The 141,428-nt window shown below is 36.8% G+C and overlaps 26 protein-coding genes and 2 pseudogenes across 28 annotated transcripts in view; 13 read left to right on the forward strand and 15 right to left on the reverse strand.

Moving 5' to 3' along the window:
* Positions 1 to 4,105: 4,105 nt before the first annotated feature.
* LOC141405735 (trypsin alpha-4-like) lies at positions 4,106 to 4,972 on the forward strand. The gene has a single exon (XM_073990402.1). It carries the CDS (start codon positions 4,145 to 4,147, stop codon positions 4,913 to 4,915), a length of 771 nt encoding a protein of 256 aa, XP_073846503.1. The 5' UTR covers positions 4,106 to 4,144; the 3' UTR covers positions 4,916 to 4,972.
* A 2,294-nt stretch (positions 4,973 to 7,266) lies between these two features.
* On the reverse strand, positions 7,267 to 8,117 carry LOC141405053 (trypsin alpha-4-like). The gene has a single exon (XM_073989032.1). It carries the CDS (start codon positions 8,115 to 8,117, stop codon positions 7,347 to 7,349), a length of 771 nt encoding a protein of 256 aa, XP_073845133.1. The 3' UTR covers positions 7,267 to 7,346.
* Positions 8,118 to 23,585: 15,468 nt separating this feature from the next.
* Positions 23,586 to 24,356, reverse strand: LOC141386913 (trypsin alpha-like). Its single transcript, XM_073955815.1, has one exon. The coding sequence runs from the start codon at positions 24,354 to 24,356 to the stop codon at positions 23,586 to 23,588; it is 771 nt and encodes a 256-aa protein (XP_073811916.1).
* A 7,020-nt stretch (positions 24,357 to 31,376) lies between these two features.
* On the reverse strand, positions 31,377 to 32,188 carry LOC141404754 (trypsin alpha-like). Its single transcript, XM_073988460.1, has one exon. The coding sequence runs from the start codon at positions 32,177 to 32,179 to the stop codon at positions 31,406 to 31,408; it is 774 nt and encodes a 257-aa protein (XP_073844561.1). The 5' UTR covers positions 32,180 to 32,188; the 3' UTR covers positions 31,377 to 31,405.
* A 1,624-nt stretch (positions 32,189 to 33,812) lies between these two features.
* Positions 33,813 to 45,059, forward strand: LOC141386914 (uncharacterized). Its single transcript, XM_073955816.1, has 5 exons — positions 33,813 to 34,580; positions 34,689 to 34,705; positions 37,052 to 37,750; positions 39,968 to 40,666; positions 44,239 to 45,059. Exons 1-5 carry the CDS (start codon positions 33,816 to 33,818, stop codon positions 45,017 to 45,019), a joined length of 2,961 nt encoding a protein of 986 aa, XP_073811917.1. The 5' UTR covers positions 33,813 to 33,815; the 3' UTR covers positions 45,020 to 45,059.
* A 1,534-nt stretch (positions 45,060 to 46,593) lies between these two features.
* Positions 46,594 to 47,364, reverse strand: LOC141404951 (trypsin alpha-4-like). The gene has a single exon (XM_073988807.1). It carries the CDS (start codon positions 47,362 to 47,364, stop codon positions 46,594 to 46,596), a length of 771 nt encoding a protein of 256 aa, XP_073844908.1.
* Positions 47,365 to 49,481: 2,117 nt separating this feature from the next.
* LOC141405230 (trypsin alpha-4-like) lies at positions 49,482 to 50,252 on the reverse strand. The gene has a single exon (XM_073989325.1). The coding sequence runs from the start codon at positions 50,250 to 50,252 to the stop codon at positions 49,482 to 49,484; it is 771 nt and encodes a 256-aa protein (XP_073845426.1).
* A 5,597-nt stretch (positions 50,253 to 55,849) lies between these two features.
* LOC141404862 (trypsin alpha-4-like) lies at positions 55,850 to 56,620 on the reverse strand. Its single transcript, XM_073988646.1, has one exon. The coding sequence runs from the start codon at positions 56,618 to 56,620 to the stop codon at positions 55,850 to 55,852; it is 771 nt and encodes a 256-aa protein (XP_073844747.1).
* Positions 56,621 to 57,120: 500 nt separating this feature from the next.
* LOC141405000 (trypsin alpha-4-like) lies at positions 57,121 to 57,891 on the forward strand. The gene has a single exon (XM_073988908.1). It carries the CDS (start codon positions 57,121 to 57,123, stop codon positions 57,889 to 57,891), a length of 771 nt encoding a protein of 256 aa, XP_073845009.1.
* Positions 57,892 to 59,200: 1,309 nt separating this feature from the next.
* Positions 59,201 to 60,015, reverse strand: LOC141405021 (trypsin alpha-4-like). Its single transcript, XM_073988971.1, has one exon. The coding sequence runs from the start codon at positions 60,013 to 60,015 to the stop codon at positions 59,245 to 59,247; it is 771 nt and encodes a 256-aa protein (XP_073845072.1). The 3' UTR covers positions 59,201 to 59,244.
* A 512-nt stretch (positions 60,016 to 60,527) lies between these two features.
* LOC141405024 (trypsin alpha-4-like) lies at positions 60,528 to 61,298 on the forward strand. The gene has a single exon (XM_073988973.1). It carries the CDS (start codon positions 60,528 to 60,530, stop codon positions 61,296 to 61,298), a length of 771 nt encoding a protein of 256 aa, XP_073845074.1.
* Positions 61,299 to 64,284: 2,986 nt separating this feature from the next.
* On the forward strand, positions 64,285 to 65,106 carry LOC141387720 (trypsin alpha-3-like). Its single transcript, XM_073957814.1, has one exon. The coding sequence runs from the start codon at positions 64,290 to 64,292 to the stop codon at positions 65,058 to 65,060; it is 771 nt and encodes a 256-aa protein (XP_073813915.1). The 5' UTR covers positions 64,285 to 64,289; the 3' UTR covers positions 65,061 to 65,106.
* A 7,482-nt stretch (positions 65,107 to 72,588) lies between these two features.
* Positions 72,589 to 73,359, reverse strand: LOC141404956 (trypsin alpha-4-like). Its single transcript, XM_073988811.1, has one exon. The coding sequence runs from the start codon at positions 73,357 to 73,359 to the stop codon at positions 72,589 to 72,591; it is 771 nt and encodes a 256-aa protein (XP_073844912.1).
* Positions 73,360 to 73,847: 488 nt separating this feature from the next.
* LOC141404976 (trypsin alpha-4-like) lies at positions 73,848 to 74,618 on the forward strand. The gene has a single exon (XM_073988854.1). The coding sequence runs from the start codon at positions 73,848 to 73,850 to the stop codon at positions 74,616 to 74,618; it is 771 nt and encodes a 256-aa protein (XP_073844955.1).
* Positions 74,619 to 78,807: 4,189 nt separating this feature from the next.
* LOC141387135 (trypsin alpha-3-like) lies at positions 78,808 to 79,587 on the forward strand. Its single transcript, XM_073956320.1, has one exon. The coding sequence runs from the start codon at positions 78,808 to 78,810 to the stop codon at positions 79,585 to 79,587; it is 780 nt and encodes a 259-aa protein (XP_073812421.1).
* A 7,113-nt stretch (positions 79,588 to 86,700) lies between these two features.
* On the reverse strand, positions 86,701 to 87,497 carry LOC141387136 (trypsin alpha-3-like). Its single transcript, XM_073956321.1, has one exon. It carries the CDS (start codon positions 87,475 to 87,477, stop codon positions 86,701 to 86,703), a length of 777 nt encoding a protein of 258 aa, XP_073812422.1. The 5' UTR covers positions 87,478 to 87,497.
* Positions 87,498 to 96,742: 9,245 nt separating this feature from the next.
* On the reverse strand, positions 96,743 to 97,935 carry LOC141387139 (trypsin alpha-4). The gene has a single exon (XM_073956324.1). It carries the CDS (start codon positions 97,655 to 97,657, stop codon positions 96,890 to 96,892), a length of 768 nt encoding a protein of 255 aa, XP_073812425.1. The 5' UTR covers positions 97,658 to 97,935; the 3' UTR covers positions 96,743 to 96,889.
* Positions 97,936 to 98,331: 396 nt separating this feature from the next.
* On the forward strand, positions 98,332 to 99,155 carry LOC141386915 (dynein axonemal assembly factor 19-like; annotated as a pseudogene).
* A 3,089-nt stretch (positions 99,156 to 102,244) lies between these two features.
* Positions 102,245 to 103,084, reverse strand: LOC141387137 (trypsin alpha-3-like). Its single transcript, XM_073956322.1, has one exon. It carries the CDS (start codon positions 103,061 to 103,063, stop codon positions 102,287 to 102,289), a length of 777 nt encoding a protein of 258 aa, XP_073812423.1. The 5' UTR covers positions 103,064 to 103,084; the 3' UTR covers positions 102,245 to 102,286.
* A 9,583-nt stretch (positions 103,085 to 112,667) lies between these two features.
* On the forward strand, positions 112,668 to 113,360 carry LOC141386916 (speckle-type POZ protein-like). The gene has a single exon (XM_073955817.1). It carries the CDS (start codon positions 112,668 to 112,670, stop codon positions 113,358 to 113,360), a length of 693 nt encoding a protein of 230 aa, XP_073811918.1.
* Positions 113,361 to 116,295: 2,935 nt separating this feature from the next.
* Positions 116,296 to 120,745, forward strand: LOC141387141 (dynein axonemal assembly factor 19). Of its 2 annotated transcripts, none has more exons than XM_073956326.1 (3): positions 116,296 to 116,444; positions 120,297 to 120,477; positions 120,546 to 120,745. In XM_073956326.1, the coding sequence occupies exons 2-3, from the start codon at positions 120,320 to 120,322 to the stop codon at positions 120,652 to 120,654; spliced, it is 267 nt and encodes an 88-aa protein (XP_073812427.1). In that variant the 5' UTR covers positions 116,296 to 116,444; positions 120,297 to 120,319; the 3' UTR covers positions 120,655 to 120,745. The 2 variants fall into 2 exon arrangements, with proteins under 2 accessions (XP_073812427.1, XP_073812426.1); XM_073956325.1 differs by lacking the exon at positions 116,296 to 116,444 and adding an exon at positions 118,569 to 118,737.
* Positions 116,454 to 118,434, reverse strand: LOC141387140 (trypsin alpha-4-like; annotated as a pseudogene).
* Positions 120,746 to 121,316: 571 nt separating the features above from the next.
* LOC141387138 (trypsin alpha-like) lies at positions 121,317 to 122,398 on the forward strand. The gene has a single exon (XM_073956323.1). It carries the CDS (start codon positions 121,571 to 121,573, stop codon positions 122,342 to 122,344), a length of 774 nt encoding a protein of 257 aa, XP_073812424.1. The 5' UTR covers positions 121,317 to 121,570; the 3' UTR covers positions 122,345 to 122,398.
* Positions 122,399 to 123,651: 1,253 nt separating this feature from the next.
* On the reverse strand, positions 123,652 to 125,133 carry LOC141387144 (death-associated protein 1). Its single transcript, XM_073956328.1, has 4 exons — positions 124,868 to 125,133; positions 124,718 to 124,809; positions 124,113 to 124,201; positions 123,652 to 124,053 (listed from the first exon to the last, which is right to left on the reverse strand). The coding sequence occupies exons 2-4, from the start codon at positions 124,764 to 124,766 to the stop codon at positions 123,898 to 123,900; spliced, it is 294 nt and encodes a 97-aa protein (XP_073812429.1). The 5' UTR covers positions 124,767 to 124,809; positions 124,868 to 125,133; the 3' UTR covers positions 123,652 to 123,897.
* Positions 125,134 to 125,714: 581 nt separating this feature from the next.
* Positions 125,715 to 127,441, forward strand: Urod (uroporphyrinogen decarboxylase). The gene is made up of 5 exons (XM_073956318.1): positions 125,715 to 125,927; positions 126,103 to 126,387; positions 126,452 to 126,610; positions 126,667 to 126,966; positions 127,034 to 127,441. The coding sequence occupies exons 1-5, from the start codon at positions 125,913 to 125,915 to the stop codon at positions 127,343 to 127,345; spliced, it is 1,071 nt and encodes a 356-aa protein (XP_073812419.1). The 5' UTR covers positions 125,715 to 125,912; the 3' UTR covers positions 127,346 to 127,441.
* Positions 127,442 to 127,902: 461 nt separating this feature from the next.
* Positions 127,903 to 129,107, reverse strand: LOC141387143 (transmembrane protein 234 homolog). The gene is made up of 3 exons (XM_073956327.1): positions 128,460 to 129,107; positions 128,101 to 128,403; positions 127,903 to 128,043 (listed from the first exon to the last, which is right to left on the reverse strand). The coding sequence occupies exons 1-3, from the start codon at positions 128,470 to 128,472 to the stop codon at positions 127,946 to 127,948; spliced, it is 414 nt and encodes a 137-aa protein (XP_073812428.1). The 5' UTR covers positions 128,473 to 129,107; the 3' UTR covers positions 127,903 to 127,945.
* Positions 129,108 to 132,723: 3,616 nt separating this feature from the next.
* LOC141387134 (borealin-like) lies at positions 132,724 to 136,396 on the reverse strand. Its single transcript, XM_073956319.1, has 4 exons — positions 135,931 to 136,396; positions 135,748 to 135,865; positions 133,609 to 134,071; positions 132,724 to 133,544 (listed from the first exon to the last, which is right to left on the reverse strand). Exons 1-4 carry the CDS (start codon positions 136,150 to 136,152, stop codon positions 133,352 to 133,354), a joined length of 996 nt encoding a protein of 331 aa, XP_073812420.1. The 5' UTR covers positions 136,153 to 136,396; the 3' UTR covers positions 132,724 to 133,351.
* Positions 136,397 to 139,610: 3,214 nt separating this feature from the next.
* The window catches only part of Sln (monocarboxylic acid transporter silnoon), a 36,429-nt gene continuing 34,611 nt past the window's right edge, over positions 139,611 to 141,428 (forward strand). The window contains exons 1-2 of one of the 2 annotated variants that reach the window (XM_073956330.1): positions 139,611 to 139,776; positions 140,499 to 141,113. In XM_073956330.1, the coding sequence (XP_073812431.1) occupies positions 141,081 to 141,113 (33 nt within the window). In that variant the 5' untranslated portion in view covers positions 139,611 to 139,776; positions 140,499 to 141,080. The remainder of the gene's footprint in view (positions 139,777 to 140,498; positions 141,114 to 141,428) is intronic. The other variant, XM_073956331.1, reaches the window with a different exon arrangement.

Raw genomic sequence — 141,428 nt, forward strand, 5'->3', positions numbered from 1 at the left:
CAAGGTTAGGTTAGGTTATAGGATGCGCAGCTGCTGTAAAAGGCAGCCACTCCACTCGGAGACCTTGTGGTCCATTGTGATCATCCTGTTTTGTTGAGATCGGATATTGTTGATATTGATATTGTTGATATTGTCTGTTGTTTGGTGGTTCTGCATGTGGTTCTGTGTGTGATGATGACCGTTAATGTGTGGTGATATGATGATGTGTGATGATTTTTGCTGGTGTATATGTGATGGTGGTTGTGTAAGTGTGGTGTGATGGTGGATATTGCATCTATGGATTTGATGTGATGGCGTGTGGTTGTCTGCTCGACTGGATACCAGTTTGTTGTTGCTGGATGGGGGAGGAAGAGGTAGGAGAGGAAGAGACGGGTCGGGGGGGTATAGGAGAAGGATGAGGGAAGATAAAAGAAAGAAAAACAAGAGAGGTATATTAGTTATTAAATAGACTAACATGCAGTTAAGTTTGTCTGCCCCATAGCCATTTAAGACCTCTACAGTATGCAAGCAGGACTGATGGGTCGAAAGAAGAGAGGTAGGAGAGCGATTCAATCATGTATGTGCCGAAGAGTCTGTATCTCCTGGCCGTCTGGGGCACTGGCACAGTAAATGATCAATCGTCTCCGTCTCCTCTGCATCTTCACACAGCCTGCAATAATCACTGCTGCTAGCCTCCCATCTGCACGTCATTGATCTGATGTTGCAATGGCCAGTAATGACCCCCACAACAACCCTGATCTCTGACTTACATAGTTAGAGGAGGGAATCAGTTCTACGTGCCGAGATCTCCGGCCAGATTGACTTAGCCACCCGACAACCAGGAGCGTCTAGCCAAGTTCTTTTGGTTTTCTCAACGTGGAACCTTGTGAGTTTGTCAATGAAGTGACAAAGCGGGGGTCGCACTCCAACTTCCAGTTGTATATCGGTTGATTGCGAGCCTCGCCTTGCCAATTCATCCACAATCTCATTTCTCACTACACCGCAGTGACCAGGTACCCAACAAAGTCTTACTGGCAATCTGCAGGCTTTCAGAGCAATTCTGTCAATAGTGGGGACATATTTCGAAGAATTTCAGTCGCCCTTCGTCATGCGTTAACTGTAATAAAAACATGAACACGGTTTATGTGAACTTGGTCCTGATGATAAAGTATTTTGTGTTAATTGCAAAAACTTTGGCAACGCGGCAAATTACAGAGGATGTGGCTCCTATAAGGAGTTTATATCTTATAGAAACAAAATTGCTGAAGAATCCAAAGCACGAAAAATGCCTGCGGCAAGAAATGTTACAGGTTTTTTAAATAGTCAAAACATGGTTAGTGAAAATAGAACATTTGCTAATGTTCTTAGAGTACATGAGAAGCAGGAAAATTCTGCTTGAATCGATGAATTTTTAAAAGTCGCCAAAATTTTATGTGATCCTGAACCTATAACCGTAGAGGATAGGATAAAGGATTTCTTGAGCAAGTACAAACAAATGTCGAAAGATCAAGCAAAGGCTGAATGCTTGAAAATAATGGAAGGTGTCCAAGATGGGTACCACCGGTAACTCTTTGAACATAGTTACTTTTAATGTTGGCTCCCTTGTCAACATCAGTAGAAAGCTTGAACTTAAAGTAATCTTGGATCAAGGTAAGGTTGATATAGCGTTTCTCCAGGAGTTACACTTGCCTGAAGAAAATAATATTTATTTAGACAACTTTATTGTTCTAAGGGACAAGAGATCTGTTGGAGTGGGTATAGTTATTAAGAAGAGCATTTCTTATTCAAAAATAGCAATTCCTAATTTAAAATTTCCAAATTTATTTGTAGAAATCAACGTTCTGATAAACGGAACAGTTCAAAAAATGTTATGTGGGTCTGTTTATTTCCCTAGTAATTATGATCGCAGGTATATATGTAATGGTTTATCAGCAATTCTAAATTTTTCTCAAAATTTTGATGGGCTTATAATGGGAGGAGATCTAAATGCTAAACATGTTACCTGGGGTGACCCAATTAATAATTATAATGGTGAGGTTCTCTCAAATTGGTGTGTTAATGAGAACTTAAATGCAAATAGGATTTGTGATTCCTATCCCACTTATCCAAGCTGTTCATCACATTTAGACCATTTTATTGTTAGTTGTAATTTGTAACCAAATTTCACAACAAGTACATTACCCACATTTTCAGTACGAATTTACAAAACTACACCCATTTCTCATTCTTACACTTTAACAATAATCATAGTTCCAAATTTCTGGTTTCCAGCTCTATCCGTTCACCCAAATCCAAATTGTACTAAATTTAATACCATTTAGAACTTTTCGTGCACATGAGTACGAATTTCCAAAACCATTTCCTTCTATAAACACCACTTCCCTACCTTGATTTCCATACCAAATTCCAGGATTCTAGCTATATCAGTTGAAAAAAATACAACTGGTACTAAATTTAGTAAGTTTTAGTACACTTATAGGCCGAATTTCCAAAAACGCTTTGGTACATCTTTCTAACTCTCCATCAGTGACCCACATTCCAAATTTCAGAATTCCCGCTCAATCCGTTCACCCAAATCCAAATTGTACTAAATTTAGTACCCTTTAGAACTTTTCGTACACATGAGTACTAATTTCCAAAACCATTTCCTTTTATAAACACCACGTCCCAACCTTGATTTCCATACCAAATTCCAAGTTTCTAGCTAAATCCCTACAAAATATACAATTCGTACAAAATTAAGTACTTTTCGTACACTTAGAGGTCGAATTTCCAAAAACCCTTTGGTACATCTTTCTAGCTTTCCATCAGTTACCCTCATTCCAAATTTCAGAATTCTAGCTCTTCCCGTTTGCCTAATACAAAGGGTACCATATTTAGTACCTTTTAGTACTTTTCGTACCCTTCTAGGTCGAATTTCCAAAATCCCAGCCTTATCTCACCCCTACACACCGACGGCAACCCACAGTCAAAATTTCAGCTTTCTAGCATCAGCGATTTCGTCGAGACGATGATATACATGTCACTCACACACTCACTAACTCACTCACTGAGCTCTTTTATATATATAAATAGATATTTTGGATTTTCTGTAAGTTGAATTCAGGGATATTTTACAGAATATTTCAGAGAGAGAGCATCACTAAAGATAATGTCAATGTCGTGAATGACCGCACAGGTTTTTCCATTAGACCCCTTGTTTAAGTGAAATTCGTGAATACCTATCTGTGTATGATTGCCTCCGTTATTAATGCACCTTTAATTATTTATTTTGAAATTAATTAATTGTTGCTAAATTTAAAAAAAATATATATATATGAAAATCATCCACTTTCAATGGGCATTGAACTTGCTTTCACTTTAAATTCAGCTAAAAGTGATATCATTGTTAGGAAGCCTATCATTATTAAGTAAATGTACGTAAAATTATCTACTCAAGATTTTGATTACACTTAGATACTATGTAATTGATTTGGTGTTGTTTCGTTTGAACGTCTAAAATGTTTGAACAGCACTTGGTCAGTCAAGTATTTACACGTGCCGTGCATAAGGTTTATTTTAAAATATTCGATGAACATAGAAGATATGTAGGGCAGATAAGCAATTTTTAGAGTTATCTATAAGTATGTTAATAGAAAAGTAAAAAAAATGTGCATAAAATATAGGCATAACGTCAAAGTATAATCTTCAGAAAGAAGATAAGGTAACTTTAATGATATTTTTATGGAAATCACTTGAAGTCTTCTGTAACAAAAACCTACACCTTCTATAGAAAGCCTACTGGTCTTAACAAGACGACTTTCTTCTCATCATCTCAATGGAAAAGTATATTACTATTGCCGTTCTGTTCTTTTCACTTCCATTGTTTCAAACAAAACATTTCGGAATTAACTAAGCGCCACAAACCCAATAGCTTTCTTCATTGTTATCTAACTGAATGAGAATTTCAGCCAAAATTATTTACAAGCTATTTTTGCCCAGTTTTGTTATCAATCATTTGTAATAGATAGCGTTACAGGTAATACCTGCCAATGGACGATACACTTGAAAATGTAATCCACTGTGTCATGTAAACTGCACTATCGATAGTGTGGTGCATAGCTCTATTTTTTGGTATAAATACGTACCGTTATTGTTCTAAGATTCACACAAGTTTTTTTCGAAAATGTTGAAGACAGTGATTTTATTGGCCTCCCTAGCCTGTGCCTTTGGTGCTGCAGTTCCAGAGGGTATGTTACCCCAATTGGATGGTCGCATTGTTGGCGGTGTTGCTACAACCATCAGTGCTTATCCTTGGCAAGTATCTCTACAACGTAGTGGCTCCCATTCTTGTGGTGGTTCTGTGTACTCACCCAATGTTATTGTTACCGCTGCCCATTGCTTGCAATCTGTCTCCACTACCGTCTTAAAGGTTCGTGCTGGCTCTACCACCTGGAACGCTGGTGGCACTTTGGTCTCGGTGGCTGCTTTTAAAAATCATGAAGGTTATAACTCCTGGACTATGGTCAATGACATTGCTGTTATCCGTTTAAGTTCCTCGCTGACTTATGGTTCAACCATTAAGGCTATTGGTTTGGCCACAAAGGCTCCTGCTAATGGTGCTGCTGCTGTTGTCTCCGGTTGGGGTACTCTACAATCTGGAGCCGCTACATTGCCCACCACTTTGCAATATGTTGATCTTAAGATTGTTAGCCAAGCTGAATGTGCTTCTTCCGCCTATGGTTATGGTTCTGAAGTGAAACCTAGCATGATTTGTGCCTATTCGGCTGGCAAGGATTCCTGCCAAGGTGATTCTGGTGGCCCATTGGTTTCGGGTGGTGTTTTGGTTGGTGTTGTCTCCTGGGGCTATGGTTGTGCTTTTGCCAATTATCCTGGTGTCTATGCTGATGTTGCTACCCTACGCTCTTGGGTTGTGAATGCTGCAGCTTCAGTTTAAGGCAGTAAAACAGATGTTTCACAAGAAATTTAATAAAGCTTTTTGAGAATAACTTAATGGAATTGAATTTTTGCTTTTGGTTGGGAATCTACAAGTGTGATAGCATTTAGGGACACCTGTCCATCACACTTGGAGATATCGATCAGGTCCAGTATTACTAGTTACATGAAGTCGTAAACTTCTTCTGTCCCTTGTTTAAGAGAAGTTAAATTCATACCAGGATGCGTATACATGTTGACAACACTTATACGCAACTTAGAACATAAAACGCTTAATTCATTTCTGAAGAGATATGAGAGAAATAATATCGATTTTTTGAAGAATATTTTCCACGGTGTGTTAGAACCACACACAGGGATACTTTTTGATAGATTTTGCTTTGTATACCTTCCAGTCTCTTGTTTAAGGGAATTGAAATTCATTCCAGATCCAAGGGTGCGTATACATGTTGACAACACCAATACGCTTCTGGGAACATAATTCACTTTAGTCATTTACGAATAGCTATTGGAAGCATTACTTACTTACTTACCTAGCTGGCCTATTACAGACCATTTGTTCCATAGACCGAACTAAGAAAAGATCTCCAATTCTCTCTGTTTAGTGCTTCGCTTTCTGGAATACCGCGCCTTGTCATCTCTTCATCCACTTGTTTGCGCCATCTATTCTTTGGCCAGCCAATTCTGCGTGCACCTCCATGTGGCTCGAATTTATACGCCTTTTTAGCGGGTTCATCATCGCTCAATCTTATTATATGGCCTAGCCAACGCAATCGCTGCATCTCGATACGTTTAACTATATTGATGGCGTTGTATAGCAGATACAGCTCGTGGTTCATACGACTTCGATATTCACCGTCAACGCAGATCGGTCCGTAGATCTATCGAAGAATTTTTCTCTCAAACACGCCAAGCACTGCCTTATCTGCTTGCGCAAGTACCCAGGCTTCGGCACCATACATCAGCACGGGTAGTATCATTGGAAGCATAATGACTGATTTTTTGAGAATATTTTCCAAAGACTACCAGAGCCACAAGCACGGATATTTTTAAATGGACTTTGAAGATCACGATCGAAAGGTTTTGAGAATACTTTTAATTCAATAGCAGAGCTACAATCACAGGTAGTTAAAATATTACTTTTTGAAGGATTACCAGAGCCAAGAAAAGAAGGATTTCTTAAAGAAATTACTGCTTTTGATTATCATAGCTTCATTCGGTGGTATTTATAGATTATCTTTTGATATTCAGCCATAGTTGGTACTTAAAGAATACATCGTATTCTTGCCCAGGCCTTGAAACTCTGAAGAGGATCTTCCGGAAGACATCTAAATGGGTGATCTTACATAGAAGAATTTTTGGTTGCTTGTTTAGATGAATTAAAATTTCTTCCAAATTCAAAGGTGCGTATATATGTTGACAACAAGTATACGCCCCTTAGAACATATATGACTTAATTCACTTTTAAAATGCTATGAGCAGCATAATGACGAATTTGTGCGATATTTTCTCGGGCTATCAGACCAACAATCATGGATACTATTAGATGGACTATATGGACCAATAAGACGGGAGTTTTGAAGATAGTTTTTATCGACCAGCAGAACTGTAATCAAATATGTTTGAAAGCTTACTTTTTGATGGACTATCAGAGTCACGGAAAGAAGATTTCTTAAAGAAAATATTGCCTTTAATAATCAAAGCAGCATTTGGGGATATTAAGAAATTATTTATTGCTGTTCATATAGATCAAACCACCATTGTTATTTAAAGAATATTTTTATAGACTATTAGATTATCAAGCCCTGAAAACCTCTGCAGGAGATTCCAGAAGACCTCTAAATAATCTTCTATACATAGAAAACCTTCTGGTATCCTGTTTAGATGAAGTTATTTTTTTTTCAAATCAAAAGGTGCGTATACATGTTGACACCAAGTATACGCTCCTTAGAACATAAGAAAGAAACGAATCAATAATCACAAATATTTAAGAGATTATTTTTTGATGTATGTATTTTAAGATGAATTTTTGATTTTCCGTTATTTTAAAAATATTTTTGTAGAATATTAGATTATCTATCTAAGAAGACCCTTCGACTCTTCTTTAATGGGAATTGAAGCACACCACCATTGAAACTATTCGATTGTTAGAGAAACTATTCTCTGTAGAAACGATCTTCAAAGACCGTGCAGTCTTACAAGATTTACGTCAAAAAACATGTTTTTACCACAACTCGCAACATGAACTCTGTCGTCCTTCTGTTTCTGCGGAAACAGAAAGAATAAAGTTATTTTTCTGTTTCTTGAACGCCGATTTATTTATTTATTTTTTATAAGATGACAATTGTTTATTTATTGTTTACAAAATGAGCTTCTGACAATATTCTCAATAACTCATACTATGTTTACATAAATTCATCAGTCATTGTACCTTAACACGAAGCAACTGCCTCCACAACCCAAGAGCGTAGCTGAGCAACATCAGCATAGACACCAGGATAATTGGCAAAAGCACAACCATAGCCCCAGGAGACAACACCAACCAAAACACCACCTGAAACCAATGGACCACCAGAATCACCTTGGCAGGAATCTTTGCCAGCCGAATAGGCACAAATCATGCTAGGTTTTACTTGAGAACCATAACCATAGGTAGAAGAAGCACAAGCAGCTTGGCTAACAATGTTAAGATTAACATATTGCAAAGTGGTGGGTAATGTAGCAGCTCCAGATTGTAGAGTACCCCAACCGGAGACAACCGCAGCAGCACCATTAGCCGGAGCCTTTGTGGCCAAACCAATGGACTTCATGGTAGAACCAAAGGTCAAGGAGGATGACAAACGAATGACGGCAATATCATTGACCATAGTCCAAGAGTTGTAACCTTCATGAATTTTATAAGCAGCCAACGAGACCAAAGTTCCACCAGCATTCCAGGTGGTAGAGCCAGCACGAACCTTTAGCACCGAAATTGAGACATATTGCATGCAATGGGCAGCGGTAACAATAATATTGGACGAATACAGAGAGCCACCACAAGAATGGGAGCCACTACGTTGTAAAGAGATTTGCCAGGGAAAATCACTAATGGTTGTAGCAACACCGCCAACAATGCGACCATCCAATTGTGGCAGCATACCCTCTGGAGCTGCAGCACCCAAGGTACAGGCTACACAGGCCAATAAAATGACTGTCTTCAACATTTTCGAAAAATTTTGTGTGACTTCCCAAAAAATGCTCGGGGTATTTATACCAACGAAATTGGGTGCAAGCTGTCCATTATCAATAATGCGTTTTACATGAAACAATGGAATATGCTTTGAAGTGCATCTGGGGGTATTAACTGCAATGCTATCTTTTACAGGTGATTGATAACAAAGCATGGAACAGATAATTTGTAAAACATTTTTGGCTGTAATTCTTAGACATGTAGATAACAATGGATAAAGAAGCTATTGGGTTTGTGGGATTTTATTAATCCAAATTCTTTTGTTTGAAACAATGGAAGTGGAAAGTATGCCAAAAAAAGACAAATAAAGAAAGGCAAAATATTTTTGCTTTACTAAGCGAACCTTTTCTTTGTATTCTTGTGAAGACCAGGAGGTTTTCTGAGGGGGGATCTATGATTTTGTTATAGAAAATTTTTAGTGATACCTATAAAATACCATTAAAGATTTCTTATCCTCTTTCTGAATATCAAACTTGGGCGTTATGCCAACTTTTTTTGTACAACGTTTTACCTTTCTCTTAACATACTTATAGAAATCTATAAATATTGCTTGTCTGCCCAACATATCTTCTATGCTAATCGAAAATTTTAAAATAAACCTCACTAAGGCCGCGTGTAAATACTTGAGTGCCTAAGTGCTCTTCAAACATTTTAGACGTTCAAACTAAACCAAATCAATTACGTTGTATGGATTGTCTGCCGTGATAATATGCCTACATACGTGTTTAGGTGTAATCTAAATCTTGTATAGATAATATAACGTTCAAAGTGTATGCGATGGGCTTCCTCACAATGATATCTCTATTAACTGAATTCAAAGTGAAAGCAAGTTCAAACCCCATTGAAAGTGAATGATTTTTAAATCAATTCTTGTAAAATTTAGCAACAATTACTTGATATCAAAATAAATAATTAATGGCGCATAAGTAGCGGCGACAATCATACACACTTAGGTACCCACAAATTTCACCTATACAAGGGGTCTAATAGGAAACCCTGTGGTCCAGTCATTCACGACGTAGTCAGTATCTTTAATTGTGGTTTCTCTAAAATCCCAGCAGGTATCTTTAAGACGATTCGTATTCAAAATCGTTCGAATTACTACTAAATTGCTGTCATTGTAGGAAATGTTTGTTTGATTAAAAATAAAAACAATTCAAACAATTTTCAAAAAACAGAAGTTTGGTAGTAGTTTGAACGAATTTGAATTCGAATCGTCTAAGAGAAACAGGCCATTAGATGGACAATTTAATAGACTAAGTCCATATTTACATTCGGCAATTTTCCTTGCGGTAATTGTCAGTTTGTCGGTGAGAGAGGTTGTTGAGAGGCAAAGGGTTACCATATACCCCACCTCTCTCTCTCCAACAAATTGACAATTGCCGCAAGTAAAATTGCGAAATGTAAATATGGACTAATACTCACAAAAAACTCCCGACTTTTTGGTAAAAATAATATACACGATTGTTGGTCTGATAGTCCCAGAAAATATTCGCACAAATTCGTCATTATGCCTCTCATAGCACTTCAGAAGAGACTGAAGTGATTTATGTTCGACGTGTTGTCAACATGCACAACTACCTTTGGATTTGGAAGAAATTCAACTCCACCCATGAACAGAGGATTATTTAGAGGTCTTCTGCAATATCTTATACAAGGTTTCAAAGCTTCAAATAACGCTTTCATACTCAAAAGCAATATTTTCTTTAAGAAATCTTCCTTCCTTGGCTCTAATAGTCCACCAAAAATAATCTTTCAATATTATCTGATTATAGTTCTGCTTGTCCATCAAAATATCTTTAAAACACCCGTCTTCTTGGTCTAGATAGTCCGTCTAATAATATCCATGATTGCAGATCTGATAGTCCATGAAAAATATTCTCGAAAATCAGCGATTGTGTGTCCCATAGCTCTTTGGAAGTCTCTAAAATGTTTTATGTTCTAAGTAGCGTATACGTGTTGTCAACATGTATACGTACGGACTTCTAGGTATAGAATATCATTTAGAGTTATTCTAATAGTCTACAAAATATAATTTAAATAGCGGTGATGGTTTCTCTGATTGAACATCAAAAGATAATCTTTAAATATCTTCATCTAAGGCATTGCTAATCAAAATCAATATCTGATAGTCCATCAAAATTTAATCTTAAAAATATATTTTACTAGCGGACCCGCGAACTTCGTCTCGCTATTAAGGAATAAAATTTCATACAAAAACTCAATTTTCGATTTTTCCAATTTTCCGACTTTTCCAGAGAGATTTTCCAAAATTTTCTTCCGTAAAGACGTTCTCCTCGAAAATACGAATAACTGACAAAAAACTTTACAGAAATCGGCCTAGCCGTTCTCATTTTATGAGTTACTATACATTTTTTACACCATTTTTATATATATACTAGCAAAGTGCCCGCTACTTCGTATGCGGAAAGGATATAAAAAACAAATAAACAATATATAATATGGAAATAGCAAACACTCAAAATTAACAGCGAGACCAACATTGCACACCAATACCCACACTATATCCAAAAAATACAGATTCCAGCACTGTCCCTACACCCAATAGTACGATTTTCCAAAACTACCTCAATCCTTCACTTCACCAGTAATCTTAATTCCAAAAACAGGATTCCAGCGCTATCGGTGCACTCAAATTCAAATTGTACCATTTGGTATATTTCGTGCCCATAAGTACGAATTTTCAAAACTACTTCCATTCTACCCTCCAACTGTAGCCTTAATTCAAAATTTCCGGATTCCAGCTCTATCCGTTCAACCTAAATCCAAATTGTACCAAATTTAGTACTTTTCGTACCAATAAGTACGAATTTTTAAAACTACATCCATTTTACTCTCCAACAGTAGCCTTAGTTCACAATTTCAGGATTCCAACTCTATACGTTCGCCCAAAATCCAAATTGTACCAAATTTAGTACCATTTAGTACTTTTCGTACCCATAAGTACGAATTTTCAAAACTACTTCCATTCTACCCTCCAACTGTAGCCTTAATTCAAAATTTCCGGATTCCAGCTCTATCCGTTCAACCTAAATCCAAATTGTACCAAATTTAGTACCATTTAGTACTTTTCGTACCCATAAGTACGAATTTTCAAAACTACTTCCATTCTACCCTCCAACTGTAGCCTTAATTCAAAATTTCCGGATTCCAGCTCTATCCGTTCAACCTAAATTCAAATTGTACCAAATTTAGTACTTTTCGTACCCATAAGTACGAATTTTCAAAACTACTTCTATTCTACCCTCCAACTGTAGCCTTAATTCAAAATTTCCGGATTCCAGCTCTATCCGTTCAACCTAAATCCAAATTGTACCAAATTTAGTACCATTTAGTACTTTTCGTACCCATAAGTACGAATTTTCAAAACTACTTCCATTCTACCCTCCAACTGTAGCCTTAATTCAAAATTTCCGGATTCCAGCTCTATCCGTTCAAGCTAAATCCAAATTGTACCAAATTTAGTACCATTTAGTACTTTTCGTACCCATAAGTACGAATTTTCAAAACTACTTCCATTCTACCCTCCAACTGTAGCCTTAATTCAAAATTTCCGGATTCCAGCTCTATCCGTTCAACCTAAATCCAAATTGTACTAAATTTAGTACTTTTCGTACCCATAAGTACGAATTTTTAAAACTACATCCATTTTAATCTCCAACAGTAGCCTTAGTTCAAAATTTCAGGATTCCAGCTCTATACGTTCGCCCAAAATCCAAATTGTACCAAATTTAGTACCATTTAGTACTTTTCGTACCCATAAGTACGAATTTTCAAAACTACTTCCATTCTACCCTCCAACTGTAGCCTCAATTCAAAATTTCTGGATTCCAGCTCTATCCGTTCAACCAAAATCCAAATTGTACCAAATTTAGTACTTTTCGTACCCATAAGTACGAATTTTTAAAACTACATCCATTTTACTCTCCAACAGTAGCCTTAGTTCAAAATTTCAGGATTCCAGCTCTATACGTTCGCCCAAATCATAATTGTACCAAATTTAGTACAATTTAGTACTTTTCGTACCCATAAGTACGAATTTTCAAAACTACTTCTATTCTACCCTCCAACTGTAGCCTTAATTCAAAATTTCCGGATTCCAGCTCTATCCGTTCAACCTAAATCCAAATTGTACCAAATTTAGTACTTTTCGTACCCATAAATACGAATTTTTAAACCTGCATCCATTTTACTCTCCAACAGTAGCCTTAGTTCAAAATTTCAGGATTCCAGCACTATACGTTCGCCCAAATCATAATTGTACCAAATTTAGTACAATTTAGTACTTTTCGTACCCATAAGTACGAATTTTCAAAACTACTTCTATTCTACCCTCCAACTGTAGCCTTAATTCAAAATTTCCGGATTCCAGCTCTATCCGTTCAACCTAAATCCAAATTGTACCAAATTTAGTACTTTTCGTACCCATAAATACGAATTTTTAAACCTGCATCCATTTTACTCTCCAACAGTAGCCTTAGTTCAAAATTTCAGGATTCCAGCACTATACGTTCGCCCAAAATCGAAATTGTACCAAATTTAGTACCATTTAGTACTTTTCGTACCCATAAGTACGAATTTTCAAAACTACTTCCATTCTACCCTCCAACTGTAGCCTTAATTCAAAATTTCCGGATTCCTGCTCTATCCGTTCAACCTAAATCCAAATTGTACCAAATTTAGTACTTTTCGTACCCATAAGTACGAATTTTTAAAACTACATCCATTTTACTCTCCAACAGTAGCCTTAGTTCAAAATTTCAAGATTCCAACTCTATACGTTCGCCCAAAATCCAAATTGTACCAAATTTAGTACAATTTAGTACTTTTCGTACCCATAAGTACGAATTTTCAAAACTACTTCCATTCTACCCTCCAACTGTAGCCTTAATTGAAAATTTCAGGATTCCAGCTCTATCCGTTGAACCTAAATCTAAATTGTACCAAATTTAGTACCATTTAGTACTTTCCGTACCCATAAGTACGAATTTTTAAAACTACGTTCATTCTACTCTCCAACAGTAGCCTTAATTCAAAATTTCAGGATTCCAGCCCTATCCGTTCGCCCAAATCATAATTGTACCAAATTTAGTACCATTTAGTACTTTTCGTACACATGTGTACACTTTTCCTAAACCACCTCCTTATGTCAACCGTACGTTTTAACATTGATTCTCACACCAAATTTCAATCTTTAATCTTTATCCGTTCACAAAATACGAATTGGTACCAAATTTAGTACACTTTAGTACTTTTCGTACACTTATAGTTCGAATTTCCAAAAACCCTTTAGCACATCTTTCCTACACTCCATCAGTGACCTTCATTCCAAATTTCAAAGTTCTAGCTGTACCGGTTCGCCAAATACAAACGGTACCATATTTAGTACCTTTTAGTACTTTTCGTACCCTTCCAGTTCGAATTTCCAAAAACCAAGCCTTATCTGTCACCTTCGGACCAAGAGTGACCCTCACCCAAAATTTCATGATTCTAGCTTCAGCCGTTTCGTCTGGGCGTTGATGAATCAATCAGTCAATCAGTCAGTCAGTCAGTCAGTGAATCAGTCACTCTACTCTTTTATTAATATAGATACTAGCGGACCCGGCGAACTTCGTCTCGCTATTAAGGAATAAAATTTCATAAAAAAAACTCAATTTCCAATTTTCCGACTTTTCCAGAAAGATTTTCCAAAATTTTCTTCCGTAAAGACCTTCTCCTCGAAAATACGAATAACTGACAAAAATTTTTACAGAAATCGGCCTAGCCGTTCTCATTTTATGAATTACTATACGTTTTTTACACCATTTTTATATATATAGATAGATTACAGTTTTGCTAGTCGATCAGAAAAATATTCAAAACACATGCCTTCCTGATCCATATAGTCCATCTAGATCTGATAGTCGCAAAAGATATAAGCAAAAATTCGTCATTAAGTGGTCTATGCACTAAGGAGCGTATACTTGCTGTCAGCATGTATACGTACCACTGGATTTGGATGAAATTTAAATTCATCTTAATAAGAGACCAAAGGACCTTCAATGTTTAGAAGATTATTTAGAGGTATTCTAGAATACCCAGTACAGGTTCTAAAGGCTTGGGTACATATTAAAATAGTGTACAAAAATATTATTTAAATATCACGGACGTTTCCCTATTAAAACATCAACAAATAATCTTCAAATGAGGCTTGAGTAATTAAAAGCAATATCTTATTTAAGACATCTTGTTTCTTTGGTTCTGATAGCCCATCAAAAATAATCTTTCAATCATATTTGATTATAGTTCAGTTACTTACTTACTTAGCTGGCCCATTACAGAACATTTGTTCCATAGACCGAACTAAGAAAAGATCTCCAATTATCCTGTTTATTGCTTCGCTTTTTGGAATACCGCGCTTTGTCATCTCTTCATCCACTTCTTTGCGTCATCTATTCTTTGGCTTGTCAATTCTGCATGCACCGCCATGTGGCTCGGATTTACACGCCTTTTTAGCGGGTTCATCATCGCTCATTCTTATTATATGGCCTAGCCAACGCAATCGCTGCATCTCGATACCTTTAACTATATTGATGCCGTTGTATAGCAGATACATCTCGTGGTTCATACGACTTCGATATTCACCGTCAACGCAGATCGTTCCGTAGATCTTTAGAAGAATTTTTCTCTCAAACAAGCCAAGCACTGCCGTATCTGCTTGCGCAAGTACCCAGGCTTCGGAACCATACATCAGCACGGGTAGTATCATTGGCAGCATAATGAGTGATTTTTTGAGAATATTTTCCAAATACTATCAGAGCCACAACACGCATAATTTTAAATAGAATTTAAAATACCATGATCGAAAAGTTTTGAGAATATTTTTAATTCAATAGCAGAGCTACAATCACAGATCGCTAGAATATTACTTTTTGATGGATTATTAAAGCCAAAGAAGGAAGATTTCTTAAAGAAATTACTGCTTTTGATTATCATAGCTTCATTCGGTGATATTTATAGATTATCTGTTGATATTCAATCGGATAAGCCATAATTGCTATTTAAACAATATATCGTAGGCTATTAGATTATGTGACCAGGCCTTGAAACTCTGAAGAGGATCTTCCGGAAGACATCTAAATGGATGATCTTCTATACATAGAAGACCTTTTGGTTTCTTGTTAGATGAATTCAAATGTCTTCCAAATTCAAAGGTGCGTATATATATTGACAACAAGTATACGCCCCTTAGAACATATACAGTTGAAATCGCTCATAACGTCGGTCAAGGGACCGACCAAATTCGGACGCTATAAGCGATAGTCGTTATAAACGATATTAATAAAATAGGTCAAATTATACTATGTTTAGTGTCTTTTGGGTATAAATACGTTGTTTTATTAAGTAAATCAATAAATTCAATTCAATGTGTGTACTTTTCCTTTTTATCTATATATATAAAAGAGTAGTGAGGTGAGTGACTGACTGACTGACTGACTGACTGATTCATCAGCGCCCAGACGAAACCGCTGAAGCTAGAAAGTTGAAATTTTGGGTGTAGGTTGTTGTTGGTGTGTAGGGGTGAGATAAGGCTGGGTTTTTGGAAATTCGACCTAGAAGTGTACGAAAAGTACTAAAAGGTACTAAATATGGTACCCTTTGTATTAGGCAAACGATAAGAGCTAGAATTCTGAAATTTGGAGTGAGGGTAACTGATGGAGAGCTAGAAAGATGTACCAAAGGGTTTTTGGAAACTCGAACTACAAGGGTACGAAAAGTACTAAATGGTACTAAATTTAGTACAATTTGGATTTGGGTGAACGGATAGAGCTAGAATCCTGAAATTTTAAATTAGGCTCACTGGAGGAGAGTAACAAAGAAATGTTTTTGGAAATTCGAACTATAAGTGCACGAATAGTACTAAATGGTACTAAATTTAGTACAATTTGGATTTGGGTGAACGGATAGAGCTGGAATACAGGCATTTGGAATGAGGGTCACTGATGAAGAGTAACAATGAACGGTTTTTTGAAATTCGAACTATAAGGGTACGAAAAGTACTAAATGGTACTAAATTTAGTACAATTTGGATTTGGGTGAACGGATAGAGCTGGAATCCTGAAATTTGAAATTAGGGTCACTGGTGGAGAGTAACAAAGAAAGGTTTTTGGAAATTCGAACTATAAGTGCACGAAAAGTTCTAAATGGTACTAAATTTAGTACAATTTGGATTTGGGTGAACGGATTGAGCTGGAATACAGACATTTGGAATGAGGATCACTGATGAAGAGTAACAATGAAAGGTTTTTGTAAATTCGAACTATAAGGGTACGAAAAGTACTAAATGGTACTAAATTTAGTACAATTTGGATTTTGGGTGAACGGATAGAGCTAGAATCCTGAAATTTTAAATTAGGCTCACTGGAGGAGAGTAACAAAGAAAGGTTTTTGGAAATTCGAACTATAAGTGCACGAAAAGTACTAAATGGTACTAAATTTAGTACAATTTGGATTTGGATGAACGGATAGAGCTGGAATCCTGAAATTTGGAATGAGAATCACTGATGAAGAGTAAAAATTAAAGGTTTCTGGAATTCGAACTATAAGAGTAGGAGAAGTAATAAATGGTACCATATTTAGTTCAATTTGGTTTTGGGTGAACGAATAGAGCTGGAATCCTAAAATTTGGAATGAAGTACACTGATGGAGAGTAAAAAAAAGGTTTTTGGAAATTCGAATTAAAAGTATACGAAGAGTACTAATTATAGTACAATATGGATATGGGTTAACGAATAGAGCCGGAATCCTGAAATTTGGATTGGTGGTCACTGATGAAGAGTAAGAAAGATGTACCAAAGGTCCAAAAGTCCTAAATGGTAGTGAATTTAGTATGACTTGGATTTGAAAAGCTGGAATCCTGAAATTTGGAATTAAGATTACTGTTGGAATATAGAATTGCGATATGGAGGTAGCTTTGGAAAATCGTACTAATGTGCACGAAGTAGTACTAAATAGTACGAAGTACGCTATAATTTGTTTTTTTGAGTGAACAGATTATTGTTGGAGTGTAGGATTGAGGTAGTTTTGGAAATTCGTACTTATGGAAGAGTGCTAAATGGAACTACATTGGCTATAATTTGGATATAGATGAACGGATAGAGCTAAGATATGAAAGTACATTTTGGAAAATCGTATACGAAAAGTGCTAAATGGTACAAAATTTGGTACCTTTTGGTATTTGCTATATGGTACAGAATTTTGTACAATTTGTGATTTTGTAAAGGGTAGAACTGGAATTTTGAAATTCGGTATTAGATTAGCAATTGGTGTTTAGAGTGGAGGTAGGGAGGAGGTTTTAAAAATTCGTACTTATTTATACAAAAACTACTAAATAGTCCTCAAATGGGTTTCAGGGGAACTGGTAAAACTTGAAAAGTGAATTGGGGTTAGAATATATGTTGAATATAAGGAAGTATTTTTTGAAAAGTTTACCTATGTGTACGAAAAGTTGGGTTACATGTTGGTACCAAAACCATTTTAAATAGTTAAGGTACTAAATTTGGTGTTGGGTGTAGGAACAAAGCTGGGATTATATAATTTGGAAATACGCTATTTGTACAAAAAATACGAAATGGAAAAATATTTGTTATGAAGATCGCTCTAAAATTTGAGACAAAGTTCTGAGTTTGAAAATTTGTACTGAATATTATTCCACTGAATTAATGTTAACGCCAAGGAGTTTCTAAATAATGTACTGAAATTAAGTAATCAAACGTGAAGTACCTTTTCAAAAAATGGTTTTTGTTCTGACCGCTTTGGTATGTTAATTTGAAAACGTGGTCCAATGCGACAATTTTGTTCACTAGATGTTATTTAAATAAAGCCTATAAAAAAGCCTAAATTGAAATGCCTCCAAACTAATTTTCTGTTATATACGGTTGGCATACCCGTGCACATTAAGTAAAATTTTTTGTAAAAAAAGTTTTTCTAACCTTTCATGCCACAAATTCCGAATTTCGATTGGAAAATGTGCAGAAAATCGTCAAAATACTCTATATCATCAAAATATCTCTTCTAATAAACGTGGATTGAAGTGGACATTTTTTAAATTAAACTTTTATATCCTCTGAGTATTCAAGGTCCAAATTTAAAGAAAATTTGACAATATAGATTTGTTCTTCTTTTAAAATACACTAAGTCGAGAGGTACCGTTATACGGGGATATACGAAAACGTGGATTTTTATGACAATTTTGAATGCCGAAAATTTAACGGACCTATTCGGGTTCTGGGCGAAAGGGTGAGATAAAGTTTAGTGTTTGGAAATTCGTACTGGAAGGGAATGCTGTGTTAGTGAAGGGTTAAAACCAGGAGTCAAATCTGAAATTTGCAATATGATACGTAGTTTTGGAAATTCGAAATAAAAAATATGGTAGTTGTATAGGGATGCGATACGGCAGTTTTTTTTTTGTAAATTCTGACTACAATCGAAAAAAATATTGGTAATAAAAATAGGTCTTATTACAACAGAATCTGCAGTATTCACCATTCCGGTATTAAATATTGTTTATATATATTTCGTTTCCTTTCCGCATACGAAGTAGCGGGCATTTGCTAGTCTATATATATAAAAGAGTAGTGAGGTGAGTGACTGACTGACTGATTGACTGATTCATCAGCGCCCAGACGAAACCGCTGAAGCTAGAAAGTTGAAATTTTGGGTGTAGGTTGCTGTTGGGGTGTAGGGGTGAGATAAGGCTGGGTTTTTGGAAATTCGACCTAGAAGTGTACGAAAAGTACTAAAAGGTACTAAATATGGTACCCTTTGTTTTAGGCAAACGGTAAGAGCTAGAATTCTGAAATTTGGAATGAGGTTAACTGATGGAGAGCTAGAAAGATGTACCAAAGGGTTTTTGGGAATTCGAACTATAAGCGTACGAAAAGTACAAAAGGGTACTAAATTTAGTACAATTGAGATTTGGGTGAACAGATAGAGCAGGAATCCTGAAATTTGGAATGAAGGTCACTGATGAAGAGTAATGATGAAAGGTTTTTGGAAATTCGAACTATAAGGGTACGAAAAGTACTAAATGGTACTAAATTTAGTATAATTTTTGATTTCGGTAAACGGATAGAGATGGAATCCTGAAATTTGATATGAGAGTCGCTGCTGAAGAATAACGATGAAAGGTTTTTGGAAATTCGAACTATAAGGGTACGAAAAGTACTAAATGGTACTAAATTTAGTACAATTTGGACTTGGGTGAACGGATAGAGCTGGAATCCTGAAATTTGAAAAGGAGTTACTAATGGAGAGTAACAAAAAAAGGTTTTTGGAAATTCTACCTATTAGTGTACGAAAAGTACTAAATGGAACTCAATTTAGTACTATTTGGATTTAGGTGAACGGATAGAGCTAGAATCTTGAAATTTGGAATGAGGGTCACTGATGGAGAGAAGCGATGAAAGGTTTTTGGAAATTCGAACTATAAGGGTACGAAAAGTACTAAATGGTACTAAATTTAGTACAATTTGGATTTCGGTGAACGGATTGAGCTGGAATCCTGAAATTTTGAATGAGGGCCACTGATGGAGATTAACAAAAGTACTAAATGGTACTAAATTTAGTACAATTTGGATTTAAGTGAACGGATTGAGCTGGAATCCTGAAATTTGGAAGGAGGGTTCACTGATGGAGATTAACAAAAGTACTAAATGGTACTAAATTTAGAACAATTTGGATTCGGGTGAACGGATAGAGCTGGAATCCTGAACTTTTGAATGAGGGACACTCGTGGAGAGCAACAAAGAAAAGTTTTTGGAAATTCGAACTGTATGTGCACGAAAAGTACTAAATTTAGTACAATTTGGATTTGGGTGAATGGATAGAGGTGGAATCCTGAAATTTGAAATGAGAGTCGCTGATGAAGAATAACGATGAAAGGTTTTTGGAAATTCGAACTATAAGGGTACGAAAAGGATTTCGGTAAACGGATAGAGATGGAATCCTGAAATTTGAAATGAGAGTCAATGATGAAGAATAACGTTGAAAGGTTTTTGGAAATTCGAACTATAAGGGTACGAAAAGTACTAAATGGTACTAAATTTAGTACAATTTGGATTTGGGTGAACGGATAGAGCTGGAATACTGAAATTTGGAATGAAGGTCACTGATGAAAAGTAACAATCAAAGGTTTTTGTAAAGTCTACCTATTAGGGTACGAAAAGTACTAAATGGTACTAAACTTAGTACAATTTGGATTTGGGTGAACGGATAGGACAGGAATCTTGGAATTTTGAATAAGGGTGACTGATGGAGAGTAACAAAGACAGGTTTTTGGAAATTCGAACTAAAAGTGTACGAAAAGTACTAAATATAGTACAATTTGGATTTGAATTAACGAATAGTGCTGAAATTTGGAAAAAGGGTCACTGATAAAGAGTAAGAAAGGTGTACCAAAGGTCGAAAAGTCCTAAATGGTAGTGAGTGAAACTTGGAATTAAGATTACTGTTAGAATTAGAATTGAGATATGGAGGTAACTTTAGAAAATCATACTAATGTGCACGAAGCAGTACTAAATGGTACTAAATTCGATACAATTTGTATTTGCGTGAACAGATTTCTGTTGGAGTGTAGGATTGCGGTTACTTTGGAAATTCGTACTTATGAAAAAGTGCTAAATGAAAGTACATTGGCTATAATTTGGATTTAGGTGAACGAAAGAAGTGAGTTATGCACGTTGTTTTTGGAAAGCCGTGTACGATAAGTGGCAAATGGTACAAAATTTGGTACCTTTTGGTATTTGCTATATGGTACAGAATTTTGTACAATTTGTGATTTTGTAAAGGGGTGGAATTTTTAAATTTGAAATTCGGTATTAGATTAGCAATTGATGTTTAGAGTGGAGGTAGGGATGAAGTTTTGAAAATTAGCACTTATTTATACAAAAAGTACTAAATAGTAATATAATTGCTTTCAGCGGAACATATAAAACTGGAAAAGTGAATTGCGGTCGGGATATATGTTGAGTATAAGGAAGTAAGCTTTGAAACCTTTAATTATGTGTACGAAAAGTTTGGTAACATGTTGGTACCAAAACCATTTTGGTATTGTGTAAACGGTTAAAGTGAGAAATACCTACTATAGGTGAACGAAAAGTACTAAATGGTACTAAATTTGGTGTTGGGTGTAGGAACAAAGCTTGGATTATATAATTTGGACAAAAAATACGAAATGGAAAAATATTTCTTATGAAGATCACTCTGAACTTGGAGATAAAGTTCGGAGTTCGGTTGGAAAATGTGCATAAAATCTTCAAAATGCTCTAAGTCTTCAAAATACGTCTTCTAATAAAAGTGGAATGAAGTAGACATTTTTTAAATAAAGCTTTTATATCCTTTGAGTATTCAAGGTCCAAATGTAAAGAAAATTGGACAGTATAGATTTGTTCTATTTTTAAAAAACACTAAGTCGTGGGGTACCGTTATATGGGGATATATTTCGAAAATTTTACGAACCTATTCGGGTTCTTGGCGAAACCGCTGAAGCTAGAACCTTGAATTGTGAATGTGCGTTATTGTTGTTGTGAAGGGGTGAGAGAAAGTTTAATGTTTGGAAATTCGTATTGGGAGGGAATGCTGTGTAAGTGAAGGAGTGAAACCAGAAGTCAAGTCTGAAATTTGCAATATGAGTCGCGGTTGGTGTATGTCTGTGATATGAGGTCGTAGTTTTGGAAATCCGAAATAAAAAATATGGTAGCTGTGTAGGGGTGCGATACGGCAGATATGTTTTTTTGGAATTAAATCGATTAAATGTTGGTATTTAAAATAGGTTTTAATACCACAGAACAGAGTTCATATATATTTTATGCCCTTTCCGCATACGAAGTAGCGGGTATTTGCTATATACCTATAAAAGACTTAAACACAAAATAGTAAGATATAAGGACATTCAATTCATTCTTCAGCGAATATTACGTTAATTTAGGATGTGGTTTTATTTAAAATAGTCCTTTATTTCAGTCTTGGCCTTCTTGGAATTCATAAGTTTATATTTAACTCCAGTCGAAGTCGTAATTCAGTTGCCTAACCCCATCTTCCAACATGTTGTGCATATGTTTGGTGGTTTGATGTTGTTTGAATTAAAAAAAAAACACAAAAAAATATTGAGAAAAATGTTTCTTCCTCGTATGGTTCGACGTTATAACCAATAGCAAAATTCAAATATTTCACAAAAATCCGACGTTACAACCGATATGACGCTATAAGCGATGACGTTATAAGCGATATTTATTTGTGAGGAATATAAAGGGCAAAAATTCGGGACTTTTGGATTTCGTCGTTATAAGCGATATGACGTTATAAACGACGACGTTATAAGCGATTTCGACTGTATGACTTAATTCACTTTTAAAATGCTATGAGAAACATAATGACGAATTTGTGTGGCATTTTCTCGGGCTATCAGACCAACAATCATGGATACTATTAGATGGACTATCTGGACAAATAAGACGGGAGTTTTGAAGATATTTTTTATCGACCAGCAGAACTGTAATCAAATATATTTGAAAGCTTACTTTTCGATGGACTATCAGAATCAAGGGAAGAAGATTTCTTCAGGAAAATATTGCCTTTAATTTCAAAGCCGCATTTGGGGATATTATATTATTTATTGCTGTTCATATAAAACAAACCACCATTGTTATTTAAAGAATATTTTTGTAGACTATTAGATTATCAAGCCCTGAAAACCTCTGCAGGAGATTCCAGAAGACCTCTAAATAATCTTCTATACATACAAAACCCTGGTTTAGATGAAGTTAAATTTTGTCCAAATCCAAAGGTGCGTATACATGTTGACACCAAGTATACGCTCCTTAGAACATAAGAAAGAAGCAAATCAATAATCACAAATATTTAAGAGATTACTCTTTGATGTATGTATTTTAAGATGAACTTTTGATTTTTCGTTATTTTAAGAATATTTTTGTAGAATAGTAGATAATCTATCTAAGTCTTGAAAACCTGTGCAGGATCTTCCAGAAGACCTCCAAAGCATCTTCTATACATAGAAGACCCTTCGACTCTTCTTTAATGGCAATTGAAGCACACCACCATTGAAACTATTCGATTGTTAGAGAAACTAACTATTAGTGATGACCTGCTAAGGTATCTCTCTGTAGAAACGATCTTCAAAAGACAGTTTAGTCTTACAAGATTTACGTCAAAAACATGTTTTTCACCACAACTCGCAACATGAACTCTGTCGTCCTTCTGTTTCTGCGGAAACAGAAAGAATAAAGTTATTTTTCTGTTTCTTGAATTTTGATTTATTTTTTTATGAAATGACAATTGTTTATTTATTGTTTACAAAATGAGCTTCTTACAATATTCTCAATAATTCATACTATGTTTACATAAATTCATCAGTCATTGTACCTTAACACGAAGCAACAGCCTCCACAACCCAAGGGCGTAGCCGAGCAACATTAGCATAGACACCAGGATAATTGGGAAGAGCACAACCATAGCCCCAGGAGGCAACACCAACCAAAACACCACCTGAAACCAATGGGCCACCAGAATCACCTTGACAGAAATCTTTGCCAGCCGAATAGGCACAAATCATGCTAGGTTTCACTACAGACCCATAACCATAGGTGGAAGAAGCACAAGAAGCTTGGCTAACAATGTTAAGATTAACATATTGCAAAGTGGTGGGTAATGTAGCAACTCCAGATTGTAGAGTACCCCAACCAGAGACAACCGCAGCAGCACCATTAGCCGGAGCCTTTGTGGCCAAACCAATGGACTTCAGGGTGGAACCAAAGGCCAAGGAGGATGACAAACGGATGACAGCAAGATCATTGACCATAGTCCAAGAGTTGTAACCTTCATGTATTTTATAAGCAGCCACCGGGACCAAAGTTCCACCACAATTCCAGGTGGTAGAGCCAGCACGAACCTTTAGCACCGAAATCGAGACACATTGCAAGCAATGGGCAGCGGTAACAATAAAATTGGGCGAATACAGAGAGCCACCACAATAATGGGAGCCACTACGTTGTAAAGAGATTGCCCAGGGAAAATCACTAATGGTTGTAGCAACACCGCCAACAATGCGACCATCCAATTGTGGCAGCATACCCTCTGGAACTACAGCACCCAAGGTACAGGCTACACAGGCCAATAAAATGACTGTCTTCAACATTTTCGAAAAATTGTGTGTGACTTCCCAAAAATGCTCGGGAGTATTTATACCAACGAATTTGGGCAGCTTGCACCACATTATCAATAATGCGTTTTACATGGCACAATGTAATATATTTTGAAGTGCATCTGGGGGTATTAACTGCAATGTTAACTTTTACAGGCGATTGATAACAAAGCATGGAACAGATAATTTGTAAAAGATTTTTGGCTGGAATTCTTGGACATGTAGATAACAATGGATAAAAAAGCTATTGGGTTTGTGGAACTTTATTAATCCAAATTCATTTGTTTGAAACAATGGAAGTGGAAAGTAGGCCAACAAAAAAAGACAAATAAAGAAAGGCAAAATATTTTTGCTTTAACAAGAGAACCTTTCCTTTGTATTCTTGTGAAGACCAGAAGGTTTTCCTGAGGAGGATCTATGATTTTGTTACAGAAGATTTTTAGTGATACCTATAAAAATATCATTAAAGATTTTTTATCCTCTTTCTGAATACCAAACTTGGGCGTTATGCCTATTTTTATGTACAACGTTTTACTTTTCTCTTAACATACTTATAGAAAACTATAAATATTGCTTGTCTGCCCAACATATCTTTTATGCTAATCGAAAATTTTAAAATAAACCTCACTAAGGCCGCGTGTAAATACTTGAGTGCCTAAGTGCTCTTTAAACATTTTAGACGTTTAGTTTGAACCAAATCAATTACGTTGTATGGATTGTCTGCCGTGATAATATGCCTACATACGTGTTTAGGTGTAATCAAAATCTTGTATAGATAATTTAACGTTCAAAGTATAAGCGATGGGCTTCCTCACAATGATATCACTATTAACTGAATTCAAAGTGAAAGCAAATTCAATGTCCATTGAAAGTGCATGATTTTTATATTAATTCTTGTCAAATTTAGCAACAATTAGTTAATATCAAAATAAATAATTAATGGCGCATAAGTAGCGGCGACAACCATACGCACATAGGTACCCACAAATTTCACCTAAACAAGGTGTCTAATAGAAAACCCTGTGGTCTAGTCATTCACGACGTAGTCAGTATCTTTAATTATGGTTTCTGTAAAATTTCAGCAGGTATCTTTACGATTCGAATTCCATTCGAATTCAAAATCGTTCGAATTACTACTAAATTGCTGTCACTGTAGGAAATGTTTGTTTGATTAAAAATAAAAACAATTCAAAAATTTTTCAATAAACAGAAGTTTGGTAGTAGTTCGAACGAATTTGAATTCGAATCGTCTACGAGAAACAGGCCATTAGATGGACAATTTAATAGACTAAGTCCATATTTACATTCGGCAATTTTCCTTGCGATTGTTTGTCTGATAGTCCCAGAAAATATTCTCACAAAATCGTCATTATGTCTCTCATATCACTGCAGAAGAGACTGAAGTGATTTATGTTCTAAGGAGCGAATACGTGTTGTCAACATGCATACGCACCTTTGGATTTGGAAGAAATTCAACTCCACCCATGAACAGAGGATTATTTAGAGGTCTTCTGGAAGATCTTATACAAGGTTTCAAAGCTTCAAATAACGCTTTCATACTCAAAAGCAATATTTTCTTTAAGAAATCTTCCTTCCTTGGCTCTAATAGTCCACAAAAAATAATCTTTCAATATTATCTGATTATAGTTCTGCTAGTCCATTAAAATATCTTTAAAACATCCGCCTTCTTGGTCTAGATAGTCCGTCTAACAATATCCATGATTGCAGATCTGATCCATCAAAAATATTCTTGAAAATCAGCGATTGTGTGTCCCATAGCTTTTCCGAAGTGTCTAAAGAGATTGATGTTCTAAGTAGCGTGTTGTCAATATGTATACGTACCCTTGAGTTTGGATGGAATTTATCATCACCTAAACAAGAAACCAAAGGGTCTTCTTGTATAGAATATCGTTTAGAAAATTTCCAATAGTCTACAAAATACAATTTAAATAGCGTTGATTGTTTCTCAGATTGAACATCAAAAGATAATCTTTAAATATCTGCAAATAAGGCATTGATAATCAAAATCAATATTTTCTTTAATAAATCTTCCTTCTTTGGCTCTGATTATCTTAAAAATATATTTGATTACAGTTTTGCTAGTCGATGAAAAATATCTTCCAAACACATGCCTTCCTGATCTATATAGTCCATCTAATAGTATCTATGATTGTAGATCTGATAGTCGCAGAAAACATAAGCAAAAATTCGTCATTATGCCTCGCATAGCACTTCAGAAGAGTCTCAAATGGTCTATGTACAAAGGAGCGTATATTTATTGTCAACATGTATACGCACCCCTGGATTTGGATGAAATTTAAATTCACCTAACCCCCCGTTTACACATGCAAGTGGCAGTTCGAAAAATACCAATACACTCACACATATTCACTGCCACACCAACTAACAACCTCACTGCCGACAAAATTTACTTGTCAGTAATCAATGTAAGTGCTTTGAAAGTAACTTCAATTTTTTACCGAACGTTTACACATGCAAGTGTCAGTTCGAAAAAATTGAAGTTTCGACTATAATATGTATACACAACTCTCTGCAAGTTACTTGCATGTGTAATCCTTTGGTTAATAAGACACCAAAGGGCCTTCTATGTTTAGAAGATTATTTAGAGGTATTCTAGAATATCCTGTACACTTTCTAAAGGCTTGGGCTGATATTATAATAGTGTACAAACATATTATTTAACAAGTGAGCCAAGGCTATAGTCGTGTCGGGGCCGACTATGTGATACCCTACACCACTACCTCTGTTCATGAGCTTTTGACTAATAAAATTCAAAATATTAAAATTGGGATAGCTTAGCGCCTTTGCTCTGAATGTCTTCATTAACACAGGTCAATTTTTTTGAAACGCATTTAAGTGCATCGACAGTACAAATAAAAAATGGAAAAGTGGGATGTATGCCAACCATCAATAGGCTTCTTTCTCTGTTAGACCCCCATCAACACCCAAAATTTCGTGAGGATCCGATCAAAATTTCGTAGTGTGGTTGCGCAAAAATGGAAAAAGAGATGCATTACCGACTATTGCGATATTTCTGTTGTTTGACCACCTATGACAACCTACTTCACATCGTTGTAAAGGTGATATTTTCTACTTTCCTTGCCAGGTTTTGCTTTCGATATACCTCCTACAGAAGGGAGATATTAACTTTGAAATAAAACGTTGGTCTTTTTTCCAAATATTTTTTTGTCACATTCCGACCCCTGAATAATATCCGACCATTATCAAAAATCAAAAGGTTTTTTCCTCTGTGGGACCCCCAATAACACCCAAAATTTCGTGACGATCCAATTAAAATTGCGACCTGTAGCGTGATTTCCAAAAAAATGGAAAAATGGGATGTATTACCGACTATTGCGATATCTCCGTTATTTGGATAACTACACCAACCTGCTTTACATAATTGTAATGATGGGATTTTTTTACTTTCATTGTCAGACTTTGCTTTTGGAAGGTCCCGAACCAAAACTGTGATATTCGTCATTATTATTAAAATGGCAAAAATTAAAAGTTGTGTTTTATTAGCGGCTTTTGCGATATCTTCGTTGTTTGATCACCCACGACAACCTACGTAACATCGTTGCAAAGGTTATATTTTCTACTTTCATCAGCTTTTGATATACCCCTTTTAGAAGCGGAGATATTCGCTTTGAAATAAAACGTTGACTTTTTCTCCAAATAAGTTTTTTGCCCATTCCGACCCCTGAATATTATTCGACCATCACCAAAATCAATAGGCTTCTTTCTGTGTAGGATCCCCATTAGCCCCCAAAATTTCGTGACGATCCGATCAAAATTGCGACCTGTAGCGTGATTACAAAAAAATGAAAAAATGGGATGTATTGCCGACTATTGTGATATCTCCGTTATGTGGCCACCTACGCCAACCTACTTTACATCATTGTAAAGATGGGATCTTCTACTTTCATAGTCAGACTTTGTTTTTGGAAGATCGCCAACCGATGCTGTGATATTCGTCATTATTATTAAAATCGCAAAAATAAAAAGTTGGGTTCTATTTGCGACTATTGTGATATCTTCGTTGTTTGATCACCTACGAGAACCTACTTTACATCATTAGAAAGGTGATATTTTCTACTTTTATCGTCAGGTTTTGCTTTTGGTATACCCCGTATAGAAGCTGAGATATTCGCTTTGGAAAAAACGTTGTCTTTTTCTCTAAATAGATTTTTTCCCATTACGACCCCTAAATATTATCCGACCATCACCAAAATCAATAGGCTTCTTCCCTTCCGGGACCCCCATCAACAACCCAAATTTCGTGACGATCCGATCAAAATTGCGACCTGTAGCGTGATTACAAGGTTTGGATGGACAGACGGACAGACGGACAGACGGACGGACTGACGGACGGACACACATAGCCAGATCGACTCAGCTCGTCGAGACATTCATTTTGGTATATATAAGTATGGGTCTACGGCCATTATTTCGATGCGTTACAAACTTTTTGACCAAAACCAACTTATAATACCCTCCCCACATAGTGGTGTAGGGTATAAATATCAATGACCGTTTCCCTGCTGAAACATCAACAAATAATCTTCAAATGAGGCTCAAATAATTTAAAGCAATATCTTATTTAAGACATCTTGTTTCTTTGGTTCTGATAGCCCATCAAAAATAATTTTTCAATCATATTTGATTATAGTTCTGTTAGTCGATCAAAAATAACCTCAAAAGACCCGACTTTGTGCTCCAGATAGTCAGTCTAATTGCATCCATGATTGTGGATCTGATAGCCCTTGAACAAAATTTCTCTTACGAATTGTCAACTTGGATTTGGAAGAAACTTAAGTGCACCTAAACATGAAACCAAAGGGTTTTCTATGTATAGAAGTTCATTATTTAGAGGTCTTCTGTAGGACTATTCTGTAACTTTTATCGATTAAAAAGTTTTTAAAATTTCCTTTGTTTTTTTAACAACTACAAAACGAACAAATGAAATTGTTGTAAAATAAACAATGAGTAAAGTTGTTAAAAAGTTACAGAATAGGCGGGCTGGAAGATCTTGTACATGGTTCTAAGGTTTGGACACATAATCTAATAGTCTACAAAATATTCTTTAAATATCAGCTATGGTTTCTCGGACAGAACATAAAAATAATAATTCTTAAATATCAACGGTTGAGGCTTTGACCTAAAGAACCAATCTTCCTTCCTTGGCTCTGAAAGCCTATCAAAAATAACATTTCACACATATGACATTATAGTTCTGCTAGTTTATCAAAGGTATTCTCAAAACCTCCACCTTCTTCGTTCAGATAGTCCATCTAATAATATTCATGATTGTGGATCAGATAGTCCTCGAAAACTATTCTCATATCAGCCATAGCTCTTCAGACTTGACTTAAGTGATTTTTTTGTTCTACGGAGCGTATACATGTCATCAACATGTATACGCACCTTTGGATTTGGAAAAAATTTAACTTCCCCTAAACAAGAGACCAAAGTATCTTCTGTGAATAGAAGATTATTTAGAGATCTTCTCGAATATGCTGCACAGATTTTCAGAGCTAAAGGCCTGGGTACATAAGCTGTCTTGCCTAATTGCCTTGCTTTCCTTCTTCATTTCTGACATAATAAAAATAAAAGAATAAAGGAGGCCAAACAATTTTTTAACTGGGTTGCCCTTTTCTTTTTTATTCTTTTATCAGAAGTAAGTAAGGTAAGTAGGCGAGGCAGCTTATGTACCCAGACCTTTAGGCAGATAATCTAATAGTCTACAAAGATAACGATGGTTTCTCTAGCAGAAAATTAAAATAATATTATAATATTATTATCAATCTGTATACGCTACGAATATACGTAATCTTCTATGTTTAGAAGATCACCGAAGACCTTCTCACTGTCTTCGACACTGTCAATACTACAAGTATACTTATTTTCTATAAAGAACCTTCCTCCGAAGACCTCTATACTGCTTTCAAAATATTGTTCATACAGAAAAACTCCCACAATCGTGGATTCTTAAAAAATTTTCCTTTTATCCTGGAGTAATGTTTAACAGAAGTACCGAGATGCGTATGAAATCTGTCGATACGCATACATACGTTACGAATAACATTAAATAATATTGAAATTATTCATGGAAAAATTTCGCACTTTCTTACCGCAAACAAATTCTAAATTGTTCCCGAAACACTTTTGGTCTTCTGGCACGTACTCCATAAAATAGATGCAGGCTTTATTTCAATGCGGTTATAACAGGTTTGTCTATCTCTAAAATGACACTAGACAAGATTATCTGATTTTTCGAAATGAAAACACTTGAGATGTTGTTTTCAGCTAAGGAGGAAATTCCCACACATATGTGTCGTCATTACAAATTTGCTGATAGCTTCGGATTATAAGTTCTAATATTGTTTTGAAAATATTAAGGGTCTAATAATAGAATCATTAACTCAAAAGTGGGATTTGAAATGGGAATACTGTTATCAGATCTATTAAAGAAAAGCAAAACTTATCTCTGAAAAAGCAAATAAGGTGAATGTCAAATTTCAAAAGAAACTACTGAACAAAGAAAGAAATACACATGTGTGGATAAGTGTTGACATCATGTATACGTCACATGTAACGCACGTTATGAAGAGCACAGATAAAAGATAAACAAAGGCAGATTGGTAGACCGGATACATTGATAAAGTTCATAGTAATTCTGATTTTTGTAAATTGTAATTTATATCTGTTATCTGCACTTTCAAGCCCTTATAAATCAATATTGCCTAATGTAGGACATTTTACTTGCGGCGATTGTCAGCTTGTTGGAGACAGAGGTGAGGCATATGTTAACCCTTTGCCTCTCTACACCCTCTCTCACCCACAAACTGACACTTGCCGCAAGGAAAATTTACTAATGTCGATATGGACTAATTCAGGACCTGATGATAGCAGCGGTTGTCTGCTTGATTTCTTATATTTGTATTTATTTACTTGTCATAGAAAGCCCATTGATAAAGACACTCTTAGTACTTCTCTTATTTAAAAATATTTTATCTTTATTAAAGCCCCGAAGCAGCCCTAATTATCCAGGGCCTGAGGGCAGCAACATCAGCATAAACCCCCGGATAATTAGGAAAAGCACAACCATAGCCCCATGAAACAATACCCACCAACTTATCACCTGATACCAATGGACCACCCGCATCACCTTCACAGGCATCCTTACCCTTGGCGTAGGCACATATCATTGTGGGTTGTATTTGCCAGCCATAACCATAGATAGAAGAAGCACAAGATTGCGTGCTTACAATACTGACATTAACATATTGCAAAGTATCCGGTAGAGAACCCGATTCGAACGCTTGTCTACCCCAACCAGAGACAACAGCTGCTGCACCATGTTCAGGGGCTTTGCTGGCCAAAGCAATTGGCCGTACCGTCGAACCGTAGATTAGCGATGAACTTAAACGTATAACTGCCACGTCGTTAACCATTGTCCAGGAACTGAAACCTTCGTGGGCCTTAAAGGCAGCCACCGATAGCAATGTACCACCTTCATGCCAATTTGAGGAGCCAACACGTACCTTGAGAACTGTCGCTGTGACATCTTGTAAACAATGGGCGGCAGTAACAACAATATTCGCAGCATAAATTGCACCACCACATGAATGAGAGCCACTACGTTGTAGTGAAACTTGCCAAGGATGTGAGCTAATGGTTGTGACAACACCACCAACAATGCGACCATCCAGTTGGGGCAACATGCCCTCGGGTATAACAGAGGCCACACAGACAAAGGATACAGAAACCAATAATGTGAAGATCTTCAACATGGTTGATAATGAAATATAACTGAAAATTATTTTGTAAAAATACACAAGCTGGGGTATTTATACCAGAAATCAACGAAGTCATTCAGAGCTTTACATGTTACAATTAGTTATATTTTATATTGTATTTTCTGGTGTACTTCGAAAATCTGTAATAAATTTTGAGTTATGACAATTTTAAGACCCCACATCAATATTGATAAAAATAAGCATTGGTAGTGCTGCGGAGCATTAGTCAATATATCATTCAATGAATATGCATTCTTTACAAATCATTAGTATCAGTAGTTTTTAGACTTTCCGATGTCTTTGTGGTAAAGTTTTGAGTATTAATATGATTCAAGTTCGGATCTCTTTAACTGACTATACAGGAAAAATTAAAGGTAAACAGATAAACTTAGGGCAGTGCAGAGTACAGGAGTGCGTATATATATTGTCGTCACTCATACGCATTGAGGCGCAAAGTAATTTTAGAAGCTTTTCTTGAAAAAGAAGTCGCAGAGCACCAATTGCCAGCAAGCACCATTTCCTTTAGAAAGGGTCTATAGAATTACCCTTATTTCAAAAAAGAGGTCTATAGAAGCAACCTTTTTCAGAAAAGGCGCCCCTTCTTTTGGAAAAGATCTATAGAGACACTCTTCTTTCGGAAAGGGTCTGTAGGAGCACAATTTCTTTCAGAAAGGTTCTATAGAAGCACCATTTCTTTCAGAAAGGGCCTAAAGAAGCACCATTTCCTACAGAAGGGTCTATAGAAGCATCCTTTCTTTCTGAAAGGGTCTATTGAAGCACCCCTTTTTTAGAAAGGACCTATTGAAGCAACATTTCTTTCAGAAATGGTCAATAAAAGCAGAAAAAGTCTATAGAAGCACAATTTCTTTCAGAAATGGTCGATAAAAGCAGAAAGGGTCTATAGAAGCACCCTTTCTTTCTGAAAGGGTCTATAGAAGCACCCTTTCTTTCTGAAAGGGTCTATAGAAGCACCCTTTCTTTCTGAAAGGGTCTATAGAAGCACCCTTTCTTTCTGAAAGGGTCTATAGAAGCACCCTTTCTTTCTGAAAGGGTCTATAGAAGCACCCTTTCTTTCTGAAAGGGTATATAGAAGCACCCTTTCTTTCTGAAAGGGTCTATAGAAGCACCCTTTCTTTCTGAAAGGGTCTATAGAAGCACCCTTTCTTTCTGAAAGGGTCTATAGAAGCGCCCTTTCTTTCTGAAAGGGTCTATAGAAGCACCCATTCTTTCTGAAAGGGTCTATAGAAGCACCCTTTCTTTCTGAAAGGGTCTATAGAAGCACCCTTTCTTTGATTAAACGTTGTGTCAAAGTTCTTTGCAAAGATAAAGAAATCAATTATCTGTTTATTGTGAAATAATTCTGCTGACACATTCAACTAAATAAAACATTTTCCCTCCCCCTTCCCACCAAGCAAATCAATGTCATATGTCCACTTTAAAACAGGGAAATCCAAAAGAATATTTTTTGGAATAAAAATACCAATATTTTGTTTTCAAAGTAATAATCTTCAAATACATTCCTAAATGGAGGAAGATAATATTTATCTGTAGCACTCATCTCCCAAGTTATTCGCTATAAAATAGAGAAGCAATGGACGAAAATTTCAGTAGTTGATTCTAACCCATCAACATGTTCAAGTTCATAATATTGTTGTCGGCTGTTGGCTGCGCCTTGGGCGCCACCGTACCTGAGGGTATGTTGCCCCAATTGGATGGTCGCATTGTTGGCGGTTCTGCTACCACCATCAACTCCTTCCCCTGGCAAATCTCCCTCCAACGTTCCGGCTCTCACTCCTGCGGTGGTTCCGTCTACTCTGCCAACATCATTGTCACTGCCGCCCATTGCTTGCAATCCGTCTCCGCCTCCGTCTTGAAGGTCCGTGCTGGTTCCACCTACTGGAACTCTGGCGGTACCTTGGTTTCCGTTGCCGCCTTCAAGAACCACGAAGGTTACAACGCCAACACCATGGTCAACGATATTGCTGTCATCCGTTTGTCCTCCTCCTTGACCATGAGCTCCACCATCAAGGCCATCGGCTTGGCTACCTCTGCTCCCGCTAATGGTGCTTCCGCTTCCGTCTCCGGTTGGGGTACCCAATCTTATGGCTCCTCTTCCATCCCCACCCAATTGCGTTATGTCGATGTTAAGATTGTTGGTCGCACCCAATGTGCCTCCTCCACCTATGGTTATGGCTCTGAAATCAAGTCCAGCATGATCTGCGCCTACACCGTCGGTAAAGATGCTTGCCAAGGTGATTCCGGCGGCCCATTGGTCTCCGGTGGTGTTTTGGTTGGTGTTGTCTCTTGGGGCTATGGCTGTGCCTACACCAACTACCCCGGTGTCTATGCTGATGTTGCTGCTCTCCGCTCCTGGGTTGTCAGTGCTGCTGGATCCGTTTAAATTACGAAATTTGAATAAAAAATGAACGAATTTTGATGCAACAAAAGGTGGCATTTGTTATTATTGGGGTTAGGAATAATCTTGGTTACTCATTGCCTATAGACACTTTCTGAAAAAATGTGTGCTTCGTCAGAAGCACAGAAAGAAAGGGTGCTTCTATAGACCCTTTCAGAAAGAAAGGGTGCTTCTATAGACCCTTTCAGAAAGAAAGGGTGCTTCTATAGACCCTTTCAGAAAGAAAGGGTGCTTCTATAGACCCTTTCAGAAAGAAAGGGTGCTTCTATAGACCCTTTCAGAAAGAAAGAGTGTTTCTATAGACCCTTTCAGAAAGAAAGGGTGCTTCTATAGACCCTTTCAGAAAGAAAGGGTGCTTCTATAGACCCTTTCAGAAAGAAAGGGTGCTTCTATAGACCCTTTCAGAAAGAAAGGGTGCTTCTATAGACCCTTTCAGAAAGAAAGGGTGCTTCTATAGACCCTTTCAGAAAGAAAGGGTGCTTCTATAGACCCTTTCAGAAAGAAAGAGTGTTTCTATAGACCCTTTCAGAAAGAAAGGGTGCTTCTATAGACCCTTTCAGAAAGAAAGGGTGCTTCTATAGACCCTTTCAGAAAGAAAGGGTGCTTCTATAGACCCTTTCAGAAAGAAAGGGTGCTTCTATAGACCCTTTCAGAAAGAAAGGGTGCTTCTATAGACCCTTTCAGAAAGAAAGGGTGCTTCTATAGACCCTTTCAGAAAGAAAGGGTGCTTCTATAGACCCTTTCAGAAAGAAAAGGTGCTTCTATAGACCCTTTCAGAAAGAAAGGGTGCTTCTATAGACCCTTTCAGAAAGAAAGGGTGCTTCTATAGACCCTTTCAGAAAGAAAGGGTGCTTCTATAGACCCTTTCAGAAAGAAAGGGTGCTTCTATAGACCCTTTCAGAAAGAAAGAGTGTTTCTATAGACCCTTTCAGAAAGAAAGGGTGGTTCTATAAAACCTTTCAGAAAGAAAGGGTGGTTCTATAAAATCTTTCAGAAAGAAAGAGTGTTTCTATAGACCCTTTCAGAAAGAAAGGGTGCTTCTATAGACCCTTTCAGAAAGAAAGGGTGCTTCTATAGACCCTTTCAGAAAGAAAGGGTGCTTCTATAGACCCTTTCAGAAAGAAAGGGTGCTTCTATAGACCCTTTCAGAAAGAAAGGGTGCTTCTATAGACCCTTTCAGAAAGAAAGGGTGCTTCTATAGACCCTTTCAGAAAGAAAGGGTGCTTCTATAGACCCTTTCAGAAAGAAAGGGTGCTTCTATAGACCCTTTCAGAAAGAAAGGGTGCTTCTATAGACCCTTTCAGAAAGAAAGGGTGCTTCTATAGACCCTTTCAGAAAGAAAGGGTGCTTCTATAGACCCTTTCAGAAAGAAAGGGTGCTTCTATAGACCCTTACAGAAAAAAAGGGTGCTTCTATAGACCCTTTCAGAAAGAAAGGGTGCTTCTATAGACCCTTTCAGAAAGAAAGGGTGCTTCTTTAGACCCTTTCAGAAAGAAAGGGTGCTTCTATAGACCTTTTCAGAAAGAAAGAGATTTTCTATAGACCCTTTCAGAAAGAAAGGGTGCTTCTATAGACCTTTTCAGAAAGAAAGAGATTTTCTATAGACCCTTTCAGAAAGAAAGGGTGCTTCTATAGACCCTTTCAGAAGGAATGGGTGCTTCTATAGACCATTTCAGAAAGAAAGGGTGCTTCTAAATCTCTTTCTTTCTGAAAAGGTCTATAGAAGCACCCTTTCTTTCTGAAAAGGTCTATAGAAGCACCCTTTCTTTCTGAAAAGGTCTATAGAAGCACCCTTTCTTTCTGAAAAGGTCTATAGAAGCACCCTTTCTTTCTGAAAAGGTCTATAGAAGCACCCTTTCTTTCTGAAAAGGTCTATAGAAGCACCCTTTCTTTCTGAAAAGGTCTATAGAAGCACCCTTTCTTTCTGAAAAGGTCTATAGAAGCACCCTTTCTTTCTGAAAAGGTCTATAGAAGCACCCTTTCTTTCTGAAAGGGTCTATAGAAGCACCCTTTCTTTCTGAAAGGGTCTGTAGAAGCACCCTTTCTTTCTGAAAGGGTCTATAGAAGCACCCTTTCTTTCTGAAAGGGTCTATAGAAGCACCCTTTCTTTCTGAAAGGGTCTATAGAAGCACCCTTTCCATCAGAAAGGGTCTATAGAAGCACCCTTTCCATCAGAAAGAGTCTATAGAAGCACCCTTTCCATCAGAAAGGGTCTATAGAAGCACCCTTTCTTTCTGAATGGGTCTACAGGAGCACCCTTTCTTTCTGAAAGGGTCTATAGAAGCACCCTTTCTTTCTGTGCTTCTGAAGAAGCACACATTTTTCAGAAAGTGTCTATAGGCAATGAGTAACCAAGATTATTCCTAACCCCAATAATAACAAATGCCACATTTTGTTGCATCAAAATTCGTTCATTTTTTATTCAAATTTCGTAATTTAAACGGATCCAGCAGCACTGACAACCCAGGAGCGGAGAGCAGCAACATCAGCATAGACACCAGGGTAGTTGGTGTAGGCACAGCCATAGCCCCAAGAGACAACACCAACCAAGACACCACCGGAGACCAATGGGCCGCCGGAATCACCTTGGCAAGCATCTTTACCGACGGTGTAGGCGCAGATCATGCTGGACTTGATTTCAGAGCCATAACCATAGGTGGAGGAGGCACATTGGGTGCGACCAACAATCTTAACATCGACATAACGCAATTGGGTGGGGATGGAAGAGGAGCCATAAGATTGGGTACCCCAACCGGAGACGGAAGCGGAAGCACCATTAGCGGGAGCAGAGGTAGCCAAGCCGATGGCCTTGATGGTGGAGCTCATGGTCAAGGAGGAGGACAAACGGATGACAGCAATATCGTTGACCATGGTGTTGGCGTTGTAACCTTCGTGGTTCTTGAAAGCGGCAACAGAAACCAAGGTACCGCCGGAGTTCCAGTAGGTGGAACCAGCACGGACCTTCAAGACGGAGGCGGAGACGGATTGCAAGCAATGGGCGGCAGTGACAATGATGTTGGCAGAGTAGACGGAACCACCGCAGGAGTGAGAGCCGGAACGTTGGAGGGAGATTTGCCAGGGGAAGGAGTTGATGGTGGTAGCGGAACCGCCAACAATGCGACCATCCAATTGGGGCAACATACCCTCAGGTACAGAGGCGCCCAAGGCGCAAGCAACAGCCGACAACAAAATTACGAACTTGAACATGTTGATGGGTTAGAATCAACTACTGAAATATTCGTCCATAGCTTCTCTATTTTATAGCGAATAACTTCGGAGATGATTGCTGTAGATAAATATTATCTTCCTCCATTTAGGAATGTATTTGAAGATTATTACTTTGAAAACAAAATATTGCTATTTTTATTCCTAAAAATATTCTTTTTGATTTCCCAGTTTTAAAGTGGACATATGACATTGATTTGCTTGGTGGGAAGGGGGAGGGAAAATGTTTTATTTAGTTGAATGTGTCAGCACAATTATTTCACAATAAACGGAATCAATTATTTTTTTCTTTGCGAAGACCTTCGGCACAAGCCATTTGAGTGGCTATAAGGTGCTATTAGGTGGTGGTCTACAACGATTAACCAAAGCATATCACATACATACATATATAATTAAGTATGTACGTATATAAAAAAGTGCTACCCACTAACATCCAAGACGGCCGAAGTTTTGACTTTTCTTTATTTTAAAAGAGTGCAACCAATTTCTATTTGATATGGCACAGCAGTAGCACCAAGGGACAACATCAACTGTGACAACACCCCCGATTAATAGCCCAACAGAATCACCTTTCTGAGTATCCTTACCGACGTTTTAGGCACAGATGGGCGTGGAATTGATTCCTGAGTCTATCCTAAAGTTGTGGCAAACATCCACAACCTTTTTTCAGAATTATTTCTTAATTTAAATGAACGTCTATAGGGGGCATTGTACGTATAACTACCATCAAATATTATATTATGGTTACAATTTTATTGACATCTTTGCTTGAGTAGCACTACAAGTCTAAGTTTATCTAAGTTTTTCCAGGATACAAACTAGGGGACATTGGAACGTATTACTATCGTCATAATGTATACGTCCCCGCTGCAATTTTTTTGTGAAAATTTGTGTTTGATTCAAAACCTTTCTAGTGATGATAGATTCTGAACAGGATATAACTTATAATGGATAACAAATCTATTCAATCTATATTAATTTTATCCCAAGAATCTCAAGAGTTGTTAAACATATGAACAGAGTACTATTATCCTACAAGACTACTCAATTTTTTTCCACGATTCATAATATAAATAATGAATATAATGCTATCGATCACAATCTAAGTTTCAGGTACTAATTTTCCTTAAAATGTCATATTCCATTAAACTTTAGTCTATATATTATTGTTATTGTAAGATAGTCATACTTATGAGAACTAAGAACCGAATTCTCTCATAATAATACGTTTTAGTATAATTTTATGGACTTTCGTGATATTATCCGAACTTAGCATGTAACACTTATTGAGAAGTTAAACATATCAGAAATATTAAAAAAATGTTGCATACATTTCGCATAGTGTTTTAGAAAATAGTAAAAATTAAATTTTATATTGTCCTATATTCGAACCCACGCCTGTTTGTGCAAGGTTGGTATTCTAACTAATGCACCACGGTGCTGCCACTACTTAAACATAGGTATGTTCATAAAACAGTAATTATTTAAGAGAGCATTGCTGCGTATGATATCCTCCGCAACCTAAACGACACCACTTGATTTTCATTTTAAAATACTGAGTTATTTCAGGTATGTGTAACTAATTAATATGACTCAATGAGTGAAATATCGGTAGGTCTATCCATGGTGCAAGAAAGAAGGTGATACAATAATACCAACTGATGTCTTCATTTGCTGTCAAAACATATTTTCAATCAAAAGTAAACAACAAATATTTCGTTTCTATAAAGAATATCTGAGTACAACATCTTCATTTAAGCTTCGTGAAGAGTATTTCACCGTTTTCTTCTAACTTTTGTGAATTATTCGCGCAAAAACTTTTGACAGCAAATGAAGACAACGGTGTGAATTCGCCTTTTGGATCACCTTCTTAAATTCGCCTTGGGTTTATCAATATACATAGGTTCCTTTGTACAGACATTGAGTAATAAACCTAGACTTCTTACGAATCTTCCAGACTTCTTACACAATAAAACTAAAGCAATTGTGTTGTTAGGAAGTGTAGCGTTGCTCAGCAATGTTTGCCTCTTTTTGCACAACTCATCTATCATCCCTCCAAATACCCAAAATTCAAACACATTAAGTATGAAAAATTAAAAATCGTTTATTTTATTCAAATTTGGTAATTTAAACGGAGGAAGCAGCACTGACAACCCAGGAGCCGAGAGCAGCAACATCAGCATAGACACCAGGGTAGTTGGTGTAGGCACAGCCATAGCCCCAAGAGACAACACCAACCAAGACACCACCGGAGACCAATGGGCCGCCAGAATCACCTTGACAAGCATCCTTACCGACGGTGTAGGCACAGATCATGCTGGACTTGATTTCAGAGCCATAACCGTAGGTGGAGGAGGCACATTGGGTGCGACCAACAATCTTAACATCGACATAACGCAATTGGGTGGGGATGGAAGAGGAGCCATAAGATTGGGTACCCCAACCAGAGACGGAAGCGGAAGCACCATTAGCGGGAGCAGAGGTAGCCAAGCCGATGGCCTTGATGGTGGAGCTCATGGTCAAGGAGGAGGACAAACGGATGACAGCAATATCGTTGACCATGGTGTTGGCGTTGTAACCTTCGTGGTTCTTGAAGGCGGCAACGGAGACCAAGGTACCGCCAGAGTTCCAGTAGGTGGAACCAGCACGGACCTTCAAGACGGAGGCGGAGACGGATTGCAAGCAATGGGCGGCAGTGACAATGATGTTGGCAGAGTAGACGGAACCACCGCAGGAGTGAGAGCCGGAACGTTGGAGGGAGATTTGCCAGGGGAAGGAGTTGATGGTGGTAGCGGAACCGCCAACAATGCGACCATCCAATTGGGGCAACATACCCTCAGGTACAGAGGCGCCCAAGGCGCAAGCAACAGCCGACAACAAAATTACGAACTTGAACATGTTGATGGGTTAGAATCAACTACTGAAATTTTCGTCCATAGCTTCTCTATTTTATAGCGAATAACTTGGGAGATGATCGCAGTAGATAAATATTATCTTCCTCAATTCAGGCAGGAATTTGAAGATTATTACTTTGAAAACAAAATATTGGTATTTTTTATTCCTAAAAATATTCTTCTGGATTTCCCAGTTTTAAAGTGGGCATATGACATTGATTGGCTTGGTGGGAAGGGGGAGAGAAAATGTTTTATTTAGTTGAATGTGTCAGCACAATTATTTCACAATAAACAAAATCAATTATTTTTTTTCTTTGCGAAGAACTTTGACACAAGCCATTTGAGTGGCTATTAGCTGTGGTGATGGTCTACATCGTTTAACCAAATCATATCACATAAAACAAACATACATATGAAAGTAAGTATGTACGTATATAAAAAAGTGCTACCCACTAACATCCAAGACGGCCGAAGTGTTGTCTTTTCATTATTTCAAACAAGTGAGCAAAGGCTATAGGGGACGGGGCCGACCATGTGATACCCTACACTAGAGTTGTATAGTTCATGAACGAACTAGTTCAATTGAACGATTCATTGAAAAGCGCGTATGAACTAGATCAGTGGATATAGTTCATTATAGTTCAATAGTTCACTGAACTATAATCAATCGGTGACCGTACGATCAACGAACGATTCACAATCTAGTTCAACATGTCGTTCACAAATACATAAAGTGACGGCGTCGTCTATCTTAAGGGATGCCTTCGTAATGTGATCAGTTTGTTTATGTTTTGAATCAAGGTACATGGAATAGCTGTCCGAAAATGAAGATTTCTACAAAAACAGAGACATAACATATTACAATTTGTCGAATCGATTACCTAATGAATCTGCCTTTTTGGATAGAAAAAATGGAAAACATAAAAACGCACAAAGCTTCTACGCAATGACAATTTCTACACACACACACACACGCACAACATAAGATTTTTTGCCAGCCACTTAAATGAAGGATATTTTTTTACTAAAATTAATTAAACTTTCTTAAAGAATGCAATAAAAATATGAAATGTAATATTTTTGTTATGGAGTAGTTAAATTATATTAGTCTTTTGTTTGTTTGTATTTGGTGTATGTATGCGTTTTCATCAAACGACCGATTAAGAGCCGGTAAACGATTTTTATCCGAATGATTGAACTGGACAGTGAACTATGAACTAGATTACTGACCTAGTTCACTTTAAAGAGCTGAGCTATTGAACTAGATCTTTCAAATGAACTAGATTGTACAACTCTACCCTACACCACTACCCCTGTGCATAAACTTTTCACTGGTAAACATTTCTTTTAGGGAATATAATCCGTCTACCACCAAAAATAATATGCCTCTTTCTCTCTGGGACCCTCATAAGCAACCAAAATTTCGTGACCATCCGATCAAAATTACGACCGACTATTGTGGTATTTCCCTTGTTTGACTACCTTCGCCAACCTGCTTTACACCAATGCAAAGGTAATATTTTCTTCTTTCATTGACAGGCTTTGCCGTTGGAATATATGGGTAGTAAGAACCATTTTCACGAAAATTTGCGAAATGAGAAGGGAAATATATATAACTAGGGGACCCGGCGAACTTCGCCTCGCAGTTTGTTAGGTACAGAACACAACTGTAAATCGGGACTAAGATATATTTTTTAAGCAAATAACATGTTTTGCGATGTAAATAAAAATATTTGGTAGCAGAGTTTGAGCAAATTAATATCATAACGCCCCTATTCGATTCATAATCTTGTTTTCACCACTGAACACGACATTTCACTCAAGCATTTGAATCAATTAACCTATTTTGAGCAGAGGGATAAGATCGTTATCAGGTAACCACCTTCGTCTACTTTTTCTGACTTCTCTATTTAACGTGATCTCCCGAATTCTACTTGCATTGCAAATTCGGAATTAGACGCAATGGCTCTGGTAACACGGACAGTACTTGATACATTGATCCTTGTTAGCAGAGCTATTCTATTAGTTGCCGTTCTTTCGGATGCTTGAAGTCTTGTTGATTACTTGGTCACCCTGTATTTAATCTCGACGTAAATAACATAGTAAAATAATATCACAAACTAATTAACGTTTAATTAGTATTTACCTACTTGTGTCGCCAGATTAAGAATATATATCAGTACCTCCGATTTCTTGTTTTTTTTTCTTCTTTCCAATTTTGAATATCATCCTTTTTCGATGTACATACGTACAGAGTATCAACAGTGCCAGTGTACATATGTATTTGGCCATATGTATTTACCTTCCAGCTCTGCGTGAACTAAACTGATTGAATTCATACTCCTTTTCAGTGGAGACATCATTTTTTAGTATCATGACAGGATCTAAACAGTATCAATATATATCTGGTACAGCTTAAATTTTATACCACATAAATCGGAAGTTGATCTTTCGCAGATGTCTTTACTTACGGTTTCAAAGTATACATATATGTATGCCACAACTTCACTTCCATTGAAATTACCCCCGAGCTCTTGTTTTTTCAAATAACCCACCAATTTTGTGGATTTGTACCTTTTTCCTCAAAATTGTGGAAACCACTTTAGGAGTTATCATCTTCATATTTTCAATCGGAATCTGAAACCACCACTAATCTTTACAAACTCTAAACCAATAGTATGTTTATATATAACCGGATTTAACAAAGCCACTGGGTTTCAAATGTCAATTCCTTTGCGTATACGTCAAATAAATCCCCATTGAGAAGGTTAACCCTGCAAAAGGCTATAATATAAACATGGTCCAAACCCTCTCCTTTTAAAAATTTTTCACTGTTAATTTCCTAAAAAGATGCTTGAAATTAAATGAAAATCGATTTGATTGTGAATAAAAAATTCTATACAACTTTAAAAAATTACAAAACAGATGCATTTTCGCCAAAAACTGTCCAAATAAGTGTCAAGGTATACTCCAAACGCAAATCTCGATAGAAATTTGTGGAAAAATTGACTTTCATGAAAAAATATTTTTGCAAAATTTTCGCAAATTTTCGCGATTTTTTTAGGTTTTATCCTTTTCTGCCATGAGACCATTCCGAATTGGTGTGAATTGTCAAAATCTGTTCAGCCGTTCTTGAGTTATAAGCGTAGTAACATCATCCTTTTTTATATATATAGAAGATATAATAATGGTTCCACAAACATCCCATACGGGACAAAGGAGACTTCTCTCATATCAATGAGTGCATCCCGATTCATATTAGCTCAATGATATGGGACCTACAGTTTATTTTTCGCAACGTCTCTATAGTGCATTTGGAAGCAACAACAACTACTGAATTCTCTAGATGGCACGAGTCATCTTCACTGAAAACAAACAATAATTGATAACAATAGCTCATAATCTATAATTTTCGATACATCATTTTCAAGCATTGTGAAATATCTCTATTTATTATCTTTAGAATGTTTCGTATAAAATAGAGGAATTCCGCGCAAAAATTTCAGTAGTTGATTCTAACCCATCAACATGTTCAAGTTCGTAATTTTGTTGTCGGCTGTTGCCTGCGCCTTGGGCGCCACTGTACCTGAGGGTATGTTGCCCCAATTGGATGGTCGCATTGTTGGCGGTTCTGCTACCACCATCAACTCCTTCCCCTGGCAAATCTCTTTGCAACGTTCGGGCTCCCACTCTTGCGGTGGTTCCGTCTACTCTGCCAACATTATTGTTACTGCTGCCCATTGCTTGCAATCCGTCTCTGCCTCCGTCTTGAAGGTCCGTGCTGGTTCCACCTACTGGAACTCTGGCGGTACTTTGGTTTCGGTTGCCGCCTTCAAGAACCATGAAGGTTACAACTCCAAGACCATGGTTAACGATATTGCTGTCATCCGTTTGTCCTCCTCCTTGACCATGAGCTCCACCATCAAGGCTATTGGTTTGGCTACCTCTGCTCCCGCTAATGGTGCTTCCGCTTCTGTCTCCGGTTGGGGTACCCAATCTTATGGCTCCTCTTCCATCCCAAGCCAATTGCGTTATGTCGATGTCAAGATCGTTGGTACCACCCAATGTGCTTCCTCCACCTATGGTTATGGCTCTGAAATCAAGTCCACTATGATCTGCGCCTACACCGTCGGTAAGGATGCTTGCCAAGGTGATTCTGGTGGCCCATTGGTCTCCGGTGGTGTCTTGGTTGGTGTTGTCTCTTGGGGCTATGGCTGTGCCTACACCAACTACCCTGGTGTCTATGCTGATGTTGCTGTTCTCCGCTCCTGGGTCGTCAGCGCTGCTTCTTCCGTTTAAATTATGAATTTGGGCAAAATAAACGATGTTTAATTTTACATGAGGTGTGTGTTTGATTTTTGGGTATTTCGAAGAATGGAATTTAAAGTCGTCAAAGAGAGACAAATATCGTTGAGCCAAGCTACACTTCTTGGGAACACAATTGCTTTGTTTTTATTGTGTAAGAAGTGTGGAAAAATCCGAAGAAATCTAGGTCTGTTACTCAATATCGATATAATGAAACTGATATAGACCTACCGAGATTTCAAACATTATTTCGTTTTAATTAATTGCCAATAAACGAAATAACTCAGCATTTTAAAATGAAGATAATATGGTGTCGTATAAGTAGCGGCGGTAATCATACGCCACAGTTCTCTCTTAAATAATTACTTAATTTGTGAGCATATGTTTAAATAGTGGCAGCCACCATGGTACATTAGTTAGCATACCAGCTTTGTACAAACAGACGTGGCTTCGAATATCGGACAATACATCATTTAATTTTTAGAATTTTGAAAACAAAACTCTTAGCTTAATGTAAGTAAAATTTTCTGAATATTTTTGTTATGTTTAACTTCTCTAGTAGTGTTGAATTACTATGTTCGGAAAAGCCCATAGAGGTCTATATAATTAAGCGAGCACTCTTTAATACATGAGAATTCATTCCTTTCCACTTCGTAAATATCCCTGAAAATGGTTCGTATTATTCATATGTATGAACATTTTGCAATAACCCAAAGTACTCAACGGCGAATTGTTTAAAAACACATGACATTGCAAGTTATATTAGTAACTGATGCTAAGATTTTTGTCCGAAATAATAACTTTTGTTTTTATTTTTTTAATACACTTTCAATAAATGCAAATACTCCTGAATGATAATTCGAAGTATATTTTTAAAATTTGGGCAATGTTAAATTCAATGTTTTTTTTCTATCGTGGAACAGAGTCATTTCGACACATAAATTCTTTAGAGTCTGTATAAATAGATAAAACCTCTAGTTTATTCTTCGACATAACAGAAAACATTCTTATATTATGTTTCGTATTTTCCGTGTAATTTTTTCTAGCAACCAAGACCTGTAAATTCATCTGTTGTATTTTAGGGGAATCGTCAACCGTACCAAGATAAAGAAACGATGATGAATATGAGTTCTCACACAAAAGAGCCTCTTTGTTACGAATTTTCTCTATAGCGTCGTTATTGTTCTTCCCCACCATCTACGTTAGGGAGAAGTTCGACTGTATATGTATTTTGAAATGCCTATTTGCCTAAGAATTGTAAGGTGAATATAAGAATGGGCCATGTACGAATGACTACTGTCGTCACTTATACGTCACCATAACCAATTTGACTCTCGTGATTTTGAAATGATTTGTGTTCTGCTGTTCAGTCGCATTCATTAAATTGCTAATCGATTTCTCTTCAATACCTTATACTAAATAAAATATGTAAATATAGGATCCCAAGAAGGATAGCACTGATTCGCTATATTGGTCTGTGCCAGTCTGAGTCCATAATTTGGCCCAATATTCAAACACATAAAATTTAAAAATCAAATTTCGTTTATTTGTTGTTCAAATTTCGTAATTTAAACGGAGCCAGCAGCACTGACAACCCAGGAGCGGAGAGCAGCAACATCAGCATAGACACCAGGGTAGTTGGTGTAGGCACAGCCATAGCCCCAAGAGACAACACCAACCAAGACACCACCGGAGACCAATGGGCCGCCGGAATCACCTTGGCAAGCATCCTTACCGACGGTGTAGGCGCAGATCATGCTGGACTTGATTTCAGAGCCATAACCATAGGTGGAGGAGGCACATTGGGTGCGACCAACAATCTTAACATCGACATAACGCAATTGGGTGGGGATGGAAGAGGAGCCATAAGATTGGGTACCCCAACCGGAGACGGAGGCGGAAGCACCATTAGCGGGAGCAGAGGTAGCCAAGCCGATGGCCTTGATGGTGGAGCTCATGGTCAAGGAGGAGGACAAACGGATGACAGCAATATCGTTAACCATGGTGTTGGCGTTGTAACCTTCGTGGTTCTTGAAAGCGGCAACAGCAACCAAGGTACCGCCAGAGTTCCAGTAGGTGGAACCAGCACGGACCTTCAAAACGGAGGCAGAGACGGATTGCAAGCAATGGGCAGCAGTGACAATGATGTTGGCAGAGTAGACGGAACCACCGCAGGAGTGAGAGCCGGAACGTTGGAGGGAGATTTGCCAGGGGAAGGAGTTGATGGTGGTAGCGGAACCGCCAACAATGCGACCATCCAATTGGGGCAACATACCCTCAGGTACAGAGGCGCCCAAGGCGCAAGCAACAGCCGATAGCAAAATTACGAACTTGAACATGTTGATGGGTTAGAATCAACTACTGAAATTTTCGTCCATAGCTTCTCTATTTTATAGCGAATAACTTGGAAGATGAGTGCTACAGATAAATATTATCTTCCTCAATTCAAGCAGGTATTTGAAGATTATTACTTTGAAAACAAAATATTGCTATTTTTATTCCTAAAAATATTCTTTTGGATTTCCCAGTTTTAAAGTGGACATATGACATTGATTTGCTTGGTGGTAAAGGGGAGGGAAAATGTTTTATTTAGTTGAATGTGTCAGCACAATTATTTCACAATAAACGGAATCAATTATTTTTTTCTTTGCGAAGACCTTCGGCACAAGCCATTTGAGTGGCTATAAGGTACTATTAGGTGGTGGTCTACCACTTTTAACCAAAGCATATCACTTAACACATACATACATATATAAGTAAGTATGTACGTATATAAAAAAGTGCTACCCACTAACATCCAAGACGTCCGAAGTGTTGACTTTTCTTTATTTTAAAAGAGTGCAACCAATTTCTATTTGATATGGCACAGCAGTAGCACCAAGGGACAACATCAACTGTGACAACACCCCCGATTAATAGCCCAACAGAATCACCTTTCTGAGTATCCTTACCGACGTTTTAGGCACAGATGGGCGTGGAATTGATTCCTGAGTTTATCCTAAAGTTGTGGCAAACATCCACAACCTTTTTTCAGAATTATTTCTTAATTTAAATGAACGTCTATAGGGGGCATTGTACGTATAACTACCATCAAATATTATATTATGGTTACAATTTTATTGACATCTTTGCTTGAGTAGCACTACAAGTCTAAGTTTATCTAAGTTTTTCCAGGATACAAACTAGGGGACATTGGAACGTATTACTATCGTCATAATGTATACGTCCCCGCTGCAATTTTTTTGTGAAAATTTGTGTTTGATTCAAAACCTTTCTAGTGATGATAGATTCTGAACAGGATATAACTTATAATGGATAACAAATCTATTCAATCTATATTAATTTTATCCCAAGAATCTCAAGAGTTGTTAAACATATGAATAGAGTACATTTATCCTACAAGACTACTAATTTTTTTCCACGATTCGTAATATAAGTAACGAATATAATGCTTTCGATCACAATCTAAGTTTCAGGTACTAATTTACCTTAAAATGTCATATTCCATTAAACTTTAGTCTATCTATTATTGTTATTGTTATATAGTCATACTTATGACAACTAAGAACCATTTTCATGAAAAATTACGAAGTGAGAAGGGACGAATTCTCTCATAATAATACGTTTTAGTATAATTTTATGGACTTTCGTGGTATTATTCGAACTTAGCATGTAACACTTATTGAGAAGTTAAACATATCAGAAATATTCAAAAATGTTGCATACATTTCGCATATTGTCCTATATTCGAACCCACGCCTGTTTGTGCAAGGTTGGTATTCTAACTAATGCACCACGGTGCTGCCACTACTTAAACATAGGTATGTTCATAAAACAGTAATTATTTAAGAGAGCATTGGTGAGTATGATAACCTCCGCTACCTAAACGACACCACTTGATCTTCATTTTAAAATACTGAGTTATTTCAGCTATGTGTAACTAATTAATATGACTCAATGAGTGAAATATCGGTAGGTCTATCCATGGTGCAAGAAAGAAGGTGATACAATAATACCAACTGATGTCTTCATTTGCTGTCAAAACATCTTTTCAATCAAAAGTAAACAACAAATATTTCGTTTCTACAAAGAATATCTGAGTACAACATCTTCATTTAAGCTTCCCGAAGAGTATTTCACAGCGCAAAAACTTTTGACAGCAAATAAAGACTACAGCTTGAATTCGCCTTTTGGATCATCTTCTTAAATTCGCTTCGGGTCTATCTATATAAGTGTCGTTTTACAGACATTGAATAATAAACCTAGACTTCGTACGAATCTTCCAGACTTCTTACCCAATAAAATTAAAGCAATTGTGTTGTTAGGAAGTGTAGCGTTGCTCAGCAATGTTTGCCTCTTTTTGCACAACTCATCTATCATCCCTCCAAATACCCAAAATTCAAACACATTAACTATGAAAAATTAAAAATCGTTTATTTTATTCAAATTTGGTCATTTAAACGGAGGAAGCAGCACTGACAACCCAGGAGCCGAGAGCAGCAACATCAGCATAGACACCAGGGTAGTTGGTGTAGGCACAGCCATAGCCCCAAGAGACAACACCAACCAAGACACCACCGGAGACCAATGGGCCGCCAGAATCACCTTGACAAGCATCCTTACCGACGGTGTAGGCACAGATCATGCTGGACTTGATTTCAGAGCCATAACCGTAGGTGGAGGAGGCACATTGGGTGCGACCAACAATCTTAACATCGACATAACGCAATTGGGTGGGGATGGAAGAGGAGCCATAAGATTGGGTACCCCAACCGGAAACGGAGGCGGAAGCACCATTAGCGGGAGCAGAGGTAGCCAAGCCGATAGCCTTGATGGTGGAGCTCATGGTCAAGGAGGAAGATAGACGGATGACAGCAATATCGTTAACCATGGTGTTTGCGTTGTAACCTTCGTGGTTCTTGAAGGCGGCAACAGAAACCAAGGTACCGCCAGAGTTCCAGTAGGTGGAACCAGCACGGACCTTCAAGACGGAGGCAGAGACGGATTGCAAGCAATGGGCAGCAGTGACAATGATGTTGGCAGAGTAGACGGAACCACCGCAAGAGTGAGAGCCGGAACGTTGCAAAGAGATTTGCCAGGGGAAGGAGTTGATGGTGGTAGCGGAACCGCCAACAATGCGACCATCCAATTGGGGCAACATACCATCAGGTACGGTGGCGCCCAAGGCGCAGGCAACAGCCGACAACAAAATTACGAACTTGAACATGTTGATGGGTTAGAATCAACTACTGAAATTTTCGCCTTAATAAGGCAAAAATAAAAAATAAATAATTAAGTTTTTTGACTTCACAAAATCGATCGGAATCTAAAGAAGCTAAGACAAAAACGATCGAAATGAAATTTCGGAATTGCAACCATTCCGATCGGAATCTGTGACATGCCTGTAAAACACAATTCACAACATATTTTATTACTTTTTATTTTATTTCGTTTTAAAAAGATTGTTTTCAGTCATAAACATAATGAATCTGGTATTGCCGCCTTTTCAATGTTGTATAATCCCAGAGGGGAAATTATTTATCAACCTATATTTGCATGAAAAACATCAAAATTATGTCTTTACTAACCACTAATATATTGCAGCTGCCAAGACGTATTATTTGTGTTTCCTAATCTTTTTGAAAATATGCATTAAATCTTTGCATTCTTAAAAGAAACAAAAATGTACATGGATTAAAAAATAGTCTCGGCAACTCTTTTTTCATTTTCGACATATCATTGGCAGCCAGCTCAAAATTTTGCTGGCATGAAAAATCTACCCAACATACCAAATAAAAATAAAAAGTAATAAGACTTGAGAATAATATTATAAAAATAGAAAATTCACAATCAATTTGTAACAATGCTTGTAAAACTATTACTGGCACAAACTTTTCTAAAGTCTGCCTGACTTTTTTTGAAAAATTAGTTTTCGTAGAATTTTTTTTTTGTATTTTACATCGATTTCTTAATTTTTATGTGATTAAATGTATATCCGCGTTGTGCGAACTAAATAATTATATCCGTGTTGTGCTAAAATATAATTGCCGATGCCTACAAAATATAAAACAGTGTTAAGAGGCAAAAAAGTCATTGAACATTTGAATCATAAAAAAGAAGACGTTTTCAAGATTTGGTGATGTAAATAGCGGTTGTGATGAAACTAGAAGTGAATGCGAACATAGTGAAAGTGACGAAACTATGACATTCATACATATGTTCCCAAACCCATTTTCTAAGGGAAACGGAAGATTTCTTTCATATTAATGAGTGCATACCGCTTCATATTGGCTTAATGACATACTTGTTATCGCCGATTCCAAACGGCGTGTTTCATGGTTGATCCGGAAATGTCTACATTACGCTGAGGGATATTTTGCAACCGTTGGAAAGTATGATGTTTTTGCCCGACCTGAGAATCGATACCATGCATACAGAGTGCAAGGCGCACAACAATTGCACGAGAAACGCTATATAAAGTAAGTTCAATTTACAAAATTAACTGCAAAAATTATCACTAAATTTATACTTTTCATAGATGCCGCAACTCCAACGACACATTCATTCAAGACGGTTCGCGAAAAATCCTATAAAGACGCGAAACAGTTATAAAACCAAAAATCTACACACTACACATTTTGTTAATTTATAAGTAAATCTCAAAATATGAAATGAATTTATAAAATTTTAATAAAAATTTAAAAATATATATGTAAGCTTGTTTTACTATTACAAGGGTAAGCTTAAGATAATATTAATTGCATAAGCTTGTTCTACAATTACAAGCGTAAGCTTATAAACAAGGGTTCCGTTTCGATTTTTCTACAATTATGACATAAGCTTTTAACAACTGATTTCTCAAGTCTTTTATAAGATTAAGGCTTATGTTGGTAAGCTTATTATAATATAATTCTTAAGCTTTTTTGGTATGTTGGGTAGTGCCAGTGGAGTCGACAATTCAAAAAATGTAATTGTTGTAGTAAAATATTGTGTATGTATTGGTTTTTTCGAACTGTCACTGGCATGTGTAAAGGTTGGATAAGAAGTGTGGAAAAATCCGAAGAAATCTAGGTTTGTTACTCAATATCGATATAATGAAACTGATATAGACCTACCGAGATTTCAAACATTATTTCGTTTTAATTAATTGCCAATAAACGAAATAACTCAGCATTTTAAAATGAAGATAATATGGTGTCGTATAAGTAGCGGCGGTAATCATACGCACCAGTTCTCTCTTAAATAATTACTTAATTTGTGAGCATTGTGCAGCCACCATGCTATATTAGTTAGCATACCAGCTTTGTACAAACAGACATGGCTTCGAATATCGGACAATATATCATTTAATTTTTAGAATTTTGAAAAAAAAACTCTTAGCTTAATGTAAGTCACATTTTCTGAATATTTTTGCTATGTTTAACTTCTCTAGTAGTGTTGACATACTATGTTCGGAAAAGCCGGTAGAGGTCTATATAATTAAGCGAGCACTCTTTAACATGAGAATTCATTCCTTCCCACTTCGTAAATATCCCTGAAAATGGTTCGTATTATTTATATGTATGAATATTTTGCAATAACCCAAAGTACTCAACGGCGTATTGTCTAAAAGAATATGACATTTCAGTTTATATTAGTACCTGATGCTAAGATTTTTGTCCGAAAGAATCACGCTTGTCTTTATTTTTTAATACACATTCAATAAATGTAAATCCTCCTGAATGAAAATACGAAGTATATTTTTAAAATTTGGGCAATAGTAAATTCAATTTTTTTTTTCTATCGTGGAAAAGAGTCATTTCAACACATAAATTCTTTATACCCTAGACAGACGGCAGAGTTAATATGCATTAAAAATTCCTTAATTTGAATTAACTTTTTACCCTGACAGACGATTGTTTCTGCATTTATGAAACAGCTGTTTGTGTTGTGTGTTTGTACCCAGCAGACCATTTCATAAAGTTTTACAAAAGTTCGCCAAAATATGCGAAACAAATATGTATACTTTCTACCATTGACACTTTCACCACGATAATGCAAAATAAATTTAATTTACTCGCGGTATTTTTGAGTCCTTTTAATATCTAAAGGAACATTTGAGAAAGATATTATTTTCGATAGAATTGTATGGTGGGTAATGAAATGCTTGTGAAAATAAAAATTTTAAAAATAGATTTGATAGAAGGCGCGAAAAACGATTAGCTGCTATTCTATTCGAGAAAGACCACTACTTATTTGAAAGAAACGCGAAAATTTCGGATTTGTTTTCCTTTTTTATTTTCTTAAACATGATAATTTGACAAAAGACAATTGATTTTCAATGCAAATTGTGTCTCAGAGAATGAATATGCTCTCTCTCCTACATGAATATGGGTTCTCTTTTACAGCATTGCCATATTGAAATACCTAAATTCAGTTTAAATTTCCTTTGATTTTGTGCATTAAGAATGAGGATAATGCACGAATTAATTTGAATTAAGGCAATTAATGCAAATTAACGCTGCCGTCTGTCTAGGATATTAGAGCTTGTATAAATAGTTAAAACCTATAGTTTATTCTTCGACATAACAGAAAACATTTTTATATTATGTTTCGCATTTTCCTTGTAATTCCTTTTAGCAACCAAGACCTTTAAAATCATCTGTTGTATTTTAGGGGAATCGTCAACCGTACCAAGATAGAGAAATGATGACGAATATGAGTTCTCACACAAAAGAGCCTCTTTGTTACGAATTTTCTCTATAGCGTCGTTATTATTCTTCGCCACCAGCTACGTTATGGAGAAGCTCGACTGTATCTGTATTTTAAAGAAGAATTGTAAGGTGAATATAAGAATGGGCCATGTACGAATGACTATTGTCGTCCCTTATACGTCACCATAACCAATTTGACTCTCGTGATTTTGAAATGATTTGTGTTCTGCTGTTCAGTCGCATTCAATAAATTGCTAATCGATTTCTCTTCAATATCTCTATACTAAATAAAATATGTAGGATATAGGATCCCAAGAAGAATAGCACGGATTCGCTATATTGGTCTGTGGCAGTCTGAGTCCATAATTTGTCCCAATATTCAAACACATCAAATTTTAAAATTAAATTTCGTTTATTTGTTATTCAAATTTCGTAATTTAAACTGAGATAGCGGCACTGACAGCCCAGGAGCGGAGAGCAGTAACATCAGCATAGGGTAGTTGGTGTAGGCACAGCCATAGCCCCAGGAGACAACACCAACCAATTTTGCGTTTTAATGTTACCGATTTTTGTCGGCAACTCAAAAAATGTGTTAGAGATCGCACTACTGAGGCCTTGATGTCAAAAGGGATAATTTTGTCAGCCACATATCTTCTAAACCGCTAAGAATTTGGGTTTACTCGTAGAAGAAAAGATGTAGCTCTCATCTTAAAGAATTATAATTGTGAACACATAAAATCCATACAACCTCACCTTTAATGTCAAAATCGTCAAGGTCAAATTTCTCTTGCAATTTTTTCTCGGATTTTAGTCTACAGATATCAAACCGATCAAAGTTGAAGCAAACAACCAACTAGAAAAATGTATCTTAGATGTTAGTAAACAACTTTCTAGAACATACGAACTCTGTAGAAACGGTTCTTAATGGCCAAAATAGCAAATCAAATGCGATTTTTATCCTTTTTTCTCGGTCCCTGCTCCATCGATACTAAACCGTTCAAAATTCAAGAAAACAATGGACCACAATAATTTTGCAAAGATATTTGCAAACAACTTTCCAGAACATACGAAATGTCTATGACTGGTTCTTAAATATGATACCGAACAGATACCGAACCGCCCAAAAATCAAGGATACATTCAACTACAAAAATGTACCCAAGATTTCAATAAACAACTTGCTGGAACATAAAAAGATTCTAAGAACGGTTCTTCAAGCTGAAATTCACAAAAAATTAAATTATTTTTAACGTTTCCCCTAGCTCAGGTCTGGAAATAACATATTGTTCAAAACTCAAGGAAATTTGAAAGGTTTGTTATTTACTGACCTTAACGGGAAAGAATGATCTAAAATAATGGAATTTTGACCTTGAAGAACCGTTCCTTTATGTTCTAGAAAGTTCTATATTGAAATCTTACGTACATTTTGTAGTCGACTGTATCCTTAATTTTTGGGCGGTTCGGTATCTGTGGACCAGAAACAGAGAAAAAAGTATAAAAATCGAATATTTTTAAACGTTTTTGGAAAGTTGTTTGCAAATATCTTTGCAAAATTATTGTGGTCCATTGTTTTCTTGAATTTTTAACGGTTTAGTATGACTCAAAAAATTACACACAGTGTTATTAAAGAGAGTATTGGTGCGTATGATTACCGACGCTACTTATACGTCACCATATGATATTCATTAAAATGCTGGGATATTTTGTTTATCTGCAATTAATTAATATGAAACTAATATGAGCTGAAGGAATCTACTAATTTACTATTTTGCTACTATTTTTTTGATATCATAAAGGAAAAATTTGTATCGTAGTAAAAATTTGTAGATTCTTGCAGGTTGTGGAACAGACCAATTGTTTTATATTAAATAATTGCAGATAAACAAACTAACTCAGTATTTTAATGAATATCATATGTTTGAAATCTCGATATGTCTATACCAGTTTCATTATATAGACATTGAGTAACAAACCTAGAATTCTTATGATTTTTTCCACAGTTCTTACACAATAATAATAATAAAGCAATTGTGTTCCCACGAACCTGCACCTATCACCTCCCATACCACCCAATATTCAAACACACAAATTTTAAAAACTTAAAAATCGTATATTTTCTTCAAGTTCATAATTTAAACGGAGCCAGCAGCACTGACCACCCAGGAGCGGAGAGCAGCAACATCAGCATAGACACCAGGGTAGTTGGTGTAGGCACAGCCATAGCCCCATGAGACAACACCAACCAAGACACCACCGGAGACCAATGGGCCGCCGGAATCACCTTGGCAAGCATCCTTACCGACGGTGTAGGCGCAGATCATGCTGGACTTGATTTCAGAGCCATAACCATAGGTGGAGGAGGCACATTGGGTGCGACCAACAATCTTAACATCGACATAACGCAATTGGGTGGGGATGGTAGAGGAGCCAGATTTTTCAGTACCCCAACCGGAGACGGAGGCAGAAGCACCATTAGCGGGAGCAGAGGTAGCCAAGCCGATGGCCTTGATGGTGGAGCTCATGGTCAAGGAGGAGGACAAACGGATGACAGCAATATCGTTAACCATGGTGTTGGCGTTGTAACCTTCGTGGTTCTTGAAAGCGGCAACAGCAACCAAGGTACCGCCAGAGTTCCAGTAGGTGGAACCAGCACGGACCTTCAAGACGGAGGCAGAGACGGATTGCAAGCAATGGGCAGCAGTGACAATGATCTTGGCAGAGTAGACGGAACCACCGCAAGAGTGAGAGCCGGAACGTTGCAAAGAGATTTGCCAGGGGAAGGAGTTGATGGTGGTAGCAGAACCGCCAACAATGCGACCATCCAACTGGGGCAACATACCCTCAGGTACAGAGGCGCCCAAGGCGCAGGCAAGAGCCGACAACAAAATTACGAACTTGAACATGTTGATGGGTTAGAATCAACTACTGAAATTTTTGCCGAGAACTCCTCCTTTTTATACTGAACTATTTTCAGATAAACCAGAGATAATTATAATCTTCGACTAAATCAATATTTAATTCTAATTCAAAAGGGTTGGTTGTCTTGGTAGAAGTTCAAGTAAATAAGCATATCTGCAATAACCATATTTTTCATATTGCCACTACAAATTCGAAATGTTCCAAAATGTGTCGAGAATAGCGATTTTAAAACACTAACAAATATTGAATACTTCAGCGGGCGTACTCCGTGCCATCAACATAAATTTACTCATAGAAAACAACAATTGACAATTTTTCAGCGATTAATATTTTTGTATATTTTATGTTATTGTTTATTATCTATGTTTTCAAGTACATGTTTGTCAAGCATTCGAATTATCTTGGATTATAATCTCTAAAATATTTAGTATAAAATATATGAGTTCCCGGCAAAAATTTCAGTAGTTGATTCTCACTCATCAACATGTTCAAGTTCGTAATTTTGTTGTCGGCTCTTGCCTGCGCTTTGGGCGCCACCGTACCTGAGGGTATGTTGCCCCAATTGGATGGTCGCATTGTTGGCGGTTCCGCTACCACCATCAACTCATTCCCCTGGCAAATCTCTTTGCAACGTTCCGGCTCTCACTCTTGCGGTGGTTCCGTCTACTCTGCCAAGATCATTGTCACTGCTGCCCATTGCTTGCAATCCGTCTCTGCTTCCGTCTTGAAGGTCCGTGCTGGTTCCACCTACTGGAACTCCGGCGGTACCTTGGTTGCTGTTGCCGCTTTCAAGAACCACGAAGGTTACAACGCCAACACCATGGTTAACGATATTGCTGTCATCCGTTTGTCCTCCTCCTTGACCATGAGCTCCACCATCAAGGCCATCGGCTTGGCTACCTCTGCTCCCGCCAATGGTGCTTCTGCCTCCGTCTCCGGTTGGGGTACTGAAAAATCTGGCTCCTCTACCATCCCCACCCAATTGCGTTATGTCGATGTTAAGATTGTTGGTCGCACCCAATGTGCCTCCTCCACCTATGGTTATGGCTCTGAAATCAAGTCCAGCATGATCTGCGCCTACACCGTCGGTAAGGATGCTTGCCAAGGTGATTCCGGCGGCCCATTGGTCTCCGGTGGTGTCTTGGTTGGTGTTGTCTCTTGGGGCTATGGCTGTGCCTACACCAACTACCCTGGTGTCTATGCTGATGTTGCTGCTCTCCGCTCCTGGGTTGTCAGTGCTGCTGGCTCCGTTTAAATTACGAGATTTGAATAACAAATAAACGAAATTTGATTTTTTTAAATTTGATGTGTTTGAATATTTTGAAGGAGGATAGGCGACTGTTACATTTTGTAAAAATTTAAGAAGTCTTTGTTTGTTGCTCAAAGTCTAAATAATGAAACTAATATAAACAAAGCGAGATTCACATTAATCTGAAATCGTTTTAAAATAAGTAGCATAGGGTGACGTATAAGTAGCGTTGGCAATCATTCGCACCAGTGGTATCTCAAAAATAATTATTTTTTTGATGAGTGTATGTTTGAATGTGGGCAGCAGCAGTAGTGCATTAGTTAGCTTACTAGCCTTGCACAAATAAAATAATGGGTTCGAACCTCCGACATGACAACATCACCGTATTTACTAAAACCTTGAACGAAATGTAAGCCAAATTTTTTCAATATTTTTGCCATTTTTAACTTCTCTATAAATAATGCCGCGCTAAGTTGGGAAAAAGGCTACAATACTGCGTGCATGTTCGTGAAAGTAGTTGTGATTATCCTGTGGTATGAACATTTTGCAATAACCCAAAGTACACCGTAGTCAACAATCTTTAGGAATACGATTTTGCTAGAAAATGAAAACATTCGTCATTATTTATTTAATAATAAGAAATCAGCGGCCGTATTCAACAACTATAAATATCCCAAACATTTTTTTTTTTCTAACCAGGAACATCGTCTATTCCTGCAGACTAAAGCTGCTGATTCAATACATAAATTCCTTAAAAAACAATAGTTTATTCTTCGACATAACAGAAAACTAACTTATAATACACCTTGCATTTTCCTTGTAATACCTTCTATTACATACATACATACATATGTTCCCACAACATCTCCGAAGGGACAAGGAAAACTTCTCTCATATAAATGAGTGCACGCAGATTCATATTGGCTCAATGATATGGGAACTAATTTTTATTGCTAAGTCCGAACGGCGTGTCTTACGACACCACTTATAGAGAAGTTTTTCATGGCTCAAATACTCAGGAAATTTCGCCAATTTTACACTGAGGGGATTTGCCGCAGCAGATGATGTTCTGGTCAGGGATTGAACCGCAGACCTTCGGAGAGCACCACTGCACTACGGTGGCTCCCAATGGCTTTTATTAACTAAGCTTACGTCACCATAACCAACACACACTCATATTTTGGAAATGATCTATGTTCTGCTTTTCATTCGCAATCAATGTTAGTATGACATCCCAAAAAGGCTAACATGGATCCGCTATATTGGTTTGTGCCAGTCTTTGCCCATAATCTTTCGCAATATTCAAACACATACATTTTGAAAAATTAAAAATCGTTTATTTTATTCAAATTTCGTAATTTAAACGGAGCCAGCAGCACTGACAACCCAGGAGCGGAGAGCAGCAACATCAGCATAGACACCAGGGTAGTTGGTGTAGGCACAGCCATAGCCCCAAGAGACAACACCAACCAAGACACCACCGGAGACCAATGGGCCGCCGGAATCACCTTGGCAAGCATCCTTACCGACGGTGTAGGCGCAGATCATGCTGGACTTGATTTCAGAGCCATAACCATAGGTGGAGGAGGCACATTGGGTGCGACCAACAATCTTAACATCGACATAACGCAATTGGGTGGGGATGGTAGAGGAGCCAGATTTTTCAGTACCCCAACCGGAGACGGAGGCAGAAGCACCATTGGCGGGAGCAGAGGTAGCCAAGCCGATGGCCTTGATGGTGGAGCTCATGGTCAAGGAGGAGGACAAACGGATGACAGCAATATCGTTAACCATGGTGTTGGCGTTGTAACCTTCGTGGTTCTTGAAAGCGGCAACAGCAACCAAGGTACCGCCGGAGTTCCAGTAGGTGGAACCAGCACGGACCTTCAAGACGGAGGCAGAGACGGATTGCAAGCAATGGGCAGCAGTGACAATGATCTTGGCAGAGTAGACGGAACCACCGCAAGAGTGAGAGCCGGAACGTTGCAAAGATATTTGCCAGGGGAAGGAGTTGATGGTGGTAGCAGAACCGCCAACAATGCGACCATCCAATTGGGGCAACATACCCTCAGGTACGGTGGCGCCCAAAGCGCAGGCAAGAGCCGACAGCAAAATAACGAACTTGAACATGTTGATGAGTGAGAATCAACTACTGAAATTTTTGCCGAGAACTTCTCCTTTTTATACTGAACAATTTTCAGATAAAAACCATAGATAATTATAATCTTCGACTAAATCAATTTTAATTTCCTATTCTACAGGCTAGGGGTTGGTTGTCTTAGTAGAAGTTCAAGTCAATAAGCATATCTGCAATTACCATATTTTTTATATTGCCACTACAAATTCGAAATGTTCCAAAATGTTTCGAGAATAGCGATTTTAAAACACTAACAAATATTGAATACTTCAGCGGCCGTACTCCGTGCCATCAACATAAATTTACTCATAGAAAACAACAATTGACAATTTTCAGCGATTAATATTTTTGTATATTTTATGTTATTGTTTATTATCTACATATGTTTTCAAGTACATGTTTGCCAAACGTTCATAGTTATCTGTGATTATTATCTCTGGAATATTCAGTATAAAAATAAGGAGTTCTCGGCAAAAATTTCAGTAGTTGATTCTAACCTATCAACATGTTCAAGTTCGTGATTTTGTTGTCGGCTCTTGCCTGCGCCTTGGGCGCCACCGTACCTGAGGGTATGTTGCCACAATTGGATGGTCGCATTGTTGGCGGTTCTGCTACCACCATCAACTCCTTCCCCTGGCAAATCTCTTTGCAACGTTCCGGCTCCCACTCTTGCGGTGGTTCCGTCTACTCTGCCAAGATCATTGTCACTGCTGCCCATTGCTTGCAATCCGTCTCTGCCTCCGTCTTGAAGGTCCGTGCTGGTTCCACCTACTGGAACTCCGGCGGTACCTTGGTTGCTGTTGCCGCTTTCAAGAACCACGAAGGTTACAATGCCAACACCATGGTTAACGATATTGCTGTCATCCGTTTGTCCTCCTCCTTGACCATGAGCTCCACCATCAAGGCCATCGGTTTGGCTACCTCTGCTCCCGCTAATGGTGCTTCTGCCTCCGTCTCCGGTTGGGGTACTGAAAAATCTGGCTCCTCTACCATCCCCACCCAATTGCGTTATGTCGATGTTAAGATTGTTGGTCGCACCCAATGTGCTTCCTCCACCTATGGTTATGGCTCTGAAATCAAGTCCAGCATGATCTGCGCCTACACCGTCGGTAAGGATGCTTGCCAAGGTGATTCCGGCGGCCCATTGGTCTCCGGTGGTGTCTTGGTTGGTGTTGTCTCTTGGGGCTATGGCTGTGCCTACACCAACTACCCTGGTGTCTATGCTGATGTTGCTGCTCTCCGCTCCTGGGTTGTCAGTGCAGCTGGCTCCGTTTAAATTATGAACTTGAAGAAAATATACGATTTTTAAGTTTTTAAAATTTATGCGTTTGAATACAATTGAATTGGGGGGAACACAATTGCTTTATTATTATTGTGTTAGAACTGTGGAAACATCCTAGGAAGTCTGGGTTTGTTACTCAATGTCTATATAATGAAACTGGTATAAACATACCGAGATTTCAAACATATGATATTCATTAAAATATTGAGTTGTTTTGTTTATCTGCAATTAATTAATATGAAACAATTGGTCTATTCCAGAACCTCCAAGAATCTTCAAATTTTTACTACGATAATTTTTTTTCTTTGTAAATTAGTAGATTCTTGCAGTTCTGGGACAGACCAATTGTTTCATATTAATTAATTGCAGATAAACAAAATAACTCAGTATTTTAATGAATATCATATAGTGACGTATAAGTAGCGTCGGTAATCATACGCACTGGAACTCTCTTAAATAATTACTGTTCTTATGAACATACATACCTATGCACTATGGTTTCAATCAGGAATTGTTTGGGCAAAACATTTTTATTTTTGAAGTGTCAAAATTTTATTTTATTAATTGATTTATTAATTAATATTTTATTTATTTTTGGTTTCGGCCAAAAAGTTTGAAACGCATCGAAATAATGGCCGTGGACCCATACTTATATGTATATACCAAAATGAATGTCTCGACGAGCTGAGTCGATCTGGCTATGTGTGTCCGTCCGTCCGTCCGTCTGTCCGGATCGTCACCAAATTTTAGGTGTTGATTAGGGTCCCGGAGGGGAAGAAGCCTATTGATTTTGGTGATGATCGGATAATATTCAGGGGTCGGAATGGGCAAAAAACTTATTTGGAGAAAAAGTCAACGTTTTATTTCAAAGCGCATATCTCCGCATCTATAAGGGGTATATCAAAAGCAAAACCTGCTAATTAAAATAGAAAATGTCAAATTTACAACGATGCAAAGTAGGTTGTCGTAGGTGGCCCAACAACAGAGATATCGCAATAGTCGGTAATGCAACTCATTTTCCGATTTTTTTTTTAATCATGCTACAGGTCGCAATTTTGATCGGATCGTCACGAATTATTTGGGAGTTGATGCGGGTCCCTCAGAGGAAGAAGCCTATTAAGTTTGGTGATAGTCGGATAATATTCAGAAGTCGAAATAAGCAAAACGCTTATGTGGAGAAAAGTCAACGTTTTTTCTCTTATGCGAATATCTTCGCTTCTGGTAGGAGTATTCCAAAAGGAAAGCCCGTCAATGAAAGAAAAAATATCTCCTTTATATTGATGCAAAGTATGTTGGCATAAGTGGGCAAACAACCGAGACATCGCAAAAGTCAGTAATATATAAAATTTTTCCATTTTTTGTTATCACGCTACGGGTTGAAATTTTGATCGGATAGTCACGAAATGTTGGGGGTAGATGGGGCCCCCACAGAGGAAGAAGCCTATTGATTGTGGTGATAGTCGGATAATATTTAGTGGAGACAAATTCAACGTTTTATTCTTTGTGAAGATATCGGCTTCTAGTAGGGGTATTCCAACGGCAAAGTCTGTCAATGGAAGAAGAAAATATTACCTTTTCATTGGTGTAAAGTAGGTTGGCGAAGGTGGTCAAAAAAAGGGAGATACCACAATAGTTGGCAATGCATCCAATTCCATTTCAATTTTCAATTTCAATTTTTCCATTTTTTTGCAATCCCGTTACAGGTCGTAATTTTGATCCGATGGTCAGGAAATTTTGGTTGCTTATGGGGGTCCCAGAGAGAACGAAACAAATTATGTTTGGTGGTAGTCGGATTATATCCTCTTAAAAATGTTTACCAGTGCACAGGGGTAGTGGTGTAGGGTATCACATGGTCGGCTCCGTCCCGACTTTGCTCACTTGTTAAAGATGAGGTTTTTGATTTCCCTTACTTTTTGCTGTGGTGATGCTGCTCATCAGCAAAACATTTTAGTATATTTTCAGAGTTTTTTTAACTAACGGTTCCAGCGATATCGCGGCTTGAAAATGTCAAATTCTGTTAAAACTATGTGCAAAGAAATACTAATAACTTCTTTAATAATGGTCCAAATAGAAAAAATCTTTTTTTTTATATTTTTTGTTGTTTTATCAGCTATCTAATAAAAGATATAAAAAAACTTTGCACAGTGGGTTTGGATGGAATTTTCGCGATTTAAAATTTAATATCAATTTTTATCAATGATTGTACTCTTTGATTTTCTTAAATTTTTTTTTGTATTAACCTACGATCAATTACAAACATTTTAAGACATATTTGGTAGAGGGATTCGAATGATTACTATTTTTTCTTAATTTTTTTAAAATTGGTCAATACAATTTCTCCTTTATACCAGTGTGAAAAAATAAACGAAGAATACTGTTTTTACAAAATCTTTAATAAAGAAAGCTGTATAATGTTTCTTTTTTTTCCTCCTGAAAATTTTCTAAAAATGGACTTACGACATTTTCGTGCGTATTAGACGATATATCTTATGTAATTCATTGTCAGTAGTCATTATTAAAATTCCTTTAGAGAGTTTGAGTTCGGAAGAATGAAATATCCGCTCACTCTCTCTTCTGATCCATCAGTTCAGCTATTCTAAAACCCTATGTGTGTGCGATCTGTTTACAAATATTTTGCTACATGTGTATTTTCAAATCAGAATAGTCTAATTTTTTCGAATTCTTTAACTTTGTATGACACACAGATATTTAGTTATTGTTGAAATGTCTTGCGGTTTTCTATATCTACGACCACCAGCACTTCACACAGTGATAAGAACAAATAAGAATGGCAGTTAGATGACGCTTTTCCCCATATAATTACTTGCAAATCTGAGTTGTCAGATTTTGGCCAAAAAAAAGTATCAGATTATGTTTATCGGGTACTTGAGAAATTGCGTAGTACAATAACGCCCACCATTCATTGGCAGTATAAAAACTATGCAGTTGGCAGTGGAAAGCACAAGTTGATTCTATTCCATCAACATGTTCAAGTTCGTAATTTTGTTGTCGGTTGTTGCTTGCGCTTTGGGCGCCACCATACCCGAGGGTATGTTGCCACAATTGGATGGTCGCATTGTCGGCGGTACTGCTACCACCATCACCAACTTCCCCTGGCAAATCTCCCTCCAACGTTCCGGTTCTCACTCTTGCGGTGGTTCCATCTACTCTACCAAGATCATTGTCACTGCTGCCCATTGCTTGCAATCCGTCTCTGCCTCCGTCTTGAAGGTTCGTGCTGGTTCTTCTTACTGGAGCTCTGGCGGTACTTTGGTTTCTGTTGCCGCCTTCAAGAACCACGAAGGTTACAACTCCAAGACCATGGTTAACGATATTGCTGTCATCCGTCTATCTTCCTCCTTGACCACCAGCTCTTCCATCAAGACCATCGGCTTGGCTACCTCTGCTCCCGCTAATGGTGCTTCTGCCTCCGTCTCCGGTTGGGGTACTGAAAAATCTGGCTCCTCTTCCATCCCCAGCCAATTGCGTTATGTCGATGTTAAGATCGTTGGTACCACCCAATGTGCTTCCTCCACCTATGGTTATGGCTCTGAAATCAAGTCCACCATGATCTGCGCCTACACCGTCGGTAAGGATGCTTGCCAAGGTGATTCTGGTGGCCCATTGGTCTCCGGTGGTGTCTTGGTTGGTGTTGTCTCTTGGGGCTATGGTTGTGCTGCCACCGGCTACCCTGGTGTCTATGCTGATGTTGCTGTTCTCCGCTCCTGGGTTGTCAGCGCTGCTTCCTCCGTTTAAATTACGAACTTTGAATAAAATAAACGATTTTTGATTTCTAATTAAATGTGTTTTGTTATTGGGAAAGATTGTGGACAAAGATGGGTAGAGACAGTTATGGCCGATCCATGATGTTACACTTCTTTGGATCCAATATTTACATATCATGTTTATTAGTGAAGTGTTGTTGACATTTACAGCAACAGAACAGAGACCATTTCAAAATAACGAGCGTCATTTTGACCATGGTGACGTATAAGTAACGACAGTAATCATTCGTACCCGCCCAATTCTAATATTCACGTTTTAATTCTTGGCAAATAGGTGTTGCACAATGCCGATAAATTGTTGTCCATGGTTATTCTTAATTTTCGTTATTGCAAGTAATTATGGAAAACTTCTTCATATAGCTGTCCCTGATGCCGTAGCAATAGCCTGTCTACTTAATTGTTTAACTTCATTCCGATGGTGTGGTAATTTTGCCTCATGTACTTCTTCTCAAAGGCTTCATTTAGAAATGGCAAAGTCAAATGACAAGAGAATTGGTACCGGAAATTTGAATAGAATAATTCTTCCTAGAAAAACCACTGTTTTTTATATCTTGGTAAATTTTACAATATCCCAAAAGGCAATTGGTGGTCTCAAAAAAAGGCCTGGTTCCTAAAGAGCATTACACGCCACATCGAGGCATCCTATAAAATAGTTATCAGTTTTTTTGAAGACTAAACATTGTTTTTATGTACATACATAGTTAGACTATAAGAGTTTTGTTCCTTTTGTGTGCCAGAATCTTCCAGTTTTCACTCGAAGATTTTACCTTACTTTAAAAAGCGTTCAATTTATACGAAACCAGTTCACAACTCTTGTTCTTTTTTGCTCATCTTTATCACTATAAAAAGTAAAGGAACATACGAAAGGTATGTATGTGCTGTATGTTGTTGTTGTAACAGTGTTTATCATTATGTTTGTATGTTCGTTCTGCTGTTCAATCTGCTTCGATGGGATGTAGCCACAGATCCACTGGAGTTAGATGAGTAGGATTGGCTGGGCAGTTGAAAAGGTGTCTTGTGTCGTGCAGGCCCATGTCGCATACTGGGCAGATGTCGTGCACGTCGATTTCCGCCCAATAATAATTTAGACGACTACAATATCCCGAGCGTAGTTGAGCCAAAACTACTCTGACGCTCCTCAGCTGCGATAGATGGGGGATGTTCTCCGAGAACTTTATTCACACTATATTAGCAACGGCAACCGTGTGAATACTATTTAAACCTGCTTGATATGCCTGTTGATCTAGAGGTTCTCTCCTCTACTGTTGGACCTCCGTCTCTAGAGCATAAATATCCTTCCTTATATGCCTGAATGCAGGGATTCAAACTGTTTCGACTCACCATAGGTCTGTAGCGATTTTTACCTTAAAACAGTTGACATTCATGGCTAAACAGTGGTTTTTGTACGTCAAAAATCACCACAAGTAGCGGGAAAAACACCAACTTGGAACTCCTGCCTGAATGTGTCGGGCCTAGCCAGCAGATGGTGATTGGGATGGTTCTCACGGTAACACCCAAGCAAGTACTGCAACGAAAGCATCTCATTGTGATGCTTTACTGGAAGAATCTTTGCCTCCTCATGTAGATGGTCCACTGAAGACTTGAGGAGGCAACCTGTTGCTGTTCTCAGGGCGGCATTCTGGCAGGTTTAAATCTTTTTCCAATTCGTATCACATAATCCCGGGGACCAAACTGGCGCCGCATAGCTTATCACAGGCCGACCTATCGCGTTATATGTGTGTCAACAAGGTTTCAAGGCTAGGGACTTGAGGATCTTGTTCCTACTTTTCAGTCTGTCACAGATTGCTGTGGCGTGCGCGTACGACGTGAAAGTAGTGTCGAATGTGACCCCTAAAATTTTGTGGCAGTTTGTGGTCGACCACGACATTCAATTCTCTTCCAAACTGCGCTGTCCATGTGGTGAACAGAGTAGCTGTAGATTTTGTGGCGGAAATCTGCATATTCCTCGAATGGAAAAAGGTGATAAGATCGGATAAATAGTTGTTCAGTCTCTCACAGATGTCATCAGGATAGGCACCTGACGCCAGGATCGTACAGTCATCCGCATACGTTACGATCTCGATGCCGTCTGGAGGGGGGCGGAATACAGGAGAGGTAGAGGTTAAACAGTTCCGCAGATATCACCCCACCTTGGGGAACTCCCTGTTTCACTCTACGGAGTTTGGACTTCTTGTTCCTGAATTCCACGTACGACTGGCGTCCACACATATAATTGACTATCCAACGTTTCAAGCTTGGCCGGAAGGTTGTCTGCTCAATGTCCTCAAACAGCGTGGAGTGCCTGACTGTATCAAAGGCTTCTGATAAGTCAAGCGCCACCATCACTGTTTTATCGCACGGCCGTCTCTGGTTGAGTCCTTGACAAATATGTGTGGTAATGGCGTGCAGCGCAGTTGTCGTGCTGTGCTGCTTACGGAATCCATGCTGATGATCGGCAACTTGATAGCTATTTCTGATACTGGGAAGGACTAAGGCCTCAAGGGTCTTTGCTACGGGCGACAAATGCGAAATCGGCCTGTACGTCCTTGCCGGGCTTCCGTAGTGACACCATCCCGCCCATTTTCCAGACTTCGGGAACAATGAGGGTGGATAGCGACAAGTTGAGAACTTTAGTGAGATACTCCACTCCCGGCTCATCCAGCTGCTTCAGCATTACCATGGAGATTTCATCAGGGCCCAACGCTTTGGATGATTCAGCGTTCCTGATGGCATTGGCAACATCATCCATTGTAAACTGTGGTAGTTCCTCCTCGGCAGGAAGAGATCTGAGGCGACGTAATACTCTTCTCTTCGCCTTCTCACTCTCGGGGTGCTCGACAAACTGTCGATTGAAATAACTTGCGCACCCCTTGGGGTCAGTCAACGTAACGTCACAAAACGTGACTGAGGCCCTATCTTCCCTTCTTCCAGGGTTCGAGAGTGAATTAACCGTTGCCCACATTTCACCTATACCGGCTCCAATGTTGCAACACTTGAGATGATTTAACCACTTGTTCCGCTTATGCTTCCCGACCAGCCTGTTAACTTCCAGTGTCAGCTCCCTGACTCTTGGGTCATTGGGGTTGGTTCGACGAAGTTCATCACTCTCATTTCCTAATCCCGTCGCCACTGTTGCGAAGTTTGGTTTTACTTCAGGTATTCGAAGAGCAGGGATATGGCGAACGGCTGCAGCAGTGATTATGTCTCGGAACGTCCTTTCCGCTACCCGAACATCAGAAGGATTGGACAGTTCTCTGAAACGGTGATTGGTGAACTATCTGAAACCCGGCCAATCAGCTTTCTTATGATTGAAATTCGTCAGAGGTAATGAAATCGGGTGGTCTGCTAATGGAGACAATTATTATGTATGTGCGGTATGATCAGGTTTAGTTTATTGGAATTGAGGAGGACTACTTACAGTCAAAAGACTTAAAAATATTGTTAGTTTCTTTGAAAAAAAAAAAAATATGAAAAATGAGTTTTTTTTTTGGTCTGCACAACAAGGGATAACCCCTTAAAGAGATCCAACAGCTGCCACTTCATCCAGAAGAAATAACGGCTTGTGGGTCGGTGGAATCGTCGGACCCTATTTCTTCAAAATGATGCAGGTTAGGACTTCATTGTCAATGGCGACGGTTATAGCGCCGTGATAATCGACTATTTGATGTCTGAAATTGAAGCTCGGAATCTCGGCGACATTTGGTTTCAACAAAACAGTGCCACTTCCCACACATCGCATCAATCAATGGATTTATTGAAAGAACACTTCGGTGAGCACGTTTTGGACCAGTCGATTGGTCACCCAAGATCGACTCATATCAGTCCGTTATATTTTTTCCTGTGAGAATATGTTAAGTCAAAATTGTATGCGGATAAAGCCGCTTCAATTCCGGTCTTGGGGAAAAACATCAAACGTACCATTCGCCAGTTACCAGCCGAAAACTTGAACGAGTCATTGAAAATTGGACTCAATGGATGGGCCGTCTGAGACGTAGCCTCGGCCAATATTTGTTTTATTATTATATGTTTTCTTTTACTATCTGATGGATTTGAAAACGCAAAATAAACCAATTTAGAGGCATTAAAAATATAATTTTTATACCCTACACCACTATGTGGTAAGGGGTATTATGTGTTAGTGCATTTGTATGTAACATACAAAAGGAAGCGAGATAGACCCATAGTTCCTTCTAGGGATATACATAGAATCACTTTCTGAGTCGATTTATGCATGTCCGTCCGTCCGTCCGTCCGTTCGCAACGTACAGGTCGCATTTGTTAACCGATTTCGCTGAAAATTGGGGAATACCATTTTTTTAGCCGTCGGAAGATCAAGTTCGAAGATGGGATATATCGGTCCACATTTTGGTATAGCCCCCATATAACGGTACCCCCCGATTTACGGTATTTTGACGTTTTCAGCTACATTTTCAGACCGATTTGGCTATAATTTGACATTTAGAGTTCTTAAGTGTCAATAAACATATATAACAAAACTTGTGGACATAGGTCCACGTTTTGGTATAGCCCCCATATGCAGTTTGCGGTTTTTTGACGTTTTTAGCTACATTTTCGGACCGATTTAGCTATAACTTGACATTTAGGGTTCTTATGTATCAATAAACTTATATAACAAAAGTTGTGGACATAGGTCCACGTTTTGGTATAGCCCTCATATAACGGTACCCCCCAATTTACGGTATTTTGACGTTTTTAGCTACTTTTTCAGACCGATGTAGCTATAATTTTACATTTAGGGTTCTTAAGTGTCAATAAACTTATATAACAAAAGTTGTGGACATAGGTCCACGTTTTGGTATAGCCCCCATATAACGGTACCCTCCGATTTGCGGTATTTTGACGTTTTTAGCTACATTTTCAGACCGATGTAGCTATAACTTAACATTTAGGGTTCTTAAGTGTCAATAAACTTATACAACGAAAGTTTTGGACATAGGTCCCCGTTTTGGTATAGCCCCCATATAACGGTGCCCCCCGATTTACGGTGTTTTGACGTTTTTAGCTACATTTTCAGACCGATATAGCTATAATTTGACATTTAGGGTTCTTAAGTGTCAATAAACTTATATAACAAAAGTTGTGGACATAGGTCCACGTTTTGGTATAGCCCCCATATAACGGTACCCTCCGATTTGCGGTATTTTGACGTTTTTAGCTACATTTTCAGACCGATGTAGCTATAATTTGACATTTAGGGTTCTTAAATGTCAATAAACTTATATAACAAAAGTTGTGGACATAGGTCCACGTTTCGGTATAGCCCCCATATAACGGTACCCCCCGATTTACGGTATTTTGACAGTTTTAGCTACATTTTCAGAGCGATTTAGCTATAATTTGACATTTAAAGTTCTTAAATGTCAATAAACTTATATGACAAAACTTGTGGACATAGGTCCAAGTTTTGGTATAGCCCCCATATAACACGGTGCTCTTGAAACAATTTTAAATGGAATGTGCTTACACCTCGGAAGTTTTTGCGGATTATGAAACTACAATGTTCATAGATGAGAACAATCAAAAAACAAAAAAAATCGCCGGAGCGCTTTTTAAATAAATCGCGATTTAAGTTGACATTTTTAGGAGTTGTTTAGGTTTTCGCGATTTTGCTTAGAAACCGCAATTCCTTTCAAAATGGGACTAAAACAAATATTGTAGCTATGAAAATTCTCTACAAGCTCGACCTTTATGGTATTTTCGTAGTTTTTACCATTTTTGAGATATAGAAGTTCAACTTGGGACAATGCACTGACTGTATCGCCCCCTTATAAAACAATGTCATGTAGGGTGCGCCTTAACTAACTTTTGATGAAAACCGCTTACACAGGGAAAGTTTTTGTGAATTCTGAATCAGCAGTGTTCACAGATGAGAAAAATCCAAAAACAAGAAAAAAGCGCTGTAGGGATTTTTAAATAAATCGCGGTCAAAATTCACATTTTTAGGTGTTTTTTAAGTTTTTACGATTTTGCTTGAAAACCGCAAGTCCAATCGAAATGGAGCTAAAGAAAATGTTGTAGCTGTCAAAATTCTCTAGAGGCTTGACGTTTATCATTTGTTCCCAGCTTGTACCATTTTTGAGATAAGGAAGCTCAGTTTACATTTTTAGTTTTTTTTGTTAGGGTTTCGCGAATTTGCTTGAATACGGTAAGTCGTATCGACATGTGACCTGAGAAAATCTTAATGCTGTGAAAATTGTCTACAAGACTGGCTTAAGTGACTTATCCTTAGTTGTAACATTTTTTTACATATATAAGTTTAAGTTGGGAATTTCCAGTCATGACATTGTTTTATAAGGGGGCGATACAGAATTGAATTGAATTTGAATTGTCCCAATTTGAACTTCTATATCTCAAAAACGGTAAAACCGACGAGAATATCATAAAGGTCAATCTTGTAGAGAATTTTCATATCTACAACATTTGTTTTAGTCCCATTTTAATAGGAAATGTGGTTTCTAAGCAAAATCGCGAAAACCTAAACAACCCCTAAAAATGTCAACTTAAATCGCGATTTATTTAAAAAGCGCTCCGGCGATTTTTTTTGTTTTTTGATTGTTCTCATCTGTAAACATTGTAGTTTCAGAATCCGCAAAAATTTCCGAGGTGTAAGCACCTTCCATTTAAAATTGTTTCAAGAGCACCGTGATAACGGTTCATTTAAGTTCATATTTTCGTATAGCCCAGATACCTCCGAACTAGCTGTTAATGACATTTGAAGTTCCCACGTTATGTACCGATTTTCGATATTTTGAAGATTCTAGCTAAATTTTTTAACCGAATTAGGAGTTATTTGACATTAACGGCTCCCATCAAAAACTGTCAACATAGGCCCATGTTTTATTATAACCCCTATATAACAGTACCTCCCAATTTCTAGCCCACCAAAAATTGTCAACATACATAGTTAGATATAGGCACCATAAAAAGGGCCTCCCGAATGAAGCATAAATGTACATAAACATTATCTGACATTTTAACGTACCCACTTAAAGTTGGGGACAGGAATGAAAAGTAATTATTCCATTTTAGTTCAGAATATTTTATGGTGGAGGGTATGAAAAGTTCGGCCCGGCCGAACTTAATGCTTTTTTACTTGTTATATTGAAAGTTTTTGCCAAGAAGATCCTCCTTGAAATTCAATCATTACTTTTAACTTTATGTTAACCGGAAAGCTATAAATCTGTTCGGTAAATCCAAACTATAACAAAAGAAGACTTATAATAATGGGGGATAATCTGCAAATAATAAATATCATTGAATGTTCTATCAAATGATAATATATGTACATTCCCCAAAGAATGTAGGAACCTGTAAATGGATCACCCGTTATAACATTTGTGTTCCTCGGATGTGTAGCGTGGCTCAGCAATATTTGTCTATGCAATCTACATCTATCATCCATCCTTCGAATTGCCCAAAATACCAAAACATATATTTTTATAAATTAAAAATCGTTTATTTTATTCAAATTTCGTAATTTAAACGGAGCCAGCAGCACTGACAACCCAGGAGCGGAGAGCAGCAACATCAGCATAGACACCAGGGTAGTTGGTGTAGGCACAGCCATAGCCCCAAGAGACAACACCAACCAAGACACCACCGGAGACCAATGGGCCGCCGGAATCACCTTGGCAAGCATCCTTACCGACGGTGTAGGCGCAGATCATGCTGGACTTGATTTCAGAGCCATAACCATAGGTGGAGGAAGCACATTGGGTGCGACCAACAATCTTAACATCGACATAACGCAATTGGCTGGGGATGGAAGAGGAGCCAGATTTTTCAGTACCCCAACCGGAGACGGAGGCAGAAGCACCATTAGCGGGAGCAGAGGTAGCCAAGCCGATGGCCTTGATGGTGGAGCTCATGGTCAAGGAGGAGGACAAACGGATGACAGCAATATCGTTAACCATGGTGTTGGCATTGTAACCTTCGTGGTTCTTGAAAGCGGCAACAGAAACCAAGGTACCGCCGGAGTTCCAGTAGGTGGAACCAGCACGGACCTTCAAGACGGAGGCAGAGACGGATTGCAAGCAATGGGCAGCAGTGACAATGATCTTGGCAGAGTAAACGGAACCACCGCAAGAGTGAGAGCCGGAACGTTGCAAAGAGATTTGCCAGGGGAAGGAGCTGATGGTGGTAGCAGAACCGCCAACAATGCGACCATCCAATTGGGGCAACATACCCTCAGGTACGGTGGCGCCCAAGGCGCAGGCAAGAGCCGACAACAAAATTACGAACTTGAACATGTTGATGAGTGAGAATCAACTACTGAAATTTTTGCGGAAAACGTTCTCCTTTTATACTAAAAAAAAATTCAGATAAAAACCATAGATAATTATTATCTTTGGCTAAATCAATATTAAATTCTAATTCTACAGGCAAAAGGGTTGGTTGTCTTGGTAGAATTTCAAGCAAGTAAGCATATCTGCAATATTGCCATTCGAAATGTTCCAAAATGTTTCGAGAATAGCGATTTTTAAACACCAACAAATACTGAATACTTCAGCGGCCGTACTCCGTGCCATCAACATAAGTTTACTCATAGAAAACAACAATTGACAATATTTCAGCGATTAATATTTTTGTATATTTTATGTTATTGTTTATTATCTATGTTTTCAAGTACATGTTTGTCAAGCATTCGAATTATCTTTGATTATAATCTCTAAAATATTTAGTATAAAATAGATGAGTTCCGGGCAAAAAATTCAGTAGTTGATTCTCACTCATCAACATGTTCAAGTTCGTGATTTTGTTGTCGGCTCTTGCCTGCGCCTTGGGCGCCACCGTACCTGAGGGTATGTTGCCCCAATTGGATGGTCGCATTGTTGGCGGTTCTGCTACCACCATCAGCTCCTTCCCCTGGCAAATCTCTTTGCAACGTTCCGGCTCTCACTCTTGCGGTGGTTCCGTCTACTCTGCCAAGATCATTGTCACTGCTGCCCATTGCTTGCAATCCGTCTCTGCCTCCGTCTTGAAGGTCCGTGCTGGTTCCACCTACTGGAACTCTGGCGGTACCTTGGTTGCTGTTGCCGCTTTCAAGAACCACGAAGGTTACAACGCCAACACCATGGTTAACGATATTGCTGTCATCCGTTTGTCCTCCTCCTTGACCATGAGCTCCACCATCAAGGCCATCGGCTTGGCTACCTCTGTTCCCGCTAATGGTGCTTCTGCCTCCGTCTCCGGTTGGGGTACTGAAAAATCTGGCTCCTCTTCCATCCCCAGCCAATTGCGTTATGTCGATGTTAAGATTGTTGGTCGCACCCAATGTGCCTCCTCCACCTATGGTTATGGCTCTGAAATCAAGTCCAGCATGATCTGCGCCTACACCGTCGGTAAGGATGCTTGCCAAGGTGATTCCGGCGGCCCATTGGTCTCCGGTGGTGTCTTGGTTGGTGTTGTCTCTTGGGGCTATGGCTGTGCCTACACCAACTACCCCGGTGTCTATGCTGATGTTGCTGCTCTCCGCTCCTGGGTTGTCAGTGCTGCTGGCTCCGTTTAAATAAAATTACGAACTTAAATAAATTTCGATAATTTTATTAAAATAAATTGAAGTTTTCTGTTGTGTGGAGAGAAGAGGGGTGGCTATATAGGTAGGAAGATTAAAGGGGCATTTATACATGGGTTTCATAGGGAGAAATGGTAAACAAGAAAAAAATGTCACCCCATTGTCGGTGTCGGAATTATAACCCTAAAATTTTTCTCAGCTGAAAAAGTACCAACAAATTTATTTGGTTGGAATATATTTGCTTTTTTTCACGTCGTATACATACATCCCTCAAACCGTTTACAAACTTAGATTGGTATTTAAGGCAAAAATCACAAATATGAGTGATATGGTGACGTATAAGTAATGTCAGTAGTCATACACATCAATGCCCTCTAAGCAAAATCTTTACCTAATACAAATTAATTTTGAGATCTTTAATCGTCAAGAACCCCAAACATTATCAATGAACAAAAAATCTGCCTAAAAGTGGTGTCACCTGGCTTTTTTATAGAAGTGATAAAGAAGGGACAAGGGAGACTTCTCTCATATCAATGAGTGAACGCCGCTTCACATTTTATCACCGAATCCGAACGGCGTGTCTTACGACACCACTTGTAGATAAGTTTTTCATAACTGAAAAACTCAGTAAATGTAGGCCAACATTACGCTGAGAGAATTTACCACGACCGAAATTGTTGGCTTATAAGTACCGACACGAGTCATACACACTAATATACCCCGTCACGTCCGCCTTGCAATCAGAAGGTCTGCGGTTAAATCCCTGACCAGAACATCAACATTTTCGGCGGTGGCCTTAGGTCTATAGAAGCACCCTTTCCATCAGAAAGGGTCTATAGAAGCACCCTTTCCATCAGAAAGGGTCTATAGAATCACCCTTTCCATCAGAAAGGGTCTATAGAATCACCCTTTCCATCAGAAAGGGTCTATAGAATCACCCTTTCCATCAGAAAGGGTCTATAGAATCACCCTTTCCATCAGAAAGGGTCTATAGAATCACCCTTTCCATCAGAAAGGGTCTATAGAAGCACCCTTTCCATTAGAAAGGGTCTATAGAAACACCCTTTCCATCAGAAAGGGTCTATAGAAGCACCCTTTCCATTAGAAAGGGTCTATAGAAACACCCTTTCCATCAGAAAGGGTCTATAGAATCACCCTTTCCATCAGAAAGGGTCTATAGAATCACCCTTTCCATCAGAAAGGGTCTATAGAAGCACCCTTTCCATTAGAAAGGGTCTATAGAAACACCCTTTCCATCAGAAAGGGTCTATAGAAGCACCCTTTCCATCAGAAAGGATCTATAGAAGCACCCTTTCCATCAGAAAGGGTCTATAGAAGCACCCTTTCCATCAGAAAGGGTCTATAGAAGCACCATTTCCATCAGAAAGGGTCTATAGAAGCACCATTTCCATCATAAAGGGTCTATAGAAGCACCCTTTCCATCAGAAAGGGTCTATAGAAGCACCCTTTCCATCAGAAAGGGTCTATAGAAGCACCATTTCCATCAGAAAGGGTCTATAGAAGCACCCTTTCCATCAGAAAGGGTCTATAGAAGCACCCCTTCCATCAGAAAGGGTCTATAGAAGCACCCTTGCCATCAGAAAGAGTCTATAGAAGCACCCTTTCCATCAGAAAGGGTCTATAGAAGCACCATTTCCATCAGAAAGGGTCTATAGAAGCACCCTTTCCATCAGAAAGGGTCTATAGAAGCACCCTTTCCATCAGAAAGGGTCTATAGAAGCACCCTTTCCATCAGAAAGGGTCTATAGAAGCACCCTTTCCATCAGAAAGGGTCTATAGAAGCACCCTTTCCATCAGAAAGGGTCTATAGAAGCACCCTTTCCATCAGAAAGGGTCTATAGAAGCACCCTTTCCATCAGAAAGGGTCTATAGAAGCACCCTTTCCATCAGAAAGGGTCTATAGAAGCACCCTTTCCATCAGAAAGGGTCTATAGAAGCACCCTTTCCATCAGAAAGGGTCTATAGAAGCAGCCTTTCCATCAGAAAGGATCTATAGAAGAACCCTTTCCATCAGAAAGGGTCTATAGAAGCAGCCTTTCCATCAGAAAGGATCTATAGAAGCAGCCTTTCTATCAGAATGGATCTATAGAAGCAGCCTTTCCATCAAAAAGGATCTATAGAAGCACCCTTTCCATCAGAAAGGGTCTATAGAAGCAGCCTTTCCATCAGAATGGATCTATAGAAGCAGCCTTTCCATCAGAAAGGATCTATAGAAGCAGCCTTTCCATCAGAAAGGATCTATAGAAGCAGCCTTTCCATCAGAAAGGGTCTATAGAAGCACCCTTTCCATCAGAAAGGGTCTATAGAAGCAGCCTTTCCATCAGAAAGGGTCTATAGAAGCAGCCTTTCCATCAGAAAGGGTCTATAGAAGCAGCCTTTCCATCAGAATGGATCTATAGAAGCAGCCTTTCCATCAGAAAGGGTCTATAGAAGCACCCTTTCCATCAGAAAGGGTCTATAGAAGCACCCTTTCCATCAGAAAGGGTCTATAGAAGCAGCCTTTCCATCAGAAAGGGTCTATAGAAGCAGCCTTTCCATCAGAAAGGATCTATAGAAGAACCCTTTCCATCAGAAAGGGTCTATAGAAGCAGCGTTTCCATCAGAAAGGGTCTATAGAAGCAGCGTTTCCATCAGAAAGGGTATATAGAAGCACCCTTTCCATCATAAAGGGTCTATAGAAGCACCCTTTCCATCATAAAGGGTCTATAGAAGCACCCTTTCCATCATAAAGGGTCTATAGAAGCACCCTTTCCATCATAAAGGGTCTATAGAAGCACCCTTTCCATCATAAAGGGTCCATAGAAGCACCCTTTCCATCATAAAGGATCTGTAGAAGCACCCTTTCCATCATAAAGGGTCTATAGAAGCACCCTTTCCATCATAAAGGGTCAATTGAAGCACCCTTTCCATCCTAAAGGGTCTATAGAAGTACCCTTTCCATCATAAAGGGTCTATAGAAGCACCCTTTCAATCATAAGGGTCTATAGAAGCACCCTTTCCATCATAAAGGGTCTATAGAAGCACCCTTTCCATCAGAAAGGGTCTATAGAAGCACCCTTTCCATCAGAAAGGGTCTATAGAAGCACCCTTTCCATCATAAAGGGTCTATAGAAGCACCCTTTCCATCAGAAAGAGTCTATAGAAGCAACCTTTCCATCAAAAAGGGTCTATAGAAGCACCCTTTCCACCAGAAAGGGTCTATAGAAGCACCCTTTCCAACAGAAAGGCACCCTTTCCATCAGAAAGGGTCTATAGAAGCACCCTTTCCATCAGAAAGGCACCCTTTCCATCAGAAAGGGTCTATAGAAACAATCTTTCCATCAGAAAGGGTCTATAGAAACAATCTTTCCATCAGAAAGGGTCTATAGAAACAATCTTTCCATCAGAAAGGGTCTATAGAAGCACCCTTTCCATCAGAAAGGGTCTATAGAAGCACCCTTTCCATCAGAAAGGGTCTATAGAAGCACCCCTTCCATCAGAAAGGGTCTATAGAAGCACCCTTCCATCAGAAAGGGTCTATAGAAGCACCCTTCCATCAGAAAGGGTCTAGAGAAGCACCCCTTCCATCAGAAAGGGTCTATAGAAGCACCCTTCCATCAGAAAGGGTCTATAGAAGCACCCATTCTATCAGAAAGGGTCTAAGAAGCACCCTTCTATCAGAAAGGGATTTCTAAACCGATATTAAATGAGTGACGGAATACTCAAAGGATAGGGCTATATTTTTGCCACCTGTGGATTTACTAAACTTATCACCTGTGGACTTACTAACCATTAAACGATTCCCAAACTGGCTATTATTATTCCCAAATGTTGTCAAAGCAATCTCTTCTAGGATATCATTTAAGAAAGAAATTCAACAACACTTCCAATTTTGCAACAAAGAACTATTATTAGAATGTATAGATAGACACGAAATTAATGGATGAACTTCGTCAATCAATATGTTTAAAAACATAACTGCCAACATAATCTCTATTCCGACGTCATTATGATAAAAATATCAAACATGTCAACGATTACGTTTTTGAACCATATAATCTTCAAGTACTTTCCTCAAGTTGTGGGAGATTGTGATTATCTATGAGTGGCATCTCTATAGTTTTTTAGTATAAAAGAGAAAGTTCTGCCCAAGCCATTCAGTAGTTGATACTCATTAATCAACATGTTCAAGTTCGTAATTTTATTGTCTGCTGTCGCTTGCTGCTTGGGAGCTGTCATCCCTGAGGGTATGGTGGCCCAGTTGCCACAATTGGATGGTCGCATTGTTGGCGGTTCTGCTACCACCATCACCTCCTTCCCCTGGCAAATCTCCCTCCAACGTTCCGGTTCTCACTCTTGCGGTGGTTCCATCTACTCTACCAAGATCATTGTCACTGCTGCCCATTGCTTGCAATCCGTCTCTGCCTCCGTCTTGAAGGTTCGTGCTGGTTCTTCTTACTGGAGCTCTGGCGGTACTTTGGTTTCTGTTGCCGCCTTCAAGAACCACGAAGGATACAACGCCAACACCATGGTTAACGATATTGCTGTCATCCGTCTATCTTCTTCTTTGACCACCAGCTCTTCCATCAAGACCATCGGCTTGGCTACCTCTGCTCCCGCTAATGGTGCTTCCGCCTCCGTCTCTGGTTGGGGTACTGAAAAATCTGGCTCCTCTTCTATCCCCAGCCAATTGCGTTATGTCGACGTTAAGATTGTTGGTCGCACCCAATGTGCTTCCTCCACCTATGGTTATGGCTCTGAAATCAAGTCCAGCATGATCTGCGCCTACACCGTCGGTAAGGATGCTTGCCAAGGTGATTCTGGTGGCCCATTGGTCTCCGGTGGTGTCTTGGTTGGTGTTGTCTCTTGGGGCTATGGTTGTGCTGCCACCGGCTACCCTGGTGTCTATGCTGATGTTGCTGCTCTCCGCTCCTGGGTTGTCAGCGCTGCTTCCTCCGTTTAAATAAAATTACGAACTTTAATAAATTTCGATAATTTTTTTTAAATTAAATTGAAGTTTTATGTTATGTGGGTGGTGAGGGGCAAGGTTTACTTGCAGTTTACTGGAAGAAAGTTGGATACATAATGGAGGAGACCATATAAATTGTATTAGTTCATAGATATTGATTCTTCATATCAGCTATAAATCACACAAATCCTTTTCAAAACTTGTGCTCGAAGTTATTTGTGACGTAATGTCTTTTATTGTGACGTATAAGTAATGACAATAGTGATACGCAACAAAGGTCTCAAAAACTCATTACTCTTTTAATACAATGAACCTACATTCTGTCGGTAGAGTGTCGTTTCACGCGTCAAAAATAACAACCGCATGAAAAATGTGTAAGTGATGCCAAGTTTGTTCTTGAAGTTTTCATGTGGTTGTTGTAAAGCGACGCTTAACGGACTGTATGTGTCGATGCCTTAACCGCCGTTGATGTGATATCGTCTTGGCTGGTACTCGAAATAAGACATTTGTGGCAAGTCAATTGTGCTGACTTTTGCGGTAAGGGAACTCCATCCATTAACTTTCCACAACGAATACTCGTAGAAGCAAAATTATTATATTTCAGAAAATGTTTTTTAATAGTAGATTCATCCCGCACTTCTGGGGGGTTACTCTGTATTGCGATGCGTAAGAAAAATTGTACCGAATCAAGTAATTGGTACTCTCTAATGAGTTTTCGCTACTCTGGTACCACCGCACTCTGTAATACGTAAGCGTATGTCAAACTCGTGCGATAAGCGCAAATATCTTGCGTTAACAAAATATCAAACGCAAAGGAAACGAACCATGTAAGTTAGCACAGTTAAATGCTTGTATTTATATCAGAATTGTTTATTCTTTTAGGGAATTGTTGTTAAAATGTTGACGTATAATCTATTATATATTTGAATTTGGTGATAAGTGACAGACTGACTGACTCATCATCAACGCCCAACTAAAACGGCTAAAGTTAGGAGCTTGAAATTTTACCAGTAGGTCACTGTTGGTGCAAATGTGCGAGATAAGGCCGGGTTTTGCAAAATTCGTCCTGGAACCACAAAAAATAACAATAACAAAAATCCTTATTATTCACTGTTATTACTTACTTATGTACTTAGTTGGCAACACATTTGTCAAATTAAATGCTATAATTTCTTAATATCGTAAAATATCACAAACAATTTCAAATTTTGTAGTTTACTTCTAGGCGCACTTATTTTATCGTAAACCAATATATATTGGAAAGACAATGAAGGTTGTTATTTTCCATTGCAACAGATGTCGCAGTTGGAGATAATGGTATAAACTTCATTCTAATTTACGAATGATTTACGTCTCTTTAATAATTTTGTTTTCACATAACAGGTGTCGCACAAAAAATTTTCTTTCTTTAAAATCCAGTTAGACAAAAAATGATTACAAACGATGAATTTGTAAAAATTTTGATTTTCAATTTCAAATTAAAACAAAAATTCTTTCAATAATGTTTGGTTTGTTGAACATATGAGATGCTGTTGAAGACAAAATTAGGGTATTAAATTCAGAAATCGGTCAGAAATAACAAAAATAATTTCTATTAAAAAATAGTTTTAATGTTGAGATTTTCTTTATAATTGTGTCACTTTAATAAATTATTATTAAAAAATAATAAAAAATGGACTAAAGCTGAAATAAACACAAAGATGTAAAATTCTGCAGTCCAACAATAAAAAACGCCAACAACAATAATAGGCATCAGCACGGCCTTGTTGACCAATGCATAATGCAAAAACAACTTTCTTGTTGTTTTTACCCCCGCTTATTGAAGCAACACTCCTATGTTCGTATTCTTTGCGAAGCAAAGACGACATAAAAACAGTGGTGGATATGAAATTCTTTAGTTCGACTCAAATTGTAGGGTAAACAGCTTTAGGGCCATACAGCAAATTTCTCATTTTATTTAATTTGCTAGATGGCTTTATTGACCTGTTTATCGATACAGAGTCGGCGAAAAAGGGAACTGATGAAGTTGTTTGGTGACAACTGAAACTATAGTATTCCCTACCCTTCGCCCGCAACTAATCAATTTCATATCCACTTTAAAATATTTTGTTGTTATTCAAACAATTGAATTACAACAAAATATGGACTAAAGCTGAAATAAACACAAAGATGTAAAATTCTGCAGTCCAACAATAAGAAACGCCAACAATCAAATTACAATTATTAATAATTTGCGGCATTGGAAAGTACTCTTCGTCGAGTCTCATATTTCGAAGGTTTTAGTCATGGTAGAACAAGAAAAGGTAGCAACAATACCCAGCTGACTGAACTGGGCTGTAATGTTAGTGTCAAATTCCATACGACATTTTTATATTTATTTCTACGTTCGATGTGTATTAGGGATATATGTATATAAAAAATATATTCATCAGAAAAAAACTATTTCCCATAAAGACTTCTTCATATAAATGACATGTAACCTCCTCCAAGTCTGAACTACGTGCCGCACACTAAAACACGCTTATGGAGACGGGAAAACTTTTGTTAATTTTTATAAGTTTGAAAAAATAAAGCCCTAATAAACATGTGTTTTTTGATTTCAAAAACAAGAGATTGAAACCACTTCTCTTTTTTCAATGAATTTCCAGCGACCTCAAACATATTTGAAAGAATTATACCTTCTCCGAGAAACAATGCATTTAGTGGAATGATATGGAAACATTCAAATTGAAAATCTATCGAGTTTTCATTCATGTTTTCCAAAATATTCAATAAAATGTGGAAAAATATTAGTTTTTTAAATTCCAATAATTTATAGACATTTCCTTATTTTGTTTACATTTATCTTTGACACTAACGCTACAAACAAAAACAAATTCCTATGTGGTTGTTGTTGAGTTGTATTTGTTGTAATACTTACCTTACCTGGTTTGTTCTACCATGGGTTTTAGTAATAACCCAGTAAAATCGTCGATGCAAAATCATGAGTTGAATCATGGGTGCAAGTGACCTGGCATGTCATCTTTTTGTCATTTTCACTCATGAATTTTATATGAGCGTGACCCCCAAAAGATGACGTTCTTTTTTGGATCCTAAACATGTCATTTTAACCAATGCATTGACATGTCATTTTCACCAATGCTTTGGCATGTCATTTTAACCAATGCATTGAACGTCATTTTCACCCATTCTTTGACATGTCATTTTAACCAATGCTTTGACATGTCATTTTCACCAATTACAATTAATTGATTACAAAAAGTTTACATCCAAAATTGGAATGTAATCACCACCGCTGCAACGCAAAAGATTACTTCTTCCGTTCTCCACAACTGATATTCTTTCATCTTATGCCATGTTCAGACTAGCGGTAATTCGCTCTCTATTCGTTGTTCGACCCCAAATTACGATACAATTACTTCATTCCCCATACAAAATTTTGAGAACGAACAACGATTTTTGTACATTGTTCAATTTAAATTACTCTCAGAACGACGATAAAATATGTCCCATCTCTAACAAATGAGAGAAATTATCGAAATAAATTAATTATGACAAGAAAAAAATAAAAATAAAAATAAAAATGTATTAAAAATCCAAAACTTTTTAGAAAAACTACAAAATATGAATGAAAAGTAAACAGTTTAACGACTAGTATACATTCAAATCATAGCAAATTTTGTCTGCTCTTCCATTGCAGTTGCATTTCTTGTCCATCGCTTCAAACTCGCGTACAAATTTAGAAACAAAAATCAAATGCCTGCCGGAATGTCTGTATACCAAAAAGATATGTTGGCAGGTCTGTCTCTCGTTAATTATTGAAATAGAAAAATTTGAAAATATACTGAAAACACCAAAATTGTGAGAAAAAATGGAAAACATGAATGAAAATAATAGAATTTAATATTCAATAGATATCTGAAAGAAGGATAAATATTTTTTCTGTTCATATAAAATAATTTTACCCGTATTTTGGTTGAAACTTTCTTTAAAATCAGTAAACAAAAACCATGAAAATATGAATCATGTTGCTATGAATTGTGTACCATGTCGTATGAACGGGTTAATTCGTGTACGTAATTATGAGAACGAACGACGTGATTCAAATGCTGGTATGAACATGACATTACAAAAGGTTATTTCTATTATCTTCCCATCACCAGTTCAAATTTCGACATGGACTCCAAATGTACTCCTTTAAGTATTTTTATTTCGTAAATTACTTTTATTTTATAATTTTATTATTTTATAACAACATTTTGGAAATTTATACTCTTTTGTTTAGTGACGAAAATAAGTAGGGATCTACAAACCGGCTTGCTTTAGGGATCTCTAAGAACAAAATGTAACGAACGGGGAGGAGAGACTTTTTCTGGAAAATACTATTTATGCTTAATTAATTTATTTTTAATTTTCTCTTTCCCAAAGTCGTTTCTTCTTTATTTTCAGATTCTTGTTCCTTTTCGTTTCGGACTTTTTTTCAAATTCCAAGAAGCGAGATTTGATTGATTTCGTTCTATGTATGTCAGATTTAGAACAGACAAGGGAACTTTTAAAATAGCAATGTGTGCAGTCCGATTCTATTTTTAGCTCGATGATTGGGACTTCATTTTTATTGCAGATATTTCGTGCTTCATACAATACCAACTGTTTAGAAGTTTTAGTTGTCTGATATGAAATGTAAGACAACATCACGACGACAGTTCTAATAACTTTGGTCTGTTCCAGAACCTGCAAGAATATACTAATTTTTACTACGATAACCATTTTTTCTTTATGTCATCGGAAAAAAAATAGTAAAAATTAGTAGATTTTTGCAGTACTGGAACATACCAAAATGAAAATAAACAGGCGTGTAAATAAAAACACAAACATCATCTCTATTGGAACGATGGAATGGGTACAAATGCTGATGAAAAGATCGGATCTTTCACGACTTTCTTTGCATTGGTTCAAATCCTAATGAAAAGATCGGATCTTTCACGACTTTCTTTGCATTGGTTCAAATCCTAATGAAAAGATCGGATCTTTCACGACTTCCTTTGAACCAATGCAAAGATGACATGAAATCACGTCATCGCAAAGAACCCCTTCCTTCAAATTTTGCTGGGAATGGTGATACAAGTAAAAAAGTTAAGACCCTCATATCTCGGGAAGTATAGACTTAGCTCTGGAAAATTGAATATCGTTATAATCAGGGTACCAAGGGCCTAACTATGGTAAAAATTTCAGACCCATCCGAGAGGTGTTTCTAAACGACACTTGTTTCAAATTCTTTATTTGTCACCCAAAGTAGTAGGCAATGCTTATTTTTTACTGTATTTTTTATAAATCGTAAAAACACTTTGTATAGTTAAATGGAATATTGTTTTGGGGACCAATAGCAAGAGATTTCCACAAGAAACCGTATAGCATTTACATAATTTGTTGCTATAAACGAGCAATTAAAATTAAAATGTTCAAAATTTTGTTTTTGCAATACATTATGTCCAATTTACATTAGCAACAAAATAAATGGTTACACAACTTGCTAAAATTATGTTTTTTTGTTTTTGGAATTAATTTAAGTTATTTGATACACATTTGTGTTGAAATTCCTATTTTTCTGAATAAATATATTGTGTGCGTGTGTTTGTGTTATTGTATATGTGTGTATGTGCGATTGTGTGCGTAAGCAAATGACGCAAAAAAACAGATGTAAATGCACTTCATTTGATTCTAGGATTTCGTAAAACGAAATCATTTAATGTGCATATGTAAATTTGACTTTAGTTGTCTAAATCTTTAGTGAGACGAGTAAATTCATAATAATAGTAGAGTAAATTCATAAAAATGCTGTTGTGGTGAATTCGAGCTAAGAACGCCTAATTTCATGAATTTTTTAATGAAATTCATACTAGTGTGGACAGGGACTTAACGCATTCAACTTTCGCATCGCATTTGCTTTCGCATTGCAATACAGAGTAACCCCCCTGGTAGCAACATAGTAATGCTCTTCCTATGAATAGAAAGATCACTTCTATTTTACTTATAGCGCATTTACATCAACCGTTACTGCCATTGTATATACCTACAAGTAAAACACATATTTACCAAAAACTGATATTTTCGGTGCCAGGGTAATTGTATTTTATAGAAAATAAAATTTGTGTTCCAGAATCCGCAGGATAGTAGTATATTGGAGTATGAAAATGCTATTCTAGCAAAAAATTTTAAAACAAAGACAAACTTGGTCGAGTAGAATCGTGGCACAATAATACAGATACCACACCAAAACAGCTGATTAATATTCTAGTTGTCAAATTGCATTACTGTGAATAAAATCACATACAAAACGTAAACCAGCAATTCACAGTAATTCGATATTGTAAACACAATTTGACGTTTAGACTGATTTTCAGCAACTGATGTAACACCTTGTTATACCGCCATGAGTAGAATCCATGGCACAATAAGAAGGTACAGCGCCAAAAACAGCTGATTTTCAGACTAGTTGTCAAAATGCATTATTGTGAATAAAATCTCATACAAAATGTAAACAAGCAATTTACAGCACTGCATTATTGTGATCAAATTTGACGTTTGGTATGATTTGATGTAACACCTTCTTATTCCACCATGTAAATGTATTTGATGTATCTAATGTAAATGTATTTGACTTGTAGCGCATTTACATCATGCCCCTGCAGGGGGCATATTTTCATAAATCTCGTGTTTTCGGAGTCTAGAGTAATGCTTGGTTTACATTTACGAAATCCACTCGATTTCAACTGTCAATTCCATTGCTTAAACGTCAAATGAAATCGAATGGATTTCAGATGAGTTTTCATTTGACATATACCAAAGGAATTGACAGTTGAAATCGAGTGGATTTCGTCAATGTAAACAAAGCATAAATTAGAGTCTAAAATATTTTCCAAATTTCTATTAAGGTCCCACTCCAAAACCTGCAATAATCTACAAGTATTGAAAATTCTATTATATTTACCTTTATAAATTTGGACAGCTTTACTAGTTTTTGGAACTGGAACGAACCCACCCTTAATATACCCCATTAAAAATCAAAAATCAAGTTTTAAAAGTCCTTCATTTTATTTCATTCGCAACTTAAACAGAGGAAGCAGCGCTAACAACCCAGGAGCGGAGAGCAGCAACATCAGCATAGACACCAGGGTAGCCGGTGGCAGCACAACCATAGCCCCAAGAGACAACACCAGCCAAGACACCACCAGAGACCAATGGGCCACCAGAATCACCTTGGCAGGAATCCTTACCAACAGTGTAGGCACAGATCATACTAGCCTTGATTTCAGAGCCATAACCATAGGTGGAGGAGGCACATTGGGTACGACCAACAATCTTAAGATTGACATAACGCAATTGAGATGAAATACTACCACCGGAAGAGGTGGTACCCCAGCCAGAGACGGTGGCAGCAGCACCATTAGCGGGAGCACTGGAAGCCAAACTGATAGCCTTGATAGAAGAGCTCATGGTCAAGGAGGATGATAGACGAATTACAGCAATATCGTTAACCATGGTCTTGGAGTTGTAACCTTCGTGGTTCTTGAAGGCGGCAACAGAAACCAAAGTACCGCCAGAGTTCCAGTAGGAAGAGCCAGCACGAACCTTCAACACAGAGGCGGAAACGGATTGCAAGCAATGGGCAGCAGTGACAATAATCTTGGCAGAGTAGATGGAACCACCGCACGAGTGAGAACCCGAACGTTGCAAGGAGATTTGCCAGGGGTAGGAACTGATGGTGGTAGTCGAACCGCCAACAATGCGACCATCCAATTGGGGCAACTCGGCCACCATACCCTCAGGGATGGTAGCGGCCAAGCAGCAGGCGACAGCAGACAATAGAATCACAAACTTCAACATGTTGATGAGTTAGTACTGAAATTTTTGGGAATAACACAACTATTTTATACTGAATAGGAGGAGACTTTGGCCATAGATAATTATCTATTATCAAAAAATATTTGGCGATTTGAAGAAGTACCTACTTGTAGATTGCTAATAATCAATTATTATTTACGTATGGCATTTGAATGTAGATATCGCCGATAATGAAATAATTTTGATTTTTGTGGTGTCGTGCATTCATTGGATTCCTTAATCATATCTAAAGATTTCAAAGATGGCATACTTTGACGCACAGACGGTAATGTTGCATAGAGTTCGTTTCTAATACAAAGTGAATTTATTGTGACAAAGATAAGGCAAGAGGCTTACAGAATTAGTAGAATGGATGCTTTCCACGCAAAAGGTCTATGGCCCAATCCCTTACATATTTTCGAGTATTTCGGTTATACAAATTTTCTCTGTTGGTGGTGTCGTACTATGTTCCAATTAGGACTTGCCAATAGGGGTCCTATCAAATGCCATAGATCGTAAATTGTAATTGTAGATGAAATAAATGATGGGAGAACAGATAAGTGATGAAAGAAGGCACCGTTCTATAGAGTGATGCCATAAATACAACAGTGCTGAGTCCCTTTACTGTACTTGTTATTCAAGTCCATAGTTAATCATAATTCTATCAGCCGTTTCGTTTCACATTTGACTAAATCCTGTGCTAAAAGAATTTCAAAAAGACCCATTCGAGAGTAGAGAGATATTTTGGTTTTAGTTCCATTCCAGAGTAATTTTATGAGAATGCCGTAGTGGGGAACTCGATCTAAGAACTCAAAACTTCATCACATTTCTTTCATGAAACTACGCTAGTGTGGAACGGGACTTAGCAATTGTTAATTGTAAAATAAGAACCTCGAGTTTATACCATATCTTATCCTTTGTAAAGCAACTATATACATGTTTAAACGTATATAAGTTTTACTTAAAGCATGTTTACATTTACGAAATCCGGTGAATTGCAACAGTCATTTCCACTGTGTCATCTGACGTGTACGCAATGGAATTGACAGTTGAAAAGACACTGGATTTCCTAAATGGTAACGTACTCTAATATTAAGTCCACATATAACTGAATTTTGTAAATCCGGTGGATTAAACTAGTCAAATCCATTGCATATACATCAAATAAATCCTCATAAAGTAAGATAACCCTGTAAAAGAGCTAATGTAAACATGGCGTTTGATATTAATGGAACATAATTGGTATGTTCCTTTACATTTTAAAATAGTAGAAATGTTGTCAGTAGTAAAAGTTGTGAACTGCTCTCATATCCAATGTATGCTTTTTGAAATAAAAGAACGCATTTCGAGTAAAATCATGGCACAATTACCCAGGTAGTGGCATCGTAAAATTTTGAATATGTTATGTCAAAACTTTCTTTATGTTGTTGGGGAAATTACAACAAAAATATTTTTTTATAAAGGGATTTGACTTTTCATATTCGATCAGCTGGTGTGATACCACTACCTGGTAGTTCTGCCATGAGTAAAATAGTAGTATTCTTGCATGTAAAGACCAAACATGGCGCAATCAAGGGTGTTACCATTGTAGAATAATTACAGGTAGGCAACAGCTAACAGCTGACAGCTCTTAGTATGGCCTATTCTGTCAAAGCAGGGTTGACATTTGTTATTGTTGTTGACATTATGCAATAAAAAACTTCCTGTGCAACACTATAGCTTTGTTCCTTTACGTTCAAGAATCTTCAAGTTATACCACTTTTTACTCGAAAAGCGTTCCTTTACTTCAGACACAATACAATTCATATGGGAGCAGTTTTCAACTTTTACTACTTTTGCCGGTTTTACCATTTTCAGAAGTAAAGGAACAGACCATTTATCTTAAACTTAAAAAAACCATTTTTATTCGCGTGGCAAAATGAAAATGTTAATTTTTTAATAGTAATACGAAAGCGAATAGTAAAGCGAAAGAACGATTTGTCAAATATTGATATCACTTGAAATTTGTTCCAAAAGTACGGGCATGGAAAAATTACATTTCTTGTAAACATTCTAGCTGAAATGTATCTGCAAGTCGGATGCCAGCAATCAATCAAACATGTCAAGTAGAAAATTACATTTTTTCACTGTCATAAGTTTGGGTACAATGTTTGCTACTTTTGGAACAATTTTCTAGCAACAATATTCTGGAGCTTAGCTAAAGTAATTTTTATATTTTACCCTATTTGTTACTTTTAACATATAAACAGTGAACTTCTAAATTCCATGTTTTTTATAAAACGGGCTAACTATGCAGATACATCTACCATTATTATTGTACCATGCCATTTGACGTTTTAAGCCATGGCTGCAGGGTTGTATTTTTCAGCGATTTTCATACTTGGCTTACCTCTACTTTATTGTACCATGGGTGTTACATCAAAAACAGCTGATTATCATTCTAGTTGTTAAAATGCATTATTGTGAATAAAATCACATACAAAATGTAAACAAGTAATTTACAATAGAACGCGTTTTACACATGCATTTACAACAGGTGTTTTGGGAATTTACGTAATTTATTTGACAGATATTCTATGGAATTGACAACTTACACCCCGGTTTGGGTTTCAAATGTCAATTCCATAGCGTAAACTTCAAATAAATCCTCATAAAGAAATCCTCAGACAGGTAAAAACGCATGAGACCATATTAACAATAAACATGACAAATCGGCCACAAGTATGCAAAGAATGGATATTTGACTCAATATGTATTGTCGGATAATGGACCAATTCAAAACAATCCGATTTTGGCTTTGAAAACATCAAAATATCTCTGGAAACTATAGGGAAAATAGACCCTCAGTGTAGTATTTTGAAACGACCTACAACAGAGCTCTATTTCCTTTCTCAATATTGTTGGAATGACTTCATTTTTACTAAATGGATAGATATTATACTCTGTTGTCATAATTGTTTAGTATTGGCAAATATAATTAGCTTATATTAATAAAATAAAAACATAAAAATAATTGTTATGTCTGACAGACCGTCATTTTAACTTTATTGTATTTGCACTGTATGACAACAATGACGTTGCCATTCGTTTATGTATTGTTTATGGGTGGTTTAGTTAGTCCCAATTTACATTAGGCGAGTTTACTTGCGGCAATTGTCAGTTTGTGGGTGAGAGAGGTTGTTGAGAGGCAAAGGGTTACCATATACCTCACCTCTCTCTCCATCAAACTGACAATTGCCGCAAGTAAACTCGCCTAATGTAAATTGGGACTTAAGGCATCGGCACATACGGCGCGTTGAGCGTTGTGTTACAACAACCACATGAAAACTTCAAGAACAAACTTGGCATCACTTACACATTTTTCATGTGGTTGTTGTTTTCAACGCGCAACGCGTCGCACAACGTACCGTATGTGCCGGGGGCTTTATTATGATGATATTAGCTCTGTTCCTTTACGTGCAAGAATCTTCAAGTTTTACAACTTTTTACTCGAAAAGCGTTCCTTTACTTCAGACACCATACAATTCATATGGAAGCAGATTACAACATTTACTACTTTTGCCGGTTTTACCACTTTCAAAAGTAAAGGAACAGACCAATTGTCATCAATTAATGATATTGGGATCAGCTGCGATCTATGGTCATGTTGAATCAGCTGTCGTTGATTCAACAATAATAAATACCAAAATGAGCGCCAAATCTAATAAAACCCATCAAATATGGAAATTATACACCTTCTAGAAAATCAGGAATGCCGAATTTTTGGGTTGTATATTCTTTAGCAAGCAAAAAAGTGTGCGGAATCGGGTTCACCGACATAATGATTGGGAAGACATTGCCACTGACATCATTAGGAAATATTTAATAGTCATTATTCTGAAAGTCAGTAAAAGGGGAAAATTTGGCACTGTTCGCCATGTTATATATAAATGTCCCAGCCAAAAGTTTGCATCCACGGATGCAGTTAAATCACTAGTACAAGTGCAACAAAGGACATATTCCTCAATGAATTTTACAAGAGAACACGCAGCTTTGAAGCACTCCATTTTGCTTCGCTGCACGCAGCTGGGAAGCATTCGGAATAGGTTTCAATAAATAAAAAAGCAGGCCATTGCGAAGTATCCTTCCTCTTTTGCATTTTATATAACCGCCACTGATTTTGCTTCGTCATATAAAAGGTTTCTATGTTGTGTCACTAGTTCAGCTTTCGACATGGACTCCACACTCCATTAAGAGTGAATTACCACAAACATTTTCGCAACTTTAATTTCTATTTCATTTGGTCTGTTCCCGTACTACACATTTCTACACATTTTTACACCGATAACCGATTTTTCCTTTATGTTATCGAAAAAAATAGTAAAAATGTGTAGAAATGTGCAGTACTGGAACAGACCAATTATTTTATAAAAAAGATCTTAGAAATTTATACACTTTTTTGTCTTTGGATGAATCGATGTTGCTACTGGTACGGATCAACAAACTGGCTTCTTTGTAGGGATCATTTAGCAAGTGCTTATAAAATGTAACGAACGGAGTGCAATTTTCATAACTCCGTGTGAAATCATATCTCCACATTACACAACTCCCATTTTTTTGCTGGGGAACTATATAGGCCACAACAACATAGAAATTTGTTTTTTTTTGTAATGTTAGTGTCATCAGTATATGTAAATTATTAGAATTTAAAAAACTAATACTTTTTGATTGAATATTTTGAAAAACATGAATGAAAATTCGTTTTTAATTAATTAAAAAATGAAAATTCGTTCCGTTTTCTATTTGCATGTTTCTATATCATTCCACTAAATGGATAATTTCTCGCAGAATGTAGAATTCTTGCAAAAATCATTTAAAAAAGAGAAGGTGTTTGAATCTTTTGTTTTTGAAATCAAGAAAGTCCATGTTTATTAGGGCTTTAGTTTTTTTTTTTTTAAATTTAACAGAATACCACACATTAACAAATGTTGTCCTGGCTCCATAAACGTTGTTTTAGTGTGCCGTTCAGACTTGGAGGAGGTTACATGTCATTGATATGAAGAAGTCTTTATGGGAAATGATTCTTTTTCTGAATGATATATTTTTTCCTCAAAAAATATATCCCTAAAATATATCGAAAATAGAAATAAAAATATTAAATATCGTACGGAATTTGACACTAACATTACAGCCCAGTTCAATCAGCTGGGTATTTCTCTTACACTTAATTAATTATCTATTATCAATAAATTTCTGGCGATTTGAAGAAGTACCTACTTGTAGATTGCTAATAATCAATTATTTCTTACGTCTGGCATTATAGATATCGCCGATAATGAAACAATTTTGATTTTTGTGGTGTCGTGCATTCATTGGATTTCTTAATCATATCTAAAGGTTTTAAAGATGGCGCACAGACGGTAATTTTGCATAGAATTCGTTTCTTATACACAGTGAATTTCTTGTGACAAAGAGAAGGGTAGAGGTTTACAGAATATGTAGAATGGATACTTTCTAGGCACAAGATCTATGGTCCAATCGCTTACATATTTTCCGAGTATTTCGGTTATACAACTTTTCTCTGTTGGTGGTGTCGTAGGGGTCCTAATTATGAGCAAAAAAATAGAACCGGGCTGCACACAAATCCCATAGATCGTAAACTGTAATTGTAAATGAAAAAAGGATATGGGAGAACAGATAGATGAAAGAAGGCACCATTCTATAGAGTGATGCCATAAATACAACAGTGCTGAGCCCCTTTACAGGACTTGTGATTGTTATTGCTGCTCCAAGTCAGTTAATCATAATCCTATCAGCCGTTTCTGTGCTAACAGAATTTCAAAAAGACCCATTCGAGAGTAGAGAGATATTTTAGTTTTAGTTCCATTCTAGAGTAATTTTTTGAGAATGCCATAGTGGGGAACTCGATCTAAGAACGCATAATTTCATCACATTTCTTTCATGAAACTACGCTAATGTGGAACGGGACTTAGCAGTTGTTAATTAATTCTTTATTTCATAATTGGAAAATAAGGACCTTGAGTTTATACTATAACATATCATTTGTAAAGCAACTATACATATGTATAAACGTATATAAGTTTAACTTAAAGCATGTTTACATTTACGAAATCCTGTGAATTTCAACTGTAATTTCCATTGTGTCATCTGACGTGTACGTACTGGAATGATTAAAATGGTCAAATCCATTGCGTATACGTCAAATAAGTCTTCATAAAGTAAGCTAAACCTGTAAAAGAGCTAATGTAAACTGGCGTTATACTATGTTTACATTTACGAAATCCACTCGATTTCATCTGTCAAATCCTTTGTGTATACGTCAAATGAAAACTCATCTGAAATCGTTTGGATTTCATTTGACGTTTGAGCAATGGAACTGACATTTGAAATCGAGTGGATTTCGTAAATGTAAACATATACCCTAGACAGACGGCAGAGTTAATTTGCATTAAAAATTTCCTAATTTGAATAAATTTTTCACCCTGACAGACGAAAGTTTATGCATTTATGAAACAGCTGTTTGTGTTGTTTGTTTGTACCCAGCAGACCATTTCATAAAGCTTTACAAAAGTTCGCCAAAATATGCGAAACAAATACACTTTCTTCCACCGAAGTTTTCACCACCATGAATCAAAAATAAATAAAATTTAATCGCGATATTTTTGAGTCTTTTTAATATTATAAAAATAGTGCTAAACTTTAAAAAAACATTTGAAGAAGATATAATTTTCTATAGAATTGGTATGGTGGGTAATGCAATTTTTTGTCAAAATACAAATTTTAAAAAGAGATTTGTTAGAAAGCGTCAAAAACGATTAGCTGCTATTCTACTCGCGAAAGACCACTACTTATTTTGAAGAAACGCGAAAATTACTGATTTGCTTTCCATTTTTATTTTCTTAAACATGGAAATTTGACAAAAGACAATTGATTTTCAACAGCATTGCCATATTGAAATTGCTAAATTCAGTTTAAATTTCCTTTGATTTTGTGCATTATACCCTAGTCAGACGGCAGCGTTAATTTGCATTAGCTGCCTTAATTCAAATTAATTCGTGCATTATCCACATTCTTAATGCACAAAATCGAGCTGCATTTAAAAGGCATTTAGGTATTTCAATATGGCAATGCCGTAGAAGAGAGCCCATATTCATATGGAGGAGAGAGCATATTCATGCTCTGAGACACAAGGAAAACAAAAAATACATTGCAAACAACAACAAAACAGCAATCAGCTGTTTCGTAAATGCAGAAACTGTCGTCTGTCAGGCCAAAATTAAATACAGTTATTAATGCAAATTAACGCTGCCGTCTGTCTAAGGTATTAAGAATGTGGATAATGCACGAATTAATTTGAATTTAGGCAGTTAATGCAAATTAACGCTGCCGTCTGTCTAGGGTAATAGTGTTAGTTTGATATTAATGGTAAATAATTCGTATGTTTCTTTACATTTTAAAATGGTAAAAATGGCTGACTTCCCTATTTTCAGTTGTTTTACTGAAAATCTGCGAAGTATTATGTTTCTTAACGCGGTTGTATTTAACAACTGCGAAGTTTCGTGTTTCAAAACATCAAAAATACGCATTTTTAACGCAGACAAAAATCAAACATGTATCATTTTTATTTCTGATATATTTGCTCGTATTTGCATTTTCAAGGAACAATGTATGAGTGTGCAACTGTAACATTTTGATGAAGTTTAAACAGCACAAAGCAACTGACGATACGAAAGGCAGCCAATGTTGCCAGTAGTAAAAGTTGTAAACTGCTCTCATATCCAATGTATGCTTTTTGGAGTAATGGCCCCGGCACATACGGTCCGTTGTGAGTCGCGTCGCGCGTTAAAAACAACAACCACATGAAAAATGTGTGAGTGATGCCAAGTTTGTTCTCAAATTTGTCATGTGGTTGTTGTAACACTCAACGAACCGTATGTGCCGGGGCCTTAAAAGAACGCATTTCGAGTAAAAAAGTGGTATTCTTGCATGTAAAGACCAAACATCACGCAATAAAAGGTGTTACATCAAAAACAGCTGATTATCATTCTAGTTTTCAAAATGCATTATTGTGAATAAAATCACATACAAAATGTAAACAAGTAATTTACAATAGAGCGTGTTTTACACTTGCATTTAAAACAGGTGTTTTGGAAATTTACGTAAATTATTTGACAGATATTCTATGAAAGTGACAACTTATACCCCGTTTGCACTTAACCGGATTAACCCAGTGGGTTTGGGTTTCAAATGTCAATTCCATAGCGTAAACGTCAAATAAATCCTCATAAAGGAGGTTAACCCGGCAAAAAGGATGCAGTTGAATCACTACAAGTGTACAGTACAAGTACCGTTGGAGAACATCTTTTTCTATGAATTCACCTATGAATTTTACAAGAGAGCGCGCAGCTAGGATGCACTACATTTTGGTTCCACAGCACACGGCTAGGATGCACACCGTTTTCGATCCAAATCAGAGCATTTGATGTAGTGTTTTGGATTGAATTTAAAGGCATTCTTCGGATTGCATTTTAATCAATCTGTTCGCAACTTTAGTTAGTATTTCATTATTTTATAAAAAAAATCATAGAAATTTGTACACTATATTTTGTCTTAGGAAGAATTGATGTTGCTACTGGGACGGATCAACAAACTTGCTTGTTTGTAGGGATCTTTAAGCAAGTGCTTATAAAATGTAAAGGACGGAGTGCAATTTCCATAACTCCATGTGAAATCATATCTCCACATTGCTCCACTTCCATTTTTTTGCTGGGGTACTATAAAGGCCACAACAACATAGAACTTTGTTTTTGTTTGTAATGTTAGTGTCATCGGTATATGTAAACAAAACAAGGAAGTGTCTATAAATTTTTGAAATTTAAAAAACTAATATTTTTGGGATTGCTGTAAAATCATTGAAAAAGGAGAAGGTGTTTGAATCTTTTGTTTTTGAAATCAAGAAAGCCCATGTTTATTAGGGCTTAACAAATGTTGTCCCGCCTCCATAAACGTTTTAGTGTGCGGCACCTCGTTCAGACTTGGAGGAGGTTACATGTCATTGATATGAAGAAGTCTTTATGTGAAACAGTTTTTTTCTGAATGATATGTATATTTTTCCTAAAAAAATATATCCCTAAAATATATTGATAATAAGAATATAAAATATCGCACGGAATTTGACACTAACATTACAGCCCAGTTCAATCAGCTGGGTATTTCACTTACCTTATATTGTTCTACCATGATCTACCCCCATAAAAAATCAAAAATAAAATTTTAAAACCTTTTATTTCGTTTCTGCTGTGTTCCAGAACATGCAAGAAGCTACTATTTTTTACTACGATAACATTTCTTTATGTCATCGTAAAAATTAGTAGATTCTTGTAGTTCTGGAACAGATCATTTATTAGCTAGTTATTTAGACAGAGGAAGCAGCGCTAACAACCCAGGAGCGGAGAGCAGCAACATCAGCATAGACACCAGGATAGCCGGTGGCAGCACAGCCATAGCCCCAAGAGACAACACCAACCAAGACACCACCAGAGACCAATGGGCCACCAGAATCACCTTGGCAGGAATCCTTACCAACAGTGTAGGCACAGATCATGCTAGCCTTGATTTCAGAGCCATAACCATAGGTGGAGGAGGCACATTGGGTACGACCAACAATCTTAAGATTGACATAACGCAATTGAGATGAAATACTACCACCGGAAGAGGTGGTACCCCAGCCAGAGACGGTAGCAGCAGCACCATTAGCGGGAGCACTGGAAGCCAAACTGATAGCCTTGATAGAAGAGCTCATGGTCAAGGAGGATGATAGACGGATAACAGCAATATCGTTAACCATGGTCTTGGAGTTGTAACCTTCGTGGTTCTTGAAGGCGGCAACAGAAACCAAAGTACCGCCAGAGTTCCAGTAGGAAGAGCCAGCACGAACCTTCAATACAGAGGCGGAAACGGATTGCAAGCAATGGGCAGCAGTGACAATGATCTTGGCAGAGTATACGGAACCACCGCAAGAGTGAGAGCCGGAACGTTGCAAGGAGATTTGCCAGGGGTAGGAACTGATGGTGGTAGTCGTACCGCCAACAATGCGACCATCCAATTGGGGCAACATGCCCTCAGGGATGGTGGCTCCCAAGCAGCAGGCGATAGCCGACAACAAAATCACAAACTTCAACATCTCGAATGGAGAATGACTGAAATTCTTCACACAATCACGGTGTTTTATAGCAAATAAGTCGATTGACAGTAATCAGGTTTAAGTGTTGGCTGCATAACCAAAAGTTCGGGGTACTTGTGATTTGATGAGATATGATGTTAAGATTAAATAAATTGTTCCAATTTGCTGAAGCCAACAAAATGGCAAAGTCTATTTTCCTGAGATTGTTAGAGATAAGATATAGTGTTGGCCAATGGTAGCTGCAAGCAATTTTTGTGTGCAACGTTTGATAAGCTATGCTATGACCAGTGGTAAAATTAGAGGTAACAATAAAATTGGTACTCTTATAGAATTAAAATGTATTCTTAGAAAATATTAAGTGGATTCACAGGGAAGACTATGGTATCTATACTTTTGGGGTCACAGCAGGTAAAGAAGATCATTTGGGTACTTCATATTAAGGAAAAAAATTGGTCTTCATATAGAAGACCAAATAGTCTTCTTATAGAAAACCAAATGGACCAACTGGATACTTGTATCATTTCCACCCAATAAAAATCCAGTTGCTATGTCCAAGGCATCGCAGTCAACAAGTTTTTAGTTACCAAGGAAACCATTTAAATATTTTGTTGACTCGCTTTACTGTTTTGAAATTGCCTCTCTTTGGCAGTTTCCATTTTTCGTTGTCAAAAAAAATGTTCCCGACAAATATCAATGAAGAAATAACTGCCGAGGAATTGCAAAAACTTTCTGAGATCTGTTTGGAACGCATTAGAAGGGTGAATTGCATAGCCTAAGAAATGATGCCAAGTTAAGGGCGGTTAATAATACCAAAAGCTATGAGGAGTTCAAGTAAGTTGTGGAATTGTTCAATATATTATCGTTTATGGCTCTTCTTATAATACTGAAACCTTTTGCAGAGACATCGTGGATGCTGCCCATTTGAAACCCATCACAAAACAGGACAAAATGAATGCCAAGACAAAAAATCGCTTGTGGAATAAAACTGCAGCCGAAAATGACGATTAAGAATGGCAACTAATGCTAAGTTTACATTTACGAAATCCACTCGATTTCTACTGTCAATTCTATAGCTCAAACGTCAAATGAAATCTCATCTGGATTTCATTTGACGTTTAACCTATGGATTTGACAGTTGAAATCGAGTGGATTTCGTAAATGTAAACCAAGCAAAACTCAATAAAGCCCTGAAAAAAAAACAAGTAGATCGTATAATTTATACCACTTCAATAAACAAATATTGCTTAGAGTGTGTTTAGACTTCCATTTACTATCGTGGTTCTATCTCCATTTTATATGGCATGTGTTTTCAAACGTGTTACGTCAATTAAATTCTCATAAAGTAAGTTACTCCCGTAAAAGAGCTAATGTAAACATGGCGTTTGATATTAATGGAAAATAATTGGTCTGTTCCCTTACATTTTAAAATGGTAAAAATGTTGCCAGTTGTAAAAGTTCTAAACTGCTCTCATATCTAATGTATGCTTTTTGAAATAAAAGAGCGCATTTCGAGTAAAAAAGTAGTATTCTTGTATGTAAAGGGGTGAGTACATAAGCTGCCTTGTCTGCTTAAGGGCTGTTTACACCATATATCAATGTCATATGAGCTGTCATTTCTTTCATCCATTCGACATTCTCTATGTTTGTCAAAATTGACGTCATCCATACAACTTTCAATTTGTGCGTTCATACCTACAAGTGTTATTTTCGTATGACATAACCTATAAATATAAAAACAGCTGTTTTTGTCATTGTTTACATTTATTGTTGAGTTGCAAATTTGGGCAAATTTTAATTTTGGTTGAAGGAAAATGAATATCTAGCATGTTTGTTGTGGTAGAATAGGTTTTTGGGGTTATAGGGGCATTCATGTTTTTGCCACAAAGCAATCATTTCCAAGACTGCTTCTTTCGACCAATCGATCTGAAAATAACATTATAAACACCCTTTATTTACTTTTCTAAATATTTTAATATGAATAACTTTCCATTTTCTTTTTTAAAGGATTTTGTTTTTCATTTTTTTTTTTTTTGAGAATGCCAGAAAACAGCTGATAAATTTATGTTTACATACGAGAATGCCGTATCAAATAGAGCGCTCCCTAAATGAAAAATGTACATATGAGTTGCCAAATCATTTTGATAGATGAAAATTTTCATAGTGCTCACACTATGTGTACAACATTCGCAGGTAGAAAATTTGACATCTCATACGACATTGATAGATGGTGTAAACAACCCTTTAGACAACAAATGTATTGCAAAGGCCAAAATTAAAAAAAAATCATATTAATTGTTGGTTTATGGCAACGAATTATGTAAAAACTATGCGGTTATTTGTTCAAAACTCTTGCTATTGGTCCTCAAAACAATATTCTGTCGAAATATACAAAGTTTATTTGAAATTTATAACAACTACGGACTAAAATAAGAATTGCCTACTACATTGAGATGACAATAAATAAATAAACCATGTTTCGCATCCATAAAGCAGAACTGGCAGAACATTACTTTTAAATATGCGTATCTTTGTTTTGGTACTTAGTTGATTGGACCTCCATATTTTGTACAAACCCGCAAAAGCGACATTAGCCTTTCGGATTCGGTTTGATATATCATCACGTGTACCTTCATCTTTCGTAATTTGACTGCCTAGGTACGTAAAGTTCGCCACCTGTTCGATGTCTTGTCCATACAGACAGAGCGGTTGTCTTTGAGAGGAGTTTAAGTGAAGTGATTTAGTCTTCTGGGTGGTATATTCTTTACCAAAGAAAAAAGACATAATGATTGGGAAGACATTGCCACTGACATAATTAGGAAATATTTAATAGTCATTATTCTGAAAGTCAGTAAAAGGGATCAAAAAGCTCAAACATGTTCAACTACCACCATTTCAAAGCCCAGATCATGACATATTAATCTTATTCGTGTAAGTTGCTATTGTAATATAACAACACTACACTGATATTTACCTCGGGCTAAAATCTTCATATCAACCTTGCAATACCTTTATTGTCACCCCCAAATAGTGGTTAATTCATATTTTTGATCGTATTTTTTTAAAACGCAAATAAACTTCCCATATTTTATTTAACGGAATATTGTTTTGGGGACCAATAGCAAGAGATTTGCACAAAAAAACGTATAGTCTTTACATAATTTGTTGCCATAAACGAACAATTAATATGAAATTTTTTACAATGTTTGGCTTTGCAATACATTTGTTGTCTAACTGTATGTCAAACAAATCGAGATAATACACTTAATCATAGTAGAAGTGTATAGCCTAAAAGAAGTTTTAGTGGAGAAAATTTGGCACTGTTCGCCATGTTATATGTAAACGTCCCAGCCATAAGTTTGCATCCGCGGATGCAGTTAAATCACTAGTACAAGTGCCCCAAGTCGATGGTCAGACTAGCACGATTTCAACATGGCGACGTCAAGTTTATAGGCGAGGGGTATGAAGTAGTGAAACCCATGTACATGGTTTTCTGTGTTTGTTGTGTTGCCTCTTCTTGTTGTTCGTTGCAAGATTTTTTCTTCCATTTTCTTTCATTTTTATTTTCTCAAGCAAACGTTAAGAACAAAGCAAGCATAAAAAGATTTAATAAAAACATTTAATTAATGAAATAGTGAAAATTTAACTATGTATTAATATTAATTTAATTATAAACGTTAATTATGTTGTGCTGTTTTTAGTTTATTTATGTTTGTTTTGTTTTTATTGGTATGAGAAACACAACAAACGCGAATGGTAAAATAAAGAGGACACGAAAAAATCTGAAATTTCACGTTAACGTGTGTGGACACTAACGAAACTTGAAAAGAAATTGTAACGAAATTGGTTTCAAGAAACCTTGCTAGTCTGACCATCGACCAAAGAACATCTTTTTCTATGAATTCCTCAACGAATTTTACAAGAGAACACGCAGCTTTGAAGCACTCCATTTTGCTTCGCTGCACGCAGCCGGGAAGCATTCGGAATAGGTTTCAATACATAAAAATGCAGGCCATTGCGAAGTATCCTTCCTCTTTTGCATTTTATATAACCGCCACTGATTTTGCTTCGTCATATAAAAGGTTTCTATGTTGCGTTTTTAATTAATTAAAAAAATGACAATTCGTTCCGTTTTCTATTTGCATGTTTCTATATCATTCCACTAAATGGATAATTTCTCGCAGAATGTAGAATTCTTGCAAAAATCATTTAAAAAAGAGAAGGTGTTTGAATCTTTACTTTTTGAAATCAAGAAAGTCCATGTTTATTAGGGCTTTAGTTTTTTTCAAATTTAACAGAATACCACACATTAACAAATGTTGTCCCGGCTCCATAAACATTGTTTTAGTGTGCCGTTTAGACTTGGAGGAGGTTACATGTCAATGATATGAAGAAGTCTTTATGGGAAATGGTTTTTTTATGAATGATATATTTTTTCCTAAAAAAATATATCCCTAAAATATATCGAAAATAAAAATATTAAATATCGTACGGAATTTGACACTAACATTACAGCCCAGTTCAATCAGCTGGGTATTTCTCTTACCCTATATTGTTCTACCATGATCTACTCCCATAAAAAATCAAAAATAAAATTTAAACATCTTTTATTTCGTTTTATTAGTTAGTTATTTAGACAGAGGAAGCAGCGCTAACAACCCAGGAGCGGAGAGCAGCAACATCAGCATAGACACCAGGATAGCCGGTGGCAGCACAGCCATAGCCCCAAGAGACAACACCAACCAAGACACCACCAGAGACCAATGGGCCACCAGAATCGCCTTGGCAGGAATCCTTACCAACAGTGTAGGCACAGATCATGCTAGCCTTGATTTCAGAGCCATAACCATAGGTGGAGGAGGCACATTGGGTACGACCAACAATCTTAAGATTGACATAACGCAATTGAGATGAAATACTACCACCGGAAGAGGTGGTACCCCAGCCAGAGACGGTAGCTGCAGCACCATTAGCGGGAGCACTGGAAGCCAAACTGATAGCCTTGATAGAAGAGCTCATGGTCAAGGAGGATGACAGACGGATAACAGCGATATCGTTAACCATGGTCTTGGAGTTGTAACCTTCGTGGTTCTTGAAGGCGGCAACAGAAACCAAAGTACCGCCAGAGTTCCAGTAGGAAGAGCCAGCACGAACCTTCAACACAGAGGCGGAAACGGATTGCAAGCAATGGGCAGCAGTGACAATAATCTTGGCAGAGTAGATGGAACCACCGCACGAGTGAGAACCTGAACGTTGCAAGGAGATTTGCCAGGGGTAGGAACTGATGGTGGTAGTCGAACCGCCAACAATGCGACCATCCAATTGGGGCAACTCGGCCACCATACCCTCAGGGATGGTAGCGGCCAAGCAGCAGGCGACAGCGGACAATAGAATCACAAACTTCAACATGTTGATGAGTTAGTACTGAAATTTTTGGGAATAACACAACTATTTTATACTGAATAGGAGGCGGCTTTTGTCACAGATAATTATCTATTATCAAAAAATTTCTGGCGATTTGAAGAAGTACCTACTTGTAGATTGCTAATAATCAATTATTTCTTACGTATGGCATTATAGATATCGCCGATAATGAAATAATTTTGATTTTTGTGGTGTCGTGCATTCATTGAATTCCTTAATCATATCTAAAGGTTTCAAAGATGGCATACTTTGACGCACAGACTTTGCATAGAGTTCGTTTCTAATACACAGTGAATTTATTGTGACAAAGAGAAGGGTAGAGGTTTACAGAATTTGTAGAATGGATGCTTTCCAGGCACAAGGTCTATGGTCCAATCCCTTACATATTTTCGGAGTATTTCGGTTATACAAAATTTCTCTGTTGGTGGTGTCATACTATGTTCCAATTAGGACTTGCCAATAGGGGTCCTATTAATGAGCAAAAATAGAATCGGGCTGCTCTCAAAAAAACCCCTAGATCGTAAAATGTAATTGTAGATGAAAAAATTATGGGAGAACAGATAAGAGATGAAAGAAGGCGCCATTCTATAGAGTGATGCCATAAATACAACAGTGCTGATTCCCTTTACCGGACTTGTGATTGTTATTGCTGCTCCAAGTCCATAGTTAATCATAATCCTATCAGCCGTTTCCTTTCACATTTGACAAAAAGACCCATTCGAGAGTAGAAAGATATTTTGGTTTTAGTTCCATTCTAGAGTAATTTTATGAGAATGCAGTAGTGTTGAACTCGATCTAAGAACGCATAATTTCATCACATTTCTTTCATGAAACTACGCTAGTATGGAACGGGACTTAGCAGTTGTTAATTAATTCTTTATTTCATAATTGGAAAATAAGGACCTCGAGTTTATATCAAAACATATCCTTTGTAAGGCAACTATATACATGTATAAACGTATATAATACTATGTTTACATTTACGAAATCCACTCGATTTGAACTGTCAATTCCATTGCTCAAACGTCAAATGAAATCCAATCGATTTTAGAAGAGTTTTCATTTGACCTATACGCAAAGAAATTGACAGTTGAAATCGAGTGGATTTTGTAAATGTAAACCAAGCATTAGAGTACATTTGCATTGTGCTGAATTTAGTAAATCCACTATATTAAAATTGTCAATTTCATTGCAAATATATCCTATTAAATGATATATACACAATATATGCCTAGACAGACGGCAGTCTTAATTTACATTAACAGCCATGTTTATATTGTTACGAATGTAACTGATAGGTTTAAGTTAGTTTAGTTTAATTTCCGTTAATTTAAAAATTTGAATTGTAACGTAAAGTTTTTATTACGCAGTTACTTTATTTAAGCAACAACAACTACCATGTAGAACTCTCTTCATCATTCTAGTCGTTACATTACCTTTTGTTAATGTTCTTTTGTTTGTTTTGTTTTGCAACAATAATGTAATTATCGTTTAGTTCCTACTTCTTGTATTTCGTGTAGTTGTTTGTTGTTGTAGTTACGTCATTACTGTGCTTGTATGTATGTGAGTATGGATGTTCGCTTAGTGCGAATGTGCGTCTGTGTGTTCGCTGCACAGATTCGAGAGGTTGCCATATGTTCTAGATATTTCTAGACCAAGGAGATTTTGGGTATAAATAGAGTTACGAATGGCAACATTGAGGAGTTGTGTTTTAAGCGTTGAACTGAACAGATCGATTAAAGAAGTGCTGCGTGCTAACTAGATACAAGCTGTGTGCTTAGTAATTAAAGTCGGTTCTGAATAAGTGTAATAAAGTAAATAAAGCATTGTAGAAACGTAATCTAAAACGAACCCTGTTTTATTTGGTACAAATCGTACTGGGGAATAAAACAACGTCTACACGGAGATTAGTTAAATCTAATTCCGTAACAATATTATAGCGTTTTGCGGGGTTAACCTTCTTTATGAGGATTTTTTTGAAATATAAGCAATTGAATAGACATTTGAAACCAAGTGGGTTTGCTAAATCCGGTTATATATAAACGTACTATTATACCCCGGTTACACTATTGAAGGTTAACCCACTGGGTTTAATAGATCCAGTGGGTTAATCTTTGCTGGTTACACTTAGCTTTTCGAGGATATAAACTGTCAGCTGATGTTTGTTTACGTATACATACAAAATAACTAATTAAGTCGTGTGTTACACTTTTACAATTTCTCGTATGAGATATCGTCCCCTCTTTGCTCATATTGGTATATTTTACACACAGGGATGCATTTTTGTATCATGGTATCAATTGTACTTTTTGTTAAAAAAGTGTCAAATGAAAAAAAAAAAAATAAATAATTTTATGATTTTCATTTTAAATAAGATTATGGCCCGTTATTACATCCTTTCTGTAGTTAAATATTGGCCGGTATCGGTCAGATAACCCATTTTTTATTCTTACATGTTTGCTTTAAGAATAAGTGTCAGATAAATTAAAAGGAACTTTGTGTTCCTTTTAAAATTTAAACTGCGCCCGAGAGTATGCTGCACCAAGAGCAAGAAAAAATTGTCAGCAAATTCAAATCAACCAATCAGGTTTGAGAAAACTTGAGGTATACAGATTTTTTTGCTTGATATTGCCATATTTTTACAAATTATAATATTTAGTTTAAATGGAAGATGTAATAACAAATCCCTTGTAATGCGAACTTTATTCCTTACTTTTCTTAAAGTAAGGTATAACAAAAATGGACTTTAAAGACAACATGTAAAAACGGGCCTATGATTTCCTATGTTCGTATTCTTTGCAAAGCAAAGACGACATAAAAACAGTGGTGGATATGAAATTCTTTAGTTCGACTCAAATTGTAGGGTAATCAGCTTTAGGGCCATATAGCAAATTTCTCATTTTGTTTAATTTGCTGGATGGGCTTATTGACCTGTTTATCGATACAGAGTCGGCGGAAAAGGGAACTGATGAAGTTGTTTGGTGACAACTGAAACTATAGTATTCCCTACCCTCCGCCCGCAACTAATCAATTTCATATCCACTGTAAAACATTTTGTTGTTATTCAAATACTTGAATACAACAAAATATGGACTAAAGCTGAAATAAACACAAAGATGTAATTTTCAAATAACTTTAGATTTATTAACTCCATAAAATCTCATGCGAGCAATCGTAAACGTGTAAAACACGACAAACTCTGTTGCAAAAACAGTTGCAACTTTTGGTACTTTTTGAGTAGAGTTGGATTTTTTTGCACAAATACCGAATACAACACTGTATTTTTGGTGGATTTGTGCCGGATTTAAAATAAACCCAGCCATGAGAGGATTTAATTTTTGTATGGCAAATCTGGTCAGATTTGAGCAGATTAAGCAAATAAATCCTCATGAAGTGGGTTAACCCGGCAAAAAGCTGTAGTGTAACCGTGCTATTATAGTACGGTTATATCAGTTTTTGCCGGGTTAATCCACTTAATGAGGATTTATTTGATGTTTGCGCTATGGAACTGACATTTGAAACCCAAACCCCCTTGCGTTATATGCTGTTTATATTAGAGCTTTTTGCGGGGTTAACCTTCCTTATATGCTGTTTATATTAGAGCTTTTTGCAGGGTTAACCTTCTTTGAGAGGATTTGTTTGAAATATAAGCAATGGAATTGACATTTAAAACCCAGTCGGTTTGTTAAATCCGGTTATATATAAACGGGGTATTATGAGGATTTGTTTGACGTATATGTAATGGAATTGACATTTAAAACCCAGTAGGTTTGTTAAATCCGGTTATATATAAACGTACTATTAATCCGGTTAAGTGTAACCGGGGTAATAATTCAAATTAATTTGAACCAAGGCATATTTATATAAGGTAAATGCATGAATTACAAATTTACAAAAACAACATTGTTATTACAGAAAATTTAATGTCAAAGAAAATATTGAATAATGGGGTCGTTCTAAAAATTTTCTCAGGAAAAACATAAATACATTTTGAAAATCCTCTAAAATAGAACAAATTGGAATCAAAATGTAAATGTAAAGCATTCAGAACTGTCGTATGTCATTGGTATTATACGTTTACGATGAAAAGAAGTATTTTATGGTAGCAAATTTCGAAGTTTAAAATTTTCAACATTTCATTACCCACCATACCAATTTTATCGGAAATAATATCTTCTTCAAATGTCTCTTTACAGTTTTGTGACAGTTTATTATAAAACTCAAAAATATCGCGAATAAATTAAATTTATTTTTGTTTTATCGTGGTGAGAAGGTCAATGGTAGAAAGTATATTTGTTCCGCATATTTTGGCGAACTTTTGTAAAACTTTATGTAATGGTATGGTGGATACAAACAAACAACACAAACAGCTTTTTCTTAAATGCAGAAACTATAGTCTGTCAGGGTGAAAAATTAATTCAAATTAAGAAATTTGTAATGCAAATTAACTCTGCCGTCTGTCTAGGGTATTAATCATAGTATAATGCTTGGTTTACGTTTACAAAATGCACTCGATTTCAACTGTCAATTCCATTGCTTAAACGTCAGATGAAATTTCATTTGACGTCTACACAAAGGAATTGACATTTGAAATCCACTAAATTTCGTAAATGTAAATGTACCATTAGTGAAAAGTCTAAAAAACGTTTTAGTGGAGAAAATTTGGTATTGTTCGCCATGTTATATGTAAACTTCAAAGAAAAGAGTTTGCATCCACAGATATAGGGATACGTAGTGAAATGCAATAATCGGTTTTTCGATTATTCGGTTTTCGTCTAAAATTTAAAACTACATTTTCTTTCGGTTAATCCTTTTTCTATGGCTGGTCTAATGCCAAGTTTACACTTACGCTCCAAAATCCACTGGATTTCACAAAATCCTGAAATACACCCCGGTATTTAAACTTATTTTTTGTTGATTTCAATCATATCACAATAATAAAGGTAGATGACTATGCGCAGCTGATCGAACAAGAATTTTCAAACAATTTCTTGTAAATTGAATTAGACATCAAAAATATACGACAATATAGAACTTTACTGCTTTATTTCGAAAATTATCGTAAAATTATCTATATATCGTATTAATTGTGTATAATACGAACAAATGACAAAAAAAAAATTATTTAATCGTTGAGATATCATGATAATAAATTTTGTTAAATAAAAGTTGTGTTTATAACCTGCAAAAAATTACTACTTGCAGTTGTTTTCCCGTTTAGTGTTCCGTATTGCTTCCCTTTAAACAAAAATAGCTGTTGTTTTCTGCTAGAGATATTTGGCCTAGAAGAATCTGGCAGCATGTTTATTGGTTTCGAAATACAATGGCTTATACGTTGATTTAGACATTTCTGCTGGAGTTTTTGCAATTACCGTCATTTTTCCGTTCCCGCATTTTTAAGAAATTTGTATGGGAAAGCAATTTTTGACAATTCGCTTTTTTCTAACATTACCATTGAAAAAGTACGTGAACACAATGAAAAAATCATTGTAACAAAATAATTAAATATTTTTTACAAATTGTTTACAAATTTTGATACTAAATATTTTGTTGCTGCAATTGACCATCTACCTTGTTTATTGTGATACGTGAAAAGTGTTGCAACTTTTGGTACTTTCTTAGGCAAAAACAGGGTTGTATATCATGTGTACTGTGATTTTGATGTTGATTTCGGTGAAATCACGAAATGAGATGATTTCATTTTTGTATGCGAAATCATGATAAATTTTGCCTGATTCCGCGCGAAATCACGAAACGCCTTCGAAATCACGAAACGACGCCGAATGTAAACCAAGCATAATAGTCGACTTTCGAGTTTTCGTTAACAACCGAAAACCGGTTATAATCGAATATTATCGACGTTTTTTTTTTGTGCGATCCGTGATGTACGTATGTACATATGTATATGAAAGTACCGACGTCTTTTCTCCAATAGTTAACTACGACTCATGGTACAAATACACATGTAGCCGCATCGGCAATTGTTGGCAACATAAGATGTCAAAATTTGACATAAATTCAATGCAATTGACACATTATGTTACCATCAGCTGGCATGATAATGCTACCTGTATTATTGTACCATGCTACGACTAAAGCTGGGTACACATTGTCAGTTTTGAATGACAGCTTTGTTGTTGCTTGCTAGTGTGGACGTCCATTTTTGTCGTTCATCATGCAACCACAAAATATTTTGTCTTTGCTGGACGGTTGGACAGTTATCGATAACTGCGAAATATTGATATTCAAAACTGACAATGTGTACTGCTTAAGTGGGGTACACACGATCAGTTTTGCTCAAATAATCGGTTGCTTGCCAGTGTGGCCGTTCACTTTTGTCAGTCATCATGCAATCACAAAATATTTTATGGTTGCTGGACGGTTGGATAGTTATCGATAACTGCGAAATATCGACATTCAAAACTGACTATTGGTCTGTTCCAGTACTACACATTTCTACACATTTTTACTCCGATAACCGATTTTTCCTTTATGTTATCGAAAAAAAATAGTAGAAATGTGCAGTACTGGAACAGACCATATGTGTACTGCTCTTTATATATGACTACGATTAATGGTCGTCTACGACTAATAAGTCCCGGTCCACACTAGTGTGATTTCATTGAAAAAAATGCATGAAATTATGCGTCTCTAGATCGACCTCTATAGTAGAGTAAAATCACAAAAGTGCTGTAGTGGTAATTCGATTTAAGAACACCTAATTTCATGAAATTTTTTAATGAAATTCACGCTAGTGTGGACCGGGACTAATAGAGTACGACAAATAATAGCTCTGTTCCAGAACTAAAAAGTTTTTACGATTTTTACCACTTTTACATATTTTGCGTTCCCGTACACAAAATTTATATGAAAATCGTTTACGACTTTTACAACTTTTACGACTTTTACCACTTTATAAAGTACGGGAACAGGGTTTATAAAGTGGTAAAAGTCGTAAAAGTTGTAAAAGTCGTAAACGATTTTCATATAAATTTTGTGTACGGGAACGCAAAATGTGTAAAAGTGGTAAAAATCGTAAAAACTTTTTAGTTCTGGAACAGAGCTATAATTTAACTGTTTTGGGACAAGGCGCAAAGACGTATAGCAATAAAGACCCGAACAAATGCATTTTCCAAAAACATATGCTAATAGTTCCACATTTTGGTTACAGATGGATACACAACACACTGGAATTGATAACAGCAATGCCAATCGTTTTTGATTCCCATTTCTCGCGGCAGAAAATATTAACGTCGTGTTTTGTGGCTGAAATTTATTTCTTCACTATTTCTTATTTTTTATTTAATAAAAAAACAAAAGTCAACGCCGTAAAATTTGAGTTTTAATGTTTTTCTTGTCAATATTCCAATGAATAACAGTTTTCGTTTAACAGAATGTTGCTATGATGTCGTAGCAACAGAGGTTAACTCCCTCTACAGTTAATTTTTCACAATTGACTTTTCCTATCTTATAATATTGACATCTTTGCAAGGCGTGTCCCAACGTGTCACTAAACGGACTGTATGTGCCGAGGGCTTAACAATTGGTACAAATTGTTGCAAACTTTTGAATAACCAGACAGACCTATAGTCGACAACGTCTTTCGAAAGTCGATTAAGAATAATCGATTATCGGATTTTCGCACAGTCAATAGTTGACTGAAAATAACACATGAAAATAATTTATCTTTTAGGAGAGAGCGGTGGTGTAGGAGATCCCTTTCTCCCTTCTTACCCATAAGCTCAGAACATTTGCTCTGTTCCAGAACCTGCAAGAAACCTACTATTTTTATACCCTCAGCCTTTAGGCTATGAAGGGTATATACACTTTCATACGGGCAAAATGTGCCTCATCGAAATAATGGTTTTAGACCCCAAGTATGTTTGGACGAAATGTGTTTCAGACAATTTGGAGTCGATTGAGTAATGTCCGTCCGTCTGTCTGTCTGGCTGGCTGGAGCGCACGATAACTCTCGAAGGGATGAACCGATTCGGTTCAAATTTTGGCTTTCGTAATATTTTGTCCAAACTTAGTTTAAGTTCGAAGATGAGCTATATCGGTCCACTCCTTCCGGTACCTCCCCCACAAAAGTTCGAAAATGTTCGGAAAATTTGTACGCACGATAACTCTTGAAGGGTGTAACCGATTTGGTCCATACTTTGCCCATCGTGGAGCGTGTACCAGACTTAGATCAGGTTTTAATATGGACTCAATCGGTCCACTCCGTCGGGTACCTCCCACACAAAATTTTGGAAAAGTTCAGTTTAGGAACATCTCTCGAATCGCTTTGATTTTTGCTTTAGCAACTTGTATTAATTGCCCTCCATACGACGGTATAAGTTCCATCAGGGGCAAGTCCATACTTCCTGAGAAAATAGCCTGAAAGTTTCAAAAAAACCCCTATGACACCGTGTGAGGAGGTTGGAGGGCAAAATAACTCTCGAACAGGTCTGCCGATTCGGTCCAAAGTTTGGCCTTAGTAATATTTTGTCCAAACATAGTTTAAGTTCGAAGATAAGCCATATCGGTCCACTCCTTCAGGTACCTCCCCCACAAAAGTTCAAAAATGTTCGGAAAAATTGTGCGTACGATAACTCTTGAAGAGAGTGGCCGAATTGGTCCATACTTTACACATCCTAATATATCTACCAGATATAGATCAGGTTCAAATATGGACTATATTTGTCCACTCCATCCGGTACCTCCCACTCAAAATTTCGGATACATGTTCACTTTAAGACCTGCTTTCGAATCACTTTGATTTTTGTTGAAGCAACTTGCATTGCTGCCTCAATTGCGATGGTAAAAGTTATTTCAGGGGCAAGTCCATGCTTCTTGAGCAAACATCCCTGAAGTTCTAAAAAACCCCTATGGTACCATATGTAGTGGCTGGAGATCCATTCTTTTTAGTATCTCCTCCGCAAAACTTTTGATCTTTAATCCTAATCAACATTTTTGGCAGTTCAAACGCCCAAAATTTTTAAAACTCCCTAAATACATGCGTTTTTTGAGAAAAAAATTGTTTCAATATACACAGGCTGAGGGTATATCTCTGTCGGCAAAGCCGACTGATACTTTTTTACTTGTTTACTATGATAACATTTTTTTCTTTATGTTATCGGAAAAAAATATTAAAAATTAGTAGATTCTTGCAGTTCTGCAACAGACCAATTTTCATGAAAATTTTCATAGTCTGGCACAAGACGTACTACGACTTTCAGAAATTTAGCGGCTAATAATCGATTAACCGAAATCGATTTTACGTATCCCTAGTATTATTTCATTCATTGTTCGAAGTTCGAACTGGTAGATTACACAGAAATTGAATTCAGCGGAGGATTATAATTTTTTGAGAACCGAAATGTATCCCACTCGTGGAAGTATAATAGAAAAAAGTGATAATATATTTGTTTGGCATTTTATGCTGTTTGTACACACTCCTGCATTCAATTCTCCAATAATAAAGGGGCACAATGGAGATGTCAAATCTGAATGGAAAATATTAATAAACTGGAGTTCTGCAGATAAGAAATACATCATTCAAGTACAGCTGATTTCGGCGAATACCGCAAATTGCCTTTTCGAAGTTATGATAGATGTAAATGGTTACAATATTACCAAAAATATTCCCGTAGAAGAGAAAAACAGTATTACATTAGTCAAGTCTCCTGAAGAATTTTTAACTGGAAATGACACTATCATATTTTATGTGAAATATGTGAAATTGGAAAAAGTCACATTAAAGCCAAAGCTAATAAATGATTTTGCTAAGATATTGGAGAACAACAAATATGCCGATATCGTAATGGTTGCACGAGATGGCACTGAATTCAAGGCCCATAAACTTTTATTAAGTGCTCGTAGCGAAGTTTTTGAAACTATGCTCAACCGTGATTTCCTGGAGAATAAAACGAATCGAATAACAATTGATGACATGGATGCTGATGTAATGAAAGAAATGTTAAACTTTATATACACCGGCAAGGAAATAGCCAAGGGAATGGCCTTAGACCTATTTCCAGTGGCTAATAAATACGCCCTGATCGATTTGGAAACAATGTGTGCAGGCATTTTAAACGAAACAATCAATACGGCTTCATCTATTGATATTCTCCTACTGGCCGATCGACATTCCAATGAACTCTTAAAGAAGAATGCTATTACATATATAAATACAAACTTAAAAGCAGTCATGGAAACAGAGGGATGGAAAATTCTCAGAGATACCAATTATGATTTATATGTCGACATCGTAGAAAAGACCATACGGGAACATTTGTAGAGTAGTCTCATCTGAGCATATCCATAAAAACTCATTTTCTCAAAAAAAAAGTGAATTTAAGGGGTCGATTTTGCATTGCCACTAAACTTGAGTTGCGTTGTCAATTGTCAGCACAACTGAGATGAAATTTTGTATTATTGTTGAGTTGAGTTTGGTTTTCTGTAATTTCTTTATGTTTGTATTCTTGTCTACAGCCTAAAAACAAGATATCCAATAAGAATCCATGTGTACCAAAATGAATTACATTATAAATAAAAAATTAAATAGATTATAAAAAATCTTTTTAAGTTCCTGTTTTTAGTCTAGGTATAGGTATAGATGGGTAAAAACACGGTAAATTCCTTTTTGGGCTTTTTAGAAATGTATTTTGAAATAAATATTTTGTTTTTGCTGTGTTTTATTTGCCGAACTAAAACATTGCACACTTTTCAGATTTGTATGACAATATATGAAAATGAAACCAAATCCAATATAGGTAAATTTTTTCCTATAGTCCCCATATAGCGGTACTACCCGATTTCCGGTATTTTGAGCATTAGGGATACGTAGTGAAATGCAATAATCGGTTTTTCGATTATTCGGTTTTTGTCTAAAATTTAAAACTTTATTTTCTTTCGGTAAATCCTTTTTCTATGGCTGGTCCATGGAAGAACTACCAGCTGATCGAATATGAAAAGTCAAATCCCTTTATAAAAAAATTATTTTTGTTGTAATTTCCCCAACAACATACAGGGCAATCATGAATATTTCCCTCGGAATTTTCCGCACGGAAAATAATTTTTAAAAGGGAAACAATTTTACACGGAATTTTTATTCATGATTGCCCTGATAAAGAAAGTTTTGACATAACATACTCAAAATTTAACGATGCCACTACCTGGGTAATTGTGCCATGGGCTGGTCTAAGTCCCAATTTACATTAGGCGAGTTTACTTGCGGCAATTGTCAGTTTGTAGGTGAGAGAGGGTGCTGAGAGGCAAAGGGTTACCATATGCCTCACATCTCTCTCCTACAAAATGACAATTGCCGCAAGTAAACTCGCCCAATGTAAATTGGGACTTATAGTCGACTTTCGAGTTTTCGTTAACAACCGAAAACCGGTTATAATCGAATATTATCGACGTTTTCTTTGGTGCGATCCATGGTTTAATAAGAAAGGTTAGCCAAAGCTTTATGTCAATTTAATTTTTTTCATTCGAGTATGCCTAAAACTTCAAAACAATATAAACAAACTGTGTATGTGTGTGTGGTGTTTGAATAATATGCCAAACAATTTTAAAAACAATCGAATTCAATGATTTTTAAAATTGTTTTTAGAACATTTGTATGGAAGAAATTGGTGAGATTTGCATTGAAACAATCAGTTTATCATATTCACAACTCGATTATGTGGAGAAAACTTAACTCTTCATTCATTTTTCGCGTTTTTTATAAAATGCTCAAAAATGCATTGTAAACAAACCCACTTGTTGCTTTTATTTTGAAGTTTTAGGAATTCAAGAAAAACAAGGGTTCTATAAATTGTTTTCATTTAAATCTACCTCTTTACTTATACCATGGTGCGATCCGTGATGTACGTATGTATATGAAAGTACCGACGTCTTTTCTCCTATAGTTAACTACGACTAATGCTGGGTACACATTGTCAGTTTTGAATGACAGCTTTGTTGTTGCTTGCTAGTGTGGCCGTTCATTTTTGTCATTCATCATGCAACCACAAAATATTACGTGTGGTCTGTTCCAGTACTGCAAGTATCTACTAATTTTTACTACTTTTTCGATAACATAAAGGAAAAAATGTTATCGTAGTAAAAAATAGTAGCTTCTTGCAGGTTCCGGAACAGAGCAGTGGTTGCTGGACGGTTGCACAGTTATCGATAACTGCGAAATATCGATATTCAAAACTGACAATGTGTACTGATCTTTATTAGAGTTGTGTAGTTCCGGAACGAACTAGTTCCAAGGAACTATTCCGGACAAGGAACTATTGGAACTATATCCGGCTCTTTTATTTATATAGTTCCTTTAATTCATATAGTTCCAGTTCCAGCCCTGCATATAATTCCTTTCATTTATATAATTCATTTTCTTTTTGATCTTTCACGTTCGGTTCTTTCATTAATCAGATGCGGCCACATTGTTAAACGTAAATCACATCCTCGTTACATTGCTGCAATTTATTTATTTGTATGTCAATTAATCCACCAAAAGATGAAAACAAAAAGAAAGAGATAGATTCGTTAAACTACTTCATTCACGGAACTATTTGGAATGAAGGAAATAAAAAGAACGAGGAACGAGAAAGATGCATTGAACTATATCGATCTCGGAACTATTTGGAACGAAGGAAGTAGAAAGAACGATGAAAAAGAAAGATTCATTGAGCTATATCGCTGTCGGAACTATTTGGAACTATGGAACTATATTAAGGAACTAGTTCCTTTTGGCAAAAGGAACTAGAAAGATCGATCCGCTTCAGGAACTATATTGCCCAACTCTAATCTTTATAGCCCTGTTCCTTTACGTGCAAGAATCTTCAAGTTTTACAACTTTTTACTCGAAAAGCGTTCCTTTACTTCAGACACCATACAATTCATATGGAAGTATATTACAACTTTTGCTACTTTTGCCAGTTTTACCATTTTCAAAAGTAAAGGAACAGACCATATATACATATGACTACGATTAATTAATGGTCGTCTACGACTAATAATGAGTACGACAAATAGTCGACAACGTCTTTCGAAAGTCGACTAAGAATAATCGATTATGCTGTTTTCGCACAGTCAATAGTCGACTACGGTTTTTACACATTTTACGACTAATAACCGAATAATCGATTAACCGAAATCGACTTTACTTATCCCTACACGGATACAGTTAAATCACTAGTACAAGTGCCCCGGAAGTACATCTTTTTCTATGAATTCCTCAACGAATTTCACAAGAGAACGCCCAGCTTTGAAGCACTCAATTTTGCTTCCCTGCAGGCAGCTAGGAAGCATTCGGAATAGGTTTCAATAAATAAAAATGCAAGCCATTGCAAAGTATCCCAGAAGAAAGAAAATTTATTTTTTTATTTGTGTAAAAAAGTCTTAAAATTAATTAATCGCAACTGAATCTACTTCCTCCTCCTCGTCTGCATTTTATACAACCGCCACTGATTTTGTTTCTTTAAATAAAACGTTTTTTTTTTTATGTTACATCACTAGTTTAGCTTTCGACATGGACTCTAACACCACTCCATTAAGAATTTCAAGGTCGTGAATTACCGCAAAAATGTTCGCAACTTTAGTTAGTATTTCATTATTTTATAAACAAAAATCTTAGAAATGTATACACTCTTTTTTGTCTTAGGAAGAATTGATGTTGCTACTGGTACGGATCAACAAACTGGCTTGTTTGTAGGGATCTTTAAGCAAGTGATTATGAAATGTAACGAACGGAGTACATTTTTCATAACTAATGTGAAATCATATCTCCATTTTTTTGCTGGGTTACTATAAAGGCCACAACAACATAGAACTTTGTTTTTGTTTGTAATGTTAGTGTCATCGGTATATGTAAACAAAACAAGGAAATGTCTATAAATTATTGGAATTTAAAAACTAATATTTTTACTTTTGATTGAATATTTTGAAAAACATGAACGAAAATTCGTCCGGTTTTCAATTTGCATGTTTCCATATCATTCCTCTAAATGGACAATTCCTCGCAGCATGTAGAATTCTTGCAAAAATGTTTGGAATTTGCTGGAAAATCATTGAAAAAGGAGAAGGTGTTTGAATCTTTTGTTTTTGAAATCAAGAAAGCCCATATTTATTAGAGCTTTAGTTTTTTTTTCAAATTTAACAGAATACCACACATTAACAAATGTTGTCCCGCCTCCATAAACGGTGTTTTAGTGTGCGGCACGTCGTTCAGACTTGGAGGAGGTTATATGTCATTGATATGAAGAAGTCTTTATGTGAAATAGTTTTTTTTTCTGAATTATATATTTTTTCCTCAAAAAATATATCCCTAAAATATATCGAAAATAAAAATATAAAATATCGTACGGAATTTGACACTAACATTACAGCCCAGTTCAATTAGCTGGGTATTTCTCTTGCCTTATATTGTTCTACCATGATCTACTCCCATAAAAAAATCAAAAATAAAATTTAAAAATCTTTTATTTCGTTTCTGCTGTGTTCCAGAACCTGTAAGAAGCTACTATTTTTTACTGCGATAACATTTCTTTATGTTATCGTAAAAATTAGTAGATTCTTGTAGTTCTAGAACAGATCATTTATTAGCTAATTATTTAGACAGAGGAAGCAGCGCTAACAACCCAGGAGCGGAGAGCAGCAACATCAGCATAAACACCAGGATAGCCGGTGGCAGCACAGCCATAGCCCCAAGAGACAACACCAACCAAGACACCACCAGAGACCAATGGGCCACCAGAATCACCTTGGCAGGAATCCTTACCAACAGTGTAGGCACAGATCATGCTAGCCTTGATTTCAGAGCCATAACCATAGGTGGAGGAGGCACATTGGGTACGACCAACAATCTTAAGATTGACATAACGCAATTGAGATGAAATACTACCACCGGAAGAGGTGGTACCCCAGCCAGAGACGGTAGCAGCAGCACCATTAGCGGGAGCACTGGAAGCCAAACTGATAGCCTTGATAGAAGAGCTCATGGTCAAGGAGGATGATAGACGGATAACAGCAATATCGTTAACCATGGTCTTGGAGTTGTAACCTTCGTGGTTCTTGAAGGCGGCAACAGAAACCAAAGTACCGCCAGAGTTCCAGTAGGAAGAGCCAGCACGAACCTTCAATACAGAGGCGGAAACGGATTGCAAGCAATGGGCAGCAGTGACAATGATCTTGGCAGAGTATACGGAACCACCGCAAGAGTGAGAGCCGGAACGTTGCAAGGAGATTTGCCAGGGGTAGGAACTGATGGTGGTAGTCGTACCGCCAACAATGCGACCATCCAATTGGGGCAACATGCCCTCAGGGATGGTGGCTCCCTAGCAGCAGGCGATAGCCGACAACAAAATCACAAACTTCAACATCTCGAATGGAGAATGACTGAAATTCTTCACACAATCACGGTGTTTTATAGCAAATAATTCGTTTGATTGTAATCAGGTTTAAGTGTTGGCTGCATAACCAAAAGTTCGGGGTACTTGTGATTTGATGAGATACGATGTTAAGATTAAATAAATTGTTCCAATTTGCTGAAGCCAACAAAATGGCAAAGTCTATTTTCCTGAGATTGTTAGAGATAAGATATAGTGTTGGCCAATGGGTAGCTGCAAGAGATTTTTGTGTGCAACGTTTGATGAGCTATGCTGTGACCAGTGGTAAAATTAGAGGTAACAATAAAATTGGTACCCTTATAGAATTAAAATGTATTCTTAGAAAATATTAAGTGGATTCACAGGGAGGACTATGGTATCTATACTTTGGGGGTCACAGCAGGTAAAGAAGAACATTTGGTTACTTCATATTAAGGAAAAACTTGGTCTTCATATAGAAGACCAAATAGTCTTCATATAGAAAACCAAATGGTCTTCATAGAGAAGACCAACTGGTCTTCATAAAAAAGACCAACTGGTATTCATAAAAAATACCAACTGGTCTTCATAAAGAAGACCAACTGGTCTTCATAAAGAAGACCAACTGGTCTTCATAAAGAAGACCAACTGGTCTTCAGAAAGAAGACCAACTGGTCTTCATAGAGAAGACCAAGTGGTCTTCATAGAGAAGACCAACTGGTCTTCATAGAGAAGACCAACTGGTCTTAATAGAGAAGACCAACTGGTCTTAATAGAGAAGACCAACTGGTCTTCATAGAGAAGACCAACTGGTCTTCATAGAGAAGACCAACTGGTCTTCATAAAGAAGACCAACTGCTCTTCATAAGGAAGACCAACTGATCTACATAAAGAAGACCAACTGATCTTCATAAAAAAGACCAACTGGTATTCATAAAAAATACCAACTGCTCTTCACAAGGAAGATCTTCATAAAGAAGACCAACAGGTCTTCATAAACAACAAAAACAACTGGTCTTCATAAAAAAGACCACTGGTCTTCATAAAGAAGAACTAGTAGTCTTCATAGAGAAGACCAACTGGTCTTCATAAAGAAGACCAACTGCTCTTCATAAGGAAGACCAACTGATCTACATAAAAAAGACCAACTGGTCTTCATAGAGAAGACCAACTGGTCTTCATAGAGAAGACCAAATGGTCTTCATGGAGAAGGCCAAATGGTCTTCATAGAGAAGGCCAAATGGTCTTCATAGAGAAGACCAACTGGTCTTCATAGAGAAGACCAAATGGTCTTCATAGAGAAGGCCAAATGGTCTTCATAGAGAAGGCCAACTGATCTACATAAAGAAGACCAACTGGTCTACATAGAGAAGACCAACTGGTCTTCATAGAGAAGACCAACTGGTCTTCATAGAGAAGACCAACTGGTCTTCATAGAGAAGACCAACTGGTCTTCATAGAGAAGACTAACTGGTCTTCATAGAGAAGACCAACTGCTCTTCATAAGGAAGACCAACTGATCTTCATAAAAAATACCAACTGCTCTTCACAAGGAAGATCTTCATAAAGAAGACCAACAGGTCTTCATAAACAACAACAACAACTGGTCTTCATAAAAAAGACCACTGGTCTTCATAAAGAAGAACAAGTAGTCTTCATAGAGAAGACCAACTGGCATTCGTACAAAAGACAATATTATCTCCTAATAAAAGCCTAACTGGTCGTCCCAAAGGATACTTGTATCATTTCCACCCAATAAAAATCCAGTTGCTATGTCCAAGGCATCGCAGTCAACAAGTTTTTAGTTACCAAGGAAACCATTTAAATATTTGATTGACTCGCTTTCCTGTTTTTGAAAGTTCTATTCTCTTTGGCAGTTTCCATTTTTTATTGTCAAAAAATGTTCCCCACAAATATCAATGAAGAAATAACTGCCGAGGAATTGCAAAAACTTTCTGAGATCTGTTTGGAACGCATTAGAATGGGTGAATTGCATAGCCTAAGAAATGATGCCAAGTTAAGGGCGGTTAATAATACCAAAAGCTATGAGGAGTTCAAGTAAGTTGTGGAATTGTACAATATATTCTCGTTGATGGCTCTTCTTATAATACTGAAACCTTTTGCAGAGACATCGTGGATGCTGCCCATTTGAAACCCATCACAAAACAGGACAAAATTAATTCCAAGACAAAAAATCGCTTGTGGAATAAAGCTGCAGCCGAAAATGACGATTAAGAATAGCAACAAACTCAATAAAGCCCTGAAATAAAAAACAAGTAGATCGTATAATTTATACCACTTCAATAAACAAATATTGCTTAGAGTATGTTTAGACTTCCATTTACAATCGTGGTTCTATCTCCATTTATATGGCATGTGTTTTCAAACGTGTTACGTCAAATAAATCCAGGTAATACACTTTAAAGACTAAACGCATCTTTTGAGGTTAAGTAGCACACAAATTTAACATAGTTTTCTTCTCAACCGTTCCCAAAAGAACTATTATGGGGGTTATCATGAATGAAATTTCCTCGTGAGTTTTGTTTTTCCGCCGTTGCAACTTAGGGAGAAAGTGAAAAAATTCACGGTGAATTGCCGTTCATGATAACCCCATATATGTAATGAACGCTTTTAACTAGCTGAAGATCCCGGCCCTCATTCTGGGCTGGCGATGGGCTTATTTTCAAAAAACCCCCGTCTTACTACACTTTCGCACCAATGGTAAACTTCATGCAGAATATTGAGACGCTAAGGATCAGTTAATGACTCAGCCATTGACTTTCTCATCACCCAACTCTCATTTTTTAATATGTATACCTTCATTATAACCTCGTCCAACTGTATAAGGAAATACATTTTGCAATTGATAAAGATTTCGATGTTTAATTTCCAAAAAAAAGCTAAAGAGTTAGCACAAAAAACTCTAATCTAATCTCAGCAATATGATTTTTTTGGTTTCAAGTGGCTGTGGTGAATTGTGATTTTGTTTTCGAAAACTACTCAACAACACAGATTATATGCATGTTGTGGCTAAAACCAATGGTACTAAAAAGTGGTGAAAACATTTCCCATTTCATGGCCTTTGGTATAGAAAAACAAGCGTAAGCATGCCGCCAACTTCAGTTCTTCACTAATCTTCGTTAGCCACAACATGCTGAAACTTGCAATATTCTTGACGTTTGCTTGTACCTGTGTCTGGGGTGCCGCTGTGCCCCAGGGCATGTTACCCCAATTGGATGGACGCATTGTGGGCGGTAGCTTTACCACTATCACCTCCTTCCCCTGGCAAATCTCTCTACAACGTAGTGGCTCTCATTCCTGTGGTGGTTCCATTTATTCTCACAACACCATTGTAACTGCTGCCCATTGTTTGCAGAATGTCTCGCCCTCCATACTTAAGGTACGTGCTGGTTCATCATACTGGAGTTCTGGTGGTGTTTTGCTGTCTGTCGAATCATTTTTGAATCACGAGGGTTATAATCCCGAAACCATGGTCAATGATATTGCCATTATCCGCCTGTCTTCTTCGTTGTCCATGAGTTCTACCATTAAACCCATTGAATTGGCCACAACAGCTCCGGCCAATGGTGCTGATGCCACAGTTTCTGGTTGGGGTACCACCCAATATGGTTCAAACTCTTTGCCTTCACAATTGAAATATATTGATTTGAAAATTGTTGGCCGTACGCAATGTTCATCGGCTTCTTATGGTTATGGAGCTGAAATTCGTGCTACCATGATTTGTGCTGCTGCCACGGGTAAAGATGCTTGTCAAGGTGATTCTGGTGGTCCATTGGTGTCGGGTGGTCTATTGGTTGGTGTTGTCTCTTGGGGCTATGGTTGTGCCTATGCCAATTATCCTGGTGTCTATGCTGATGTTGCTGCTCTCCACTCGTGGGTTGTTGAAGCTGCAGAGAGTTTGTAAATGTTTCTTTTTGTTTCTCTTTGTTTCTTGAATAATAAATGAAATAAATACCAAGTACATTCGGTTGTGTTTTTGTGGTCTTTTGTTAGTCTTCTATTGGAAGTCATTTGGATCTTCTATGGGAAGGCCTATTGATCTTCTATTAGATTGCCAACGGGTCTTCTATTAGATGGCGTTTTGGTCTTAAATTAGAATGTCTTCTGGTTTTCTCTTAGAAGGCATATTAATTAGTCTTTTATTGGAAGGCCTATTTGTCTTCTATTAGAATGCCTATTGATATCCTATTAGAAGGTCTTTTGGTATTCCATAAGAAGTCCTTTGGTCCTTTGGAATGCCGCCTATTGGTCATCTATGAGAAGACTTTTTGGACTCTTATTGGAAGGCCTGTTGGTCTTCTATTAGAAGGTTTATTTGTCCACTATTAGAAGACCTTTTGGTCTTCTATTAAAAGTCCTATTGGTCTTTTATTAGAAGGCCTTCTAGTCTTCTATTAGAAGACCTAGTGGTCTTCTATTATAAGGCCTCTCGTTCGTCTATTTGAAGGTCCATTGGCCTTCTAATAAAAGGCCTATTAGTCTTCTATTAGAAGGGCTTTTTGTCTGCTATTAGAAGACCTATTGGTCTTCTATTAGAAGGCCTATTGGTCTACTATTAGGAGGCCTATTGGTCTTCTATTAGAAGGCCTATTGGTTTTCTATTAGAAGGCCTATTGGTCTTCTATTGGAAGGCCTGTTGGTCTTCTATAAGAAGGTTTATTTGTCCACTATTAGAAGACCTTTTGGTCTTCTATTAAAAGTCCTATTGGTCTTCTGTTAGAAGGCCTATTGGTCATCTATTTGAAGGTCCATTGGCCTTATAATAAAAGGCCTATTGGTCTACTATTAGGAGGCATATTGGTCTTCTATTAGAAGGCCTATTGGTTTTCTATTAGAAGGCCTATTGGTCTTCTATTGGAAGGCCTGTTGGTCTTCTATAAGAAGGTTTATTTGTCCACTATTAGAAGACCTTTTGGTCTTCTATTAAAAGTCCTATTGGTCTTCTATTAGAAGGCCTATTGGACTTCTATTAGAAGGTCCATTGTCTTTCTAATAAAAGGCCTATTTGTCTACTATAAGAAGACCTATTGGTCTTCTATTCGTAAATCTTTTTGGTCTTATTATTACAAGGCCTTTTGGTCATCTATTAGAAGATCGTTTGGTCTTCTATTAGAAGGCCTTTTTGTCCTCTATAAACAACAAACACTTTCCTTAATCTTACATACCAAAAAATTTTGTTTTTTTATTACAAAATATTTAGAAAAACATATCTTTGTGTGAGGATTCTATCCTAGAAAAAAAACTTAACTTTTTTCTTTTTATTTAAAATGCCAAAAAATATTAAAGATACAAAATGGGATGTTTAAACGAACATTTAGGCGATGTACAAGAAAAAACATTAGAAAAGTGATATAAAGGAATGTATTGGAAAAAAGCTTTTGTCTAAAAATTAATGGTCTATCCCCGCCAATCACTGCATATTCCATGGACGCGGGGGGACTAACAAACCGACAATGTTCACTTGCGAGGCTGTTGAATATTTATGGGATGTTTAACAGCAACATGATTTGGTGGTTTGGGTGTATGGGCCACCTGAACCGCCTCAGTTGTATAATCAACATGGCCTTTTACAGGAGCACCACTTACCGACATGGTATTGACACTAACCGGTTGCTAAAAATACAAATAAATTAGTTGATACTTTGAAATGTTTTTTGTCTATTTACACATACCGTCAAACCAGTACAATCTTCTGCATCTTTGGCTGGACGTTCTGAGTTGTGGGTTTTGTGTTGGACAATACGCATGCCACCGGCTTTAACTGTAAAAAGGGGAACAACTCTAGTTTAGAAAAACTCTGATTTTTTTGAAATTTTTCCAGAGGTAGATATTGTTACGCTGATCATGGGGATGTACCGGTTATTTGACATGAAAGTCCGGGTACAAGACTCGGGTTGGACCCGGCTCTACTGAACAAATGGGTAACCGGGTCCCTCCCCCTAGAAAATGATACATTCCCGTGATCAGCGCAACAATATCTACCTCTGGAAAAAAATTTCAAAAAAATCGGAGAAGAAATTAAGGGGATTAGTAAGAAATTAAGGGTATTAGTAAGCTAATATTGACACCTTAATGCTACCTAAGAACACTCCACTTTTTCATCTTCTCCCCCACCAATCAAAGCCGAAATCAAGGTCAACTTTGAAGTCGTTTCAAAATTGTTTTCACAATTGCTTGAAACATTCGAACACACACAAACACCTATGCATATCTACGTTGTAGGCTATTTCTAATGCGCATTAAAAAATCTGAAAATTATCTTAAATCTGAAAATTACCTGCCGGTAAATGCCCAGCCAAAAGTTGTGGTTGTTCTTCGTCAGCCATTACTTTAAATGTGTTTTTATATTCCTTGTTGTTGTATAAATATCTAAATTATAAAAATACGTTATAAGAATTTCATCATTTTTGTTAATAATTCTACTTACACCTTGTTGTGTACTGAAATAGATTTCAGGAGTTTCTGTTTGATAAGCTCGCTCACAGTCTCACCGTCTTTTGATATATTTTTGACACGAATGCAATTCTTTACTGCGCTGGCTAAGAATTTTTTCCTTTTATTCCTCTAATTATTCCGTTCTTTGTTTTGTGTTGTTGCCTTTTTATGTTTATTTTGTTGTTGTTCTTTATCACTTGCAACTGCACCAGGGTTGCCACAACAGGTTACACTTTTAAGGGGTCATTTAGACTATGGGATTACTTTGATAGAGCAATTGAGAAAAAAGGAGACTATAGTCGAACTTTCCTATGACTACGTCTCCATAAATAATATTCACTATTAAAAATAGTTTTATAGAAAAAAAATTTACACAAAATAGTTTATAACAATTTTTTCTATAAAGTAGTAATTGTACGTCCCTTGAAAAGCGCCATTAAAAATCTCAATAAACACAAACCTAGTTCACATCAAACAAGTTGTAGTAAAATTGTCAATTCCAATAAGTAAACACATATTTTACAAAACTTAATAAACATTTAATTACAATTGAAGAAATATGAATTTTTGATCGAAAGGCCAGTGAGGCTAAAGTATGGCGCATTACTGTGAATTGTTTGTTTACCGTTGGTATATGTGATTGGTATCATTTTGAAAGCGACAGTTTTTTCACAATGATTTAACAATTTAATTATTTGCTTTTATTTTCAAAAGTATTCATCACTAGTGATTGCAGTGTAAATCGACCAAACCCACCTGATTAACATCACTTGTATCACAAAGTACAAATAACCCTTGTTTGTGTCTTTAACAGCTGTTTTTATTTCGTTAAAGGCCTATTGTGAATGATTTAAATTATAAACATACGGCACGACACTTCGCCGATTGATAAACACAAATACAACCACAAATACATAATTAATAGAAGAATTACTAGAATTAAGTGAAGAAACTGTTAATTCATGCAAGTACAGCATAAATTACAAACAAAATAACCAATAAAAATCCCAAACATAAGAAAAATCAATAAAAAAGACATGAAGGATGCAAAGGTAAGAAAAAGAGGCATAAAATCAATTGATAGTCGCAAATTACATCACATGTAAGAAATAACGTGAAAGTATTTCCACCGCCAAGAGATAGATAATGAAGTCAAAATTGAAGCAAATTACCTTACTAGTTAACCTAATTAACCTGACCTCAACTTTGTGTATTGCAATTGAACAGAATTTTCCTGCATTGAAAAATGACAATGTCTTGAGGGCAGCACGCGGAGAGCCGGTCGATAGAGTACCAGTTTGGGTAATGAGACAAGCCGGTCGCTATTTACCCGAATTTCAAGAAGTACGCAAACAACATGATTTTTTCACTGTTTGCCGCACCCCAGAATTGGCATGTGAGGTTACTATGCAACCGCTGAGACGTTTCGACTTGGATGCATCCATTATATTTTCTGACATTTTGGTTATACCACAAGCATTTGGTATGACGGTGGAAATGCATCCAGGAAAGGTGAGTAAAAATGGCAAAATTGCATCATTTTATTTTCAAATTTAATCATCATATTTTCCTTTAGGGTCCAGTGTTCCCCGAACCCTTGCAAACACCAGCCGACTTAGCAAAACTAAAGCCGGAAGGAGCTGTGGAACGTTTATCCTATGTTGGTGAAGCAATTACCAAGATGCGCCACATGTTAGATGGTAAAGTGCCTTTGTTGGGCTTCACTGGAGCACCCGTAAGTTATACATTTTTACTTTATTACAAAAATAAAGAGAATAACTTACCTTTTAGTGGACGTTGATGGGTTATATGATTGAGGGTGGCGGCAGCAAAACCATGTCCAAGGCCAAGGCATGGCTTAGTGATTATACTGAGGATTCTAAAAAGTTATTGGATATGCTTGCTTCCTCCATAGTTGATTATTTGGAAATGCAGGCAAAGGCTGGAGCCCAAATGTTGCAGGTATTCGAATCATCAGCAGAACATTTGACCAAGGAGGAGTTTTTGACATGGTGTTTGCCATATTTAAGGGATATTAGTTCCAAATTAAAGCAGCGCTTGACTGAACAAAATATACCACTGGTTCCAATGGTAAGTTATTATATTTTGAAGGTACATATTTCGAGATTCCTTATTCCATTTTTCTTGTGTTTCTTAGACAATTTTCGCCAAAGGTGCTGGTCACTCTCTTGCCGAACAGGCCACATTGGGCTACGATGTCATTAGTTTAGATTGGACTGTTGATCCTGAGGAGGCCCGCAAACAAGTCGGCCCCAATATAACACTGCAAGGCAATTTGGATCCCCAAGATTTGTACAAAACACCAGAAGAGATTCGCGAATTGGCCACAACAATGGTGCGTAAATTTGGCAAGACCCGTTATATTGCAAATTTGGGCCATGGCATAACACCACAAACACCAATTGTAAGCATGGAAGTTTTTGTAGATGCTGTACACAAAGCCTTATAGATTAAGAATGCATTTTTATACTTATTTGTTTAGGACAAGACATCAATAACATCAATAAAAATAAAATCAGTGGGTATTTTGGTTAGCAATGTAAAATTGAGAAGTTCATCAATTCCAAATTTAATGGCAAATTAAATTAACTCCTCAGCAAAATTCTAACCACATTCACATTTGGACAATTGTGTTTCCATTCCCTATTTAAATCCTTTATGTCCAGGATTAATAATTGTATAATTGTGGGCAGTTTCTTGCAATTCATGGTTAAACCGATTGATTTTGCTTAAAATGCACAGATTTCTTGCAGCATGGATTCCTAAATCCTTGTATAGTATGTTTGCCTGCATCTCATTGATCTATACAATTTCCGTTTAGATTCTAATCCGATATTCCCAAGAGTTATGTAGAAATCTTCTTCAGAAGCTTTTCTGTACTCAAAGAACTGTCAGAGATAGTCGTTAGGAATCAAATCGTTCTGTAACATGTAGGCTCGATTCATGTGGGATAATTCAGAAAACAGTCTTCTGTGGTATAATACATTACGAAATTATAAATATATCTTGGTATAATACTTTCCTCACTTTATTCATTCAAACTTATTGATTAGACGCTTTCCGCAAAAAAAGACTTATCTCTTAAAGCTTGATCATACAACATAATTGATGAACCAAGACACACTAAAAATGTACCAATTATGACATCTGAAGGAAATAACAATTTAATTATTCAATTACAATACATTACTCTTAAAAACTTACTTTTCCCAGGAATTTTTTCACCTAAACAATATCCCGTAATGGCCGTAAATGCAAATGTCAAGGAATTGGCCACGGGAACAGCAATTATGATTTCACAAAATTGTAATGTCCAAACATAAACAACACTACCCAATTGATTTAGACAGAATGGTATCCAATATTTCAAACGTGATGCTATTGTTTTCAATTCTAGCCACAGGTTCTTGGAAGATGAGCCGGTATTTATTTTTTCGATGCCTTCACTTCCACGGCGTATAAATGGATTGGTGCATCCCCATAGGATGCCCACACATATTAAACACACTAAACAGGATGAGGATAGTTAGTTAAAGGTTATTTGAAAGGATAAAATGACTTACAAATGTTAAACATTTGAACTGCTCACATATAAATTGTATGCTTTAAAAAGTAAAGTAACACTTTTGGTCTGTTCCTTTACTTTTGAAAATGGTAAAACCGGCAAAAGTAGCAAAAGTTGTGAACTGCTCTAATATGATTTGTATGGTGTCAGAAGTAAAGGAACGCTTTTCGAGTAAAAATTGGTAAAACTTGAGGATACTTGCACGTAAAGGAACATAGCTTTTGCGGGTAAAAAGTGGTAAAAACTGGTAACCTCAGGCACATAAAGGAAAACGACTATTCTCAAAATATTCAATGCCCATCTCTCCCAAACTAATAATCGGTGCTTATTGTGAATGATTTGCAATGGTTTCTTTAAATTTGGCGTAGAAAGAACGTCACATGTCAAAATTACACAGGTGGGCAAGAAATTAATGAAGAGCGGTAGAGAACTTAGCATTTTCTGTTCTTCCTCAAAAACTCAATTCACCTTTATAAAAGGTTTCAGTGTCTTATTTTGGAGTCTACTAGAGAAAGAAATGAAAGAAGTGCAATTATGTAGTATTTACTCTGAATGATTAGAAGTAGTATCTTTAAATTCGACGTAGAATGTGTGGCAACACAGTATAAAAAAGGCGGGAAAATTGTGAGAAAGGAAAAATTGTGACATTTTAATTGATAAGAATTGCATTATTTGAAATATCAACTGTATTGTATTATTTAAAATATCAATTGTGTCTTTTTTGTTCTTGCAAGAAGAAATTTCTCCTGCAAAAACATGCAAGTTCTCAGTGACCATCTGTCAAAAAAATGGTTTCAATCTGTAACAATTTTTGGGTAAACAGACATACCGATAATGTATAATGTCCTTGTGACCAGAATAATGTATTTCCTATGTATTCTGCACATAGCTGAACACATATCAATCTGGTCAATGCCAGAGATCTTCGGGTATGTGATGAAAACCGAATCGACTCGATTTGCAGAATCGAAATGGTATATAATAGGAGTGCCGTTGATGATATATATAGTTTTGCTTCGCAAACGCCCCTTATTTGAGTAATATTTTTAAAATCCATTTTCAATTTCATTAAAATATTCACCAAAATTATAGATATACGATTTCGATTTATGGCAAAACGAGTCGAATCGTTTTCCATCACATACCTGCTTAACTTCGGTTTATGGGTACTTTACACGATATGTTTTTTAGATATGGGTTGTCACTTTTTAAATACAAACATAGCGATTATGAATCTTCACGTAGGGAGCTACTCACAAGTGAGTTGCAGTTCACTTTCACCTGCTCGAGCTATTACGATTGGGCAGGGAGGAGCACAAAAAGTGAACAAGGGTTAACAAGTCGGAAAATGGAAAATAATGGCGCGACTTGTGAACCCTTGAAATAATAATTTGTGTTACCATACCGTCATTTTTTGCACAAATAACTTTGGGATTATTAAATTCTTATTTTTTGCATAAAAAGTAAATAAATTTTCAAATTAATAAACATTTCTAGCAAGAAAAATGTCGGTTATTAAAAATCCACTGTAAAAGAACATGAATATTGGTAAAAGAAAATACAACATTGAAACAACATGGCAACATCTGAACAGCTGTTCTTTTGTTTTGACAGATATGTGAAAATTGTTTATTTACACTGAAGAATTCGTGAAATTTATTGGAAAATCGTAAAAAAGTGAACAAATGTCGTTTAAAAACGTCATTAAATGGCTACAATAAGTAAATGTTTAATGTTGCATTTTGGGTGATAACAGAAATGGCAAGTTCTGAGGAATAGCAAGGAAATGGAGTGGAAGCTGTACCAGCGATGTTAGGACATCACAGGAGATCAATGATTGGTTCAAATGAGGTTCAGCATTTAGCCAATTCCAAGAATTGTAAATACAATTCGTGAAACATCCGATATTTTCTCCAGTATAAGAACCAATTCTATGAATGCTAAGTATAATTCCTAATGCTTTCTTCAACACTTAAACCAATTTAATGAATTTTAAATACAATTTCAATAAATTTCAATTGTAATTCCAATTTTTTTTTTGTTCATGGCACATAACAACCGGTACTTAAAATACTATTCCAGGAAATTGCTTGGTGTAGATACCATTCCACTGGGTTATCGACGATGACGTGATTAAGATCTCAAAATGGTTTGGATCTTTTTGGGGCAACGGTCTGGACTTATATTCCATCAAAATATTTGATTCTATTCAAGCTTGAGGGCAAGTGATTGGACATGTCATCTTTTTAGCACCAGCACCCATTTTTTCCAAGACTGCGACCCCAAAAGTTCCAAATCGTGTACATTACTCTCTCTAGGAACAACAATCGCAGACATGGGTTGCTCCAGATTGGGCCCTTGTATATTTGTGAACCGCTTTATACAGTATGCACCTTTTTGATCTGTCCATACCTGAAAACGGGGAACGCTTTAGTTACAGTACTTGCTTGGGCGTTACCGTGAGAGCCATCCCAATCACCATCTAGTAGGTTGGCCCGACACACTAGGTCCATCAAGAATGATCTTCACTTTCTAGAGAGGAAAGCCCAACGATACAGGAGAGAACCCCTTGCTCAACAAGCATTTCAAGTAGGTTTGTATAGCTTTCACATAGTCGCAGTTTCTAATGTAAACAAATATAGTGTGAATAAAGTCCACCACAAACCAGAGTAGTTTTTGCTCAACTATACTCGGGATATTGCAGTCGTCTAAATTCTTATAGGGCAAATGTTGATAGCACCATGCATAGCACTCTTCGTCTTTTAAAGGTGCGATGCCAAACCTAGTCATTTAACTTCAGTGGATAGTTACATCCCATTCTTGGAACTGAAGTTAGACCCAATTTTGTACCAAATTCTGAAAGAATTCAGAGATTCAGACCGAATTCGTAAAGAACTCTGAAAAAATGTTAGCGGTAAATGTCCTAATATTTGTTTTTGTCGAAAACATATTGCGATTAAAAATATAAAGAAACTCTTACCACAATAAGGTAGAATCTATTCCATTTCCAATATTTCAACCATCTTTGATGGTCATCCTCAGGGATTGGCTTTCAAAAACAAGAACATTTGTTTTATGCAACTATAAACAATATGGTAGAAATTTATAATAACAATATTTCTTTCTTTTTATAAGAATAAAAACAAAAAAAAATTAATTCTTAAGTTGACCTCAAGCCAAAATTAAAACCAAAGAAAAAAGCGTCCAAAGGTCAACAATAACCTCAAAACATAAAAAATTTCTAATTATTTTTTGTTGCTTTCAACCTAAAATACAATTAATTATCATTACAGATACAAAATATTCGTATTTTTTAAAATAAATGACCACACTTAAATTTTTTTGTTCAACTCACTTTGATTTCGGTAGTGAGAAATTTCAGCACAAATTTGCCTCTTTTTCTCACTTTTTTTACATTTGTAATAGCTAATTTTTTTCACGAACGTGAGTTTTGCTTACCCTCTTGTTGTTTATAATAAGGGAAGAGTGAGAACATAACAGCACTCACGGCGATATGATGTTTATAATAGGGGAGGAGGCGAGAAAGAGAAAACTCACGGTGAGATGCCGTTCATAATTGGGCTGAAAATGTATATGCAAAGTGACAGAACATATGAAAAATAACATATCGTGTAAAGTACCTATTAGAGTAGTAATTTACTCTACTTACCTACTGCGATCGTGAACACCATTGACCATTGGTTCATTTTGATTACTTAGTTCGAAGAATTGTTGATTCCATTGGGAGGCAACTAAGTGTGGCTGGCTTCCGTATCGTCAGTTGCTTTACATATGACTGAACATCTGCGAAGTACTGCTTCATAACGCCGTTGTATTTAACAACTGCAAAGCTACGTGTTTCTAAACATCAAAAATACGCATTTTTAACACAGGTAAAAAGCAAACATGTATAATTTTTATTTCTGATACATTTAGTTACTTTTTCAAGAAACAATGTATGAGTGTGTAACTGAAATATTTTGACGAAGTTTAAATAACACAAAGCAAATGACGATACGGAAGCTAGCCTGTATTTGTGTAGGATTTGATGTTCCATACTAGAAATCAAAGAATAACATACAATCAATTTACACGAGAGGGCCGCGAATGCCAAACTCCTACTATCGGCGTCTTACAAGGATATAATTCGACTTAACTCCTCTGGTCGTGTGTTCACTAATATTCCATTTTGAAAAGTTTTTAAACTATTCACCGAAAATCCCTTCCCATAACCATGTTATCGGTATTAAAACAATCCCATATGTATCACTTACATTTTTATAAATTTATTTTATTTGTAATATTATAAAATTTGTTGTAATGAAATCTTAACTTATTAGCATTGTTACATAAAAAATTGATTATAAAACATTTATATTTTTGGTGGGGAGATTGAGGATAGAAACATAAAAGATTAGAAAAAATACTAAAACAAAAAAATGTTTGCAAATGAAAAGAAAAAAAATAAAACGCTGCTAACAACGTTAAAGACAAAAATATGGGAAACAAGAATTTTTGCGTTGCGTGTAATTTAGGCAACAAAAGAAAGAAATGCATAAACAAAACACAGAGACACCAAGGATATTGAGAGAAAATCACAATATTAGATCATCATTGAAAGAAATAATCGTTAAAAGAGTGGTTTCTCAATTTCCAGTTTATAATTATTGGTGTGTATCTGTGTTGCACAGATGTTTGCTTTAAAGGCGGTGTGGTTAAAACATCTATAAAATACAAGTTATAATGTAGTATAATGTGAGGGGTGCGCGAACGGTTTGCTTCGGAAAGGAGGTACCTTGATAATAAATATATTTATTGTTATACTAAATTCCATTATTGAAATGTTTATAAATTCCATTAAGTTGTGGTGTATGCTGCTAGTCATCTCTTCTAGATAAAACCAGCCTTATCTGCCATACTTACAATCTTATCGATATTGGCATGTAGGGTTTTTAATTGTTGTAACGTTTCTGGATCCATGGCCTTAAGGATGTCAGGAGTTAAATCATCAATCTTTTTGGGTCGCATTGATATGACACCATTACGCAATGGTATATTGAGATGTGCAAATTTGTCGGGTAAACTAAAAAGGATGAAGTGAAATTATTTAACATTTTATTTTTGTTAATTAAAAAAAGAACACTTACGTATTAGCCACCAAGGGACTGCCACATTTAGACAACACCAATTCACCAGCCCGGGGAAAACGTAAAAATGTTGGTGGTGATGGCGGTGATTGTGGTTCATTGGCATCTTTTCCTGAACGATCAGCAGATAGGGCCTTGGTTCTAGTTGCCATGGGTGTTCTCATCTTACTACGTGAATGATGATCATTGGTAGTGATGCTGCTACCACCACCACCATTAACGGATAACTGTGAAGATGTTTTTGATTTCATTGCCGATCCTGGTATACCATAATCACCACAGGCTGAACGGCTACGCCTTGGCCGCCTGGCTCTGGCTGAACTCAATGGTCCTGGTGTTCGCAAACGTGCCGATTGATGTGTTGGCAATTGTTGTGTACGCATAGCTGATGAATTGAGATAAGCAGTACTGGCTGTGGATGAGCCTAAACTGGCTGATGTGGAACTATCCTCTGTAAGGTAGCCTTTACCAAATGAGTCACAAAATAGCCACAAAGAGGAATTTATGTAGAAATATATATTGATTAGGAAGAAGAAAAGTAGTTAATGATGAGATGAGGCGTGTGTGCGCAATTTTTTATTTAAAACAAAATATGTATTTATGTGTGCAAAAGATACAAGAAATAAAAAATTAAAAGAGAAAGAACCATTAAATCCCATAAATAGTGTAAAAAAGCAATGTAACAACAAGTGACCAGGAATCCTATCCTGCATTGTGTTTAATAAATGTTGAGCGAATGAGTTGGATTATGAATTGATGTAAAAATTATGAATCTATCAGTAGGTTTTGCCGACGGAAATTTACCTCGGTCATTGGCAAAAGAAGACGACCTCGACATATATTCCACCAAACTCTGCCTACCCGAACAAAATCTTTTTACCCTCAAGAATTCTACAAAAAGGGAATATAAAATGGAATATGAAATATGATTTTGGGGAACAAAGGATCACTTACGGAAAAAATTTAAAGCGATACAAAAGGCCAAACTGCAGAAACGGATCCTAGCACAATATTTTGGGTATGAATCTAGGTGCCAGAAGAATGTATCTTAAACTAGAAGACCCGGGTCCGCGTTGCTGGCCGGTCATATTGATTTTTAATGACAACTTTAAATGGTCGTAATGCTTTACAGTTCTAAATAGGCGTTTTCTACCTTATTTCTTTGGAGGATTTAAAATTTTAAATTTTCAACATATTTTGTCCGTTACCTTGCTTTTCTCAGACTTTGTTGGATTATGCAGTTTAGGATTTATTATAGCCACAATCCACTATCTTTATCCTAAAAATTCAAAAAATGGTAAAGTCGGCGTATATGTTTTTTTAGTTTTTTTAAGGCCGATGTACCTTTGAACCACACTATTTAAGGCAATTTATAAATATATCTTTTTTCTGTCATAATAGTGGAGTACCGTGCCACCTCTGAAATTCATGCCTACGTTTACCACGGCACATTCCACAAAATTTCAAGAAAATAGGTTCGTTAATTTTCGAGATATAACATAGTTAAAAGTGACCGTGGTCGGGACTTCGGGTCCTAAGTAAAGTAGCTGTTGGGGACGAAAAACTTCCTTACAAAGAGACTATTTTGTGTGAAAACAATATTTTTCTATACTATAATCCATTTTAAAGAATTATTAATTATACGGACGTACGTTATGGAAAGGTTCGACTGTTTTTGCAATAATGCGGCTTAAACATTGTACGGTGTGGCATACTACTTTCCTTTTACTATTGTTAAGTTTCATTAGCATCAACTGTTCACTAATTTCCAACGGAATGTCTTCAGTGTTTCATAGATTAAAATAGTATCAACATGTTCGAACAGGCAACAGCAACAATTGCAACGATCACAACAGGACAAGGTCAAAGAAAGGTATTACCCATGAAAAAATAAGGGTTGTTTTTCAGGAAAAATCAAAGAAATTTCACAACACGTAGGTAGGTAGGCGAAGATAAAAATAACATCTGCGACATCTGTTTCTTAATTTCTTGTCTTAATTACTCTGCTTTGTAAATGTACTTTTCTACAATGACAATATACCATGTACTCCATAACACCACCAAAAGCAATCCCAAGCCCCAAGAAAGGAAACAACAAAGAACTACATACAAATCTAAACAATAGCAAGTTAAACTCACCTTCGTCATTTGGATTTGTTGCTTTGGCAGAACGTAATAATGCGGAATTGGTTATGGACATACTTTCATCATTTCGCAACTTTATCTTTTTATCCCAATCGGCAAATTTGTCTAAATCCTACAGCAAACAAAGACATACATTATTTCTCATGGAAGAAATTCCAACAACAATAAAATACTTACCATTTCAAAGACATCACATATTTTCAGCTGTAACAAAGCTGTATTTGTCTTTTGCAACAACATTTTAAAATGCTGCTCGAATGAGGTCAAGTAATCCTGAACTTTTACATCGAACGTGTTTTGAAAGCCTTCCAAGGTATTTTCAAATTCACGGATCTTTTCTTCACGCACCGCTGCCTCACGATTACGTTTGGAACTTTTTGAAACCTTTGTGCGCGGCATTTTTCCCTTGTGTGTGTGTGACTTGGGCTTGATGTTCTTGATATTATTAGTTTGGTTTTAAGCGATTTTAGAGCAATCGCTATAATTTTCTTTAGATGATTTTCACAATTTTCTGTTCTTTTATTAGTTTCTTTTCCACTTATACTGCTTCCTTCAGAAATTATTAATAATATGCCGCCAAACAAAATCAGTTGAATAGGTCACACACAAGCTTGAATTTTAAGATCAGTTCGATTTTGTTTTAATATATTGGCTGCACTGCAATTGTATTGTTTACTCTTGGTGAGTATTGCCAACTATTTGACACAATGACCTATTAAGCAGACGTGACGTATAGCGTAAACGTATAAAATGAAATGGAAATATAAAAACATGAGCTCTGTTCCTTTACGTGCAAGAATATTCAAGTTTTAACACCTTTTACTCGAAAAGTGTTTCTTTACTTGATGTAAGCATACAATTGATATGAGAACAATTCACAACATTTACTACTGTTGCCACTTTTACCATTTTCAGAAGTAAAGTAACAGACCAATAAAATAAAACTACTATGATTTACGTTAAATAACACTGTGCAACACTGGAAATGCAAACAACTTCTAATGGGCATTTTCTGAAAGTACATATTGAGAATACAAAAACCTTAATTGGGTTTTGTGTTCTTAGATCTGGTTTAGATTTTATGGCCTCATCTAAACCGACCTTAAATGAGCCTTTTTTCCAGTGATCGGACCTTTATCTCCGAAACTAATAAGAATTTTGCTTTGCAGTCTTTAGCAATATTGTAGCCCTAAAGTAGTAGAACTTATGTGTCAAACAGACGAACTAGGAAAAGCTGCATCTAGGGCATCAAACTCATTAAAATATAGGAAAGTTTACATAATTTCTGAAAATCTGGTCAGTAACAACTAAACTGTTGGGAGTTGAAACAAGTAACCATTCTAAACATTTTCCAAATAATGTGACCATCAATTCTTCAGAACATTCTGAAACTCTAAAATGGTTATTTCACGTTGTTTAAGGGGTATTTCATAACATACCTTTTTACAAAACTTATTGCCAACAATGTTCACACAGGCTGTTTATTCTCATGTTGGGGATTTTAATGAATTATTGAAATATTTACCAAATTGTTGGTGAAAAATTTGCTATAAACAAGGCGATAGAGGCATTTTACAACAATATAATGTTCTGAAGAGTTGTGTATTACATTCCAGAGAATATTTTCCCAAAGGTAACATTAAGAAGAATTTAATATTTTGGGAGATACGCTGCGAAATATACACAAATTATAGAATTTTTAGATATATTATACAATTTGAGGCAATAAATGCAGTTTTTCGAGTTCACTATTCCTCCAAATATTTTCTTCTTGCTCTTATCTACAAGTTTGCTGCAGATGTCAAAACAAGATTCGTATTGGTTTCAGAGATACAGCCCCGATTTGTTTTAAAAATTCGATTTTTAACCATGTTTAGATGAGGCCATAAAAACCGAACCCGATCTAAGAAAACAAAACCCAAATATGGTTTTTGCCTATTGGTCCTCTACTTTCATAAAATTCTGGACAGAAGTTGTTTGCACGCGATCGGCTCAAAAATGTTGCACAGTGTAATTGACGCTTTGAAAAGTTTTCAACGATATTTGTTAGCAGTCATTGTTTATAATAACTGCTTCAATGAAAAATGGATTAGAGTGAACGAATAATAGCACATTTACATCGATCGCGTTGGGGCCGCGGCACATACGGTCCGTGGGCCGTCGCGTCACGCTTTAAAAACAACAACCACATGAAAAATGTTAAAGGTACGCATAGTTTGTTCTTGAAGTTTTCATGTGGTTTGTTGTAACGCAACGCTCAACGCGCCGTATGTGCAACGGCCTTAAGCCCTCGGCACATACGGCGCGTGGAGCGTCGCGTTACAACAACCACATGAAAAATGCATAACCAAACTTGGCATCACTTACACATTTTTCATGTGGTTGTTGTTTTCAACGCGCAACGCGTCGCACAACGGATCGTATGCGCCGAGGGCTATACTAGTACGTTTATATATAACCAGATTTAACCAATCCACTGGGTTTTAAATATCAATTCCATTGCTTATATTTCAAATAAATCCTCATAAAGAAGGTTAACCCTGCAAAAGGCTATAATATAAACATGGCCTTACTCATTTTTCATGTGGTTGTTGTTATTAAAGCGTGACGAGACGCACCACGGACCGTATATGCCAAGGACATTAGGGGTAAAAAAAAAATACAGTTCGTTGAGTGAGGCGTTGCGCGTTAAAAACAACAACCGCATGTAAAAACTGTAAGTAATACCAAGTTTTGTTTATGAGTTTACATGTGGTTATTGTTTTTAACACGTGACAAAGCGGACCGACTGCGCCGAGCGCTTTAAGGCACAGTGGCTCCGTTGAGTGCGGCGTTACAACAACATGAAAAAGTGTAATGGCTCGGCACATACGGTCCGCTGTGAGTCGAGTCACGCTTACTTCTGATAAAAGAATAAAAAAGGAAAGGGCACCCCAGAAAAATAAAAGAATAAAGAAGACTAAGTAAATTTCGAACTGGGTTGCCCTTTTCTTCTCTATTCTTTTATCAGAAGCAAGCAAGCAAGGTAAGTAGGCAAGGAAGCTTATGTACCCAGGCCTTTGGTTTTTTGCAGTTTTTATGTGAAATTACACTCAACCGAGCCATTGTGCCGAGGTTTTTAAATATTATAAATATAGCTTAATAGTAATAGCCCCAGCACATACGGTCCGTTGTGCGTCGCGTCAAGCGTTAAAAACAACAGCCACATGAAAAAGTGTAAGTGATGCCAAGTTTGTTGTTGAAGTTTTCATGTGATTGTTGTAACGCGACGCTCAACGCGCCGTATGTGCAGAGGCCTTAAGTTTACATTTACAAAATTCACTCGATTTAAACTGTCAATTCCATTACTTAAACGTCAAATGAAATCGAATGTATTTCAGATGAGTTTTCATTTGACGTATACGCAAAGGAATTGACAGTTGAAATCGAATGGATTTCGTAAATGTAAACCAAGCATAACACTTGTTGATGAAACTTGGCCACACTTGTATACACAGTTTCACTAACTTCACACCTCTTGCCTATAAACTCATTTTCACGTTAATGAACATTTTCATAGTCTGGCATAAGACATACTGCAGATATGGCAACCATCAACAATTGTTTAGAATATAACGATAAAAACAAAATAACCGACAGTAAATATGCCGGCCAAAACAAAAATCACATGGAAAATGTAAATAAAAACAAATTTTTTCTCCTTCTCTCATTTTGTCTGGCAAAAGTGAGAGGTCCAAATATTGGTATGGTGAATTTTGTGACATTGCACCAAACTGTGGTGAATATGTTATAACTTTTGAGAAGGAATCTCATCGTCCTAGGAGAACATATATTAACTTAAACGACATCTGAAAAATGAACAGTTGAGCATTAACTACGTTAGCGAACGGTTGCTAAAACAAAACTAAACGCTTCGCAATAAGTGAGAACAAAAAGTTATCCTTTGTTATAAAAGAAAAAATCCTGTCTACAGCAATTACACAAGAGCTTGGGAAGATTTTTAAAAAATTTCTTGCTTAATTTGTATGATAATTTACACATAAAACGCGATTAACAACTCAAAAGGAGACAACAGAAAACGGAAAACACCTAAAAAATTAACACTTTCGAGTGTTAATTTTGTGAAAATTGTTAAAAAATATTTTTCCTAATAAAATCCTACGACGAAAACTAAAAACCTAGCACTTTTTACTAAACAACGGAAATATTTTATTTGCAAGGTCCTCTTAGCCGTTTTTCTGGCAAGGAAGACGTAATTTATCCCCAAGTTATAGGACTTTGGGTATTAATTTATTGATTTATAACATAAATTCTAAACATAACGGTATAATAAAACAATCACACGGCGACAAACGTATACAGAAATAGTCCAGGTATCCTTGTATACGACCAATTTTGCCGAACAGTCAAATAAAAGAACGAATAAGGCTAATAACATTCTGTTAAAGAGAGCGTGAGAGAAATAAACGGAAGTAGAAATAGTGACAGAGTCACTCACTTGCCACTCTTCCTCTTCGATTGCACCAAAAAGCAAGAACACACAAATTGTCATCATAATCGTCGTCTCAACCTCTGACAAGGACAATAATTATCCGTATACAACACTACTGCAGCAGTAGCAGCAGCATCACTAAATCTCAAACTAACCCAATAACCTAAAAACATCAAAGGCTTGGCGAGACTATACCGTAACCTCAACCTCATTTGCAAAGATGTTACCATAAATTGTTTGCTTTTGCTTTCAGCATTTTCTGTATGTTTGGTTTAAAGTTTCTACATTTCGTTTTGTTATTTTAAATAAACAACAACAAGAGCAGGAAACAATAAATTTCCCGACGAAACAAGTGCCAAATATATATTTGTATAATTTTTGTACTAAACGAGAATTTTTTACACACTGTCGCGTTAACCTAAAAAGAAAACAGTGTAAACTCTACTAAAAACAAAGACGACCAATTGTTTTATAACATTCTTCTAGTAGTCTTGTGTGGACAAAACCAACAAGAGAAAAACAAATTAAAAACAAACACCAAGAAACTGTCTTAGAGGCAACGCGCATCAAGCACTTTTTAAGTGCCTTGGGCGTAACAAACTTCCAGATTTTCAATTTCGTTAACGGGAGTAGCTGTTACATATTCGAATTTGTTTCATACACAAGAAAACCAAATAAAAAATCACAAAATTCCGCCGTCTATCGCATTTGCGTTTGCGAAACTATTTTCTGGCGGCCTCAAGCGTAGCAGATTTAAACCAATGCATTTAGGTTTGAAACATCATAAACCAACAAATAAAAAGCATCAAAAACGATTTTCCGGCAGTAGTAAAATATGTCTTTATCCCGAGGAGAATTCCATTTACAGGTAAAGTCATGGAGAAATACATAAACACCTATTTAATCTTGGTTTAGACTATAAACTTCATCTACTCTTTATTAATCCGAAAACACAACAAAGTTTGAGTAAAGATTTGCGACATTTCAAAAGGCCTAGGCACATACGGTTTGTTGAGTGTCGCGTTACAAAAACCATATGAAAACTTCAAGAACAAACTTGGCATCCCTTACACTTTTTTCATGTGGTTGTTGTTTTCAACGCGTAACGCGACTCACAACGGGCCGTATTTAAAGGACCATTTAATGCCTCGGTACAATGGCTCCAAGCCTTCTTTTTAAGTTT

Source organism: Musca autumnalis, unplaced genomic scaffold (genome assembly GCF_047663935.1).
Source record: "Musca autumnalis isolate F117 unplaced genomic scaffold, ASM4766393v1 scaffold_5, whole genome shotgun sequence".
NCBI classification, from domain to species: domain Eukaryota; kingdom Metazoa; phylum Arthropoda; class Insecta; order Diptera; family Muscidae; genus Musca; species Musca autumnalis.

Coding starts and splice junctions, on each gene's coding strand:
- LOC141405735 (XM_073990402.1), top strand. CDS start 4,145: ATGTTGAAGACAGTGATTTTATTGGCCTCCCTAGCCTGTGCCTTTGGT.
- LOC141405053 (XM_073989032.1), bottom strand. CDS start 8,117: ATGTTGAAGACAGTCATTTTATTGGCCTGTGTAGCCTGTACCTTGGGT.
- LOC141386913 (XM_073955815.1), bottom strand. CDS start 24,356: ATGTTGAAGACAGTCATTTTATTGGCCTGTGTAGCCTGTACCTTGGGT.
- LOC141404754 (XM_073988460.1), bottom strand. CDS start 32,179: ATGTTGAAGATCTTCACATTATTGGTTTCTGTATCCTTTGTCTGTGTG.
- LOC141386914 (XM_073955816.1), top strand. CDS start 33,816: ATGTTCAAGTTCATAATATTGTTGTCGGCTGTTGGCTGCGCCTTGGGC. Junction 37,751..39,967: donor TTGGGGCAACATACCCTCAG/GTACAGAGGCGC, acceptor AAACGGAGGAAG/CAGCACTGACAACCCAGGAG. Junction 40,667..44,238: donor TTGGGGCAACATACCCTCAG/GTACAGAGGCGC, acceptor TAGTTGATTCTA/ACCCATCAACATGTTCAAGT.
- LOC141404951 (XM_073988807.1), bottom strand. CDS start 47,364: ATGTTCAAGTTCGTAATTTTGCTATCGGCTGTTGCTTGCGCCTTGGGC.
- LOC141405230 (XM_073989325.1), bottom strand. CDS start 50,252: ATGTTCAAGTTCGTAATTTTGTTGTCGGCTGTTGCCTGCGCCTTGGGC.
- LOC141404862 (XM_073988646.1), bottom strand. CDS start 56,620: ATGTTCAAGTTCGTAATTTTGTTGTCGGCTCTTGCCTGCGCCTTGGGC.
- LOC141405000 (XM_073988908.1), top strand. CDS start 57,121: ATGTTCAAGTTCGTAATTTTGTTGTCGGCTCTTGCCTGCGCTTTGGGC.
- LOC141405021 (XM_073988971.1), bottom strand. CDS start 60,015: ATGTTCAAGTTCGTTATTTTGCTGTCGGCTCTTGCCTGCGCTTTGGGC.
- LOC141405024 (XM_073988973.1), top strand. CDS start 60,528: ATGTTCAAGTTCGTGATTTTGTTGTCGGCTCTTGCCTGCGCCTTGGGC.
- LOC141387720 (XM_073957814.1), top strand. CDS start 64,290: ATGTTCAAGTTCGTAATTTTGTTGTCGGTTGTTGCTTGCGCTTTGGGC.
- LOC141404956 (XM_073988811.1), bottom strand. CDS start 73,359: ATGTTCAAGTTCGTAATTTTGTTGTCGGCTCTTGCCTGCGCCTTGGGC.
- LOC141404976 (XM_073988854.1), top strand. CDS start 73,848: ATGTTCAAGTTCGTGATTTTGTTGTCGGCTCTTGCCTGCGCCTTGGGC.
- LOC141387135 (XM_073956320.1), top strand. CDS start 78,808: ATGTTCAAGTTCGTAATTTTATTGTCTGCTGTCGCTTGCTGCTTGGGA.
- LOC141387136 (XM_073956321.1), bottom strand. CDS start 87,477: ATGTTGAAGTTTGTGATTCTATTGTCTGCTGTCGCCTGCTGCTTGGCC.
- LOC141387139 (XM_073956324.1), bottom strand. CDS start 97,657: ATGTTGAAGTTTGTGATTTTGTTGTCGGCTATCGCCTGCTGCTTGGGA.
- LOC141387137 (XM_073956322.1), bottom strand. CDS start 103,063: ATGTTGAAGTTTGTGATTCTATTGTCCGCTGTCGCCTGCTGCTTGGCC.
- LOC141386916 (XM_073955817.1), top strand. CDS start 112,668: ATGATAGATGTAAATGGTTACAATATTACCAAAAATATTCCCGTAGAA.
- LOC141387141 (XM_073956325.1), top strand. CDS start 118,569: ATGTTAAGATTAAATAAATTGTTCCAATTTGCTGAAGCCAACAAAATG. Junction 118,738..120,296: donor GACCAGTGGTAAAATTAGAG/GTAACAATAAAA, acceptor TCTCTTTGGCAG/TTTCCATTTTTTATTGTCAA. Junction 120,478..120,545: donor AAAAGCTATGAGGAGTTCAA/GTAAGTTGTGGA, acceptor AACCTTTTGCAG/AGACATCGTGGATGCTGCCC.
- LOC141387138 (XM_073956323.1), top strand. CDS start 121,571: ATGCTGAAACTTGCAATATTCTTGACGTTTGCTTGTACCTGTGTCTGG.
- LOC141387144 (XM_073956328.1), bottom strand. CDS start 124,766: ATGGCTGACGAAGAACAACCACAACTTTTGGCTGGGCATTTACCGGCA. Junction 124,202..124,717: donor GGCTGGGCATTTACCGGCAG/GTAATTTTCAGA, acceptor CCCTTTTTACAG/TTAAAGCCGGTGGCATGCGT. Junction 124,054..124,112: donor AAGATTGTACTGGTTTGACG/GTATGTGTAAAT, acceptor TTGTATTTTTAG/CAACCGGTTAGTGTCAATAC.
- Urod (XM_073956318.1), top strand. Junction 126,611..126,666: donor TGGGCTTCACTGGAGCACCC/GTAAGTTATACA, acceptor CTTACCTTTTAG/TGGACGTTGATGGGTTATAT. Junction 126,967..127,033: donor ATATACCACTGGTTCCAATG/GTAAGTTATTAT, acceptor TGTGTTTCTTAG/ACAATTTTCGCCAAAGGTGC.
- LOC141387143 (XM_073956327.1), bottom strand. Junction 128,044..128,100: donor TGAAAAAATTCCTGGGAAAA/GTAAGTTTTTAA, acceptor TATTTCCTTCAG/ATGTCATAATTGGTACATTT.
- LOC141387134 (XM_073956319.1), bottom strand. CDS start 136,152: ATGCCGCGCACAAAGGTTTCAAAAAGTTCCAAACGTAATCGTGAGGCA. Junction 135,866..135,930: donor TATGTGATGTCTTTGAAATG/GTAAGTATTTTA, acceptor TGTTTGCTGTAG/GATTTAGACAAATTTGCCGA. Junction 133,545..133,608: donor AGTCCCTTGGTGGCTAATAC/GTAAGTGTTCTT, acceptor CATCCTTTTTAG/TTTACCCGACAAATTTGCAC.